The 144,179-nt window shown below is 47.2% G+C and overlaps 1 long non-coding RNA gene across 1 annotated transcript; it reads right to left on the reverse strand.

Annotated features, from left to right (window-relative positions):
- Positions 1-54,341: 54,341 nt before the first annotated feature.
- Positions 54,342-96,902, reverse strand: LOC147737850 (uncharacterized). Its single transcript, XR_015299375.1, has 3 exons — positions 96,828-96,902; positions 91,515-91,634; positions 54,342-55,066 (listed from the first exon to the last, which is right to left on the reverse strand). It is a non-coding gene; the product is annotated as an uncharacterized LOC147737850 (long non-coding RNA).
- Positions 96,903-144,179: the final 47,277 nt, after the last annotated feature.

Genomic DNA, 144,179 nt, shown 5'->3' on the forward strand with positions numbered 1-144,179 from the left:
CAATCATTGTATTTGTGCCTTTGTCCTTTTTTTATATTTAGGTTTCTGCTTTTTTTCTGGTGTATATAACTGTTGTTCTTGATTTTCTTCTCGTATAGTTTTCTCTGTCAAGGAACTCTATTTTTATTTGTTCATATCTGATTGTTGATGTATTTATTCCTTGCAAAAAAAGGGAAATTACCAATAATAATTTCTTTTTTTTTTAAAGGAATCTTGGGAATTACTATACAGAATTCGATGCGGGTGTGGGGATTGAGAAGTGTTCTTAGCGGTACAAACTGTGAGAGTGCTTTAAGTGGATCACTCATATGCCAGGACATATTGCTGCACGGGGCTTGTTATGGTTCTGTAGCGAACCTGTCCTGCCATCTGAAGGGTTCCCTGGCTGCAGAGATGACTCCAGCATTCGGTCTACTTTCAAATGGGAGTTACCTGATGCTGAACTATCAAGGCTGCTGTGGAATGCTACCAGGCATTGCATATCTGGTAACCGTCGGCTCCAGAGTTACTTGTTGTATGCAAGTATTGTTCCCACTGATACATACAGTCAGGGAGGCGCCGGTATGGCCTTCACTGAATGTTTCCTTCATACAATTTGATGCTCTTAGCAGAATGAAAGCCATGCATCTACAGCAAAACGTGCCCTTAACCTACACCAGAGAAACCTTTGATCCTCAAATAGCAAGAACCTCAGCTGATATACAGGCACTCATATGTACAAACTGCCCCATTCATCCCGCAGAAATTATGGGTCGTATCTTTTATATGTCTGATACAAGTGGTATTGTACACCTATTTAAGACAATAGGGTCAGGACTGTTAAGCACCTTTCAGAGAGTCCTCGGAGTTATCCAATATTTTATACACTCTGTCTTTGGAAGCATTTTCGGAGGTCTTCTGCTTATCCTGGCATTAATTGCAGGAATCCTGATTGTCCCATTACTGCTATGCAATGGACGGCCCAATCACCAAAGAGATGACAAAAGCGCTCCTGGAGCGGAAATACCGTGAACCCTTGGTGCAACATCTGGGCATACCTCGCCTGCTGGAACTGAGCGCCTCTTGGTTCGTGTTATTTAGACCAGCCTGGATGGACTGCATCTTACATGTTCTTCGATGGCTGTTCTGAGGAGAAGAATGTGTGTGTGATCTCTGACACTTTCATCAGCTACGCCTTCGGACATGGATGCTATGCTGGACCCCATAAAAGCCCATGCTCTGCGTTGTCCCCAACCTATTCCTATACTGATAGCTGCATTCCTCGAGAAGCCACAGGTGCCATTTGCTCCTGCTGGGTTAGGTGTTGCCTCCTCCACAGGCACTCTGGTATCAACTACCGCACAAGCTGCCCTAGCACCGGCTGTTGGCAGTACGGAATATCATCTATGTGCGATTGACATACTCTGCAAGGTGTTAGACTTGTCATCTGCAGTACCAAACACCGATATTGTTGCATCTCCCATCCAGGACACTTAATGTAAAATTGGCTCATCTTTTGCTGGGAAAGAATTTGGCTTTTTCTTTTTCTCATAAATAAACAAACAACATTTGGAACATTTCCTACATTGACACTTTCACTGAAAAAGACATGGCCCTCTTCTGCTTCTAGTAAAGCAACTTCTATGAATGGACAAATTGGACTTTTTGCCCGAGTGGCAATTCAAACATCAACCTTTTACATTTTTTAAAGACTAATTTAAAATTATTTAAATACTTTTTTTAATGCATCATTGTATTAAACATACATCGGTTTCAATAAACAATACAGAGGTATCAATCAAATTATACATTGTACAGCGGCACAGGAGGAGAATTTTCATATCATTGCATTGTATAAGAGGGGAATGCTACGGCATTAGGGAGTCATCTTGTTCAGCACATCGGGCGGCACACACATCTCTCCACGCTATGTATTCTAGGGACTCCATATACAGGACCACCTTTTGGGGCATCCCCTGGCCAAGTACACTGTTTTCTCTCTATACATACACAAATCAAGGTCTCTTTCCCAGGCTTCAAGTGTGGGCGATTGGGCTGCTCCCCATAATTGTGCGATGTTTCTTTTAGCAATCATGAACCCTAGTGTAACCCACTGAGTGTTCAGGTCCGTGGGTTTCCATATATTCAAGAGGCACCTACGCACCTCTGGGCGAAGTTGGACCTGTAGCCCCGCGTTGATTGTGTCATGGACCTAGCTCCAGTAGGAGCTGATATAGTTACACTCCCAGATGATATGCATGAATGTCGCCATATGGCCACAGCGCCACTTACATTCTCCTTTATCGGATCTTCCCATAAGCACCAATCGGGGCCCAGTGATATATAGTCTATGGAAGATTTTAAGCTGCACCAACCTGAGGCGCCCTGGAATGGTAACCACTCTAGGGGAGGACACAGCCTCTTGCCAGTCCTCGTCATCTATTTCAACCCCATCTCGCCTCCACTTCTCCCCCAGTGATTGGAGGGGATCTGCCATGTTATTAATTAGTTTCTTGTATATTAAGGAGATAGTTTTTTCAGGAAGGTAAGCATCTAAAATTCTGTCATCTAAGGGTGAGGCTTTGGGAAGTGAGGTCCGCTTAAGAAGATGAGTCAGGAGTGAATGCTAGATCTGTGTATATCGGAAACATTTGGTGCCTGCCAGCTTGTATTCAGTCTGTAGTGTGTGGAAGGATTTGACCCCTCCCTCTCCCCAAATGTCTTTAATATGGGAAATGCCAATAAGGTCCTGTGAGAAGTTGGCCTAATATATGATGTCACTAGTTCTAAAGGCACCTTGTATCAGTCCAAGCAATCCGTTATGGTGATGATTGTAAAGGCAACCTTATAGACCAGCTATCCTGGAATGGACAAAGCAGTCTAAAGGCTAAAACTTCAGAGGGCATGTGAAGCCAGCTGTTTTACCAAGTACAACCCCTTGAATACCAAATACCAAAAAAAAACACCACACAAGGTATATATAAAAATTAGAATGTATTTATTCTAACACATACCCTCTGCACTCTTTATGAGGTCAGAGGTCTAAGCACAATAAAAAAAACTTAAAGAGCATACGCTAAGTTGCACAAAATACAGTTATGGCCTAGGGGCCATGAAAACCATATACTAAAATAGTGGTATAAGCACCACGTCACGAACAATGAGTAGGCCTAGGGCCTGGGGTCTTTTCCACGTACGCGCGTTACCATAGAAGTCAATGGGAACTTAGAAATCAGCAGTAAGAAGATTTAGGACACTTCCGGAGAAGCTAGGAGGAAGCAACTAAAAACAGGGACACTTGGATAGTCAATACCCACAGGAGCACCGGAGTACTCGCGTTACCTCACCCACGGGAGACGGGGGCATAGGTGTCAAGATGTGTCGCGTTTCGTAGCCGGATCCTATTGAGACCTGGAGAAAGAGGCTGCAGGCGACTAGGAGGAAGATGTCCGGGTGGATCCAAGGGTGGATCGCGGATGAAGAGTACCTGAAAGCAGAGGGGACAGAGTCTGGGTCACTAGCCAGTGACCGCGTGGAAACAGGAAGGAACCAGGCGATGTCGAGGAGCAATCAGGTGATGTCTTGAAGCTTGTCTCTGCACCCACGTGGACCAGGAGGCATCGAAGACGACCAGGAGCTGGATACGGACTGTCCCACGAAGGATCTCGCTGATGGAGGAGTTGACTTCCGGATTGGAGTCAAAAAGCCTTGGCAAAGGTTCTAGTTCTGAAAAAAAGCCTTGGCAAAGGCAACCCACGCAGGAATCGAAGATGGCCTCTGATGCAGACCATCAAGGTCTGAGGGGCTTCTCTTTCACAGGGAAGCAGGGGTTGGTTGTCACAGAGGCTACTAGCCAGCGGGCCAGTAGCCGGACAACACGTCGAGCAGGCAAAATGCAGAAGGGCCCCACGCCGATCTCGTGGAGGGTGGATGGCTGATCTTCAGTGCAGATGGTGCTCTGAGTTGGGGCTTCTCATTCCCCAATGCAAAACTTCGAGGGTGCCTCAGAAGCCGCACATGTAGCAATTTGCAGGCTTTTCAAGAGGTCCTGTCCCACATCTCTTGTCGCCTCTACGGGTCTCCACCTTGCTGTGGTCGAGGATCAGGGTCGAAGAAGTCTGGAAGTATGGGTCTTGTCAGGCTCTGTGCCAGGGTTCCGGCAGGAACGTCGACAAAGCAAGCTGTTGATTGCTGATGGTGCCTGTTTGCACAGGGTGGTCACTCCTTGGCCACAAGGGAGATTCTTAAGTCTTCTATCTTCAAGTAGAACGTCGAAGGTCCAGAGTTTCGTTTCAGGTTTCAGTCAGGATTAATCTAAAGTCTCAGGACTCAGCTTCCACCTATATACTAATCTAGGGAGCTGGATTACCTGCTAGGTCCCTCCTATGGGTGAGACCAGGAAGGGGGGTAGTTACACCCCATTTCCTTTGTCCAGTTTCGCGCCAGAGCTGGGGCTGGAGTGCCCCAGCAACTGCTTTGAACCGGGCTATGCATGGGACACCTTGTGTGCCCCAGGCAGTGTCTCTTTTCTTTCAGCCCTCCCTGTCCCAATACACAAAGTCCTGTCTGGGGTGGTGCTATTACCTCCCAAGGCAGGAAACCTATTGTCCAAGCCTCCGTCGCTGGAAGGACTCCCAGCAGCAGGAGGTCAGACTTGTGTTGGTGGCAGCAGTGTCCATTTTGTGATGCCGGGGCTCTGGTTAACTTTAACTGGGTATCGTAAGTTTAACATGTCTTCTCCCTCTGGAAGGGTGGAATGCTACCCCTGTTGCTAGAATTGTCTAAGAACCTTCTTTCCCTCCCGTAATGGCAGTCGAGGGAAACATAATTAACCTCGAGGAGGATCCAACAACAGTGGATACAACGGTAAGCCCTGTTCTGTTATCACCTCTCTGTATTGGGGGATGGAGTTACGCCTTTTTGCGCACAAATGGGCAGAGATAACGTTGGACTAGTGGGTACTGAAGACCGTCCAATGGTACCACTCAGAATTCTACGGAACCCGGTCACAAACAGAGAGACCCCACTTTCTAACCTTTTCCACCCAGGAGATGTTCCTAATAGATAAAGAGGTACAGGACCTTCTGGCCAAGAGTGTGATATGCTTCTCCCACCTTCATCCCAGTGGCTTCCTCAGCAACTTGTTTCTGGTAGAGAAGAGGGACAGGGGGTTCCGCCCATTAATCAAACTCAGGTCTTTCAGCGAGTGGCTGGTTTATCGCCACTTCAAGATGGAGGGTATTCACCTTCTCAGGGACATGCTGCTTCAAGATGACTGTTTGGAGCGTCTGGATCTAAAAGACGCCTACCTGACGGTTCCCATCTTCCCACCTCACTGCAGATATCTCCAATTTGAACGGAGAGGGCAAATATTTGAGTTCCGGACTTTCCTGTTCGGCCTATCTTCGGCACACTGGTGCTTCACTAAGCTCCTTAAGCCAGTAGTTAAGTACCTCCGGACTCTGGACATCAGATTAATCATCTACCTGGACGACATTCTGCTGATGGACCAATCACGGAACCACCTAATAGCCCACCCAAACACCACCATACATTTCCGAAGAACTGGGATTTGACATAAACCAATAGAAGTCGAATCTGATGGCTCAAAAGACCATGACCTTTCTAGGATTCTGTATAGACTCCAGGGTGGCGACCCTGAGCTTACCCAGCCAGAAGATAACCAAGATCAAAAAAGAACTGAGAAAGGTACTCCGGAGGGACAGGATTTCGCGGCATCAACTGGCCAGGATTGTTGGCTTATTACCGTCCTCGATACAAGCTATCTTCCCGGGCCCATTACTTTACTGGGCTCTCCAGAGGCTGCAGGCAGCTCACCTTGGGAGGGGCCTTACCTATTCAGAGATGGTGACTTTGACGATGGAAGTCAGGACGGAGATGCAGTGGTGGATAGACCACATGGAAGCCTGGGACAGGCAGGCAATCTTCGGATCATTTCCAGACCTGGTGAAAGAGTCGGACGCCCACCGTCTGGGTTGGGGAACCAAATGCGGCTCAATCTCCATGGGAGGCAGATGGATGGAGGAGGAACTCAGCCTCCACAACAATTGCTTTGAGCTTCTTGCAGGCTCGTTTGGTATACAATACCTCACGAGGGACAGGATATCCTGCTGCGTACTGTTGAGGACGGACAACACGACAGCAGTGCAATATGTCAATCAGTTAGGCAGTACCTGTTCACGGGCTCTGGCAGAATTAGCCAAGGCCTTCTGGCATGACTGCCTCCAACTACAGATCTCGGTGATGGAGGAATACCTTCCAGGAGCAATGAACTTAGTGGCAGACTGGAACTCAAGATACCTCAGGGACGCAAGCGACTGAAGGCTCTGCCCTAGAGTATTTCAGGCTCTCATGTCATTTTGGGGTCCTTGCCAAGTGGACCTCTTTGCCTCCAGATGGGACACCCAACTTGTGCGCTATGTCAGCTGGAGACCGGATCCGGAGGCGGTGAATGCCTTCCTGCAAGACTGGTTGACAACTCAAGTCTATGTCTTCCCTCCTTTCCTATTTATTCACTGATTGGCGACCCAAGCCAGGCGTCAACGGGCCTCTCTGGTGCTGAACACTCTGATTTGGCGTGCACAAGCATGGTTCTCTTCCCTTCTGGAGCTTGCATGGGCCACGCCGGTATGTCTTCCAACCATTGCCAAGATCTTGACAAATCACCTGGGCCAGCCACACCCACTGGTCCTCGAGGGCCATCTTCATCTCATGCATGGCGGCTTTCAGATGACACTGGCAGGACTTTGCAAATCAACAGGAGAGAGTAAGGGTTTTTCAACCAATAGGTGAGGTGGGAACTCCCCGTCCCCTGAACTCCCGCTCCCCTGCTTAAGTTTTCTACAACAAATGGAGGAGTACCCAGGTCAGTCACACTGGTCCTGAAGAAAACCAACAATCGCTAAATGGTTAAAACATGCAGACCAAACTTCTTTTTAAAAATCACATAGCACACTTCGCTATTTTTAAACACTACACGTCTTAGACACCGCAGCCTACCTAATTAGGCATAGGTGTCACATTCCTTTTTATGGGGGTTCAATCACTCGAGAATAAAGTCTTGTGGTGAGTAGTATTGGCCCCTTTTTAAATTACATATCACCTTAGAATTTCTGCACATATAAAAAGAAAAACAAATACCCACTCCACTGTAGTCAGGTGTCGCAGCACACCCTGTTGGCACTCGGCCTTCAGGGTGGGACCCCGATGATGAAGCATGTCACCAACTAGGTTGGTGAGTGAGGGGTCTTCTAAAAGGACATGCTTTGTCCTGTGTAAGGTTGGGGCACGTTGTGCTTCACTGAGCTATAAGCTCTAGGCACAGAGGTTTTCTCTGTGACACTACCAGGGGACACTGGCAGGACGTCAGACTTTCACAAGGGGCTGAATTCCTCATCCAGCAGGCGTGGGCCCCAGGAACTACCAGGAGGTAGTAAGTGGCTTGGAGATGATGGGTTCGTTGGTGTGTGGAGAAACACTTGGATCCCGTGGGCACCAGCGTTACCTGTGAACTTACTGGCAGAACTCTTGTAGTGCGGATACGGTTCGGCCTGCACACATTGCTATGTTAGCATAAGTGAGTTAGTTGCTCAAACGCCATTTTGCTGCTTTTGCACACAGCACTACATATCTCAGTTTTTATAAAAACAAACTGCTTGCTTTCATTCACATGAGAACAGTCTGTTTTTCACATCTCTAGACTCACACTGCGACCTCAAGTCTGTACACTGCGTGCAGAAGTCTTCAAGGTCATAATAACAATGTATGCTGTTGATCCAGGTTGATCGGCCCACGCTCTAGACACAACACGCACACAGCTGCAAATATCTGAAACTCAAGTGCCTTTAATATTACATTGCAGGCATGTTTTCAGGCACTTGGAAGAAACCCTTCTATCAACAAAGAGCTGTGCTGATCTGGAATGTGATTCACTTCACCTGATTTTGGAGGTATGGGGTTCCCCGTTTTAACCTAGAGATCTTCTATTATTATAATACATAGCTCCTAGCCAAGGGAGGGTGGTACACAAGGCACTATAGACCTGGTTCCACTATCATTATAATATGATTTTTCCCTTTGTATTTTATGGAATTGTAGTAATGCTGATTGTATTGATTTTATGCATCTTTTTACTTATGTTGGGAAAGATACTGCTTCTTAGAGCACTTAGTTGAAATAAACATTTTAAACTATACCGTGTCTCTGATTACTCAAGTTGTGTACTTTTATGAGAATAAAAACTGAAAGAGTGTTCTTGATTCCCACAATCCTGAGAGGTTCCTAAGTCGCTTGTTCTGGGTTGTCTAATCATTGGTAGCTTTGCTGTAGTACGGAGAACGAATAAGACACGGATGCAAGTCGGATTAGGGTTCTGGGCACTGAGGTGGGTTTTTGGTACACCGTAATACACTGAGGTCCTGGTTTCCTGCGCATACTTCTGTGCACGAGCAGAATCCCAGCAACATGGCACACCTAACGTTTGGTCTTATATTCGAGACAATTGATTAGTGCTTGTATCTGTCCACAATACCCTCACTACTGTTTCCGGTTAACAGGAGTGACGGATTAACCTACATATACAAATGTGTTATAGGTTCATTCAAGCTTCAGATTTATAAAAAGGTTCACGTTTTGAATTACTACCCTTTTTGTGCTACAATTTATATAAATTGTTTTTTCTTCTCTGTGTTCTTATGGGCGACATTGATATAGCTCGGCATAGTCACGCAGCGCTCCGGCATCATTTGACGCAGTTTAGAGTGCCTGACAATGATATGTCTGTCATCTCTGTGGTGAGTGCCGATGCAAATTTCCCTTCTGACCTTTTCTACTCTTGGGTTATGTTTCCTACAGTAAATGCGGATGATCATACATTCCATACGTACTCTCACACTGTGATACCTGTGAACTATTCTCCATATAGGACATAAGAGATTCTGATTTAGGCATGGCAGCATCGTGCTTGGTTGAATGGCGCCCTCCCCCACACCGTGACTCCAGTTCGGTTAGGTCCCTTGTCAATTCCTGGGGCCACTTGGCCAGTCTTCCGGGTTCACACCACATCCACGTTATCTAAATGTCCAGATTAACGACTTGCGTCAACTTTATACCTCTTTGATTGGGGTACATGGGGCTTTAGTTCAATAAGTTTCTCGCAATGTCTAGGTGGGGGCACCTGGGGTTGCGGCGCAACCAGTTGGACCGGGCGGGTTGTCAATTAGTCCAGTCATGGTTAATTAGGTAAAGGGCAAGCGCCCCCAAACTAAGGACGATATGCCTTATTGGCTTGCTGAGAAACTTGACCAACTGGAAGCAGTATTTCCTAATACCACTCCTGTGGAAAAACACAGGATGCTCACAATTAGTTTGCAGAAAGACTTAGTGCCAGAGGTAACAGATTGTGAGAATTGGGGTAAAGTATTTGCAGAAGTATATGCGAAGTGCTTCGACACACCGTCTATGACTGTCCTGCCCTCCGTGATCAAACATGTTCAAGATGAGCACGGTCCGGAGGCGGGTGTCGTGTTGGGAATGAGGCTTGTTGGAGTGTTTGACGTAGTTGCTGATCTCATCCTTTCGAATGTAAAGGGAGCTGCGGTTAACTTTGAGGTGTCAAATGCCTTGCGCCTTGTCCCAGACGTCGACAAACCCTGAGCGTTACCGAAAATTATTGTGGAGGCTTATAAGACCATTGGCCGCAATAGTTTGGGTGTTTTACTAAATCAGCAGCACAACCGCAAACTCAGACGGCAAAGTCTACTAAAGACGACCGTCCAAATTTTCCAAAACAGAATTGGAAGAATAAAAAACAGGGGAAGCAGCAACAGAAACAAGGGTCACATCCTGCGTCACCTATACCAGTGTCTACTGAGCACACTTATGATTTGTGCGGCTGCACGAGAATGAGGTCTCCTGATAGATTTCAGGTTCCTGATCAACGTTCTCCTCGTTCTTCACAGGAAATATCAGGCATGTAAGCTGGTGGAGGAGAACGCAGCAGAAGTTGGGGCGCCCAACAAGGACGTGAGCAGCCCCGCCCGACTGATGGTAAAGGCAAGCAGGACGACTTTCCATGTCAACGCCCTCAGTTTCAGAAAAAGAAAGTTGCTACGTTAACTGCAAGGTATGCCACAGATAGTGAGAACACAGCTTCGGAACCTGACATGGGCATTAAAAGACTATATGACATTGTTCTTTTGATAGAAGGTGACATACAACGTGTAATAAAAGGAGTAGTTTCTGTCCTGTAACTCCAGTTCTGTAGTAGGGGTATCTCTGTTATAGTCATAATCTAGTGAATAGTCCCGCTCATGTGAGCGGACCCCGGAGCAATCAAAAATAATCTCTTAAGGTGTCAAAAAGAGAGAATTTAAAGACAGATAATGCAGCCTATACAAAAGGCCACACTGTCCAGTACTTCAACTGGAAATTCCACCAGAAACCACAAACAGCACAGCCTGTACAGCCTTTTCCTCCAAAAAAAGCTTTCCTTTTCAGCAGAAAGCCTCTGGAATGATAGAGAGGAAGAAATGGACAGACAAGCCCCATAGGCTGCCATTATGTGGCTTAAACAGGATACTGTGCCTTTAGGAGAAACTTCTAGAACCTCTCCCAGTATCCCAGAATGCACTGCAGGTCCCTTTTACTTTCAGTTCTTTTTGAAGGCGTAGCACGCCAGACCTGTAGCACTGCATCCTATAATATCTGTCTCCACCGGGGAGGAGGGCGGGCGCTTATGACTATAACAGAGATACCCCTACTACAGAACTGGAGTTACAGGACAGAAACTACTCCTTCTGTAGTAGGGGATCTCTGTGTATCATAATCTAGTGAATAGAATGGCAAGCCCATCCCCACAACAGGCGGTGGAGACCAAGAAACAACCACTAATGCGCAAACAAATTCCGCAGCGAAGCCTGTCCAACCTGAGCATCTGCCCTGGCATCAGTGTCCAGACAGTAATGCTTAGCAAAGGTATGAACCGACTTCCAAGTGGCCGCCTTGCAAATTTCTGCAATGGGAACATTACGCAACAAAGCTGTCGTAGCAGCTTTGCCTCTGGTGGAATGAGCCTTAGGCTTACCTCCTAAGGTCTTATTCGCTTTTTGGTAACACAATTGTATGCAGGACACAATCCACCTAGAGATGGACTGCTTAGAGGTCGCAAGACCTGTCCTGACCGATCCATAATTGATAAACAATTGGTCTGACCTACGAATATCTTTGGTCTTATCAAGATAAAATTTCAACACCCTCCTAACATCCAGGGAATGCAAAGACCTTTCCGCTGGAGATGAAGGATTCTGAAAAAACGTAGGCAACGTTATGATCTGGTTTACATGGAAATCAGAGACAACCTTGGGAAGAAATTTAGGGTGAGTACGCATAACAACCTTAGCAGCATGAAATACAGTATAAGGTTCTTGGCAACACAACACCTGAATTTCACACACCCTGCGGGCTGATGTGATGGCCACAAGGAACGCCGCCTTCCAGGACAGGTGCTGCAACGAAGCCTTATGAATGGGTTCAAAAGGCTCCTTCATCAACCTGGACAGCACCACATTCAATTCCCATGAAGGCGAAGGAAGCCTGACAGGAGGGAACAATTTCTTCAAGCCTTCCAAAAAGTCTTTGATCACCTGGATCTGGAAGAAGGAAGTCTGTGAAGTCAACGCAGCAAGATGAACCTTAATGGAATGAACATTAAGGCCAGACTGCGCCAAATGGAGAAGGTACGGAAGGATGACATCTTCCTGACATTTTGGTGGATCAAAGTTCTTGGACTTGCACCAGATGCAGAATCTCTTCCACTTGTAAGCATAAGACGTCCTAGTGGAAGGCCGCTTTGCCTCCTTTAGTATGTCCATACAATCCTCTGGAAGATTCAGAGGAGCCATGCCGCCAAACTCAAAGACGAGAGGTTCGGGTGCACCATCTGCATTCCGGGGCGATCAGGATCATCCACGCCCTGGACTGGGACAACTTGACCAGTACCGCTGGAATCAGGGGGATGGGTGGAAAAGCGTATAGAAAGCTGTTCGACCAGTCGATCCATAGTGCATTCCCCAGCGTCCCCTGCTGGTAGTACCTGGAGGCGAAGTCTCTGCATTTTCTGTTTTCTGTGGTGGCTGTGAGAAGTTGGCCTGATATATAATGTTCACTAGTTCTAGTGAGCACTTTGTATCAGTCCAAACAACCCTTATGGTAATTGGTTGTAAGTCAACCTTATAGACCAGCTATCCTAGTAGCGTGGACAAGAGCAGTCTTTAGGCTAAACTCTGAATGGCATGTGAAGGCAGCTGTTTTACCACATATAACCTTTGAATACCAAATGAAAAGACACCACACAAGATGTTATAAAAATAAACTGTCTATTTATTTAGTAACAATACCTCTGAACTCTTGATGAGGTCAGAGGCCTAAGCACATGACAATACTACAAAAGAAATACGAGTTTCCACAATAATTACACGTGTGCCTTAGGGGCACGACAAACCATATACTGTAAACAATGGAATGCGAGGAAAGAAAATACTGTAAGGAGATCCAGAGGCTGGAGGATCGCTGGGACTACGCTACAAACTAGGTGAGTAAGGAGCAAGAGGCCCACGGGACCCACGTGCAGAGAGGAAACTCTCACGCGGGATGCGTACCAACGCCTATGGATGCTACAGTTCAAAGAAGTAAGGATTCCGGACGAACCCAAATGGATGGAGGAAAAACAATAGTGGACCTGGACACTAGGAGAGTGAACACAGACTTCAGCACCTAGAAGCTTTAGTTACCTAACCCACAGGCTGCTGCCGGTGCATAGGGCTGAAGTTGTGTCGGGTTTGCTGCGTTGGTCCTGATGATGCCTGAAACAAGAAGTTGCTGGCAGGCAGCCAGATGGAGGAGTCCGGTGGTTCCAAGGATGGAACGGGAAAGAAGAAGTCCTGAAAGGGAAGGGGACAGAGTCTCGGTCACTAGCCAGTGACGGTGCTGGAACCAGGAGGGAACCAGGTGCTGTCGCCGCGATCAGGTGAAAGAAGGGACGCTTCTCTCTGCAGCTGCACGGACCAGGAGCTGTTCTTCACGACCAGGCTGGAGGCACGAGCTGTCCCACGAAGTCTGCTGCTGTTGGCGGTGTTGAGTCGTCGATCTGGTCAACAGGCCTTGGCAAATGCAAGCCACGCGGTGGAGCAAAGATGGCGTCTGGCGCGGACCAGGAGGGTCCAGGGTTCTTCCCTTTTACAAGGAAGCAAGGGCCAGTCTGGGGGACCGGACTAGCAGAGTCGAAATCTTCGGGTCGTCGTCTCAGAGGTCACAAGCCAGCCGGCTAGTGACCAGACAACCAGGGAAGCAGGAACCAAGCAAAAGGGCCCCATGCAGATCACGTGGATCCTGGGGGGCTGGTCTTTGATGCAGGGGCTGCTTCGGTGTGGGGCTTCTCAGACCCCGGTGCACTCACATGAGGATCCCTCGGCGGTCGTGCTGGAAGCGCTGTGCAGGTTTCTTCAAGATGGCCGTCTCCAAGTTGCTCGTCGCACCCACGGGTCCCAGCTGTGCTGTGGATGTAGGTAGAGGTCAGAGGCGTCTGGAGGTCCGGGTCTCGTCGAGCTGGGTCGTCTGTTTCCGGGATGGAAGGACTTGCAGAAAACCGCACAGGAGCTTGATGGTGCCTGCAAAGCAGGATGGTCACTCCCTGACCATAGGGGAGATTCTTCAGTTCTGATGGTCAGAGGGCTGAAGGTCAAGAGTTTCTTCGTGGAAGTTGTCAAGATTAATCTAATGTTAGCTGAGACCAGCTCCTACCTTTATGCGACTAAAGGGGGCTGCACTACGACTAGGTCCCTCACCTGGGTGGGACCAGGAAGGGGGGTGGTTACACCCCCTTTCCTTTGTCAGGTTTCGCGCCAGAGCTGGGGCATGAGTGCCCCAGCGACTGGTTTGAACCGGTGTATGCAAGGGACACCTTGTGTGCCCCAGGCATGTCTCATTCTATTCAGCCTGGTCCTCCCTAATACACAAGGGTCCGTCTGGGGTGGTGCTGGCACCTCCCCGGACAGGAAACCCTTTGTCCAAGCCTCCCTCGCTGGAAGGACTCCCAGAAGCAGGAGGTCAGACTTGTGTCTGGTGGCAGCATCCATTTTGTGATGCTGAGGCTCTGGTTAAATTTAACCTTGTTTCTGGTTCTGGACATGTCGTGTCCCTCTAGAAGGGTGGAATGCTACCCCCGTCGCCAGAACTGGTGAGGGGGTAGTATTCCAAATCGTATGACACCTTACTCGACATGTTTTGATAATGCTATACCAAAGTTGGCAATAACCGCGAGGATTATAATGCACTTAAGAGTGTATGGTATAGCGTTATCGTGGAAACAGCTAAAGGACATGGTTCCAAAAGCTGCAGACAGGCTCAGCTCATGCTAGAGCACAATCTCACATATTTCCAAGCACTCTGCCTCCAGGATTGATGAGGCCTACCATAGGAGTGACTTATAGGAACATATGTGCCCACTTTAGGTTAGATATAGGAATACTATATCTATAGCAAAGGGTGATTACACCACCTTGCCCCAGCTGTCTAGCAGCCAGTTGTGTCAGTTTTGGATGGCCAGCCAGGGGTGGCATAATACATGCTGCAGCCCCTGGTAGGCCCTGGGTACACCTATGCCCTGGGTACCTAAGGTACACTGTACAGGGGCTGATAGGGTGAACCAGCATCCAATCAAATTATGTACCTAGGGTACCTGGAGTCCATTTTACAGAGAGAGCAGGAAGCCTGGGGCCCTGGTTAGCAGGATCCCAGGCCAACTATGTCGAAAAACCAGCTAAACACTAGGCAAAAAGTTGGGGGCAACCATAGTCAGGTAGCCACCTTCCTACAGTGGCGAACAGATCTATGTCTGGAGTTCCCCACCTTGCGAAGACCTCTCCTAGCACATCGTCGTTTATGACCCATTCGTGATATTCCTGAATCAGTCTGCTCAGCACGTCTGCCTGAACCTTTTGCACACCTGGTAGATGAGTGGCCGTTATCGTCAGTCCTCTGGCCAGAAGCCTTCGCCAGATCGTCTGCGCCTCCTGAGACAGAGTGCGCGATCTCGAGCCCCCCTGTTTGTTCAGATAATACATCGTGGTCGTACTGTCCGTCTGAACAAGCAGAGAGCTGGTCTGGAAGGACGGAAGAAAAACCTTCAGGGCCAAGTGAACAGCTCTGAGTTCCAGGAAGTTGATGTGGTACGTGGCCTCCGTCTGGGACCACGTCCCTTGAATCTGTAATTCTCCAGAATGCGCTCCCCAGCCTTGGAGAGACGCATCCGTCACGATGGTCTGCGTGGGAATGTCCTTGTGGAAAGGAATCCCTCTGAGGAGATTCTCCGCCGAACACCACCACCTTAGAGACTGAAGAGCATGAAGAGACAGCCGTATCCTGTCGTCCAAAGATCCTCTCTTCTGATCCCACTGGTCCTCCAAGCACTCCTGCATAGGTCTCATGTGCAGCCGTGCATGAGGTGAGAGGAAGATACAAGAGGCCATCGACCCCAGTAGAGAAGACACCGTCCTCACTGTTGTAGATGGACCGGTCATAAGAGCCGAAGGAGACACGCTTGCCGACAGCGTATTGATGGAGGCTCCCAAGTACTGAATGCACTGGACCGGAGTCGGGACAGACTTGGACATGTTGATGTGCAACCCCAGCTTGTTCAAGAGAACGCACGTCTTCTGGAAGTCCGCTTGAGCTTCCGTGAAGGAGGATGCCTTGATCAACAAATCGTCCAGGTACGGGTAGACAAACACCTTGTTCTTTCTGAGGTGTGCCGCTACCACTGCCATGCACTTCGAGAATGTCCTGGGCGCTGACTTTAGCCCGAATGGAAGTACTGTGTACTGATAATGATTGGTGCCGACTTTGAACTGCAGGAACTTCCGGTGTTTCTGTGCAATGGGCACATGGAAGTACGCATCTTGTAGGTCTATGGCACACAGCCAATCCCCTCGTTGCAGCTGAGGATAAATCTGATGCAACGATAGCATGCGAAACGTTTCTCTGCGAATCCATTTGTTTGCTTGCCGCAAGTCCAGAATGGGGCAGAACTCGTTATTGTCCTTCTTGCGAACCAGAAAGAACCTCGAGTACAGACCCCTTCCTCTTTGAGACCGAGGTACGTATTCTATCGCCCGTTTCCTCAACAGGGTATCTGCCTCCGCCTGAAGCTCTCGCAGCTGGAACTGCTGCTTACCGGCGGAATCGCTGGAGGCGGGCTCGTGAACCGAAGACTGTATCCATTGCAAACAATATTCAGCACCCACTTGTCTGAGTAATTTTTCTCCACTCTGCCAGAAAAAATTGAACGCTTCCCCCACCGGAGTAGGTAACTGATGCAGGGGAAGTAAGCGCTCAGGGCCTCGACCCGGCCTGGCCTTTAGTCGCTGCTGCCGACTGCTGGCCACCTCTGCCCTTCTGGCATTTCTGGAAGGGTCTTCGGTACTGCTGCTGGTGTTGTTGCTGCTGCTGTTGTCCCGAAGATTGGCCACGACCCTTGCTCTGTCCTCCGAACCGCTTTTGGAACAGTCGGTAAGGCTTCTTCGCCTCCTTGGGCTTTTCCAGCCCCACAGCCGTGAGTGTCTCAGCCTCAGCCTTCATGCAGGCCATTTCATCATCCGCATGCTTGCCGAATAGGGTTTCACCAGAGAATGGAAGGTTGGCAACCCTTTGCTGTGCTTCAGGCTTGAGTGAGGTGAGGCGAAGCCAGGCATGCCGTCGCTGGTGAACTCCATGGCAGTAGCCATGCGCAGCCAAGAGGGCAGAATCAGCCGCAGCACTGATGACCTGATTCGCCACCAACATCCCTTCATTCACCACTTCCAAGAAGTCCTCCTTCTTGTCCCGAGGCAGCAGGTCTGTAAACTGCTGAAGGGATTCCCAGAGTGAATGGTCATATCTTCCAAGCAATGCTGTCGCACTTGCAGCCTTCATTGATGTTGCTGAAGCTCCACAGACCTTTCGCCCCGCCGTGTCCAGCCAATTAGAGTCTTTATCTGCGGGACCATGGACGATGGCGAGGTGGCATGCAGCTTCCGAGCCGCCGTGACTATAACCGAATCCGGCGGAGGATCCACCCTCGGAAAAGCCGGATCCGAGTCGGGAGCCCTGTATTTCTTCAGGAGGCGAGAGGGCGCCGCCTTAGTAACCGCCGGGTTAAGGAATAGATCCATGGCAGGTTCTTCCAAGCCCGGCACCAGCGGTAGCAACGGTCGAGACAGGTGTTTTTCATGTAAAGTTTCGAAAATCACGATGTCTTGGGTGTGGGCACCGTCAATGTGATGCCTAGCTTCACCACACCTCTCAAGAGGACGTCCTGGAAGGACACCAGATCATCCACCTGTGAGACCCTTGTATCCGGAGACTCTGACAAGGTCGGCAAGTAGTCCCTGGAAGACCCCGTATATGAACGGGACCTACGTCTCCTGTGACGTCGCCTAGAGCGTGACCTGTCACGACTCCGCGATCTTCCCCTTCTTCTGGAGCGAGATCGCAAACTCCCTCCTTTCCGCCGCTCCACAGGCCTCCGCGGAGGCGTCTTCCTTGGCCTCTCCAAGGGCTTCGGCTGAGGCGTCCCCTTCGGAGGTGTAGGAAATCGGGGTAACGACACCGATCTCGGAGGAGCAACTGGAGGCATATCCTGTGGCGGAAGAGGAGGTTTGACGGGAGGAGCCTCCTTCGGGAGAGGAGGAGGTGGTGACTTCGGACGATGAGGAGGAGGAGGAAGAGGAGGAGTAGGTGTCCTAGGTCGAGGTGGTGTATAAACCACTGAGTACACCGAGTCCGGTGACTTCTTCGGAGGAGGGGACTGTGATCCAGCCCCTCCAGTAGGTGATCGCCGTCTCCGGCGTACTTCCCCCGATCCAGCGTGACTCACGGTGCCAGAACTCCTTTTGCGCCGCTTAGGAGAGCCAGAAATCCTCTGAGACGCCGGTCTCTTTCTCCTCGACGTCGAGCGTCTCTTCTTCGACATCGAGCGTCGCCTCCGCGACATCGAGCGTCGCCTCCGCGACATCGAGCGCCTCTCCGACGTCGAGCGTCGCCTCCACGACGTCGACCTCCTTATCCTCGACGTCGACATTGCCTTCGACTACGAGCGTCTTTTCTTCGACGGCGAGCGTCGATGGCTCCTCGACGTCGATCGTCTCGACGCCCTCGACGACGAGGATCCCCTGGACGTCGGGCCACTTCTCGATGGCGACCGGCGGTGTCGCCTCGACGGCGAGCGCCGATGCCTGCTGGACTCTCTTCGGCATCAATGCCTCGACGCTGACGTCGACGACGAAGAATCAGTCGGCGGGAGGAGGAGCCTAGCGACGAACAAGGATGGCCGCATAAGCTCGCGGCTCCGTCGACCTCCGCCTGTTGCTTGAAGATCCTGTCGATAATCCTGTTTTCACGCCTCACCCCCGTGCGGGTTAACCATTGCTGATACTGGCGGTGTGGTCCTGGGAACTTTACCACCCGGATTGGCGGAGTTGTGTCGTGCGGAAGTTCTTGGCCTAACGCCGTCCGTGAGCCGGGACCTCGAGTACTGGCCCTGCCGGGTTACAGTGCAACAACAGCGGCTGGGGGACCCAGACACGGTCCAGACGATTGACGTGGAGAGCAACCTGTCCCTGAATTGGTGGAGTGCCTGCGGTTCTAAACGCAATACGGAGGTGCATTAATCCTGAAAGTGGCTGTGTGGTCGGGGGTCCCCTTCCCGGCGGTAGCCCGCCCTGCCGGGTTGGAGCCCCCGCCCGAGAGGCCCCATCGCTGCTCGACAGTGCGCCTCCTGTCCCCGCCTGCCCTGCTCGCACTTCGGTCCCCGGGGGAATCGGGTACTCCGAAGGGCACACAGATGTCTGGAGCTGACCAAGTGGAGGCGGTGCGGGGTGAAGAAGAGCCGTCTTTGAGAACCGTGATGGCCGCCATTAGGGAACTGCAATCCTATACGGTTGCTCTGCTCCACAAGACGATCGCGGATAACACCGTAAATGACCGATCGTGTAAGGACCCTGATCTGTCTGGTGCCCCTGAGCTGGCTGTTTCTCCTACGCTAACCCCGGAACCAAAAGATCGAGACCCCTCATGTGTCGAAGCCTCGATACCATCGCCCGGATCACAGGGTGTGGCCGGACCCGTTGTTCTGGAGAATCGCCCACCATTATTGATGCATCCATCTATGGTCGTGTTCATGGTCCTGTCCCTTACTGGAACTATGGATATTAAGACCCGACGGATGCTGCAAACATTTTCCGACCGTGTGAGCTGTGTCTTGTGGGAGCTTGAGATGTTCGAACTTTTGTTTGACGGCGGCGAGTGTCATGGCGGCTGATGATTGCGGAGGACTGAGGATTTTGATCGGACTCGCCACACGGATTCGTGGACTGGCTGGGACTTTGATTCATCCGGGAGATGTGCTGGTGCAGTTTGTGGAACTCAGTGTGCACATTCGCAGGGGTCAAGGGTGAGACTGATGATCGATTTGGACTTTTGGGGTGTGTGAAGGACCGGGGATCCGCCATTTTCTTGCTATCGGGTGGTGGGGCGGTGTCAGACGTCTTCCCTGGGTGCTGTCGTATATAAATTTATTGTGTGTTGGTTGGATTCAGGACTGGGGCTGTACGTTGCAGGCGGGGGGTAGTGTGGCCGGGGGCATGTGTGATTTTTCTCCTCCTCCACTTTTTCTTCTTTTTTCTATTTTCCTTCCTTTCACTGATCCCTTTTCTTCTATATTTCGGGTTTTTGGAAGTTGGGCGATAGGCACGCTGCTAGGGGGGTAGGCCGTAGCCATCTGCAGGGGTGCAGGGTGGGGGTTGGGGGGTGGGGTATTATTGTTTTTCTGTTCTTTGTTTCTATGGCCCCCTTTTTTCTTCTTTTAGTTTAATTGGACTATCTCTCCTTTTTCTTTTTCAGGGTTTGGGATCAGTGTGACAGGTTATCGTTTGAATTCTCTATGCTATGCTGTGACTTTCGCCGTTAAGTTTCTCCTGTCATTGGAATCATTGCGCGGGCATTAGCCGGGTGTATTTAGCGATGGAATGCCTGCATATACTGATTGCTTATTTTATTGTTGTCGTTTATAATGATGGACCTGCTTCCTCACCCGCCCATTGGTTGAATGCGATTTAGACCCTGTCGCCGGCTCCCTCCCATTTCTCTGTTTCTATTTCTTCGTTATTATACGGAAATTCACTATTTTTTCACCGTATATATCCTGTATTAATCATAAAATTAACCTCTTTTATCCGGTGCTATTGTCCGTGTGTGCCGTAAACATTTGAGTTTCTAATTTGCTGCCGTGCCTCCGGGATGTTCGGCTAAATAGCTGTGTGCACCCTTTGTATAAATAAAGGTTTTCAAAAATCTTTAAAAAAAAAAAGAATCCGTCGGCGGTGACTTTGACGGCGGCTTCGACGTCGAAACCCCTCGTCTTCTCGACCCAGAGCCCTGGGGAGAAGGGGAACACACCACAGCCATCCCTCTCGACGCCGTCGTCGAAGCCATCGACGCTGACGGAGACCGGGAGCGTTTGCTGGTCTTCCTGCCTCTGGGGAGCCCCCCAGAGGCCTCATTAGAGGCAGAGGGAGCCTTCCCAACCTGGCCAGACCCACCTGCAGCCTGCAGACGCCTTTCCTCCAGGCCTTGCAGCCTGTTCTTCAGTCTTTCCTTCAAAGTCCTCGAGGAAAAAAGATTGGCAGATGTTGCAATCTTCAGGCACATGTGCCTCAGGAAGGCAGATCACACAGACCTCGTGTGGGTCCGACTTGGCCATCTTCCTCCCACATACTGGGCATTTATCAAATAAAGCAGGCATTTCAGAGCCCTGCAATGCCTAATAAACACACAGGAATGAAAGGAGTTAACCAAGTTCACAATAACTAACACTTTTAAAGTCCAAAAAGTGCTAAAATAATCCAAAAACCCCTTGAAAAGGGAGAGCTCAAGCTCAAGGGTCCTGCTAGCAGGAGCCAGAAAAAAGAACTGAAAGTAAAAGGGACCTGCAGTGCATTCTTGGATACTGGGAGAGGTTCTAGAAGTTTCTCTTAAAGGCACAGTATCCTGTTTAAGCCACATAATGGCAGCCTAAGGGGCTTGTCTGTCCATTTCTTCCTCTCTATCATTCCAGAGGCTTTCTGCTGAATAGGAAAGCTTTTTTTGGAGGAAAAGGCTGTACAGGCTGTGCTGTTTGTGGTTTCTGGTGGAATTTCTAGTTAAGTACTGGACAGTGTGGCCTTTTGTATAGGCTGCATTATCTGTCTTTAAATTCTCTCTTAAGTGTCTATGCAGTTTGCATTTTTTGACACCTTAAGAGATTATTTTTTATTGCTCCGGGTCCGCGCACATGAGCGGGACTATTCACTAGATTATGACTATACACAGAGATCCCCTACTACAGAAGGGATTTTTGGGGAAATTTTGACCTCTACATATGACATTCTGTTAGCTGAGGCAGACTGGCACCCGCCTTTCATTTTGGCCCCTCCAAGAGGGGAGGAGGTGATCCTCCCTAGTTTTTTGCACACAGCGCCCAAGGAACAGGCGCAGAACTTTGCAGAAGAGTGGGCTCTGGTGCTTGCACCAGCGTTGTATTGTACTCAGGTCGTGTGGGATAAACTTTCTCCCAGCCACGAGATTCCATTGCGGTCTATGCCACAACCACAACCCGAATATCCCATGCGGGCGAGAGGCTAAAGCTCCCGTTGCAGAAATCCTTGAACAATTAGAATACCAACGTGTGATAGAGACATGTGTGTCACACATGAATAATCCTCTTTTCACTGTTACTAAACCTGATGGGTCATACCGCCTGGTTTTGGATTATCGACATTTAGATTCACAGTGTCGTACATGTGCGGTACAGAACACCCACAGTTCAGCTCTCGCTGACAGTCAGGTGCAAAAAAGATTTAAGACCACACTAGACATTTCCAACTGCCTTTTTAGTTATAACTGTCCTCTGTTAGTAGTCAATGGACAGCGTTCACTTGTGGTGGCAAACACAAACAATTTAAAAGATTAGCCATGGGTTATAAAAACAGCCCAGGCATCTTTGCCGTGTGTGTCTTCTGTATGTTAGATGGCATTGACCCTGATACATACTCATATGTTGATGATATTTATCTCACGGATGACGAATTATGGCCGCATCTGTGTCGCGTTGACCGCATCATAGTTATGTTCGCGGACTTTGGTTATAAATTTAACTTTGCAAAAATCACATATTGCAGAGTACACAGTGTTGTTCCAGGGCTATGAGCTCAACAATGAAGGTAGGGGTCTTGCACCTCACTTCCCGGAGAAATGCGCACGTTTGCAATCTCCTACAACACTGAAAAAGCTACAATCCTTGCTGGGATTTTTGAATTTGGGGGCGTACTTACATTCCCGATTATGCCCAGCATATCAAGCCGCTATATGCTTTGATAAAACCAAAATTTACCAAGTCATGCTGGCTTCCTGAACATTCAGCTATTCTGCAATCTTTTCAGTCATATCTTCTTGAATCTAAGTACTTATTGACTCGTGATAACCACACTTACCTGGTAATAAGAATTGTGCCTGGTGCCGTGGGTTTCACGTACTTGACGTTTAATGAAGGAGACACAGTGCCTATCGCAAGTCGCACTTGTGCACCGGCTGAAATGCGATTTTCTTCTGTTGAAAAAGTCTTGACGGCTATGCAGATGGCGATTCTAAAAGAGAGAGCGCTGTCACAAGGAAAACACATGTTAGTTGTTACACCTTTCCTGCACTTGAAGCAGTCAGGTTACCAAATTCTAAAGCTTTACATCCTCGTTGGATACAATGTGCCACCTCGCTGACATTTCGGGATGTCACATTTATCTTAGACCCCTCATTGCAGACTCAGGAGTTCTTACAGTATGAGTTTGTTCATTCTGCTCCCTCTGCCCATGCGCCCACTTGATGATTACCATTGTATCATTTACACTGACGGTTCTTCGCAATCGGCGATAGCCTCTAAGCATTCTTATTCAGCGACCTGCACAATAGTGGCTGGTACCATAGTGAATGGTGAATTAAAGTCCGATGTCGTGCACATGCAGACATTAGGAGTCTGTACCGCCCAGACTACTTTAATTGTGAGTGACTTCTACTACTGTGTTCAGTCTTTCAATGAAGATGTATTCTTTTGGACGGCACGCCGCTCTTGTGGTGACATAGACTCTGCTGGGACCCTGTGCTGGTCATGGGATGAACAGCGCAAACGAGCGGGGATCCCGTTGCTATTTGCCCCTTTCATCCCATTATCTCAGAACCCAATGATGCCTTGCATAAGGGACAGTATGATTAAGGCTTTAGCTCAGTAAATGATTCTTCAAACATTCGAAGACCTATACCCTGGAGATGAATTCTGACCTCCCCTGTGGCACCCGAGGGTCAACTGGTCCCGTTTACTGAGATCTTTTTGTATCATAGAATACGCACAGCATGTAGTGCCCTCTGTGAGGAATTCCTGAGGGTGCCGCCGACCCTGCCTGCATTCGAAAATCTGCTGAAATTCCTGTCTCCCCATACACTTATTACACACCTCTATGTCCGCATGCAAGACACTGCTCCGATAGTAACGCCAAACTCTTTTAAGCATTGGAACGACAAACTAGAAACGCCACTGACTGAAGCCCAGTGGGACTATTGCTGTGGCAGCTGTCTGAAATTTCCCCGAATTATGAATTGAGGCTGATCCACTTTAAATATTTGCATAGATACTGCAGGATCCCAGTGGGCCTTCACCGGATGGGCATTCGCGATGAGGATACCTGTTGGAGATGTGGTTGTGCTTCATCTACGTTCTTACATGTTGCATGGCAATGTTCCAAGATAGCCGACTTCTGGGTGCAGATTTTCAAGTCGGTGAACAGCATATTGGGGGTGTCGCTGGCCCCGTCTCCCATCCTTAGCCTATTAGGGTACGTAAAGGACATTCCACCAAAGTTGCGTTAACTGCACGCACTCCTCCTACTGTTTACTAAGAGACAGGTTGTAGTTAATTGGGGCAGACAGCGAGTGCCTTCCCTTAAAGATTGGGTTAGAAACGTCACATATGGGCACGCACAATTGAGGACATTTTTGGAATTGATGCCACCCTCATCCAGACCCCGCAATATATGGGAGCCGTTCTTAACGTGGAATGCTGCCTTACAAATAACGACTGAAGTAACAGATGCGGAGGGCACGCAAAGTGCTCCCCAGACGCGATATATCCACACCCAATTTCAATGCTAGAGCACATGAAGAGATAGCTCCGGCCAGAGGCCACAATGTACAACTCTAGCAAAGGCCGTATCTGGGAAGATATGTGTAACATCATTACATTTGTGTTAATAATTGTTGAAATGTATGCAATATTCCTAGCTTGATTATTATCATGCCTGAGATTTGTTGTAGGTGGGTACGATGTGAGCTATTATTAGCATATTGTACTGAAAAGACAGACTGTAGACGCTCCTTTTCAATCCATTTCGTACTGGCTTGTTGGAATGTAACGGAATTGTTTTGTTGAAAATGGCAATAAATAAAATAAATTAAAAACTGTGTTAATAGGTCCAAGCTGTGGCAGTTTATGTCCTCCATTGGCATTGACAGTAACATCATTTTATTTCTGAGGGATCTTCAACGTGATTAAACTGTGGTTGTCCGCTATTCAAAGGACCTGAAAGTGTCCAGTCAGCTTGACATCAAGAGAGGGGTGCTTCAGGGGTGCATTTTAGCACCGTTTCTTTTTAACCTATATATTAATTCCTTAGAGAAGGCCCTTTTGGCCACAAATGCGGATTGTCCCCAGGTAGGCAAGCTTAGCCTGCCAGTCCTCCTATACACAAACAACGCAGTCCTCTTGGCGAGGACAGCTAGGGGCCTACAACTTCCTCTGAAATATTTTGTCCTTTTTATGGAGGACTTGAACCTTTTGTTTCATCATGCCAAGTCGTTCATTATGCAGGTGGGACCTCGTAAAGCTAAGCAGTTCACTTTTAAACTCTGACTTTCATCAATACCGAAGACCAATGTTTTCTACTATTTGGGAATTGTGTTTGACGATTCCTTGAGTTGGTGCCCTTTGCTTACTTGGAAGAAAGGGGATCTAGTGAAAGCTTTTGCAGCTGTTTTTAACTTTGCCAGCAGAGTGTGAGGGAAGCCAATAGGGGCTCTTTTGAAGACATATGAAGACAAATATACCTCAAAGGTTAGTTATGGGAGTGAGATGTTGGGCCACATTGGGGTAGGAGCAGTGCAAAGTGCTGAAAACTCTTTCCTCCGAAGGGCCCTTTCTGTCCCACAAAGTATTTTGTTTTATGTCATGCACGAAGAGTTCGGAATGCCTTTCCTCTTAGATGCACTAGCTTTCCGTCCCCTGGCTTTGTGGCTTAATATTTGGGCTAAGTAAGAAAATACACTCAGCAAAGACATCCTACAGGAATGCCTTTCACTTGACCGTGTCTTACGCATCCGATGGCTCCAGTATATAAGAGTTGGCCTCTCCAGGGTAAGTAGGAACTATTCGCTAACCCTGAGTGCAGATGTAAGAGGGACCTTTCTCTGGTCAAAGAGTGTTTTTTAAGAATGAGCCACTGTGATAGAGGGAAATGAGCGGTGTAAGCCTAGTGTGCGTAAGTACACCGTGTTAAAAACTGTACCTACCAGCAAACCTTATCTTCTAGGGCTTAAAAGCAGCCAGTCATTTTCTATTGACCAGGTTTCGGCTCAACCTCATCCATTACCTCATGGCACATACTCGCGGCTTCCACAGAGGCCAGTGCCTCCTGCCCTGTGGCTGCAACAGCGAGTCTCCTCAGGACATGATGCACTTTATAATGTTTTTTATAGTTTTTGTGCTGTCCCTAGAAAGTTATTTATTATTCCTATTCTCAAACAAGCATTTACAATGCAATGGTCTCGGCATTGTTAACGTTAGAGCTATTGACATTGCTCGTGACATTATTTGTATTTATGTTTTTGTTTTTAAAACATAAATAAATGGCATTGTCATTTACAATGCCAATAGCTTAATCATGCGCAAATGCAAGACCTATTGCTTTTGCACCCACACACAAAAAAGCCACCCACACACACATACAGAGCCACCCACACAGTCATTCACATAGAGCCACCCACACACACACAGAGCCACCCACACACACACACACACAGAGCCACCCACACACACAGAGCCACCCACACACACACAGAGCCACCCACACACACAGAGCCACCCACACATAGAGCCACCTACAAAAAAAGCTAGCCACTCAGACAGAGCCCAACACAGACAGAGCCCAACACAGACAGAGCCCCAACACAGACAGAGCCCCAACACAGACAGAGCCCCAACACACAGAGCCACACAGACAGAGCCCCCCACACACAGACAGAGCCACACACACACAAACAGAGCCACATACACACAGAGCCACACACACAAGGCAAGAAAAACGGCACAATCAGGGGGCAGAAGGCAAGAAAAGCGGCACAATCAGGGGGCAGGAGGCAAGAAAAATGGCACAATCAGGGGAACAGAGTCAAGAAAAACGGCACAATCAGGGGGCAGAAGGCAAGAAAAACAGCACAATCAGGGGGCAGAAGGCAAGAAAAGCGGCACAATCAGGCGGCGGAAGGCAAGAAAAACTGCACAATCAGGGGGCAGAAGGCAAGAAAAAAACAGCACAATCAGGGGGCAGATGTGAGGAACAGCCTCAAAAATGAGTTTCACTTTACACCCTCATCAACATTAATTTATTTTTTCACTCAGTAAACAGCACTACTTTTCTTCTTTTCTGTGGTGTGTTAAATACATGGTCACTCGTACATTAATGATAATCTCTTCCGAATAATCATTGCAGTACATCAATCATGCTCTACAAAAAGAGTACAGACACCTATACTTGTTAAGGATTTAAAAGAAGGAGATATAAATGAAAAAAAATAGCGATAATGATCAAAGAAGAAAGTACAAGTGCACGAATGGCAACTAATCACACTGCCTTAATAATGAAGACCCTGAGCCAGCCATAGCAAGCTTAAGGTTATCCTCATCATCTCACATTAGAATCACAAAAGGCTACAAAGTCATCAAAAAGCGGGCTCTCATTCCCTGTCGCCAAACCACTTCCATGAAATATCTTCCCCTTCACTTCTTAAAGGGTTCGTCACATGTCTACAGTAACAATACTGAAAAAGCCAGCACTTTTAACTTGGCTTCCAGCTAAATCAGAAAATTCGTAGAGACGTAAGAGTGAAATTGACTAATGAGAAAGCTCAGAGGGGACTCGGAAACCTCCACAGAAAAGTTCTCACCCAAAAGGAGTGAAGTGGCAATAGGTAAAGTTGAATGATAAAAACCCAAAGCAATGAATTCAAGCTGAACGGAATGAAGACCACAGGGAAAACAGAAAAGAAACACATTTAAGATTCATCTTCTTCCGCCACTCTTTATCTTTTAATTCCATAAAAAGGTGCAATTTCCTCAACTGTGTGCTTTTCCTGCATTTGCATCTTTTACTTCACTATGCCTCACCTAACTGCCAGGTGCCACAGTATGCTCACTGAGATAACATTAAGTTTGAAGAAAACAGGAGAAGGAAAGGAAAGTCCATGAATGAAACTAATTAGACAAACTCTGAGTCAATGTATTCATTTAGCAAGGAGGCATTACTGCAAAGAAAGAATGTGGCAAAATGAAAGCTCCACTAAATAGAGCTCCTCTTTTGTGGCACCTTTTTTGAGCGGACGTTTAAGAAAAACTGGAGGCAAAAGAAACAAGGGGGCAGTCTGGACTCACCGGGGGCAGGTGCAGGGTGGGTGCCGCACGCCGGGCTGGGGGGCAGCTGCAGGAGACAGACAGCTGCGGGTCAAATCCAAAATCCAGCAGTGAGGGGGCCCAGGCAGAGACACCACCAGCAGCACACGGGGCGATCCCGGCAGCGCTCAGGGTGCAGATCCGGGGGGCGAGAAGGCAGGTCCCGGGGTAAAATGGCAGATTCTGGTTTAGCGCGTGAGCTGGAACAAACGGACAGTTTAAAGGGCCAGGCCAGATGATGGGGCAGTGGTAAGAGCGCTGAGGTAAAAGGGCAGAGGAGCAGCGCCGGGCTGGGTTTCTTCAGACGGAATGAAGTGGTTCCAATAAATCCACAAGTATAAAGTCGGAGAGGAGGAATAACAGGACCGAACCTGAACATCGGAGCTGTTCCTCACAAAAAAAAACAAGCATGACGAACGTGGGGGGGGGGGGGGGGCAGGACAGCAAGCACGAACAAGGCGGGGGGGGGGGGCACAGGACAGCAAGCACGAACAACGGGGGGGGGGGGCAGGACAGCAAGCACTCACCTGAGGACGATTTCTTCCGGCGGCGGTCGGGGGAAATGGCAAAACAAAAGCGCCGCCAAAAAAAACAAACAAGTAAACGCCCACCTCTGAATGACGAAAAAAAGGGGCGGGCTTAAAAAAAAGCAAGAAACGCCCACGAATCTGCTCAAGCCGGGGACAGAACTAAGTGAAACACATCTCTTCCAATGGCTAGCCTTTATTTATGAAGAGAAGGCGGGTTCAAGCCCCAGTACTAGGGAAACAAGATCTCGGCTGTGCGACACTGCTGCGCAGTGTACGCTAGGCCGAGCCCTAAAAAGCGGGTTTTAGGCATGTGAGACGAGCTCTTATCTTTTTACAACTCCTCTCTTATGACACTGTTTTGCATATGCTATACTTTTATAGACTTTTATAGACTTTTTTTGTTAGACTCAGGTCAAGCTGCGATTAACTTCTGTACTGTAATTCATGAATTTGTATTTTATGTTTTGATTAACTTGGACATATTATATTTGTCAATCTGTAACTTGGAAGATGTTTTATCATTTTATACATGACTTTTATGGTTTTCCTTTATAAAACCGAATAAAGTTTGTTGATAATAATCACTAGGTATTCATTTACAGGGTAGCATAGTATCCCTCACAATAACTTCAGGAGTCACAGTTCACACAATGTACATGCTTTGTTGCCCCTACTTCCAACCTTACATATACCCCTAATCACCTGCCCAAACCTCCCCCTGATGATGCCAATGTGGTCCTACGACAACCCACAGACCATATGTTTGGCCCCTTTGAAACTGCCCATACAATAAAAATGCTGCGTTGTAAATACATATCAACTACCATTTGTTGTGTTTGAAACATTTTATTGAATAATAAAACCTAATAAACATAATCTGATTATTAAAGCAAAACAGAACATCAGTTGCCATACACATAAGAGACAAACATTGTACATAAAAATCAACATACTGTAACACTGCAAAGTTATGTAGAGCACAATTCCTAATTTCGGGCAATCTTTAAAGTTCAACTATAGAAACTTTCATAAAGAACAGGAAAGAAAGGTGGTAGGATACAGAAATGTCATTAATGTAATGCTTTTACATATAGAAAAACAAAATTAATTATTGTGTAATTTGAATTCAATTTGAATATTTTAACCTCCTCAGCTTTATTTGACTCATGATTACAACCTGAATGCTTTCTGGAAAGGAACCGCCTCATGGGGTTCAAAAGCACATCTTTTCCAACAATAGGATTACAATGATAAACTTGAATTTCAATTCAATTAATTGATTTAGGCCTTTTTGGAGATCAGCAATTTTAAATATATACAAAATCCATACACTTTTGTAAAATTGTCACCTAAACTTGAATTCAATCCACCTTTTGATTAAACACTTCCCATTCCAGCAACCATCACAGGACCACTTGTTGTTATCTTCCCAATTAGTGATAATGTTTCAGATGGCAACAACAATAAATATGTTTAGAATTTTACCTCCGAAAGGAAAAACATGCCATTTCTGAATCATGGTGCACAATAAAATGTAGGAACAGAAGGGCGTCTTTAGGTATATCATTCATTAAGGTTTGACCAGGCTTGAAACTAGAGTTCATGAACTTTTGGACATTTAAATGTCATTTTAAAAGAGCTCAAACAGACCCAGCACGAGCTCCACGAAAAACTGAAGATGAGTGAATTGTACTTAGAGAAAATGTGCTGATTAGTAATCTATTGATGTAAAATGCAGTGGTCAGGCAATGCTTGTGGATCTAATCTATTCAGATTTTAACTCCATAGTTTGTTCAATAAATTGACTAGGCATAATACTTGAAAGTCCATCTCTCAGATGAGTTCTATTACAGTTTTATTTGCGATAACACTAAAAGAGATCAATGATAAATAGATTTTAAAAGCCATGGATAGAATTGATCCTTGGTCTAAATCTAGATTATTGTCGGCAATAGAAACCAGTATACACAGATCAAATCTAAAATGATTGAATATGTTTATTATAGTGGTTTAGAGTAAACCCAGAAGACACACTTTGGTCCTAAAACTCAGAAAATTTATCTAAAGATTATGATTACATCCAATTTATGTCCAGAGACCGCTTTACATGCTTTCCTGTTTAAGTAACAACATTGGCAAATATACTTAACAAAACATTAAAGCTGGATGTCAGAAATTCTGTCTTTAAGTAGTGTGTAAGAGTTTTGTGTGATGATTATTATTTGATCTGAAGCAACACTATCACTAAATAGGCATGTGCACAGGTTATCATTCAACTAACATTATTAGCAAACTTAATTTGGAGAGAATTGAGAAGAATTGCCTCATGTACCAAGGGTTTTATTGTTCAAAAATCCACTGGTTCAGTAATTCACAAAGTTTGCAAATGCTAAACCCCTTTTTGAAATGTACTAAGCCCATTTAACAATCCATAATTTGGAAGGGGAATGTTAATAGTGTCCTTTCTGAATATGTTATACATCCTTAAGGTATGTATTAAGCTTTGAAACCGTATGTGGGCTGAAAAAGAGTAACAGGAGGTAGTAACCCAAGGGGACATTTGTGAATCTGAAAGTAAAATGGGGTGCATTAAAAATGCCTTTATTCAAAAGCAATCACAGACACAGTAGTGTGCTGACTCCACAAACAACCACTTTTACCAAATGGATTATTAATACGTGAACCTCAGTATTTCCTATATTGCTGAAATTTAGTCTCTAATATTTTTGTCATGTGGTGTAAATATTTGTTTGTGTTATTTTATTTCCCATTTCAATATTGTCATGAAATGTACCTATTTTTTTTGTCAAACATATTGAAATATCTTTATCACAATTTTTGGGGCATTCTAAAAAATGTTTTCACTCTAACTTAAAGCTTCCTATGAAAAATACTGACGCGCAGTCCTAGTTTCTCCTGGATCACTTAGCTTTCTCACTAAACCAAGCACAATATTGATTTGAGAGCAGTGGTTATTGTAGTCATACGCACTGGGGTTCATTTTAAAAAGACACATATAGGCCTTCCTTTATCTTTAGAAATAATACTTGCAAACATGTGTTAAATAATTTCAGATCATTTACTGATAAAGATATCAGATAAAGATCCCGTAATTTCTTATACCTTGTGGTATCAAAAATCTGCTAGAATTAACAGACTTCTCTTCTAGATAAATCCAGGTATGAGAAGGTATTAACTGCGATTATCAACTTTCCGTTATTTTAACAAATTTTCTCAGTGCACAGAGTATTTTTCCTACAATGATCACAACATGTCAAGCAATGGTATGTGCTTAAACGTACAATGAAGGGGTAAAAATGTATTTGTACCACAATCAAGAAACTCTTGGGTCTATGAGGATTACTGTTGCAAATTAAGACCTAGCTAAAATGAAATATCCTTTTAAAAGGAAGATTTCCCTCACCCACCATAGTTGGCATGCTTCCTCATTCGGAAGCTCCTCGCTCAGTTATACCTAGTCACGGTACGGGGTACAACCCCCTCACTGAGAGGGAGGAGTTCAGGCATGTTTTGTTATAGAGAAAGGTATACTAAATACCACAATAATGAGCTCAGGGTAGTGGAGGCAGCAGAATGAAAGTTAAAACTTGGTAAAGGGTATATGGTTTCCATTATTTGTACTCCCTTGGGCCACGATTAAAAACAGGGCACTGTGGTAGAAAAATATATGCACTGTTAGTGTTAATAGGAGGTCAACATGTTTCAGCCTATTAACCCTTCAAAGAAGTGTTTGCGGCTTTCTTCAGGACCTAATCAAAAGTGCTGCTGCTCATTGTACTCAATCAATAACAAGCATTGGCATAGCCAATAGGTCTCGCCTTTGGGACCTTATAAGTGTTTAGCAATGCAGATCGAGTAACAATGTGAAATAATTTCTATTAAAAAAAGAAGACTTTATAACTGGTTAATCAAACGTTTCTGGAGGTTTAGTATATAACAACTCCTTTTTAGGTCTCGCCTGCCAATGCGCTTGCGCATTGCTGGCGAGAGATATAGGGGCTAAACCAGGGCTAAACCATCGGTGGATTTCGTACAGTGCCTGTGGAGCAGTCAAGCAGAAAGCGCGTCCACATCAAAGGCATCTGAAGCTTCCCCCCAGCGTGCGCTCGGCCTCAGGCATTTCTCCTCCCCTAATTATTCACTGCCCATGGCCGGCCAGCTGTATTTTCACTTTCACGGCCGCCAGGCTGCGTCTCACATTTCTCCTCCCCCCTAAGCAATGCCAAGAGCTTGTTTTAATTTTTTTTATTATTGCAAACATAAGGCTGACACTTTAGCAGGCACTGCGTTTTCTTTTCTTCTTTTTTATTCAGTGGAATATGATTTCAAAATATAAAATAAATAAATATCGCACCAGCTTTCCAAGGACCGATTTATTATTTTTACCAATGCTCGATTCTTTTTTAGTCAGAGGAAGATGGTTTAATGTCAAGCAGTTACGCTATCTGTGGGAGTCTCACGGAGTCCTCACTCTATTCGCGTTATTTTGAGTAACACTTATCTGACAAGACCTTTTAATTGGACAGGATTAGTAGGAGAATAGCTCCGTAGCCTAGCCTTTGTGCCCGTAAGAATCAAAACATTTCTCAATAGACAGACTGTTAAAAAGCTCTCTGATGCATTTTGAAGTAGGAACCGGAGGAAAAACAAATAACCAGCAGATGGTGGTGCTGAATCACATTTGTAAACCCCAGACGACCTTTCTTTACCGCTAACTCGCCGGACGTTCCTTACTGGCCATCCAGGCCTTTTTGGCAGCAAAATGGACCGGAATCCTGGTGAACTGTGCACATTTATTTTCCCAGTCAGCTTCTCTCCGATACTTTGTGCAAAAACGTTTTGACAAGAACTGGGAGTGACGGTAAGATTTTGCTGCCCTGAGCAAAGTGACAATTTGTCGTAACATTCACTCCTCACTTCAGCTCCTGAGCAGACGCCTAGTAACGTATATAGACAGCATAGGCGAGGCACAAGCTTTGATTCTGCCTGTTTATTAGAAGAGTAAAGTGTGCACAGGTCCCCCCTCTATTTGTGTTACACTTCACGTTTAACAGGCCAGTCTGGGAGTGAGTTTAATTAGCACATGAGGGAAAGTGGACTTTAAAGCCATGAAAATGAATCTGTGTCACCTGCAGGTCATGTGTTTAAATGCTGAATAGGTCAATTTAGATTTTCATCCTTACGAGGTTGATATATTGAATACTTTTAAGTTGGTTAACATTAGCATCACCATCTTAAAAAAGGAAAACTTTGATATCAAGTGCTATATTAAAGAACCAGTTATTATTTTAAATAAAGCCACCAGTCATATAGGGGTGTTCATGGGCTTGCTCGCAATGAATATTCAGAAATTACGTACTTTGCAGGCAGGGAAATCCACCACTTTGGAGTTGAGTGCTATGCTTAAAGTTGGGCTAATCGTCATGTTTCCACTGATGGAGCCTCTGTTTTCTTTACCGGTGGAAATCTTTGATTTTGACCAAGAAGCTTTCAGGGACCTTATGATGAAGGTCAAATCTGGCTCCCCTGAAGATTGCTGCCCCCGAGGATCCTAAAGGAAGCCTTTACGGCTTGCCCAGATCCACCCATGGCCTTATTAAACCTCTCACTATCTCAAGACTATGTTCCCAACACTTTAGAAGAGGCGTCAGTCATCCCTCTCCTGAAAAAACCAGGAGCAGACCCCGGGTCTCTCACAAATTACCGTCCCATCTCTTTGATCCCTTACATGGCCAAACTACTTGAAGCTCATGTAGCCAAAAACTTGTCGGCCTTTTTGGAGCAGTCAGACTACCTGGACACTCACCAAGCAGGGTTCCGCCCTGCACACTCTACAGAAGCAGTTATATTATCAGTCTTGGACCAATTACTAGCAAAAGCGGATGGAGGATCCCCCCAAGCACTTGTGCTTCTGGATCTCTCCGCCGCGTTTGACACGGTCGACCACAACACCTTGGTCGATCGGGTCATGGGCTGGAATCCAAGGACTAGCCCTCAAATGGATAAGCTCCTTCCTATACAACCGCTACCAAGCGGTCCGTCTGGGAAACTTCACAATCTCCAAGATTAAAAATACATGCAATGTCCCCCAGGGCTCCTCCCTATCACCCCACTTATTCAATCTATACCTTCTCCCACTCATCCATGCACTTAAGGAAGGAAAAATTCAAACCTTTAACTACGCGGATGATTTTCAGTTAATCTTCCCAATCAATAACTCCCCCACTACTGTCCACGAATTCCAGACAACAATGCTGTTCATCCGTGACTGGATGAACAGCAATCACCTTAAGCTTGAATCCAATAACTCCCCCAGTACTGTCCACGAATTCCAGACAACAATGCTGTTCATCCGTGACTGGATGAACAGCAATCACCTTAAGCTTGAATCCAATAACTCCCCCACTACTGTCCACGAATTCCAGACAACAATGCTGTTCATCCGTGACTGGATGAACAGCAATCACCTTAAGCTTGAATCCAATAACTCCCCCACTACTGTCCACGAATTCCAGACAACAATGCTGTTCATCCGTGACCGGATGAACAGCAATCACCTTAAGCTTGAATCCGGACAAAACGGAAGTCATCCTCATAGGTGGCCTAACGAACCCCTAGAGCCCCCTTTTTTGGCCTAAAGATCAGGGACAATCCCCCACCCCCTCTACCTCTGCTAAAACCCTGGGGGTAATAATCAACAGCGATCTTACCATGAACAAACAATTTGCAGCTGTGGTCTCTACTTGCTGTTTCCAGCTAAGAAAAATAAGAAAAAATAGTAGATTCCTTAGCCAGGAAGCATAGATTCAGGCAGTCCTTGCGATGGTAATATCCCACATCGACTACGCCAACTCCCTTTATTTCGGCATCCCGACCTACCTCATCAACCGCCTTCAAATGGTTCAAAATCAGGCGGCCAGGCTGGTCCTTCAAGCAAATAGGAGCCAACACACCACCCCACTGCTAAAGAAGCTACACTGGCTCCCTATAACCCAGAGATGCGCCTTCAAAGTGGGATGTATCATTTTCAAATCCTTGAATAATAAAAATCCTAAATTCATCGATAATTTGATCAACAGATACATTCCCACTCGCAACCTGCGATCTGCCCATCTGCACCTTCTGGCCATACCCCCCTTAAGGCTAAAACGCGCTGGAGGGTCAAGATTCGCCACCCTAGGCCCAAAATTGTGGAACTCCTTAACTCTGGAAGCTAGAGCGTGCACACACCTCATGAGATTCCGGAAACTACTAAAAGAACAAGTTACTTACCTTCGGTAACACTTTTTCTGGTAGATACAGTATCTGCCTGTGGATTCCTCACCTTGTGAATATCCCCTTGCGTCAGCAACATCCGGAAATTCTTTTTGTAGCTTCGTGCCGACGTGGACGACGTCACAGAGGCACGGCATCGCGCGTGACTCCGCTGACGTCACCGACACCATAATAGGCCCACGCCGGCGTGATGACATCAGTTCCACCCTTTTTCCGTGCTTTCGAGGCACACGGACGGAGCGATGACAGTAGATATATACACAGTACACAAATGTCAAGATAACACAAACAGTGTGAAGCCAATGCAGGAAAGCAATTGAAATAAAACATTTCCTTTGACAACAAAAAATATTTACATTACAGTAACTCAGGTATAGAAGAGTGGACAACGGGGAGGCGGGTGGGTCAGTGAGGAATCCACAGGCAGAAACTGTATCTACCAGAAAAAGCGTTACCGAAGGTAAGTAACTTGTTCTTCTGATAGATACATCTGCCAGTGGATTCCTCACCTTGTGAATAGAGTCCCACACCAGTCCCCACTCCCGGAGGAGGGTGTCCACTCTCTTATACCAGAAAATCCTGCAGGACAGAGTGAGCAAAGTGCCGTCCCTCCTCACCTCAGCATCCAAGCAGTAATGCTTCGTAAAAGTGTGGAGGGAGGTCCAAGTTGCCGCCCTACTAATGTCCTCAACAGGTACACCTCTAGACAAAGCAGATGTTGATCACTTTGCTCTAGTAGAGTGAGCTCTTATGCCTTCTGGAGGTTCCTTACCAGCAAGAGCGTAGCATATCTTAATGCACAGGATAATCCATCTTGATAGCGTGCCCTTCCTTTCTTGCAGCCAGCAAAACCAACAAAGAGCTGGTCATCCACACGATAGTCTTTAGTCCTATTGAGATAAAAGCTCACCGCCCTCTTAGGGTCCAGACGGTGTAGTCTCTCCTCCTCCTTGGAAGGGTGAGGGGGAGGATAGAAGGTAGGAAGGGTAATGGACTGTCCTAGATGGAAGGGAGTTACCACCTTAGGCAGAAAAGCAGCCCTTGTCCTGAGTACCATTCGTTCAGCGTGAATAGTCAAGAATGGGGGCTTAGAACTAAGAGCTTGAAGCTCACTTACCCTCCTTGCAGAGGTGATTGCTACAAGAAAAACAGTCTTAAAAGACAGAAGCCTCATGGGACACCTGTGTAATGGTTCAAAAGGTGAACCCATCAAATAGGTCAAAACAAGATTCAAGTCCCATTGAGGCACAATAAATGGAGTAGGAGGGAATTTGTTAGTCAGAACTTTTATAAAACGTAACACAATAGGTGATTTAAATAAAGACGGCTGGTCCGGCAAACAAAGGAATGCCGACAAGGCCGATAAATAAACTTTTACAGTTGAAACAGCAAAGCCCTGCTGGGCCAAATAAAGAGCAAACTGAAGTATGTAAAACGAGCCCTCAAGGGGTCAATAGATCTCTCTCCACACCAGGAAACAAATTTGGACCACCTATAAGAGTAGATAGACTTGGTGGAGTTACGCCTGGCTGATAAGATGACATCCACCACATTAGGTGGGAGAGAAAAGGAATTCAGGTTGCCCCATTCAATCTCCAGGCATGAATGTGTAAGGTCTGGAGGTGGGGGTGTAGAACCTGCCCCTCCATCTGAGAGAGGAGATCTGCCCTGAGAGGGAGACGGAGCGGCGAGCAAGAGGAGAGGCGGAGAAGATTTGTGTACCACACCCTTCTTGGCCAATCCAGGGCGACCAATATGACTTGGGCCTGGTCTTGGCGAATCTTCCTCAGAACCCGAGGAATCAAGGGTATGGGAGGAAACGCGTAAAGTAGTTTTGAGTCCCAACTCAACTGAAACGCGTCCCCCAAGGCTCCCTGTATCAGAAACTGGAGACTGTAGAATGATGGGCAGTGAGCATTCTCAAGAGTAGCGAACAGGTCCACCTGAGGAGTCCCCCACATCCGAAAAATGGAACGAACCACCTCTGGGTGAAGCCTCCACTCGTGGTCAGCCGAGAACTGCCGACTGAGACTCATGCACGCCCGTTCAGTACTCCGGCCAGGTGATTTGCCATCAGACAAATCTAATGGTTCTTAACCCAGGACCAGAGACGCAGTGTCTCTGACACTGCGACCCCACACCTCCCTGTTTGTTGATATACCACATCGCGGTGGTGTTGTCCGTCAGGACTTGAACCGACCGCGAAGGGAAGGGAGGAAGGCCTTGAGCGCTAGACGTATTGCCCGCAACTCTAGAAGGTTAATGTGAAGCAACCTTTCCTCCGGAGACCAAAGACCTTTGACCTCCAGATCCCCCAGATGAGCACCCCAACCTAGAGTGGATGCATCCGCTATTACTGTGGCCACCGATGGAGGCAGTTGAAAAGGCTTTCCTTGTGACAGATTGCCTTCCACGCCTCACCAAGACAGATCCGCTGCAGCTTCTCTGGAGATCCTCACAGACTCCCTGAGATCCCCTTGATGTTGATACCACTGCCTGCGGAGGCACCACTGGAGCGCCCTCATGTGCCAGCGTGCATGGTTGACCAACAGAATGCAAGAAGCCATCAGACCGAGGAGAAGTGTGGCTCAAGTGGTTGGAGCGGCAGACCCTGATGCAGAGGTCTCGCCCGGAGCAGGGTTCAATTCCCCGCCTCGGTGGGTCTTGGGCTCAAATTTCCCTGGACCTGACAATTCTCGCCTCGGTGCCTATTCCAATCATGGAGTCCCACTCTGTAACTCTGGGCAATAGCTTGCTTAATCTCCACAACGGCCCCTCGCAGCGGGATGCCTGGCTTTCACCTTGGGGATGCCCAGTAATGGGTTGTCTCGCAGGGGAATACCAGGACAGGTTCCCTAAGCAAGCGCTGGGACGCTTCCGGGCAGCCATGCGCTCTACAAATCAAATTTCATTTCATTTCATTCATTTCACCGAGCAGACGAAGGACCTTCAGGACTGGAACAACCGCTCCATTGTAAAATAAAGGAATCATTTCCTGAATCTTTTGAGGTGGAGTGAATGCACGACAAACAGTTGTGTCCGGTACCGCACCTATGAACAGGTTGCGCTGGGAGGGCACCAGGTGAGATTTGGGTACATTTATCGAAAAACCCAATCTGTGCAACAATTGAGTTGTCTCTTGCAGATGATGGAGCACTATCGCTGGCGACTCTGCTTTGATCAGCCAGTCATCCAGATAAGGGAATGCCGGAATCCCCGACCTTCTGAGATGTGCTGCCACCACAGCCATCACCTTGGTGAAGACTCGAGGCGCAGTAGTAAGACTAAACGGATGGACCATACACTGGTAATGCTGAGATCCCACCGTAAAACGGAGATACTTCCTGTGAGACTGCAGGATAGGGATGTGAAAATATGCATCCTGCAAATCTATTGACACCATCCAGTCTCCTTCCATCAGCGCCTGTAGAACCTGCACCAGGGTGAGCATCTTGAACTTTTCCTGCTTCACGTAAAGGTTCAAGATCCTGAGATCCAGGATTGGACGAAGTCCGCCATCCTTCTTGGGAATCAGGAAATACTGGGAGTAGCATCCCTGACCCCTTTCCTGCTCCGAACCACCTCCATTGCACCCTTTCTTAACAGTGCCAGGACTTCTTACGGCAGGAGCAACAGGTGTTCCTCCGTGCAAAAACCTTGGCAAGGAGGGTAATTCAGTGGAAACTCCTGAAAAGGAAGAGCATACCAATTTTCTACAAGATTGAGAACCCTAAGATCTGATGTAACTGATTCCCAATCTTGTAGAAAATTGGTAAGCCAAACCCCACAGGACCCGTATGATCCGGAATGGCAGATCTAGGGCTGCTTTGCTGTGGTTGGAGGGGGGTTAGAAGAGGAAGAGGAGGAGGAGGAGGCTTGACGCCCTCGAGGACGAACTCTTTGTCTGCCCCTGTATGACTTATACAGCGTATTTTGCTGTTGCTGCTGCTGCTGTTGAACTTGACGGTAGGGACGAAAGAAAGCACATCCAAAACCTCTATTCCTTTCAGTCGTTGAACCTCTGGTCTGCAGCCCTAAAGATCTGGTAGTAGCCCTACAGTCCTTAAATCTTTCCAAAGCCGCATCAGCCTTTTTACCAAATACCCCAACACCATCAAAGGGCAAATCCAACAACGCAGCCTGAACATCCGCAGAAAAGTCAGATGAATTCAGCCAGGCAGCCCTTCTAGAGGCAACAGAAGTACCCTTAATACGAGCAACTGAATCAGCAGTGTCAAGCCCACTTGAATCACTTGGCGTGCAGCCGCTTGCGTATCGGCCAATACCTCATTAAAATCCTTCCTGCTGTCCTCAGGAATTTTAGGAGCCAACTGGCGTACTGAGTCCATCAGGGCATGTATATACCTCCCCAAAAGACAAGTGGCATTGGTCGATTTCAATGCCATACTTGCTGAAGAGAAAATCTTCTTAGCAGTCTGATCCTGTTTCTTGGATTCCTTATCCCCAGGCACCTGAGGAAATGCACCCACAGTCTTTTTTGAACAGGCTGTTTGAATAACCAGACTTTTAGGCAAAGGATGCGAGGATAAAAATTCAGGATCCCCAGGTGCAACTCTATACCTCCTTGCAACACCTTTGGCACTGCAGGAGCTGTAAGAGGCTTGCCCCAAACCTCCAATATAGGCTGAGTTAACGCATCATTAAAATGGAGCAACGGTTCGACAACAGAACTCGGAGAATGAAGGACCTCAGTCAAGAGATTGGATTTATATTCCACTGTAGGCAAGGTTAAATTTAAAAGTTCCGCAGCCTTCTTAATAACCACATGGTATGGCACATTGTCTTTTGAAGAGGCGTCAGACACAGATGGCAGTTCCCATTCCGGAGAAAGCTCTAGCCCACTTGCTTCTCTTAAATCATCAAAATAGTCCTCCTGAAGCTCACCTTCTTCCATATCAGCCTCAGCTTCCCTATATATTTGCTCCTCAACAAGGTGCTGAGCATCCCTTCTGGATCTCTCCTGAACAAGCCTCGCCGTCGGATCCGTGAACGACTCCGACGGAGCCGGTATCGGAGTTGAGATCGAATCCGGAGGAACAATGCGCTGCTCTCGAGGTCGAATCGGAGCCGGCGACGACGGCATCAGCGTCGACGACCTCGGCAGCGCAGAAAAAGGCCAAGGCGGATTCGACGCCGGCATAAATGGCATGAAAGGAGCTGGAGCATAGGAATGGGGAACTCCTAAATTATATGCCATAGGACCCATGGGACCTGAAGGCGCACCAGAGGGGTACCAAGCTCTCGAATAGACTCCATACATAGCGTTTAAAAAGGCAGTAGGGTCTTGTCCAAGAGCTGGGAAGGGTGGGTAAGAACCCACTGGCTGAACCTCGGGAGGTACCAGATTCGCCTCTTCTTTCACAGGTGGGTGGGTCGGAGTCATCGAGCCCTCTGCCAATGGAACCTCCTCATCCTCTCGAGCCGGAGACGGCGCCTGAGATGGATTCGAAACCGGAGCCTCACCTTCTGGATCCAAGACCTCGGGCAACAGAGACACTACATCCTCTCCATGTCTCCTCTTAGGCGACTTCGGCCTCGAGTCCGACTCCTTACCGGAATGATGGCGAGATCCATGCCTCGGCTTCCTATGCTTCTTTCTTGACTTCGAAGCATGATCGGAAGAAGACCTCGAAGGCGACGCCGTACGGGATCTCGACCTGGACTTCGACAGCGCCTTTGACTTCGACCTCGACTTTCTCGAATGCGATCTCGAAGTCTTCTTTTCCTTTCTACCTTTCAACTTCGCCACCAGAAGTTTAGCTTCTCTCTCTCGGAGTGCCTTCGGGTTCATCTTCTTGCACGAAGAACAGCTTTCGACATCGTGGTCCGAACTCAGACACCAGATACAGTCATCGTGCGGGTCCGTGATCGACATCTTTTTGCGCACTCCCCACATGGCTTGAACCTGGTCTTCTTAGTCGACATCTTTCAGCGAGACAAAGAAGCAAGAAAACAGAGAAAACAGTAACAAAGTTACTACACCTACAGAGATTCCCAGAAACCGTTAGCGTCGACGACGCAGAAAAAAGGGAACTGATGTCATCATGCCGGCGTGGGCCTATTATGGTGTCGGTGACGTCAGCGGAGTCTCGCGCGATGCCTTGCCTCGGTGACGTCGTCGGCGCAAAGCTACAAAAAGAATTTCCGGATGTTGCTGACGCAAGGGGATATTCACAAGTTGAGAATCCACTGGCAGATGTATCTATCAGAAATGTGGTCATTCAAGCAGGCATACTATTAACACCCCAGTTTATCACCTCTAGATCAGCGCCAAGAAACCAACCTGGTGTACGTCCGCTCTCAAATAAAGATTAACATAACATAACATAACAAGACTGGTGGGAAAAACTACGTCAGGAAGGGGGGGTGTGCCTGCCTTGCCAACTCCACCCCTCAGGTGGAGGAGGCGAGGTGAAGCACAACCCCGGGCTCCGGCCATCTTGTAGATGGGGGGCCCTGCACAATCCCAGCTAGGCTCCTGCCCCCCTCCCCCAGGAGAGGAGCAGGCTACGGGGTGTACTCACCCCAGGACAGGGACGCATTGGTCCCTGTCTTTGTCCTACCTGTAACACCCCTAAATTTAGTAGGGGCACCCTGAACAGATTTCGATAACCAAAGAAGATCAAGAAGAAGAAGACCCGCCGTGCAGCTGCTAACAACAGGACAACAACAACTGACTTGGCCCCAGTCCTACCGGCCTGTTGATCCTGGAACCTGATCCTGCCTAACCCTGGCGACTCCTGTGGACAGCAACCTTGGGACATCCAGAGGACCTGCCTGCCTTGACCCTCTTGAAGATTGGGACTCCCTTCAGCAGAGGCTCTGCTGCAACAACCACCCTGGTGCCAACCAGGAAGCTCCGGACCAGCCCACTCTGCACCCGCCGAGCCCAGGCCGTGCCCAACCGAACCAAGACCACGAGAACGCCCCCCCCCCCCCACGACTGGGACCCGAAGTCCAGTGCAAAAAGACCCTCCTCGACGACCCAGACGACGCCTGCAGACTCAGAACCAGGGGCCACCACGAGGGTAAGTTTTTCCGACACCCAAAGACACCCCTGCACCCGGCACCCTGCGGCTCCCTGTGCCCCCCTTTGGGGTACCCACCTGGGCTCCAAGACCCCAACTTACCTCTCGAAGTGCTGGTCGCCCCTGGAGAGTCTCCGTCCCCGAGCCTGCAGCCTTTTTTCCTTTTGGACCTTTCCCATAGAATAACATTGAGCGCCGACGGCACAAAAGCACCCTGTACCCAGCCGCCCGAGGGCCGCTGGCTGTGCCACCTTTGTCCTAGCCTACTTCCCCCTTGCCCTGAGCAAGTGACCAGGAGCCCAGCTCCCACAGCCGTGTGGCCTGCTAGCCAGCAGCCACCAACCAAAGGCTCCCTTTCCCTCATTGGATATCATTAGGCCTACCTACCTCTGCACCCGGCCGCCCCTGTGCTGCTGGGATTGAACTAACAGTACTTACCTCACCCTGGGGGACCCATGAGTCTATGCCCAGAACCTTAACTTCACCAACCACGTAATCACCTGGGAACCGGTAGCTCACTTACCTGCCATTGGATAACATTGAACAATTTTGAAGTTTTGAAAACTGAAAATATTCACATAAAATCAGCCAAAGTCCGAATTCCAAAGTACTCAACTGTGACCAGGGGAGAAGTCAGTGCTGTACCTTTCAGCCCAGTAGTGAACCGTAAAATTAATCCTTTCCGGGTTTACTATTAATCAGTATTATCTCCATAGGAACCCATTGTCTGCTTTTCTATGAAATTTCTTTTAAGTGTCTACTTTTGAAAACTTGAAATACTCTTTAAAAATCACACGAAATATTGAAACGCAATTACCTACCTGTTTTAAGTCAAGACCCCAGTGCTGGCCCTAGGAGACCAGTGCTGGATTATAAAAGTAACGCAATCGTAATTTACTTGCAACCTGAATTTTCTCCCATTGAATAACATAGTCAGATTTTCATTGAAAAGTTTCTAAGTGTTAACTTTTAAAACAGCTTTATATTCATGAAAATTCACTACAGTAACTTAAACGTTTTTGCTAATCTGGTTTCAGCTTAGACCCCGGAACTGAATCTAGGATCTAGTCCTGGAACTACCAAAGTAATCTATAAAGTAATCAACTGTACTTATATGTGGAAAACCCATTGAAGTCAATGCTATAGTGTGTTTTAGGTTTGTGTTGCTTACTTCCAATACTGTATCCATTGTGTGCACAACCTTTATTGCTCCTTTGCAAAGTAATTACATGAGAGTACTCACAAGAAAAGTATATTTTTATAACTGTTGGTTCTAAAAATAAAACAACTATAACTGGATATAAAACAATTGGCCTGGAGTTCAGTCCTTGAGTGTGTGAAACCTTTTGCTGACTGAGTGTGTACAACAAATGCTTGCTCGCAGCCGGACTTTGTTGCTGCTGGGTGTTATAAGCTACAAGGAAGCTTGGGGAACTACAGACACCAGAATCCCCTTAACTGCACTCACCTGGGCTGAAGCGCAATCCCACTCACCGCACTACTTTACGGCTCGCGGCCCCCGCTTCGCGGGAGCCACTTGTAGCCGGACTTTGTTGCTGCTGGGTGTTCTCTGCTACAAGGAAGCTTGGGGAACTACAGACACCAGAATCCCCTTAACTGCACTCACCTGGGCTGAAGCGCAATCCCACCCACCGCACTACTTTACGGCTCGAGGCCCCCGCTTCGTGGGACGCGTGCAGGTGCGCGCCGGGCGAAGCCCGGGCCAAGGGAGGGCCTGTTTGAGCCCGTACAAGAACGACCGAGGACGGGACGGGGTTCCCCCCTAATGGGGAAGGCAGTAGTTAGGGAAGGCAGTGGCAGTGTCTCCCCGAGCCGCTTGACGCCAGCTAGCTCGCACAGCACCTCTAAGAACGGACCGAGCATTTAAACGGTGAAAATTCCTGCATATTGATATTTTAATATTGTCCATTCGTATATAGATGGTTTTTATATAGCGCACTGAACATTTTTAAACACAGTTAGTGTCGCCGTTTTAATAAGCTATTCCTCACGTTGCTGGGACTATTGGGGTATTAAATTACACTCACACACTAGGAAGTCTGTTCTCGATGGTGTAGCTTGACAGGAAAGAGACAGGCATTGACTCCACTTCCGCTAACACGAAGCGGGTAGCGGTCTAGTGTTACACAAGGAGGGGCTATTTAGGCAGTGAGGAGCTGCCGGCCGACCGTGGTTAGGGAAGGCAGTGGCAGTGTCTCCCCGAGCCGCTTGACGCCAGCTAGCTCGCACAGCACCTCTAAAAACGGACCGAGCATTTAAACTGTGAAAATTCCTGCATATTGATATTTTAATATTGTCCATTCGTATATAGATGTTTTTTATATTGCGCACTGAATATTTTTAAACACAGTTAGTATCGCCGTTTTAATAAGCTATTCCTCACGTTGCTGGGACTATTGTGGTATTAAATTACACTCACACACTAGGAAGTCTGTTCTCGATGGTGTAGCTTGACAGGAAAGAGACAGGCATTGACTCCACTTCCGCTAACACGAAGCGGGTGGCGGTCTAGTGTTACACAAGGAGGGGCTATTTAGCCCTCTCGTCGCTCGAAGCGCGCAGCGGTCGCGCGCAGGGGAGCGCCTGAGGACGCGCCTGAGACAAGCCAGAGAGAAGCCCATCTGCGCCCGTCCGCGACCGGACGAGGCCAGGGGCCATGGCGCCAACATCCACAGGAGGAAGTATGCCCTCTAAGGTTAGGGTGAGTAATTCTTCCCAGCCATTGATGCATTTAAGGGTAATACCACAGATTACTTGTGGGACAGAAGAGCGACCCCCTCCCGAGGGGCCGTCCTCATGTAGGCGCTGTCATTTCCAGACAGTAAGCGATCCCTCTTACAGGAATATGGATTACTCCCAAAATTACACCAAATGTACAGTCATCGAAACAACTCAGGGAGGGAGAAACCTGTTATGTAACATAAGGTCTATGCCCAAACATTACACTGAGGTGTGGGATTTTATTTCTACGCACAAACCTGATCTGTGTTTCCTTACTGAGACATGGCTCAAACCCCATTCGGTCCCTGTTATCACCTATGGGATCCCAGAAGGGTATAAGATTATTAGATTGGATCGGCCTATTAAAGCAGGAGGGGGCATAGCGATTGTTCATAAATTCAGCATACCTGTCTCTATTCTAGATCAATGTTGTACCTCTGCTTTTGAAATGATGATTTTTAAAATTGGTACGTCTGCTAAATATTACAGGAAGGGAGCTTTAGTCTATCGCCCTCCAGGCCCTATGAAAAAAGTCTCCAGCTCTTTGGTGGAAGCACTGGCTCCCTATGTTAACACGGATAAAGACTTCTTACTGCTTGGAGACTTTAATATCCACAGTGAGCTAAAAGATAATATGGATGCCCAGTCATTCCTGAATGATGTTTCTCTGTTAGGGCTAAAGCAGTGCAATAGTGGGCCTACCCATCGGGCGGGGCATACTTTAGACTTGATCTTTTCCAATTTTCCTGACATTGAGTGTTTTGCACCAAAACAGACTAACTGGATAGATCATTTTATTTTGGAGTTTTCAATGCCTAAAATTGATGTACCTCTCAGCCGCTCTTTACAGATTCCGATACAGCGAAGACAATGGCATAAAATATCTCACGAAACTTTTAAGGAGATATATATTGCGGCAAAATTTCCACCCACGGAAAATATTGATTCCGCTTTACTTAAATATGAACTTGCGATACACACAGCAGTGGAACAGATTTCCCCACTTAAAACTTTCAAAAACCGTCCTGCCAAAAAACAGGAAGTCTGGTTTTCTGAAGAACTGCGGGTCCTAAACGAACCGCTAGGAAACTAGAATAAGCTTGAAGAAAGTCGCACTTGGAGGTGGATAAATCCAGCTATTATATGGCACTAAGCACCTACCATAAAGCCATCCGAGTTGCACGTAAGAGTCATGTTACCTCACAACTGGAGGCAGCAGGCAATGCTCCTAAAGTGCTATATCAAATTTTAAACACCTTCCTAAAACCAGTGGCGTGTGAAAGTACGGAAATGTCGTCTCAGCAATTATGCAACAACATTTCTGTTTTTTTCACTGATAAGATTGACATTATCTACCGAAAAATCAGGGCATCTATCTTATCCACAAGTGATCACATAACTTTTATACAGGCGAGAGTGGATGTCAATCCTGACCCATTACTCAAATTTTCAAATATCACCCTGTTAGAAGTAGAAGGGCTGATGGCCACATAAAAAGTGTGAGTCCTTCAGATCAGTTACCTGCAAGAACAATGGGAGTCGTGGGCAGGGTACTTGCTCCCGAAATCCAGAACCTTGTGAACCTCTCGCTTAATACGGGTAAAAGGCTCTTGTAAGACCTATTTGGAAGAATACCTCTGTTCCATGGACCGGTATGTCCAACCTTAGACCTATCTCCCTGCTGCCATTCATGGGCAAAATCATCGAAAAGCATGTTAATAAGCATTTGTCTAACTTCCTGGAACAATCAGCCAGCCTAGATCCCTCTCAGTCCGGTGTTAGGCCGAAATATAGTACTGAAACGGCCTTGCTGTCGATAACTGATGACCACCGCATGTACCAGGACAAAGGTATTTCAGCTGTCCTGGTACTGCTGGATTTATCGGCAGCGTTCGATACTATTTCCCATAAGATCCTGATCGAACGACTGGCTGAGAGTGGCTGGAGGGCATGGCACTGGCCTGGCTAAAGAGCTTTCTCTCCGACCGGACTCAATGTGTCACCAAGGGTGAGTTTCGGTCGGATGAGGTTAAGATCACCAAGGGGGTGCCACAGGGCTCTTGTTTGAGCCCTACTCTTTTCAACATCTACGTGGCCCCCTGGCAAACATTATGAGAGCCTTTGGTTTTTGTCCAGTGTCCTATGCTGACAATACCCAGCTGCTTTTTCCATTTAAATCTTTAACCCCGGAGGTTAAACAATCTTTCTCCGAGGGGATGAAAGCAGTATCCCAGTGGATGTCTTACAACTGTCTTCAGTGTAACGTTGGTAAGACTGAGGTTATGCTTTTCGGTGAGGCCAAGATATTATGGGCCCCTGATTGGTGGCCATTAGATCTGGGGCCAGTTCCCGAACCAAAGCAAGTAATTAAGAACCTTGGGGTCCGCTTAGAACAGGAGTTGACTTTGAAACAGCATGGAAATACAGTGGGGTCCTGTTTTCATATGATAGGACTCCTCCGTAAGGTGATTCCGCTCCTTCCGGACTCCATCAGAAAGACTTTGGTTCAGGCTTTAGTGATCAGCCGACTTGATTACTGTAATGGCCTCCTGGCATCTGCTAATGAAGAGGTATTGGACCGACTTCAAGTGATACAGAATACCGTGGCCAGGTTGGTCCTCAACGCTCCCCCCAGATCTCCATCAAAACCTCTGCTAGAAAAACTTCATTGGCTATCTATTCGCCAAAGAGTGAAATTTAAGCCATGCTGTATAGTACACAAGGGACTGCATGACCTAGGACCCTATTATCTGGCAAAGAAGTTTGTTCCTTACGTTCCCACACGTGCCCTTAGGTCAAGTGATCAGCTGCTTCTGAGGGTGCCTAAGATTAAAAGGGCCAGACAGGGTGGCAAGGCTCTGTCAGTGGTGGGCCCAATTCTGTGGAATAGTCTTCCACTCCAACTTAGGCATTGTTCGGATCACTTGGTTTTTAGGAACAAATGTAAAACTTTTTTATTTCAGGTTTGAATTAGCTTGGTCATGATTTAGTCATATATGATTCTTTGTGCTGGACTATCGCCCTTTGGTTGGCTACTGTCGTCTCTGGAGAGCGGAGATACTCCTTCGGGAGTTTATTCAAGCGTGTTACAAACCCGCTAATAATAATAATAATAATAATAATAATAATAATATCTCCACTACAAGGTCGGTGCATGATTTATACCCTGCCATTTGTTGTAGATGATCTAATTACTAGCTATCATTTACACACTCAAAGATGTAGTTGTTCTAAACCTCATCGGAAATTACCACTCCTAAGGCTGGGAGAGGCAGGAAATCAACTAATGGTGGGTTAATTGTGGGTACCCTGGACCAGTTTCTCGCGAGGGCATCTTCCGTTCTGGCCCACGAAATAGAGCTGACAGAAAGAAGATTGTCACTTGACCCTGCTTTCAACAAACGGGCATCAATGGGAAGTTTGGCCCAGGCATCTTCGCCAAACCCCCTACAAAATATTGATCTTACAAGTCCAGAAGGCAATGACGTGCGAAAGGGCAACCAACAATTGCAAATGGCTGGAGGCTTGCCTTGCAAACCAGTATGTGAAGCCGCCATGCTAAATACTAGAAATGCCCCTAACCATCACACTGTGCATCCTGGACCTCCAACAGTAAGTGTCAAAAGAAAAGCTAAAATTCAGAAAGCTGATAAAGTAGGGGGAAGTACAATACCACTGACTGACTGAACTGACTGAAAGTTTTTTTAAGCGCTCGAATGCTGCGGCGTCTTGGCGCTGTAGAATAGAAGACAAGAATGAGACAGATCAGGGCAGAGAGAACAGCCACGTTTTCAATGATTTTCTGAAACTTAAATTAGAAGGTTGTGACCGGAGCACAGAGGGTAGTGTATTCCAAAGTTTGGAGGCCTGATTGGAAAAGGATTTTCCGCCCCAGCGCGCTCTCCAAATTCTAGGCACACAGATCAGGTCTTGATTGGCAGATCTTAGGGTTCGGTTAGGCACATAGCGTGGGAGGAGTTTGGCCCGGTCATCTGAACCTTTGCCATGAATGGACTTGTGGACCAGGCAGAGGGCTTTGAACTGTACTCTGCGTCTGATTGGGAGCCAGTATAACTCTCGTATGGCTTTAGAGGTGGGGTGGCGCCTTGGCAGGTTCAGCAGAGCTCTAGCAGCCGCATTCTGGATAGCCTGCAGTTTGGTCATTTGTTTTTCTCCCGTACCCAGGTAGAGAGAATTACAATAGTCGACCTGAGACATTACTAGGGCAGCTCCGACAGTCTTCTTTAAGGTGGAGGGAATGTAAGGTAAGATTTTCTTGAGTACCTTCATAGTGTGGAAGCATGCTGAGGTGACCTGATTAACTTGTGCCGTGCAGGAGAGGTTTTTGTCCAGCAGAAACCCGAGGTTTCTGACCTTCTCAGCTGGAGTCGGGCAAGAGCCAGCTTCCGTGGGCCACCATAAGTGACTCCAGATCGAAGGCTTCTGACCGAATTCTATAACTTCGGTCTTCTCTGTATTTAGTTTGAGAAAATTTTGACTCATCCAATTTTTCACGTCGAGAAGGCAGTCTCTGAAACGCCCTGCAGTAGCTTCAATAGATTCAGAGACAGACACAATAATGTGCGTGTCGTCGGCGTAAGACACTAATTTTAAACCATGGGATTTTATTAGGTCGGCCAAAGATGTTACATACAGATTAAATAGAGTTGGTGATAATGCCGACCCTTGCGGGACACCTCCAGGGAGAGTAAATTCCTCAGATGAGTCCATCCCAATGTACTTGTTGGATTCTGCCAGTTAGAAATGATGCTAGTAGGGCCAAAGCGGCATCTGAAATGCCCAGTTTTTCCAATCGACTCAATAAGACCGAATGGTTGACGGTGTCGAATGCCCTGGTTAATTCGAGTAGTATAAGGGCCGTTCTTCCACCGTCATCCATCGTCTTCCTAATGTCCTCCGTTGCCATAATGAGTGCTGACTCAGTTGAATGGCACGCTCGAAAGCCATGTTGTGTAGAATCTAGAAGGTTGTTATGCGTTAAAAAAGTCATTAATTCTAGATTCATAGCTTTCTCGAGGATTTTAGCTGGTAGAGGTAGGCAGGATACGGGCCGATAGTGTTTGGATTCTGTGGGATTAAGCGTTTCTTTCTTGAGAATCGGGTGGATGCAGGCTTTTTTCCAAGTTGAAGGAAATTTGCCCAGGCTGATAGCCTTATTTAATAAGGAGGTCAGAACTCCAGTTATCGCTTTTGGGATTGAGTGTAATATGTGAGGGGGACATGGATATAGAGGAGATCCTGACTTCATCTGTGGGAGAAGATCAGCGACCTGCGGCTCCTTTAGGGCGGGAAAGCTGGAGTAGGCAGGGAGGGTGAGTGAGGGTCCTTCCCTAGTGTCCATGATCAGGGGCTGGGTTGGGATTGCGAGGGTGTTAGGGCCAGTGTTGAAATACGTGGCCACGATGTTGAGACCATCATATACTGCCTACCACCAACTCCGCATAGTCCTGCTACATGCCAGCCCATCACGGAAGAGCCCACATCGATATTGAGTCCTGGTGTTGTGTTTCCCGCTGAGTTGGGATTGGACTTTTGGACCAAACTTGAACACATTTTTAACACCTTCAATGCTGCAGCAATTCATCCCGGATGCTGCACTTGCAGATTCCCCATTGTTCATGACGAGCTCAGCTCGTCATGAGCATGGAAGGGGTTAAAAAAACATGTCTCCCCATTTATGACAGACTTAACTTGATAGAAAACAGGCTTGCAAGTCTCTAATTATCGTTTGCTTCGGCTCAGGCACGGGGTGGGAACCGGGATAAAGGGATAACAGAAAAACAAAAGAGATTATCTAAGCAAACTAATGAATCTGAAATTCCCTCTACCCCTCTGCCTACGAGTAATGCAGCTGATATCAGTGCCCCTGTTCTAATCCTACTTCATCTCATCTAATGATATTGCAGTGACTAACCACATTGTGTTGAGTGGAAGGGCATTGATAGAAGATGGGAGCAGGGCTATAATTGAACAACGCCAAGCGAACAATAATATTTCTCATGTTCCATCAACAAATGGGTTACCACGTATAGATCTTCCCCTGGTATCCACACCATATGTGTGGTTCTTGCGGGGGTCCCACCATTGAGCCAGGGTAGAAGGGAGGAGTATATGGAGCTTAAGAACAAATGTATCCATTGCCTTAATTACAACAGGCCTCTTCCCCCTATGGTATCTACTGAAATTTTGTTTGCAAGGCGCGTGGAATGGATTGGGCCACGGAAAAAGTCTATCGAGGGAGACTGTATAATTATTAATTTTAGGGACAGAAGGGCTGCCTACTGGCATCAGGAGTCGACTCGACTCGAAAAAGATAGACAAAAATGTCCAAAATGTTAGTAAAAAAATGACTAAAGGTACGTGCTCTTCCCGGATTTGCGCTAGCTGGCGCGGAAAAAAGAAGAACTGACGTCAATATGCGAGGGTGGCGTCTAAGTACTCCAGCGACATCATTCCGGCGATCACGACGCCGACGATGGACACGGAGCCGCAGACGAGGCCTACCGACGTGCAGGGGTACTGCTGACGAAAAACTTTCCGGATCCAGTCTGACACCTGGGGGTAATTCTAAGGTAAGGAATCTAACACTAACGTGTTTCTTTCAGATTCTGTCTTTCAGATACAAGCTTTTCTGGCCTAAAGATTATCTCCAGTGTGGAGTTTCTCATGGTGAGATAGCGTTTTTCACTGCAGCTTTTCTGGCATTCAGAACACTCATAAGGTTTTTCATCAGTATGGAGAATCGCTTATGGTTAGTGAAGCTGTGCTTATCAAATAGGAATTTCTGGTATTCACAGCATTGGTAATGTTTTTTCCCTGTGTGCGTCTGCTCATGTAAGATTGTGTTTTAAATTGATGCTTTTCTGGCATTCAGAGCACTAAAATATTTTGGTGTGTTTTCTTATGGCGCTTGAAATTATCTCTTCCGCTGAATCTTTTCTGACATTTAGAGCACTGATAATTTTCTTCCCCAGTGTGGATTCTCATATGTTTAGTGAGATTACATTTAAGGTTGAAACATATCTGGCATTCAGAGCACCTATAAGGTTTTTCCCCAGTGTGGGTTCTTATATGGTGAGTGAGACTGATTTTTTCACTGAAACATTTGTGGCATTCAGAGCACCGATAAGGTTTTTCCCCAGTGTGGTTTCTTATGTGATTATCGAGACTGTTTTTTTGGCAGAAACATTTTTGGCATTCAGAGCACTGATAAGGTTTTTCCCCAGTGTGGGTTCTTATATGCTGAGTGAGATGGCTTTTTTCAATGAAACATTTGTCGCATTCAGAGCACTGATAAGGTTTTTCCCCAGTGTGGGTTCTTATATGCTTAGTGAGACTGAGTTTGTATATGAAACATTTTTGGCATTCAGAGCACTGATAAGGTTTTTCCCCAGTGTGGGTTCTTATATGCTGAGTGAGATGGCTTTTTTCAAGGAAACATTTGTCGCATTCAGAGCACTGATAAGGTTTTTCCCCAGTGTGGGTTCTTATATGCTGAGTGAGACTGAATTTGCCTCTGAAACATTTCTGACATTCAGAGCACTGATAAGGTTTTTCCCCAGTGTGGGTTCTTATATGCTGAGTGAGACTGAGTTTGTCTCTGAAACATTTCTGACATTCAGAGCACTGATAAGGTTTTTCCCCAGTGTGGGTTATTGCATGTTGAGAAAGACTTCTTTTGTCAATGAAACATTTCTGGCATTCAGAGCACTGATAAGGTTTTTCCCCAGTGTGGATCTTTGTATGCCGTGTGAGAGTATGTTTTAAACTGAAACATTTCTGGCATTCAGAGCACTGATAAGGTTTTTCCCCAGTGTGGAATCTCACATGTGCAGTTAGAAGTGATTTAATTTTGAAATGTTTTGGGCATTCAGAGCATTGAAAAGGTTTCTCCCCAGTGTGGGTTCTTACATGAAGAGTGAGACTGTTTTTGTCAATGAAACATTTCTGGCATTCAGAGCACTGAAAAGGTTTCTCCCCAGTGTGGGTTCTTATATGAAGAGTGAGACTTCTTTTCTCAATGAAACATTTCTGGCAATCCGTGCACTGATAAGGTTTATCCCCAGTGTGGGTTCTTATATGCCGAGTGAGACTGTTTTGGTCACTGAGACATTTCTGGCATTCAGGGCACTGGTAAGGTTTTTCCCCAGAGTGGATTCTCATATGTTCAGTGAGATAAGATTTACGGCTGAAACTTTTTTGGCATACTGAGCACTGAGAGAGGTTTTTCCCAGTGTGCATTCTCTCAAATTCAGTGAGATGAGATTGATGGCTGATTTTTTTTTGGTACAGGTTACTTATTTCCCCAACTTGGGTTATTTTGCTTTGATTGAGGCGGATTTGAACACTGAATTTGTTCTTACAGCCTGTGTTTTTATAAGGTGTATTTCTAGAGTTACATTTAGTTTTCTCTTGCTTATATGACACCGTAAGATTGAACTAGATTTTAGAGTCTGGCTTGTTTAGATAATGTTCAGTATTTATCTCTAAAAGAAATTGTGTGTAATCTGCTTAACATTTGAATTAAGCAAAATATGTCTCGAAGCAGCCCTGTAAAACCTGTTGAAATGTTTCTAGCAGATAAAAGTCTTTTGGTTATAGCCTCTCCGGCAGCAACTTATTTTGTGACTGAAGTTTTTCTCAAATCTATTTGTATAGGTTCTTAGCAATGCAGTGATAAGGTGTTAGTCTGATATTTAATGATTAAACTGAGAAGTACCTTTTTGCACTGACGTAATGGCAGTAACTGAGAACATTAGAACATGCACAGTACTATTGTGGCTCACCAGTCGCAGAACATCAGTTAATTTTACCCTTTCTATGTTTGGTGTAAGGTGTAGTTCTGAAGACGAGGAATTATTTACATTAGCTATAGCGCAACAGTGCTCATTTAATCCATTTTTATATTTAACAGTTTTACATATCACTCCTGCACAACAGAATGTTGAGGCGATTTACATAGAATTACAGAACAGAACACATTAAAAAGGAAACAATCTGAGATGGTCATGAAAACAATAAAGTTGTGAATTTTTAAGGTTTTCGCCAGAGTGAGCAGAGTGGGTCGAGGTGTTATATCCAGAGGCAGATAGTCTCAAACTTGTGTAACTGGTTAAAAACGGTTGTTGAACAAAGGTGATTTTCCAATCTTTTGGTTGTTAACGTGTCAGCTTCTGAGTCTTCTTGGAGCGTCTTTTCTTTGATGGTATGCAGAAGAAACCTTTTGTTGTAACTTTCTTTAATGCAGTGTGTGCTTCCGCTCTAGAATTACATGATGCTTTAGATGAACGTTATTCTGTCATGCTGAGGCAATTTGTCTTTCTGATAATATTTCAGATGAGGATGCTGAAGTGGTCTTTCTACATTATTTCTGATGCTGTGTGCACAGATATGGCTTTGCTCTGGATTAATGAAATGCAAAATTAGAGACTTCACTTACAGGTAGAGTACTTTCCTCGCCACACTTAGATTTTTGGAAATTATTTAAACGTAGAATGCTGGATGTCCTTCAGTTTTTCAAAATAATCCTTCTTATGGCACTGACATTTAGTGGCTTAGTGCTAAATCTTGCTTTCTTCGTCCGTAATTTCAATCACCTACAGTATTAAAATTAAATAGTTAATACATGTACATTTCCAAAAATAATAATTCACAAGCCACATCAATGCAGGATTTTTAAAATGTTGAGCTGTTTTTCAGACAGGTAAAGTTGCCTCCAAAGGAGTTTGTTTTGATAGATCAATTCAATGACTTGTGTAAATTAATTTACTACAGGTAACTTAATTGTCCTGAACAAAGTTGATTAAAAAAATCAAATGAACACATATATATATACACCACTAAATAGACATAACAATACTCAACATAAACAATAACCAATAGACATGTGTATAGGCAAAGTGTTAGATTTTATCAAATTTAAATCAAAACGGGAAAGTACAATACAAAAAAGTTGTAAACAGGAATACAGGACAAATGTATGAAAATAAATCACAAAATCTCTGTAGAGCCTGTTGTCTGCCTATCCAAAAATAGATGACTGAATTATCCTTTGGATCAAGCAGGAAGTCGACGTTTCGGTCTTGTCTGAGTAATTCTATAAGACCATCATCAGGACAGAAGAGTTATAATATTGTAACTCCCTAGTGAAAATAAATAAAACATTTTTTACTAAATCATGCAAACTTAATCAAACATCATATATGCACTATACACATCATTACATTATTACAAAAATAAACATCAAAGCTGTGTTAAAAGTCTACCAAGACATGAATACACTCCACTAAAAACAATACAGGGACAATATTTACAAAATGACAAACAAGAAGACACAATTCATTTTAGTAGATTGACTCATGAGTGTGAGTTATACAAACACAATTTCGAAAGTTTCACTGACAAGATGGTTCAGGAAATCTACCTGCAACAACACTAGGCAATGGACGTTGACTTGGAGTCGAAACAAGATTGTCTAGAATAACCTGTTTCCTCATATATACATAAATGCATAAAGTCTGTTCCACATAAATTTATAGAATCAGAAAGCAGACATTATCTAGAATGCCATATTGCCTCAAATGCATATAGGCATACGATCTGATCGCCTATTAATTCAGAAAGCAAACATAACTAAGAATACATTAGCTGGTCCAGTGTTTTAGGCTATGTGGCTAATCCACGCCTGTCATTTGATTAAAGGAGCAGAACATACCCAAAAACGAGGGGATCACAGAAGGATCGAGTGCATTAGGTTCTGTGGGCATCAAAAAGGTTGCTTCATATCAGATCTGAAAATAATTAAGTAGTATCCGATGTCATCACTGTTATTAACTAAAATTCTCGTCTAAGAACATAGAAAGGTCTTCCGTCCATTCATTTGTTTTTGGGGTTTCTTGCAAACTTTTGAAGGAAGTAAGTTCTTTTAGAATGTGATGGAGCTCTTTGGACGAGTTTTCAGCTTTATTTATTCGTTCTGCTATATGAGTTCTTTTTGCTGCTTTGATTTCCCTCATATATTTGGTGTGTAGGGTTTGGTAGATTTTACGATCGTTGGGGTCTTTAGTTTTTCGCCAGGTTTTTTCGGCATTTCTTGTTTGGGTTTTAAGATGTTTTAGTTGGTCAGTAAAACATGGTGAGGTTTTTTGTTGATTATAAAGCTGCCTCTGACTGTGTAAATAGGCAGATTTTATGGAGGAAACAGGATTGTTATGGCATTAGCTTCAGCCTTGTAAATGCAATACAATTGTTATATACCAATACTTGGACAAGAGTCCGGCTAGGGAATGGCTCAAAACTTTCGAGGAAAATTAAAAAAACTTTAGGCTTAAAGCAAGGGTGTGTTTTAGCTCCATATTTATTTATTCTATCTTTATCAGACTTTACCCTTGCAATAAACAATAAGTTAGCAGACTCACCAAAGCTGGCTGAGAAACAAATATCAAACTTATTATACGCTGATGATGTCGTCCTGCTAAGCCAAACAAGGATAGGACTGCAGCAATTAATAAACAAAACATCAATGTATTCAATTGAGAACAAAATGACAATAAACAAAACAAAAACAAAAGTAATGGAAGTCAGTACCAAGAAACGGAAGGGCAGTCAATTCAAGTGGTACCACCAAAAGAGGTAGCTAGATAAAAAGTTAAATGTATTAAATATCTTGGGATACTGTTTGACGAGAAAGGATCTTTTTCATACCATAAAATGGAGATGAAGGAAAGAGCCAAAAGTCTACAAGGGGCTTTTCGCCTACTTTATAGCTCCTTGGGAGGCCCAACTTATACCCCATTAAGAAAAGTAATACAAGCGAAATTGCTCCTGAGCCTTATATGGAAGTGAAATACTCTGTGTTTTGGATTCTGCATTATTAAATAATGCTATCACAAATACATTTAAACATCTGATTCGGCATCCACTTAATGTATCACCTGCTCAGATAAGGCTAGAATTTGGCTTTTGTAATCAACAATATGCAAGAATGGGTCAGTACGTTAAGACCTGGAGACAAATCGAAACGGATATCAATAACCCAATGTGCACATTTTTGTGGAAAGGAATGCAACAAAATGAAAAAAATTGTCCTTCTGTAAATATCTGAAAAAAGCTCTTGAAGAATTGTCAATTGCTGAGATCTGGGAAATGTCTTTAACAGTACATAGTTTAAGAAAATAATTAACAAATCAGTTAAATATTTGTCACTTTTAAAAGACAAAGAACTGTTTATTAAGAGATCACACGCATGCATGTTGGTCCAGGAATGTACAAGTCTTAAGGTCCAAGTATATTTATAAATACCATGGTCTCTACAAACCAAAAACACCTTTATGAAAGCACGATTCCGCAACTTACCTGGCTTAAAACATGTAGTGCCCTGGTTGAGACCATCTAAGCTGACTATGGGCAGACTATGCAACCTATGGGAAGAAAGTATTTTGCATTTTGTTTGTATATGTGCAGTAATGATGGCAGAAAGAAAACGATATTTGAAAAACTGCTTCATTGACAGAGGTGTTCGTACCTGCAGACATGTCATGGTAGTTTGTTTTAGACCAACGGTTATTAAGATGAACGCCAATTTTACAACATTTTTAATACTTGTTAAAAAGAAGTGGGATACTTGTGAGGTGCCCACAGGAAATCTGGAAGTCTAAGATAATTAAGGACAACATTTAGGACAATTTTTATGATATCACACATAAATTACAGAAATATTAATTGACACTATTTATATTAAGTCCTGGAAAGATGACGGTCTGATGTAATGTCTATAAATTGTGTTTATGTTAATCAAACTAATTTGGATTTTTTGAAATGTTAAAATTATTGGTCTGTATTTTAAAGTGGTGTGTTTTCTTTAAGAATGTAGTAATTGTAAGATTTTTGTTAATCATGTAAATACAATTTACCTTACTCCCTCTGTTAGAAAATGCTTTCCCCTTCCCTCCCCTGCTTCACCTATCTCCCCTCAACCAACCACATGCATATATCTACCACCTGCTTAAAACAAGTGGTAAATAAAAGCAGAAAAACACTATGAAATAGTGAATGGCATGTGGTTTGACAGGCAGAAGAATCTGTTCCTCGTGGCAACTCTTCAGTCCATTGCGTCAAACTTGCAACTGGACGTTACTGGGGTAAATCTACCACAAAGTTAAAAAAAACAATTACATGAGATCTTTCTGCCACTCCAGTACTGTGCAACTTCTAACAAGGGGCTATGAGAGGTCTAGGACGGGTCCAGTGACCTGGAGGGTCACACCAAGTGTGTCCTTATTTAAGGCAGAGGACTGTCATGGGTTTAACAGCTAGAGCGGTGGTGGCAATGCACTCTGTTGTAAGGATCAATAGCCTGATGAGATCTTTGCATCATGGTCATTGGAGTGGCGTCCTACTGACACACCCATGTAATGCTCAATTTCTATGCCTGTGCCCAGACTTTGCGCCAACATCAAGTGCATGTTTAGGGTGTTGGTGTGCGTAGGATAAATGCAATGTGAGAGTGCGACAGAGTAAACCGCTAGTCTGAGGGACACCCCCACCCCCAAGACGCTCACAACAGTTCAAGGCAGGATCTAATACTCTACAACAACGTGATTGTTGAGGCCCAGTTGGACGATTGTGTGCTGCCAACCGGCCCGTTCAAGGTTGCATTTGCCAAATTCCTAACACAACTGGGACCTGAATCTATTGGCTTACTGGAAAGCCTGTGTTGGGATTTTAGCGGCTGAATTCCGGACTACTCTGTGTCAGAGGCTCATGAGGGACTACAACTACCCCAGTGTTGAACACCCTGTCTGAGCCGGCCACAGTGTGGGCTCAATTGCTGACAGTCAGGCCTCCAGAGGGGCTGCACTTACCGACAGGCCAGGTGTGACTGCTACTTTGGGACTGCTGATCTTCAGGCAACCGCAAAGAAAAGACAGAGTGGGTGCCCTACTGAATGCAGCCCTACATCCAGGACAAAAGTGCTCCACAAAAGCCTGCTGGTGGGTCACTGCTCTCTCGAGTGTTCGAGCGTGCCATTCAAGTGCCGGGAAACAGGAAAGAGACCCAAGCAAGACTGACTCATCCTGTGGAAGGGTAAGATGTTTACGACAGAGCATATACGCATTGGGGTGACTGGAGTGACAGAACTGCACCTATACTATATTCATGATACTCCTAAATGCCCCTAGAGGGGAAGAGGGGATCAGAACCGGACGCACCTGCCTGCAGCACATGGTAGTCTGGCGTGCCTGCACTATCTTTTCACCCAGACTGTCCATAAAGTTGATTTTAGTGCCGCTACACACATAGCAGGGGGAATCTCAGACCATTCGCTGGTGGAGATGCAACTCGATGGTCCGGTTGTGGACTTCATGCTACCCCCAAGGGTTGATCTGTGATATTTATAAGACAAGATGTTCAAAGCTCGTATGAGAGATGGAGCAGACTTCTATTTTATGGAGACCGGGCGGCCTGTTGAATCATCTTGCGTGCTATAGGATGAATTCAAGGCAGTAATTCAAGCCAAGCAACAAACCTTGATTGGGGGAATGCCGAAGGAACGTAAATTGAAGTGTGAGGCTCAGGACAGGGAAGGTGCTTTCCTGGAGGCACGCTTTGTAAGTGGGGAATGAGATTCTTTCCCATTACACCATTAACTGAAGCAGCACACATTAAGAGCACTAATGGAAAATAGCGGGCACTCATGCGCTGGCTACCCGGAATGGTCTCTATGATGTTGGTGATAAAGCCAATGAGTTGCTTGCATGGTTAGAGAGACAAGACAAAGGACGGAACTGGATCCTTGAGGACACTGACAACAATGGGACGGTAATACTGGGAGAGACTTCCTGAAAGACCTGACCCTGCCAATGCTAACAAATGAGGACTGAGACGCACTAGACCAAGACCTGCCAGTAGACTAAATAAATAAGACAATAGGAACCTTGCAAACAGGGCAAGCGACAGGGCCTGATGAGCTCCCCTTACAAATATATAAAAGCAGAGAGTGCCTCCAGAGGAGGTTTAAGACTGCCTGAAAATAAGGGTGTCTCCCAGAGGAACAAAGAACGTCTGAGGTGGTGGTCATCCCAGAAAAGGTCGAACCAGCAACTGAGTGTGGGTCTTATAGACCTATCTACCTGCTTAATTTTGAGGCTAAGGTCCTTGCGTACACCGTGGCGTTCTGCCTGCGGACAGTAATTGCAACAGTGGTTCATCCTGATCAATCGGGCTTTATGCCACACCAGGGAACGTGCTTAAATCTCCAACACCTTAATGGAGTACCATATGCAACAGGGGATTCCTTTGCTAAAACCAGTGGCGTTGCTGTCAAGCTCTTGTAATGTGGCCCCTCTAGTGCGCATGAGCGTCAATAATACAGTCTCCCGAGTCTTTTTTCTCCGAAAGGGATGTTCCTTGTCTTCTATGCTTTTCTCAGGTGCGTGGGTTAGCCAGGACCTCTCAGATGGGGTATTCCAGTTTATCAAGAGTGGGATGAGAGAATCTCCCTCTACACTGATGTTTTGCTATATGACACACAACCAGCCTTCTCGAGTGAACAAATCTTACAAATTTTTCACATATTTGGAGATCATTCAGGATGGAGGATCGATTGGAAGATGTTCTTAATATTCCTGCTGGAGGCAATGGACCATGCGGCTACACTCTAGGTGCACAGTTCGGGTGGCACTACATGGCTTTAAATATTTGGGCGTAATCTGTCTTTCCTACTACCTTTTCTCTTTCCGACACTTTTCTGTCCACTCATAACTGCTCACTTCTTATGGGCTTCTTGCCTGTGTTCTTAGTGCTGTTGTTTTTAAAGGGTCCTGCGACTTCCCACAATAGACCAATATTGCTATACATAATGTGGCACAAAGGTTGTAGGCGACATGCTGTGTTCAAGCTACTTTGCTACTGCTTCTCTATACTCTTGGAGACTCTCTCACAGTACGCTGCCGGCCCTAAATAGGGTTGTGAGCTTAACGCTGTGTATATCTGGACCTGTGTTCTATTCTTTACCTACCAAATAAAAATGTATTTCAAACAAAATATTTGGGTGTGTTCATTACAAGAGAGCCACAGGCAGGAACATACTCCCGAAATTAGACCGGTGTCGCAGGGATACCCCAAACTGGCACGCTGTACATCGTGCAAAAAACGTCCTTTAAGATCCCACCAGGCATTTTCTTTCAAAAGGTAGTCTGAGAACTTCGGCTCCTGTTGTGGGATGGTGGCACTTCGCGCTGAGTAAGTTACAGAGGGGAGTTTAAGGTGGACCGGCGGTCCGGAGCATTCTCAAGTATTACTGGGCCACGCAGCTGGTCGCAGTCAACAACTGGATTTTTGCGGACCGTGAAGAACCTGTTACCGGGTAGATAGATAGGCCATGGGCAAGAGAGGTTACCCCACCCCGGTGCTATATCGAAGAAAGTATGAGTGCACCCTACCAACTCATACACAAACATTGGTAAGGGTGTGGAGAGAGGCTACCAAGTATTTAGGCTGGGAAGGTAAGCTGACTGAAATTACTCCACTGTATGGTGGTGATCTCGTAAGTGCAGCGGGAGGATTGCAGGGCTTCACAAAATGGGGATTGTTAGCTTAGAGCGGCCGGGCGATGTGTGGAGGGGACAGGCACTTGTGTCCTTCACAAACCTACAACAAAAGTATAAATTAGGTGACTAAAAACGGTTCTGACATTTGCAGGTGGGCCACGCTCTGCATGGTCACATGTGGGAAGGGGAGCAGTTGCCTGAAGCATCCCCACTGGAGGACCATCGGCTAACTAATCCCCAGACCGAAAAAGCAATCTCAACCATCTATAGGAAGTTGATCTACAATTCCCTGGATCCCTTGGGGACTCGGAGGGATATGTGAGAGAGGGACCTAGGCACGCTTGGCGATGGCGATTGGGTTGAGGCAATTCAGGGTGCCAGGGAGGTGGCAATTAGAACTCGTTTTGGTCTAATTTAACTACAGATCCTACATAGGACCTACTACTCCAGAACTTTGTTGCACCGAATAGGGCGGGCGGCCACCTCTCTGCGTAAGGGAATGTGGGGGGGGGGGGTCGGGGCTTGTTTTAATGCGGTGTGGAGTTGTCCGGTAATTCAATGCTACTGGGTAGAGATCATGAGAATAATGTCCCAGGTCATGGGACTAGCGATCCCCATGGGGACCAAATGGCACCTCATGGATATCACGAGTGAGGTGACATGGCATAGTTTTCGCAGAATATGACTGGCCCTGGCTTCAGCGGTTGGCAAGCATAATATTGCACGGGATTTGGGAGCCAGCTCTCCCCCCAGGGTGGAGGATTGGGAAGCAGATCTCGATTGGTGTTAACGGGTGGACACAGGGTGTATCTCAGTAGGGGCTGCCCTTGTAAATGGGAAAAGATATGGGAGGGCTGGCAGAGCTACTGGGCCATGTGACTGGCCATGAAGTAGTGAAGGTTAAATATGTACCATCCTTGCGAACTAGTTTTATGTAATGGGATTTGGCCAGGGAGTGTCAGGACAAGCCAAGCTATGTTACTCACTCCATATTTGCAGACTTTTTGGTCTAATCACTCTCACTGATGTGCACCGTATTTTCGTTGTCAACACCATCGATTGAGCACTAGTTCAATAAAAAGAGTTTTTAAAAGTAACTGTATCTTGGCAAGATAAGCAGTGTGCTGGTCATTATTCAATTGAGTCTGTTGATCTATTGGTGAGCTCTGAGTTCTGAGTTCAAGCTGGTCGACATTACAAAGCTGAGAATATTGTGACTGCTCGCCCTCGCTAACTTGAGAGTCAAGTACAAAAAAGGGTTTACTTGGTCAGTTTGCACAGTCTTACTAGGACAGGTCACATAACATCAAAGGAAGGTGACCTCAACCCAGTAGCCGCTGCCTATCCCATGGCCCCAGAAATGGACGAAGGTGCGGCCGGTCATCGGGCCTCGCACCGAAACGCGCGTTGGCGTTACTACATCTTATCCTGAGTTTCCAGTTCTGGGTCCCCTGCCGATGGCTGAGAGGACCTACTCAGGATGTTCTCAGAGCACTATTGATTAAAGCTGTGTTGTGTGTTATGAGGAATAGTGAATGCGAATGTGTGAGGTTTGCTGCGGAATGGGATGCATGAATGTATGAACTAGAGGGGAAGTGTGCTATTTATAATTTCTTTGTCGAATCTGATTAACCAATGTACTGTTTTACAAATAATATATGGAAAAAACTACAATAAAAATAAAAAGTATATTTTTGGAATGAATGAATTCTCTGATTAATTAATGTGGCACTAAAAAGGTAGAGAGCTCAAAGTTGCGACTGATTGTAAATGCTGGACTCCTGATGAGCCGCTAGTTGATGAAATACAGGGTATGTCCCTCCCTTGCTTAGAATCTTGACTTTTCCCCTGCTGACCTGCCCTACATCCTCCCCAGGGGACCCCTTTGACCTATTAGAGGCCCCAGAAGTGGACTAACATAGAGACAGGACTGAAACTCCCTTTCTTTGTCAAGCTGAAGCATTTGGTCCTTGTATGTTTTCTAGACCGCAATCCAGCATGACATAATTTAACATAACCAGTACATGGTATTCATCGACTTGTCCGCAGCATTCGACTGCGTTGTGCATACGAGGCTGTGGACAACCCTACTAGAAATGGGAATTGACCCCCCTATTGTCAATTTATTACGGGAACTGTATTCTGGGGCTACCGGGAGAGTCAGATTTGGAACCAAGGGGCAACTGACGGATAGTTTTGTGGTGGAGATGGGGGTCAGGCAAGGGTGCGTCCTGGCCCCCTTCCTATTTACCCTATACACCAACGGCCTAGAGGCCGCCCTTCTTGAGGGCGCAGTTGATCTCCCTGTCATTGGTCGTCGGCAGATACCAGCATTATTATATGCCGACGACGTGGTTATCCTGGCCCGAACCCCAGTCCAGCTACAACGGGTTCTGAACAAGTACTGCTCGTTTATGAATAGTCTGAATCTAAAAGTAAATATAACGAAAACTTTTGTGATGCACGTTGGCCCAAAGACTAGAAACCTCAGGAAAATCTTCGTGAACACGGCCCCTCTCAAATGCACGGCTACATATCCCTATTTGGGAATCTTATTCGATGAGGCACTCAAATGGAAGGAAGCCATCAAATCACGCAAACTAGTCTTCCTAAGGGCGGTTGCCGCATTGAAATCTTTTGCCCAAAAACTGGGGAAAAGACCCCCTGCAGAAATGCTCACAATATATAGGGCAAAGTGTGTCAGTGCTGCAACTTATGGGGCAGGGATTTGGGGTTGGGCGAACGTAGACCAGCTCCAGCTAATTGAAAACTCTTTCCTTAGGTATTTGCTGGCAGTCCCGAAAAGTTCGACAACATATGGGTGCCACATTGAACTGGGAGTGGATTATCTAACAGACATTATAAAAATCCAACCAGTTATGTTGTGGAGGCGAATTTGGGTCACGGACCAGTGTCATCTAACGAGGTCAATTGTGAAGGATTGTATGAAGTTAGACAATACTGGAAAAATAGGATGGCTAGCATATGTGAAGTCATTCTTAACAGACATAGGTCTTGCAAGGTTTTATTCCGATCCAACAACAATTTTGGATATTACAAGGAAGGAGTTAAAAATGGTTTGTTTGTCACACTTGAATGTACTCCGGCTGTTGAGTGAGATAGGGAAACCTTCTGTCCAGCATTGTCTGTTAATGCAAACAGCCCCTACTATTCAGCCATACCTGAACTACAACATAAACCAATATGGTAAATTTCTGTGGACCCGTTTCAGATTCAATGTATTTCATTGTCTGATTTCTTTCCCTTCCCAGAATGATTGGACCTCAAATCTATCCCCCTGTCCCTGTGATCTAAGTTCGTCACAATCTACCATACATGTTTTGTTTTTCTGCAAATTGTATTCAATTCCACGGAGGCGATGGATTGTTCCCATTTTAAAGGCATGGAACTTGAGGCAGTGTCGCCCAGCCTTTTTGGCCTTCCAATGCCTGGAAAACGAACTTATAGCCAAACCTGTAGCCTACTTTCTTAAATTTTGTATTAGGCACCGTGCAAATCTGTGAAAAATGTACAGCTAGTGTGAATGGAGCTGACTCGCTCCAGATTGGTCAACATGTGATACAAGTCGGTACCATTAATTTTAACTGCTTTCGTTTTGTACAGTAAGCATCCCTAAAGCAAGCTTTTAATTAACTGTACATTTATGTGTATTTTGTCTTAATCCTCGGACAATCTAAATAGTCCCGTTCTAATGTTTTTAAATAATCATGTAAACAATGTATTTTATGAACTTTTATGGTGTATCAATGATTGTCGAAACCCGAATAAAGACAATTTGATTTGAACATAACCAGTAACTTGTTCAGCTGACATTGCAGAGATAAACCCAGAAACATAGATAGCAGGTTTTTAAAAAAAGGCTGCGTTAAGGTAAGGAACACAGCAGCGTCTTGTCATTTACTTATTCACATAAAAGAAATAACATATAGGCAGCATTCTAATTAACTCTCTCTTTTCTCCACTCCTCTATTTGTCAATTATCAAGACTATGGGTCTGATTTTAAGTTCAATGGGTAACCTGACTTGTTAGCGATCTCTGCTGGCCCTGTGGCGCTCTCTGACCCTTCAGAGGAGCAGCAGCCACGGTGGCTCCTCTGAAGGCACTGCAGGGGTGGTGAGCGGCTGCCATGTTTCAGGCGCCCATTCACCAATATTTGTGTTTTTCAAAAACAAACTTCCAAAGTTTGTTTTTAATAACAAATAACTAATCACTCTCACACCCTTGGAACTTTCTCCCTGATTAATTTTCTCCCAGGAAGTGGGGTTCATTTAAAAAGAAATTCTCATCACGACTGCCAGGTATTCCCTGGTGGTCCTGAATAAGAGAAAAATACATCAGACAGCCTGATCTAGAGAGGAAGGGCCATCCGATGTATTCACACTGATGCCACTCAAGCAAGGCTGGACACATGACATTCGTTTGTTGGACAGGGTACTCAACCACATTTGTGGTGGAGTACCCTGCTCACCAAACTCTAAATCAAGACCTTTATATTTTCTTTGTTATGCATATATCTCTAGGTTGGCTTCATTATGTCCATCAGTCTTTCTATGATGTACCTGTTGTACAAGTTACTTACCTTCGGTAACGATGTATCTGGTAGAGACGATTCTAGCCGCAGATTCCTTAACGTAGAATTATCCCCAGGCGTGAGACTGGATCCGGAAAACTTTTTGCCACAGCATCCCTGCGCACCGGGGGGACAGCATTACGCGACTCCGCCCAGGCGTCGTCTGCGTACGTGACGTCAGCGAGGTCACATAAGTCCCACCCCGGCGCGCCTACGTCAGTTTTGTTAGGAGAACTTTTCCGCACCACAACGCGAAGCCAGCAGAGAAGCTGTGGGAGCATGGGAACAGTGTGCGAAACAGCAGAAAAATGGAAAAGAAGGAATGGTGTCGAAGAACACCATAAGGACCAGTGCCAACACTGCAGTACCCAAAACAGGGAAAGAAGAAAGAACAGAGCACAGCCCTGAGCAGCCACCCTGCCAGTATGAAAATAGTTCCCCCTTAAGACAAGGAACATATGCAAAATGTCATGACAACATGCAGCAGGACTACAACCCCCGACCAAGACCCATCAAGGGGAGCCAGTTCCAAGACAAACAGGGAACGACAGACCTCCAAGACAACCCCCCCAAGGAAGCCAGGGCAGGGCACGGCCAAATGACCCAAACCCAGAGGGTAGCAGAGGGGCCAGGACCCTCAGGAACAAGAGGGATGAAAGAACACCAGCCTCAATCCTGGAGCAACCAGAGTAGAGGGGCACAGGAGTACCTATAGACCCAGCCTCTACATTGCCACGGAAGAGGAAGGAACAAAGCAAGACAACATCTTGGCGAGAGAGCGAAAGAATGCACTCACTCATCATAGTCATCCGCCGGCGAGTGCAGAAGGGAAAGCCAAAGGGTCCTCGCAGAACGGGGAGGAAGGGCGGGCCGTGAAGGAATCTGCGGCTAGAATCGTCTCTAAAAGATACATTGTTACCGAAGGGAAGTAACTCGTACATCTGATAGAGACTACTAGCCGCAGATTCCTTAACGTAGCATAGATACCCTAGCCATACCCATGGGGAAGGAGGGTCTGCGGAAGGACCCCACCAGCCTGGACATGACAGAGGGTCCCACAGGGGACTAGTCCAATGGACAGGGTGAAGAGCCCCGCCCTCCCAGGCATGAGGGGGAACCCCCACAAGCAGAAAAACACCAACCCCAAGAAGGGTGTGGGAAGAAGAAGAAAGCCTGTTCACTCTCAACAGAGGAACCAAGGGAAAGGCCAGGGAGGCTGAAGCACCCCATGCCCCTAAAAGGCAACAGAGCTTCTATTTAATGCCAGGGCAAGGAAGAGGAAGAAGAAAAGCCTAGAGGGCCCAAGGAAACGAGGAAAAAGAAGGCGAGCCCACCATACACTCGAGGCAACAGGCGAGACAGAGCGGAGCCGGCAGTAATGAGCCACCGAAAGCAGGAAGAACAGCTCGGGCCCCAGGAAGACCGGGCAGGCTATGCCTGACGAAGGGAGAAACACAGAACCAACCCAGCCTCCAGGACAGGAGCATGAAGGCGAGGAAATGCCCAGACACACTACTACGAGGGGTCCGCGCACACGACCCAAAGAAGCATCAGCAACATACATAAACGCCATGGAGAGCAGAGACTCAAAGGCGACCAGAACTCCCTAGCAGAGCGCAAGCTGTATAACAGCTACGACTACCCCACATAGTGTACGTTAAGTCCCAAGACAAGGGAACCCTCTTTGGAAGAAACTTCCGCAGCAGAGGAAAAAACAAAAGAGCCACGGGGGAAAAACCCACAGAAGACTTGTTAAGCAGCCCAAAACAAAAACAGAAGGCCTAATCTCAGGGCCAATTATGTGCAGATAACTCAAGCAAACACACACACAGTCAACAAAGGGCCGTCCAGCAGCCAACAATGCCACAGTCTCAGCAAGGAGGACTCGAGTGGCCATAAAACACACCTCACAGCCAGGGCAGCCTGCCCAAAAGAAGGTCCAAGACCCAGATAAACTCAGCAGTAACTGAGGGGGAGAAGGTGGAGGAGGAGAAAGAGGAGGAGGAGGACTGAGCCCTGCCAAGAACCTCTGGATGGCGGAATCTGCTGGGGCATGGAATAACAGAGTGCTATTGAATGGAAGATCAACCAGCCACTTCTGAACATTTTCAGGGAACACACCATCTCGAAGCTAAGCATGCCGACCAAGGGCGACCGAGGAAGCCATGCCATGGCCCAGCACCTCCGAGATGTCCAGAGCGGAGCGGAGAATAAACGCCGCTAGCTCCCGTCCATCCAACGCATGATGGCGTAAGTTGACCTGAACAGTCTCCTGTGAAGCAGTGGATCCCATGGACTCAGCAGAGTCCCACAGAGAAGAGGCGGCCCTAGCCAACACTCATAAGGTGTTAAGGGCCCGCAAAGCGTCGCTGGTCGAGGCAAACATGTTGTGCCCTCAAGTCCAGCCAGCGTACCTACCGGGACGGCGGAGACAACAGTGGCGGCAGGGAGGGAAAAACAGCCCGCAAAAGTGGACTGGAGGCAGAGGGGTGGAGGGAAAGACACGCCGAGTCACTTGGCGTTGGAAGGTGCCATTGCAGGAGGTGTTGGGGCACCGGATCGCCTGTGGCGGGACGCCCCCAGGTCCCCATCAGGGAAGAAAGGAGCGAACCCTCAAAGGGTAGCAATAGCTTCCTCCCACCAGAGCCCTGGGGGAGAACCTCCAAAAGGTGGTCTGCCGGGAAATGAGCAAGCGGGTCACCAATGCGCAGAATACCCACAGCCGTGGACACTGCGTGAGCGAAGGCCGCATCCGCCTTCTTAGGGCCCTGCAGTGGAGAAGCAGTTCCTCCGTGGGATACAGCTGTAAACTAAGACGCCTGTCCCCGAAGCCAAGCGGGGCGGGGCGAGCAAAGACCAGACCTGGAAGTTCGAAGGAGGAACCGAAGAGTGGGGGACCTGTTGCACCCCCGGAAAACGCTGCGGCATTAGTAATGGTGGGGAGCTGCCCATTGATGACGCCGGTGAAAAAGCCATTTACCGGCCTGCCTCCGGTGAGGATGACGCCAGCAGGCACCCAACCTCCGGAGAAGAGGGAGCACCCTGAGACCTACTTTGGTGATTTGCGCGCTTAATAAGAATGTCTGACTATGACTATGACTATCCGAAGCCGAATCCGCAACTCAATGTCTGTCCGGTGTCGTAGAGTCTGCAGCCCGAGGCAGGACGTCATCACCATCCGGCGCCGAAGGAGACGCCGGACAGGGCTCCTCCAAATCACGCAGCGCCGGAGACCGGAGCCGAAGTGGCCAAGGGGCGCCGCCGGATCGGCACCGACTCGACCTCTGACGAGGCAGCCGCCTGCGTGGAGGGATGAGAGGGACCAGGGGAGTGACAAGAAGCCCTCTGCTAGCCTCGGCCCAGAATGTGACGTAGGTGGTCCGCCGACGCATGCAGCGCCGCCAGGGCCGATTCAATCTCCGACTCGACCTCCGATGAGGCAGCTTCCTGCGTGGCGGGACGAGAGGGGCCCGGAGGGGGACAAAGGGCCCCGTCCAGCCACGACCCAGAGCAGGATGAGCGGGTCTACCGACCCCTGTGGCGCCACCAGGGCCAGCAGGCGCCGGCGCCGTAGCGGCGTCAGCTCAGCCGTGGTAAAGGTTGTCGCCTGTCTAGAGGGCGGAGTGGGGCTGTGCGACCCGAGCCCCGGTGACCTCCCGCGTCACCACAGGGACTTGCGCAGGAGTTTGCGTGATCCGAAAGAGGGACCCCCGAAGGTCCGCACCCCAACAGCATCACATCCTCCAATCCTGGAGCCGAGCCAGTCGGTGCCAGAGCCGCCGGCGACGCCGCAGAGGGCCCAGGCAATGCAAGGGATCCGCCGACGTCCCAGCATGGGAAGGAGCAGGAGACACCAGCGAGGCCTGCAAAGTCGCCGCATATGTCTCCATCTGGGCTCTCAACGCCCCCTCACTGGGAAACCGTAGATAGGAGGACGACACGCAGGGCCGCATCACCCGCGGAGAGCTCACACCCCCGGCAGGCTGAACACCAGCACCCGGGGACAAGCTGCAACACTTACTCACTGGGGAGCGGCGCTCGTGCGACATCGGAGAGGGATGAGGACGCCGACGAGTACGGCCGCTTCTGAAACAGTCTGCCAAGGCTGATCGAGGGGAAGAAGCCGATCTTGAGCGACGTGCCGAGAGTAGTTTCTTCCGGCGCTCCCGTCTTGACTTCGGCTTCAACTGTTGGCACGCCTCACAATCAGTGGTGCCGTGATCTTCCCCTAACACCACATGCAAATGAGGTGAGGGTCCATTGCCGACATAAGGCGCACACACGATGTGCAAGTCTTAAAGCCCGAAGGCATTCACACACTGTTCCACCAAAAAATATCACAATGATGAAAGAAAAAGGGCCCAAACAGGGACCGGATCCAAAGAAAAAACTGACATAGGCGCACCGGGGTGGGACTTATGTGACCTCGCTTACACGGACGACGCCTGGGCGGAGTCGCGTGATGCTGTCTCCCTGGCGCACAGGGATGCTGTGGCAAAAAGTTTTCCGGATCCTGGGGATAATTCTACGTTAAGGAATCTACTGCTAGTAGTCTCTATCAGATACTGAGGCTTGTGTGTTTAGTACAGGTTTAATCTTATGGTGTGTGTGTGGGTTTATTTGAACCCTGTGGTTTACTCTGCACTTGTTGTTTATGTGGTGTTGTCACACCCTTGTAATTATAAAAGGTATGTTACAGGTGACCAGGTGTCTCTTGCTCGCGACTTCTGAAGAAGTAATAGTGCACAGTTAACAGCAGCAACATGCAAAGTGTCAAGAGCCTGATTTAGAGTTCGCTGGGTGAGCTACTGGCAGGGTTACTCAGACACAAACGTGACAGATATCCTGGCCGTCGTGTTACAAGCACTACTGAATATGATATAGGGGAACCTTGTTTCTTTCTTTCATACTTTCTATTTCTCTTGTTTTCATTATCTTTATTACTCTTTTTTTTCTCTTTCTTATTGCTTTGTCTGTTTCTCTCTATTCCTGGTTTATATTTCTTTCATTTCTTAATTTAAGAGTGCTCAGCCTGGGGGCGCGGCTTGGCGCACGGCAAGATGGCAGCGCTGTAGTGCTGCTCCACGGGCCACCGTGCAATATCCTGAAATATCCTGCCCTATCGGAGACAGATGCTTGCCTGTTTGGAACGGAGCGGACTGTGTTCATAAACTGCTACCAAGCGTGGGGTCTACGGAGACTGAGGTGAGTCGCGGTGCTTAGTTAAGTGGCACCGGACATCGCCCCCGGCTCCGGGCACAGTACGGAGTGTGGCTGCAGTGAGGCCCATCGGACGCTGCTGGGGAACACTACAGGTCCACGCAACCACCGAAACAGCGGAGGAGACTGTGCCCAGTGTACAGGACGCGAAGGACCGCCGCGAGCGGACCTCGAGATTCATGCAGCCGGGGTGAGTGAACCACTGCGGGGAGGCGGCCGGCTCCCATAGTAGGCCACTGTGAAGCTGCTTACTCCACCTCCCGACTCCCGGCATGGACGATTAGTTGCCAGTTAGAGTCCGCAATTGAAGTGACTGTTGCCCCTGTGTTGTACCGTCCCCCCTTTTAGATCACAGTGGGGGAACATCTAAGAACTGCTGTGGGCGGCCCTCGAGTTTCGCGCTGGTGAGCGGGGCTCCAGAGAGCCGGGCACCATCACCAGGTCAGCGCCCTGCTCTTGAGGGTGCACTAGGCCGCGACCCTCGAGGCTGGGACTTTGGTATTGACCGATTGGGCAACAGTGGAAGGGTCCTTAGCCATCACTGGGACCTCACCCCTGCCCGTATGGACATGTGTGTGGAGCCACTCCGTTGGGATCCACCGGATGGGAGATTGTGAGTGTCCTTATACACTCACATGTCGACTTATATGTCGACTTGCTTGCGCCTCACCTCTTGGCAGTGTATGCGGAGGGGCATGAGGTTGGCCATCTCCCTCCATCCCTCCGGCAGGCACTTATTATCACCCTGATGAAGAAAGATAAAGACGCATCACGGTGTGAATCGTATCGCCCCTTATCCTTGATTAACATTGACGCCAAAGTCCTCGCTAAAATATACATCCTTTAATGCCCCTACTGGTTTTACCAGACCAGTCTGGCTTCATCCCGGACCGCTCCACGTCTTGGAATCTCAGGACGATTTTTGCCATGTTCCATGTGCTGAACCCCGAGTTGCCTGCTGTGGCTGTGCTACTGGATGCAGCCAAGGCGTTCGACTCCATCGAATGGAAATACATGCTTTCCATGTTGTACAGGATGGGATTCCCCCCTGTGTTTGTCCGGTGGGTTCAAATTTTGTATACAGTCTCCTTGGCAAGGGTGCGAGTGGGTGGCTTCACATCTGCTCCGTTCACTATACAAGGGGGCACTTGACAGGGGTGCCCCTTATCCCCTTTCCTTTTTGCCATTGTGCTAGAAACCCTTGCCTGTAGAATTCGCCAAACACACAGGGCGGGGGCTTTGAACTTTAATAATAGGCCAGTGGGCATATCTGCGTATGCAGACGACATGGTTCTATACATTCGTGAACCATAGCTATATCTATTGCAGGTCATCCGTGAATATGTCCGTTATGGGCTGTACTCTGGTCTCACCATTAATTGGGAGAAATCTGTCAAGCTTCCCCTCACACCTGCCACTAAATCGCCCCAGGTTGACTATCCCTTGCTGTGGTCAGAGGATCCTGTGAAATATCTGGGCATCTGGATCCATAGTGACCCCGTGACGGTTGTCCTCGAAAATTATGGGAGGGCTTACACTGACCTGGTACACCTAATTGATAGATGGGTGGGGTTACCTTTATCACTAGCGGACCGCATAGCTGTCATCAAAATGGTGATACTGCCTAAATTACTGTATCTGTTCAGTAATATTCCTATCCGCTTAAACAAGCAATTTTTGAAAACGGTGCAAACACAATTGCTCCGCTTGGCGTGGGGCGCGAAGCCACCCAGAATTGGCTGGTCCTCACTTACATTGCCTTTTGATACAGGGGGGTTCTGTGCTCCTGACTTCTTCGTATACTACCTACGCGGACTGGCCCAATACGCATATTTTTGGTTTCGGCCGCATGATTTTATTCCTCATGTGCCGGTTGAGGAGGGGGATGCCGGCGAGATACCTTTGCATGGCATTATTACACAAGTGCATAGATTGACGCCCAAATCGGAAATAAATACCATTGATGCCACGGTCTCTGCATGGCAAGCTATAGGCCGGAGGACACATAAACTGCCGCTCCTAACATGCCTATTGAGGGGCATAGTGCCCTATCGGTTGCGCGAGAGCGCGGGGCGCTTCGTGCACTCAAAGAGGCAGGCATTTCGATGATGGGTGATCTTTATAGAGATGGGACATATATTACTGGGGAAGATTTGAGCTTTATATCCAATCCTACACCGTTGTTTACTTATACCTGCTATCGTCTGTGCAGAGCTGTCAGGGATTACTATACTACATTTCCAAGTAGCTGCAATTGGTTGTGACGGCAGCCTCCAGGAAACATCTACTCACTAAACTTTATCGGGTGGTGCAGGAAGAATTGGTGCTCCCGGAAGACAAGAGTCTGGCAAGATGGAACAGGGTTTTAGATACACAGGTCACGTTGGAAATGTGGGGACAGATTTGTGGTCTGACGGGAAAGCTGTCAGCTAATAGTAATTTACGCATTATACACCTTAAATTCCTCCATCAAACATACCACACACCCGCACGCTTACACAAAATAGGACTTAGAGATACTTAGAGATACTAGTTGTTGCAGACGATACTAGTTGTTGCAGACGATGTGGACAGGAGGAGGCAGATTTCGTTCATTTAGCATGGCACTGCCAGGGTGTGCACAGATACCGGATAGAGGAGCTGGAGATGGTTTACACGATGACTGGTCAAGTGCTGGACTGCACCCCACTGCTCTGCTTATTGGGATATGTACCTTCAGTGCAGGATGTGATGGGACGCTTTGTGAGAATTGCTATATTGCTGGCAAAGAGAAGGGTTCTGTTCACGTGGGATGGGAAGCGAGGCCCGGCAGCTGCCAAATCGTTAACTGATATGGTGTATTGTCTGGCGCAATTGTCCCTCTATGAAGAAGAACTTCCAATGAGATCACGACCTAAAGACATCTGGGCCCCATTACGAGAATACTTGTTGACCCGTAGTGAGCAGACTGAAGATGCGGTCAATGCTCCTTCAGACTGACGGGAGAACTGTTTCAGTCAAAGACTGTAGCCACTGAACTGCAACCCCACAGGGCAAGGATGTGTTCTAGTCCTGATATACGTATCCACCAGCGAGATGTATGTGTATGTAGGTATGTGTGGTTTCTTATATATCGCACTTATCACCTTACAGGTATCAAGGCGCTTGCTTTGGGAACCCGTCCTGGATTTTCCCTGTGAGATAGCCCCTACTGGGCACCCCCAAGGTGAAAGCCAGGCATCCCGCTGCGGGGGCCGTTGTGGAGATTGAGCAAGCTATTGCCCAGAGTTGCAGAGTGTGAACCCCTGATTTGAGTAGGCCCCGAAGCGAGAATTATCGCGTCTGTGGACATTTGAGCTCAAGACCCTGCCGCGTCGGGAATTGAACCCTGGTCCCGGGTCTGACCTCGGCTTCAGGGTCTGCCTCCTCTAACCCGTGAGCCACACTTCTCCACCCAGATGGGTCAAATCATGCTAATGTGTGGTCAACAATGCAGAACTAGGCCCGGGCTGGGGGTGGGAATGGGGGGATGCTCTTCAGTTGTTGGTTTTTGTATTGATTATGACTATGTATGCCGACTGTAATTCTCAGGTACGTATCTGACATGTCAGTTTTTTTTTCTTTTTGTTTTTGCATTAAAATCAATAAAAAAAAGTCAAAATAAATAAATACATAAAAGAGTGCTTAGCCTCCTAAAGCATTTTATTCATTTATTTGTATTTCTTCTTTCCTGTCACGGGGATGACTGCACAGATATCCTTATAAGTAGGATCTTCTGCATTCTGCATGAACCTATTTACTAATGGTCCTAATTGAAGGTGTCATTTAGAAGCTAAACATATGTTTCTTATGTGAGGTAGGGAGGGTATGTGTGAGAGAGATAGAGAGAGAGAGTGTGTGTGTCTGTCTGTCTATGTCTGAGTATGTGCGAGTACTTGAGCGTGGGGAGTCGGCTCAAAAAGAGGTATAACGTGCAGAGAGTCCAGCGGATCCCCAGAGGTAAACAGAGGCTAAAGTAGATAATACTAATGCTCTTTGTGGTAGTGTGGGGGAGCAGTTAGACGTATACGAGGGATTGTTTTAAGCATTTGTTGTACACACAGTGGCAATAAATGACACACACTGGTGTACACACAGTGGTAATAAATGACACACACTCAATGAATAAATCTGAGACCAATTTATAAAATGACACTTGGTCAGATTTATTTTGCGGACCCACAGAATTTCATCTAGAGTAAATACGTTTTGCAATAGAAATTCTGTTCAATATAAAAAGTGAACAATTAGTGCATTTTCCAGACTTTGTAATGTTAACCTATGGGGTGAAGAAAACATTCAACATACGTATAGGCAACATCTACTTACAAGACCATTCTTCGGAAGTTAAAGTTAGGATTGGACAAGGTTCAGTTCAGAACCAACAGTGCACCACTAGCGGCACATGGGGTGCCCAGGTGCAAGTGCAAGTTCAAGGTTGGAAACCCAATACAAATTAAGGGGGACTGGGACAATCGGACAGAGGCTGCTTACAGGTAAGTAACAGCGGCTTGTGGGAACTAGTCTCTGGGGGTTGAGGCCAACACTGGTGTTGAACAGGCCACGTGAAGGGCTGGCTCCCTCCCCGCATGACAGGGCCCGAGCCCCGGCCCTCCAGGTGTTACCCACAAAAGCCACCCGCTTCCCGTCCCATACGGGACTCCTGCCCCGGACCTCTCTGCATCGCGGGGCCGAATCCCTACCGGTCCCCCGCGCCCGGCCTGGCAGCCATCTTGGACATTGCACCACGAGGCCGCGTGGCCTCAGATCGACCCTAAACCTGGGCCTGGCCAGGCCCCGACATCCCGGCACCACCATCCACCCAGGAGGTGAGCGGACCACTTGGCAGGTCAATGGGAGAAAGAAGTGTCGATGGCTCTCCCCCGCCAGGTGCCGATCGCCCCAGCTCCCCCGGGCGCTGGCTCCACCCCCCTGTTGGGTGTCTGGACTCCCTCATCCCGGACCTCCCGACCTCCAAGTGCGAGGGTCCGGACATAAAAGGGCGCCAGACCTATAACTGGGGCAGCTCCAGAGCAGGAAGGCAGTTGTATCCTGGAGTCGAGAGACGCAGTGAAGAACTCATCCTTGCCGGACTACTGGCGCTGCCGTAGCCCTGCCTTGCGAACTACCGTCCTGCCTGCTGGCGCTGCCGCAACCTTCTGAAACCTTCATCCTCGTCGGGACCTGCTGGCGCTGCCGCGGACCGTTGCAACCACCATCTTCTCCTGAACCTGCTGGCGCCGCCGCGGACCGTCGCTACCTTCGATCATCTCGGGACCTGCTGGCTCCGCCGCGGCCCGACCCTCTAGAACACCGAGCTCGAGGATTGTGAGCTATCCATCAAACCATCGCATCTACCAGATTGGTAATAAGACTGTCCCGCTACCCCCTTTCCCATTCAAGAGACCAGAATCGAGGGGACCCCTGAGTCCAGACCTCCTTGTACCATTTCACCGTACTTTGAGATTGCATATAAAGAACGTTAAACCTTAGCTTGTGTAGTGTACGTCTGTGGGGGGGAAGTTACTTGTCTGTACGATCGCTGGAGACGGCTCTCCCTGGAGACCTCTCCCCTTGTCCTCGGCCGACCCTCCCGGTCCGTCTAACAACTGGACATGGCCCAAGGCAGCACCATGACTACACCACACCACCAGCGACAGAGGTTGCAAGACAACACAGCATCAAAGACCGGCCAAGTTGGAAAAAGTATGAAGGCTCAGGCCAGTAGGCCGGTCGAAGGAAACCAAAAGCTGTAATGGTAAGTTTCGATTCTCGGGAACGTAGCAACACCCTTTGTCCTCTTCACCAAAGCCCAGAACGGATGGTTGCAAGGGTGCCTTTTGGTGTCGGAAAAGGCATACCAAAGCACGTTAAGGTTGAGGGGGTCTCCTTGCAGAGGCTGCAGGTAACGTTGAGTCCAGACGAGGTCAGCTCATGGTGGACTCTCGCTCTAGACTGACTGGGAGCGATCCTCTAGAAAGGAGCTAATCTAACTAAGGGCTGAGCCCTGAATGCCAGCCTCCTTGACACGGTCCACCAAGATCCCATGGTCGGCCGTGTCAAAGGCAACCGAGAGATCCAACAGCACCAGGGCCTGAGGAGTACCTCTGTCAGCCCTCTCTCAAGTCCAATACCGCCAGTATTACGGTCTCCATTGAGTGGGCAGGCCGAAAGCCAGCTTGGTGTGAGTCGGTATAGTTGGACTGTTCAATAAAATTGGACAGGCATTTCACCACAGGAACAGGAGCAAAGAGATTGGGCGGTAATTCAACAGGATCTGGGGGTCTGCCCCTGATTTCTTCAGAAGGGGAACCACAATTGCATCTTTAAAGGCCTTAGGGACACAACTCTAGAATGGGGACTCATTCAGAAGAGAGAGGGCTGGTCCTGGGAGGCCGGTGAAGGCTTCTTTTAGGATGTGTGGTGGGCAGCAGTCCGTAGGGGATACAGATTTTACTTTAGACAAAAGGTCCTGGAACACCTGTGTACAGTAGTTCTCTGCAATCTTCTCTGCTGGTGCACATCGGTAGTGCTGGCTCTTCTTAGGTCATCAGGAACTGAAGTTGAGAGACTGGGGATGCTGCCTGAAAACTAGATTTAAGGGTGTTACAAGGGAGTGACAGGTGGTGTCCAATGGGCCCTTTGCCTGGGGTGTCTACGCCCTCTAACATGCCCACCTTCTGTGAGAGGAGGACACAGTCCTAGCCCTAACTGGATAAGCCCCATCATCTTCAAGATGGTGGGCACTGAAAAGTGAACTTGACCTAGCCTCCAGCACCCGAGGGGTATAGTTGGCAGAGGGGGGCACATCTCCTCTTCTATCAAAGGTTTCCCACCTGTCCTGCTGCCAAAAAGGGGGTGAGGACAGGATGGAGGCCAGCTCCTTCGAACAGGAGAGGCTGGGGTTGCCTTACAAAGGCGGCAAGACCTTTGAAGCTCCCCACCACGGATGGCTCTTCCTGTCCAGTGGGAGATGTGAACACCTCCACCCTGGAAAGGCATTGTTCTCAGTCTCAGAGTGCGCAGGCACTCTCCCCTGAGGTCAGAACACACTCTGGTGGTAGCAGGCAGGCTCAGGCCAGTCAATGACCACACTAAGGATTGGTAGGTTTCAGGGGACCCCGCTAAGGGGCCCTATGTGTGCAATTTTTAATAAAAATTTACACTGGAATCGGTGCAAGTTTATTATGTTGAGATGCTTGGTGCCAAACATCACATATTTCAGTGAAGCCATCATGGAGCTGCGAACTCATAATGACAAGTGTCCAGCCTATGTACTTGCTATGGGGAGAGGATGTGGTGCAGCAGCCAGAGCTGCCGACTTGGGCACCCATCAATGATGAGGCAACCTTCGACGAGGCATCTGTCGACGAAGCAGGTAGAGCCTTGAGAGCCATCGACCGTCTCGTCGGCGAGGAGGCATCCAACGACGACCGACCGGAGACAGTACTCTTTTTCATCGACCACGAAGTGAGGGAGGTGGCAGACAAGCGAGGCTTCACCGACACCATGACAAACATCGACGGAGAGGACGCGAATTAAATAATCATTGTAGGTTGAGGAGAAGAGAAGGAGGAAGTCGTCGTTGTAGCAGTGGCGACGGAAGTCTTCGTCGACGAGGAACCCATTTTTTAGGCAAATTTGACTCAGGAAGAGACTTAGAAGCCTGAGACTTAGTGGCAAATCTCGGAGGCGTAGAGGTCATAAGTAGTCCCTTAGAAGGAGCAGGAGCCCTTTTTGAGGAAGAAGTCTGGCCTTCATGAGTAGAGGTGTGGTCTTTCTTGAGCACCTTAGCCTTAGCTCCCAGGACACCCCCGCACCGCACGGCCACCAGCTGCTGTGTGTGCCCCTCCTTCCCGCTGCTGCACTCAGCCTCGCTGAGCCTGCAGCCACGACCCCGCCCCCCGCTGCCCTAGCGGGATCGCATTGTCTACCTTGTGCTTAACTTGTTTTTCCTCCCGTGTAACACTGTTTCATGTATCCCCCTGAGCTTCTGACTTTGTGCTATTTTCCTCTGTGCTGTTATTTGCCCTTGTGCCCCTGTGATTTTGTACTTTTCCTCCGTGTTGTCTCCCCTTGTGCCCCTGTGCGCCCTGCTCCCCGCTTCCCGCTGCCGTGCTCGCGGCCACGCCCCCTTTTCTTCTGTACCCTCCCCGCTCCCGCCTCCCAGCTCCTCCCTCCCTCCCACTTGGCCATAAATGGCGACCGTGCGGCGCAGGTGAGTGTGACCTGCTCCCAGGACACCCCCGCACCGCACGGCCACCAGCTGCTGTGTGTGCCCCTCCTTCCCGCTGCTGCACTCAGCCTCGCTGAGCCTGCAGCCACGACCCCGCCCCCCCGCTGCCCTAGCGGGATCGCATTGTCTACCTTGTGCTTAACTTGTTTTTCCTCCCGTGTAACACTGTTTCTTGTATCCCCCTGAGCTTCTGACTTTGTGCTATTTTGCTCCGTGCTGTTATTTGCCCTTGTGCCCCTGTGATTTTGTACTTTTCCTCCGTGTTGTTGTCTCCCCTTGTCCCCCTGTGCCCCCCGCCCCGCTCCCCGCTTCCCGTCGCCGTGCTCGCGGCCACGCCCCCTTTTCTTCTGTACCCTCCCCGCTCCCGCCTCCCAGCTCCTCCCTCCCTCCCACTTCGCCATAAATGGCGACCGGGCGTACTCGCAGTGTTGACACGCAGTGGGCGCGCCGATTGTGTAAGCCCGTCTGCGCCCGTCCGCGCCTGGACCGCGCCCAGCGCCAGGCCCCCTGTCCCCCGCAGACCCCAGCCCACCCGCCGGACGTACGACGCCGTCACCCTCAACGCACTCAACACCGGCCGAATCCCGGGATGCTACCGAGCCACCCCGAGACGCACCCACGGACCCTTCAGCTGTCACTCCTGCAAGTTCACCTGCATCCGGACCTGCACCACACCAGCACCCACCAAACCGAACACCAGCAGCAACCACCTGAAGTGCATCCTGCTCAACACCCGCTCCGTCTACAAACACGCCATCAAACTCTGGAACCTCCTCGACACCACATCGCCAGACATTGCCTTCCTCACGGAAACCTGGATGAACGCCTCCTCAGCGCCCGACATCGCCATCGCCATCCTGGAGGGCTACAAGATCACCCGGAGAGACCGCGCCAATTAGACGGGAGGAGGCATCGCCATCATCCACAGGAACACCATCCGCATCACGACCAACACCGACGACACCCTGACAACCGCCGAACACCTGCACTTCCAGATCCACACCGACCCCAAGACCACCCTCAGAGGCTCCCTCATCTACAGACCCCCGGGACCACGCACACAATTCAGCGAAGACATAGCCGACTTCATCAGCCCGCACGCCCTCCCCTCCGCTGACTACATCCTCCTCGGGGACCTCAACTTCCACCTGGAGAACAACAACGACCGCAACACCACCACCCTGCTCGACAACCTCGACAACCTCGGACTCAAGCAGCTGGTGACCACCCCCACCCACTACGCCGGACACACACTCGACGCCGTCTTCTCATCCAGCAAGGACATCGCCTTCAGCCACGCCACCGGACTCCACTGGACGGACCACAGCTGCGTCCACTTCAGCTTCAGAAGAACCACGATCCACCACCACCAGCAACAGGTTGCACGAAGAAGCTGGAACAAGATCACGGCCGACCAACTCGCCGCATCCCTGAGCTAGCACCCTCCCGCCAGCTCAGCGAACCCCAGCCAGGCCGCCGACAACCTCACGAAGTGGATCAGCATATGCGCAGACGACCTCGCCCCACTGAGGACTCCGCCCAGCAGACCCGGCAGCAAGAAGGCCCCATGGTTCACCGACGAACTCAAGAGCTCCAAGAAGATCTGCCGAGCCCTCGAGAGAGCCTGGAGAAGAGACCCAACACCGGACAACATGACCACCCTCAAGCTCGCCACCCGAAAGCACCATCAACTGATCCACGCCACCAAGAAAACAGCATTCAAGGAGCGGCTGGACAACAACGCACACAACAGCAAGGAACTCTTCAACATCGTGAAAGAGCTCTTCAACCCCAACGCCGGAAACAACGACATCACACCATCGCAGGACCTCTGCAACTCCCTCGCCTCCTACTTCCAGAACAAGATCGCTGACATACACAACAGCTTCAGCACACAAACAACGCTCCCCACGACCGCACCAACGCCCCCCACCACCACCCTCAGCGCCTGGACCCCGATCAGCACCGAAGACACCATCCGCACGATGAACTCCATCCACTACGGATCCCCCACCAACCCCTGCCCTCACCACGTCTTCAACAAGGCCGACCCCGTCATCGCACCCCACCTGCGGGACATCATCAACACCTCCTTCGACACCGCCACCTTCCCTGAGAGCTGGAAGCACGCCGAACTCAGCGCTCTACTAAAGAAACCAACAGCGGACCCCACCGAACTCAAAAACTACCGCCCAATCTCGCTCCTCCCGTTTCCAGCCAAAGTCATCGAGAAGACCGTCAACAAGCAACTGGCCGCCTTCCTTGAGACGAATGGATCCCTCGACCCCTCACAGTCGGGCTTCAGGGCCAACCACAGCACCGAGACCACCCTCATCGCTGCCACCGATGACATCCGAGCCCTGCTCGACAACGGAGAAACAGCGGCCCTCATCCTCCTAGACCTCTCCGCAGCATTCGACACTGTCTGCCACCGCACCCTAGTGCAGCGCCTCAGCAACGTCGGAATCCAGGAGAAGGCACTAGAATGGATCATCTCCTTCCTCGCCGGAAGGACACAGAGAGTCCGCCTACCCCCGTTCAGGTCAGAGGCCACCGAAGTCATCTGCGGCGTTCCTCAAGGCTCCTCCAGCCCCACCCTCTTCAATATCTACATGAGCCCCCTTGCGGCCATCGCACGCCAACACAACCTCAACATCATCTCCTACGCCGACGACACACAGCTGATCCTCTCCCTCACCAACGACCCCACCACCGCCACAACCAACCTTCACGAAGGGATGCAAGACGTAGCCGAGTGGATGATGACCAGCCGCCTGAAACTGAACTCAGACAAGACGGAAGTTCTCATCCTGGGCTCCTCGCCCTCCGCCTGGGACGACTCCTGGTGGCCCCCCGCCCTGGGCACCGCACCCAAACCGACAGACCACGCACGCAACCTGGGCTTCATCCTGGACTCCTCCCTCTCCATGACCAGACAAGTCAACGCCGTCTCCTCGTCCTGCTTCAATATCCTGCGCAAGCTACGTAAGATCTTCCGGTGGATCCCCACCGAGACCAGGAAGACGGTCACCCAGGCCCTCGTCACCAGCCGACTGGACTACGGCAACGCCCTCTACGCCGGAACCACCGCCAAGCTCCAGAAGAGACTCCAGCGAATCCAGAACGCCTCAGCCAGACTCATCCTCGAAATCCCCCGACACAGCCACATCTCCGGACATCTGAGAGATCTGCACTGGCTCCCGGTCAACAAGAGAATCACCTTCCGTCTCCTCACCCACGCACACAAAGCCCTACACAACCAAGGCCCGAGATACCTCAACAACCGCATCAACTTCTACACTCCCACACGCCAGCTCCGATCGACCAGCCACGCCCTCGCCGCCGTCCCCCGCATCCAAAGAGCCACAACAGGAGGAAGGTCCTTCTCCTACCTGGCCGCCAAGACCTGGAACTCCCTCCCGACCCCCCTCCGCCTGACCCAAGACCACCTCGCCTTCAGGAAGCTGCTCAAGACCTGGCTGTTCGAGCAGTTGCGGACCACCCCTCCCCAAGCGCCTTGAGACCCTCCGGGTGAGTAGTGCGCGATATAAATGTCTTTGATTGATTGATTGATTAGCAGATACCATCTCCGCCTCACTAGCCCTCTTCTTAGAGATGACAGTCCTGAGAGAGGAATCACTCTCAACATCTGATAAGGGATTATCCGTGGTCTTGAGTTTCTGTAACCACAGAAGTAGACTTCCCTCTCTGTCTCTTAAAGTCTTTTGAAGAAAAGTCCAGCAGATTTTACAATCTCTCACCTGATGTTCAGGGTGGAGGCAGTAGATACATTTTTTGTGGGGGTCTTTGGAATGAAAGCGGAGTTTCCCACAAGACTCACAGTGTCTGATGAGTGACCTCTTTCTAGTAGACAAAGCAGTGAAGACGGGTTTCTGAAGAGAAAAGGTAGAGGGACTGAGCAGCGCTCAGGGAGACTCCCTTCACACGACGTGGGGTAGAACATCTGAGAGCCTGAGCCTCTGAGGAGAAGGTTCCAGAGGGTGCGGTCGCCTGATTGGCTGGAGTTTGTACCATATCTAATGACTTGGACAAGTTATTAAAGTGACACGTTTTTTCCTATTAACGTCCATGTTACAATACTTCCTATTGCTCTTTTAGCTATGCTTTCGCTATACTATTGCTATATTGCTATTCTATGTCCCGTGGGACTCCCACTTCGACGACGGGGAATGATTCAAGCATGTGAATCTATGAAAGATACCCCATTACTGGAGAACAGCAGATTTCTCACAACTGAAGCTCTTAGCCAAGTTGCTTTAGCCTTAGTCATCTCTCACATTGACTACACTAACTCTTTACTTTGGCATTCCGGCATATCAATCGAAAAGACTGCAACTAGTGCCAAACCAGGCTGCTAGAGTAATCGATCGCCAGCCAAGAATGCAGTATGTCACCCCTCTTATGAAAAAGTTACATTGGCTTCTGGTAGTCGAACGCAGTGCATTCAAGTTGGGATGCCTCCTCTTTAAAGCGCTCCATGGAAACTGCCCAGTGTCTGTATCTACTCAGATCCAGAGATATATCCACATTCAGGATCTTAGATCTTCCCATTTGAATCCCCTAGCTACTCCATCCTTTAAACGCTAGAAATTGGGGGGAATAAGATTTGCGGTCCTGGCCCCTCAATTTTGGAATTCTCTCTCTCGGGACATTAGATCGATGATATCATATCCTCAATTTTGGAAACTATTAAAGACCTGGCTCTTTCGCCAGGCTTATGAATGAAATACTTAGCGGCAGGACTCCCTTGTCCGCAGCGCCCGGAAACCTTGTGGTGTGCGCGCGCTTTATAAGTCTTTATTAGACAACGCACAGTCCAGTTCACTATTTGGGCATTCTTTTGGAAGTCAGTTCTGTGAGGGGTTCCACAATGGCGCCATAATCCCTCACAAACCTCCTACAGTACCAGGGAAGCCAAGGAAGGCTCTCACTTGAGTCTGGGTAGTTGGAGCCACCCAGTCCAGAATCGTCTAGATCTTGGGGTGTAAGGGTTGAACCTGGTCTCCACTCACCAGGCGACCCAAGTATGCAACCTTTCCCTGCCCTATCTGACACTTGAATGCCTTGATAACGAGGCCTGCACTTCTCAGAGCCCACAGTACTTTCCTAAGGTGGATCAGGTGATCCTGCCAGGTGGAGCTAAAGACAGCAATAGTGTGTAGAAATGCTGCATTCAAGGATTCCAATCCAGCAAGGGCTTAGTTCACCAACCTTTGAAAAGTGGCAGATGCATTTTTCAAACCAAAGGGCATTACAGTGAACTGATAATACCCATCTGGGGTTGAAAATGCAGATATTTATTTTGCTCCTGGAGTCGTCAGACCTATATGCCAGTACTCTGATGTGAGATCAAACATACTCAGATACTTGGCTGAGTGGTACTATACCTGGCAGATATTGGCAGCCATCGGCAACCCCAGTACACGGCCTATCCCTGCTGATGAGGGGTAATACCCCGAAACACGTGTCCAGGGATGGCGAAGACAGCGAAGATAGCATAAGATCGAAAGATGATGCATCGTGAACACTTTACTACATTGACCAGAGTCCTTAGGGGCGACACCGCCGGTGTGTGAGTAGTGTGCGACCCCACCCCCATTTGTAACTTTAAAGCTCCCGTGAGCAGTGGGCTGACGAGCCTGGGATCCCGCACCTACGCGCCTGAGTGGTACTATACCTGGCAGATATTGGCAGCCATTGGCAACCCCAGTACACGGCCTATCCCTGCTGATGAGGGGTAATACCCCGAAACACGTGTCCAGGGATGGCGAAGACAGCGAAGATAGCAGAAGATCGAAAGATGATGCATCGTGAACACTTTACTACATTGACCAGAGTCCTTAGGGGCGACACCGCCGGTGTGTGAGTAGTGTGCGACCCCACCCCCATTTGTAACTTTAAAGCTCCCGTGAGCAGTGGGCTGACGAGCCTGGGATCCCGCACCTACGCGCCTGAGTGGTACTATACCTGGCAGATATTGGCAGCCATCGGCAACCTCAGTACACGGCCTATCCCTCCTGATGAGGGGTAATACCCCGAAACACGTGTCCAGGGATGGCGAAGACAGCGAAGATAGCAGAAGATCGAAAGATGATGCATTGTGAACACTTTACTACATTGACCAGAGTCCTAGGGGCGACACCGCCGGTGTGTGAGTAGTGTGCGACCCCACCCCCATTTGTAACTCAGATACTTGGCTGCTCCCAACCTGTCAATAAGTTAATCTGCCCATGGAATTTGGCATGCATCAGTTTTGATCACAGCATTCACGCCCCAATAGTCCACACAAAACCTCATTTCTTTCTTACCATCCTGGCTATGAGGCTTGGGGATTAAGACAACTGGGCAGGTCCAGGGGCTCTCAGAAGGCTTTAGAACTCCCAATTTCAGCATCATGCTTACTTCAGCTTTGATGCTCTCTTTCACATGTTCGGCCGGCCTGTATGTTTTATTCTCGAAAGGTAGCCTTTCATCAGCGTCTACAGCATGGATACACCAGCTAGTCTGGCGACAGGTCAAAAAGAAGAGCTCAGCAAACTGATTTAGGACTTGCCTGCAATCAGTCTCCTGATGGGCAGGTAGGGTGTCTGACAAGACCACACCTTCCACTGACCCATCTTTTGATTGCTGGACAGGTCAGGGGCAGGTTCACTCTTTGCTTCCTGATCCTCATCTGTAACCATGAGCATGGTCACATTTGCCATGTCATAGTAGGGTGTAAGGCGGTTGAGATGGACGACCCTCTTATGGTTCCTGTCTGAGCCAGGGTCTACCAGGTAGGTGACCACCAGTTTTCTTTCTAGGATAGGGTAGGGTCCACTCCACTTACCTTGCAGAGCCCTAGGAGTCACAGGCCCCAAAACCCACACCATCTGCCCTGGATGGAACTCAATCATAGCAGCCTGTTGGCATTACCAGAGCTTCTGGAGCTAGGCTGGCCACGACGTTTTTGCTTGCTATTTCCACGTACTCATACATCCTGGAGCAAAAGCCAAACACATAGTCCACTATATCTGCTAAGGTTCAACAAGAGGTTTCTCCAATCCCTCTTTCACAAGGCACAGTGGTACCGACAGGAAACCCAAACAGAAGTTAGGATAAGGAGGACCCTACTCCTTTCTGTGGCCCTTCCAATAGGCAAAAAGCAGGCAGGGAAGTAAGACATCCCTTCTTCTTTTGAGTTTTTCAGGAAGTCCACCGATCATGCCCTTCATGGTCTTGTTAAACCTTTCAACACGGCCATTACACATAGAGTGGCTTTGGCCACACTGACCAGGACGTATGCAGCGGGGGATTTGGACCCCTAATATTATGCCGTTCAATTTCAACACGCAGCTCGATTGCTCAACACAGTCCCTAGTTGGGAAATTCGGCTCTCGGCGGGAATGGTGGATGCTGGTTGTCTTCCAGAGCTGCTAATGGAAGAATCGGGAACACCAAGAGATAATCCATATATTGTGCGACAAACGGCCAGAGTATGGCATTGGTTTGTAGGGAGAGTACTTAAGCGCGCACCATTCCATAGGGAGCTCCTAATCTAGATATTAAAACCAATCAGGCAGATGGCACTCAGTATGTCCTTCAAGGCATGGAGTGAGGGGGGTGTGAGCAATAAGGTGAATTGTACCCAGATGAGACTTATCCCCTTTAAACATGCCCGCAAAGAGTTTGGTCTAAGCCAGGGGCAATTTTTACAACATGCGTGCTTGGCAGACACAACTAAGCACAACTGGCCATGCTGTCCGACAGCTCCGCCGCATACTCCAACCCTTGAGATACTGCTAACCTATGGTGTGTGTAGACACCTAATTATGCATCTTTAAAGAACAATGCGATCAGATACAGTAGGCACTACACACAGGCCCGAGAGGCCTGGAATTTAGACTTTGACATTCCAATGGAAGATCAAGACTGGCAGCAGGCCTGTGAACTAATACGCATGGTTTCTAGTAATGCCCATTTTCGACTGATACATTATAATTTTCTGCGAAGAACCTACTAAACGGCACAAGACCTTCATCGAATGGTCGGGTCTTGGCCAGATATATGCTTGCGCTGCAACATTGTGAGGGCTGATTTCGTACATTAACCATGGTCCTGCGATGCAATACACTCCTTCTAGCAACAAGCTGTCGAAGAAATGGTGCATGCCACACAACTAAGTATTGAGCTGACACCCAAATGCTGTTTATTAGGCCTGTTTAGATGTCAGAAGGGCGCAAGATAACCTATACATTTGGTCTGTCGCCTATGGTACTGGCATGACGTAGAATTGCAATCACATGACTGCCCCAGCATGCCCCAGCGATTGTGCTCTGGCACCGAGATGAGCTTCTTCTCATGCTGAACGCTTTGATGCTGCCTCTCTTGTCATCGAGCCTGATGATCGGGTAGAGTCCTCTTGGACCGAAACGACTTACAAGGGCCGCAGTCTTCCTTCTTGTGCTCCGGAGAGAGGAACAAGTTACAAACTTGATGTACGTCGGTGGAGGGTACTTGGTGTGGCACTCAGGACAGAAATAGAATGGAGTCCGTTCCATTTGCAGATGGCTGGCCCTACGCAGCAAGGCCCGACGGTTGCCCACAAGGTTTTCTATCAAAAATGGAGAGTTTTCCAAACTATTTGAAACGAGGAGAACAGGGAAACGTGTACTGAAACAATACAGTTGAGGGTAGAGTGGACTGCGCACTGAGGGGAACCCGAAGAGCGGTTTCGGAGTGCAGCAATATGCACCCGAACCCGTTTGGGGTAAAAAACAATCTAACAATGGAGTCAATGCCCATGTGCACTATCACCGAAAGGTGGTCACCTTACCTCGTGATTGGAAAGACTTCTTCAAAGATAAACAACTTGCAAACATCCGGACCCAACACAAGATGGCAGGAGTATGCAAAGCATGTGCATCTACAGCATACATGCCCAGAACAGAGGATTAATGGCCCTAAATCCCTGCCGTGGTATCTTGTCATGTCGTGGCTAAGTGTGCCATGTGATGTGGCAGGCTATAGTGCTTGGTGTGATTTGGTCATTTTTGAAAGGTGGAGTACTGAAGGCTTAGGCATTTTTTTATTTTCTTTGTTTTTGGGATCGTGTGATATAGTGCGGTACCTACTGTATGAAGTAAGTAAATAATTGCTATTATACAGTAAGGATGTGGGGTGAGTGTATTTAGGGCCGAAGCCTTGCTGATTATATGCAGAATAACAGGTCCGGGAAGTCACTGCTGACTAGAGCAAGTTAGCACCTGCACAGGCCTTGGGCATTGATCCTATTGAGGATAATATGTGACGGGCCAATGGTGACTGGAGCTGGCTAGCAAGAACGCTGGCCTCTGGTATTCATTACAAGCAGGGTAACAATACATGTCAATATTGACTGGAACTGATTGGCAGTAGAGTTGACCTCTGGTTTTGAATATTTGCAGGATTTAAGGTACAGGGGTCACTACTGACTGGAGTTACTTAGCAGGATAATAGGTCTCAGGGAGCCAATACTGACTGAAGCTGGTTAGTATGATCACTAGTCCCAAGGTGCTACTAATGACTCAAGTTGGCTAGAATGATAACAGGTCCCAGGGGCCAGTACTAACAGGAGCTGGCTAGTAGGCTTACATACAGGTCCAAGGGGCCACTACTGACTGGAGCTAGCTAAAAGAATAACAGGCCCAAGGGTGGTGGGGACCGGAGTTGGCTAGAAGCATTGACGACCTTTGGTATTGATTAAATGCAGGATTCCAGGTCACAGGAGGCACTGCTGAATACAGCTGGATAGCAGCAGTGGTGGCCTCTAGGAAGAAGGAATTGAGAAAGCATACCTGGATATACTGGTTTCTTTAACACCGATAACTGGTTACACATGAATGCCACACATGCATTGATATATTACATTACCAAATTACAATATTCTTATATTAATTTGATGCGACTGTTCGCCTTCATATGCCTGCAAAGTTACATGATTCTATTAGGCCCAGAACCGTTTTATTTAGTGATGTCCATCTCCACACTTTCCGGCACCTTGTCGTAAATTGAATATTGACAAACAGAAGTGTTATTTCCAGAAACAGTGAATTCTGCAGCTGTTCTGTGTATCTTTTATCTGCACCTCACGGACTCCTCACATTCCTCTCGAGAGAAGGTCCTGCCTCCTACTCATTAGTGTTGTTTTAGTAACTGTTTCTATCACGTGTTCATGTTTCATTGACTTGTATTAGGAGAAAAGTGTATAAAAATGCATTGTGTAGCATTAGCATTATATACTCCAACTTGCTTTAGGGTGGATGCTCTCGTCCATTGCAAAGACAATTGTCACTTGTTAGTTTGCTTGGCCTTTTGCTATTTTTGCATTACATTTATGATAGATGTGTTGGCCTCCAGGTGTGTTGTGTTTTATTTTACATATCATAAGAGATGACGAGGAATATGACAGTCCAGTATACACATTCTTTGTATAAATCAACCCACAGTATACTGTTTTGGAGGTTCAGTCCAACAGACATTATCTCTAACTGAACACCCTAGGAAGCATGTGCTTTTCAAACCAGTTGCCCCCTGATGCGGCGTCCAAGTTATTGAATAAATCAGTTTGTCCTGAATTTTAGGAGGGTTACCGTAACTAGTGCACTCTGTTAGAGAGTGCTCACCTGTGGTAGTAAGATGTTACTAGGCACCTTATCACCTATGCATGGTGCAGGGCTTTGAGTTACAGAGCTCCTCACACTGTGGAGAAGATTAGGTCCCATTTACCCATTTTCCCATATTTGGTCCTGATGAAATACCAACAGATTGCTCCATGACTACACAAGGAATGAACAAAGTTGACCTGAAGTATAGACCCCAGCTTACCCGCAGGTCCATAGGTGATCGACACTTTCACACAGTGATAGGCGCCCTTAGTTCCTCAATTTCTCTGCCACTGTTTTTAATCTCAACATGGACCAGGAAGATCACATTAACTATATTGCGGCAACTGGTCGATAGTTGATCTTATATTCAGACTTCACCAATCTCACATCTTATGACACAACATCCTCTGTCCTACTATGCTCATCCAACGTACTTATTAAAAGATCTCCGACAGAGTGCCCTCTAGTGGTGCCCGCCAGGCATTGTAGCACCGGCCTGGTGAGGAGTATAGCTCAATGATGAAACATGTCACCATCAGGTGAGTAAACGCAACTTGTCTTAAAAGCACATGCTTTCTAGGGTGTCTGCATTCAGTTACAGAAAATGTCTCTGGGACGAACCTCTGGAACAGTATACTGTGATTTGACTGTTTTATTTTAACAAATGTACATAGCAGATATTGGCCCTTCCTTGTTTCACAAAAATGATCGGATTCCTGCCTCAGAGCGCACTTCTTACAGACGAGTATAGGGTTATCATGTTGCTGCTACAAGCTCCTTACCTGTGCGAGTTATCGGGAACGAGGCAGGGGGCAGACCCAAACCAGCCACAAGTGGAGATCAATGACAAATACTGAAGAATGAACAGAGCTTCCAAGCTGGTGACCATTACTTAATTGACCCTGAAAATAAAAGACACGTTTTTAGTATTCTGGTGACTCATGACCATAAAAAACAAAGGTTATAAATTCAATACTGTGTCAAATACTTAAACAAGCATTTGCAATGCAATAGGTCTCGCATTAGGAAAGTTTGAGCTATTGGTATTGTAAATGACAATTTTTTTATTTATGTGTTGGTTTTGAAAATAGCAAAATTAATAGCTTTGTCATTTACAATGCCAATAGTTATAACTTTCGCAAATGTGACACCGATAGCATTTGTAATGCAATATGTGTTGTATTTACGAGACTAGTAATAAAAACAAGTCCCTATTTTTCCAAAAATGAAAAGGAATGCAAAATGCGACCACTCATAACTCACAGACCCATTAATGCCATAACCACATTTCTAATAAAACACAAAAATAGAAAAATAAGATGAAAACAATTTTGAGAAAATATTAAGAAAATTGTACAATTTATTCGATATAAAACAATACTTTTGTACACAAATACAGTGCCATTTAATACAATTAAAAATGTGTCAATTCACATGAAGAATAATAAAATACAGGTTGTCATTATTCTTCATGTGAATTGACACATTTTTTATTGTATTAAATGGCACGGTATTTGTGTACAAAACACGTCCACCACTACCACGCCCACCACCACCACACCTACCACCACCACGTCCACTACCACCATGTCCACCACATCCACCGCCACCATGTCCACCACCATCACCACGTCCATAACCACCACATCCATCACCATGCCTGAGTTAAACTTAGTCCGGCAGAGAGGGCATGACATCTTCTTCCCTATCAAGCTTGTTGGCGCTAGAATCATCTCACAATGGGCTCTACCCGAGTATCTCAATGAGAGTAATAATGCTCTATCATATGTGATGAGCTTACCGTTTTCTGGGACGAATCCGGCATGGTTCCTCGCCCTCGACCGTGTCCGTAAACAGGCGGGCTAGCCTTAGGCGCGCCAGCAGCGTGCCGCTGCGCGTCCATGCTGTGGGCACCATAAGTAGGCTTATGCTTAACTACTAGAGCGCTGACCTGTCCCTCGCTCCCCACGAGGGCGAGTCCTCCAGCTGTGGTCACTGGTCCTGCCCAGCCCAGCTCCCGTTCTACTGTTCGACGTAAGTCAGGCTTACCCACAGTGAGTAAGCATTCAATGCAATTTCAGTTTAAAAAACATTTGTTTCAAAAAGCTTTAAATTTAAAATGCGATTGTCTTAGAAGCATCCAGAGTAATTTTAAAAGCGATACATTCAATCATTCAAAATACTCTGGCTTAAAGAGACTGTGCAAACAAGCAAGTTCTCAGTTAGTACTCTCTGGTACTGTGTGTCTGACCTGTGTCAGTTTCTCTGATTCTTCCTGTTTCTCTTGTTAAGCCATGGCAGCTTCTTGAGCTGTGCAGAGGTGAGCATCTGGAAGGGCAGCCCCAGCCCTCCAGGTCTTTACATGCGGGCCCCTCGGCAGCAGCAGCACTGGGCTGCTGTTTACTTGACTAAGAACTAACATGAAAAAGAAACGTACATATACAGCAAACACTTATTTAAAGGTTAATTGCAGTTAGAACAAGCATTTACAATGCAATAGGTCTCGCAGCATTAAAGTTAGAGTTACTGGCATTGTAAATGACAATGCTTTGCATTAATTTTTTTTTTTTAATTTGCAATTGGTATATAAACATTGTTTGTGAATGGTTAGCTGTTGCTTATGCTAAGCAAAGTTGGCAGTAATATAGAGTGCTAGTCTTGCTTGTTATAAGCATGCTGATTTAAAGCACTCTGATACCTGCACTGACGGCAGGTGGTGTGTGTTCCTGGTGGAAGCGTGCACTGATGGCTGGTGGTGTGTGTGGGCCTGGTGGAAGTGTGCACTGACGGCTGGTGGTGTGTGTGTGCCTGGTGAAAGCATGCACTGACGGCTGGTGGTGTGAGTGTGCCTGGTGAAAGCGTGCACCGACGGCTGGTGGTGTGTGTGTGCCTGGTGAAAGCGTGCCTGGAGGAGCAGTGGTGACGCAGGGCTCCTATGCCCGAGGGAGAGCCCCGCGTAGGCTGCAGATGTCCGGAGTGCCAGTAAGTGAGCCTTACTTGTAGGGGGGGCGGCAGGGGGGTGTCGGTAAGCTCGTGTATGTGTGCGCGCGTGTGTGTATGTGTGCGACGGTGGGGGGGGGTGTTTCTATATGTGTACATGCGTGTATGTGCGCTCATGTGTGTGTCTCTGTGTGTGTGTCTATGTGCACACATACAGGGGGGTGTCTCTGTATGTGTGCGTGCGTGTAGGTGTGCTCGTGTGTGTGTCTCTGTGTGCGACGGGGGAGTAGGGTGTCTCTGTATGTGTGCGTGCGTGTATGTGCTGACTGTGAGTGTGATCTTTCACTTTCAATTGACGGGGCTGCCCCCCTTTACTCTGGTGAAAGCCAAAAACGGAATTCGAGTCGATCTTCTCATCACACTGAGTTTTCAGGCTGAAAAAATGTTAACGTTTGCTGAGGCCTTGAAAAGAGTGACCCAACTCAGCAGACACAAGGAGACCCAGTATAGCTGCTGTGCAGTACAGACCTTGAGGTACCCAGACCCAGCGGGAAAAAAAAGAGTGACCCAACTCCACCAATTTATTTATGCGATTTTCTATAGCGCGAACTTTACCCGAAGGTGTCAGAGCACTTTGAATAAGCACCAATTGAGAAACATAAGGACTTAGGATTACATGTGTTACAAAAGAAGGATACACACAGAAAAAATTGCAAATGTACAAGATGTAAAGTCACACAAGGAGGCGATACACGTGGATATACTCTAAGATAGTAAAAAGGTCTCCTGCATTTACTAGTGATTGGAGTTATCTCTGTATACATGGGGAAGGGATAGACATGGATATACTCTAAGAGTCACATAGAAATGGAATAGAGCACAACGGTCTACTGCATAAACTAGTGATTAGAGTTATCTCTATATACATAGGGAAGGGATATGACTGGATATAATCTAAGAGTCACATAGGAATGTAAGAGAGTACAAACATCTACTGCATATACTAGTAATTAGAGTTATCTCTATATACATAGGGAAGGGATACGAATGGATATACTCTAAGAGTCACATATAACAGGTCTACTGCATATACTAGTGTTTAGAGTTATCTCTATATACATAGGGAAGGGATACGGATGGATATACTCTAAGAGTCACGTAGGAATGGAAGAGAGCACAAAGGTCTACTGCATATACTAGTGATTAGAGTTATCTCTATATACATAGGGAAGGGATACAAATGGATATACTCTAAGAGTCACATAGGATTGATAGAGAGTACAAAGGTCTACTGCATATACTAGTGATTAGAGTATCTCTATATACATAGGGAAGGGATACGAATGGATATACTCTAAGAGTCACATAGGAATGGAAGAGAGTACAAAGGTCTACTGCATATACTAGTAATTAGAGTTATCTCTATATACATAGGGAAGGGATACGAATGGATATACTCTAAGAGTCACATATAACAGGTCTACTGCATATACTAGTGTTTAGAGTTATCTCTATATACATAGGGAAGGGATACGGATGGATATACTCTAAGAGTCACGTAGGAATGGAAGAGAGCACAAAGGTCTACTGCATATACTAGTGATTAGAGTTATCTCTATATACATAGGGAAGGGATACAAATGGATATACTCTAAGAGTCACATAGGATTGGTAGAGAGTACAAAGGTCTACTGCATATACTAGTGATTAGAGTATCTCTATATACATAGGGAAGGGATACGAATGGATATACTCTAAGAGTCACATAGGAATGGAAGAGAGTACAAAGGTCTACTGCATATACTAGTGATTAGAGTTATCTCTATATACATAGGGAAGGGATACGGATGGATATACTCTAAGAGACATAGGAATGGTAGAGAGTACAACGGTCTACTGCATATACTAGTGATTAGAGTTATCTCTATATACATAGGGAAGGGATACAAATGGATATACTCTAAGAGTCACATAGGAACGGGAGAGAGTACAAAGGTCTGCTGCATATACTAGTGATTAGAGTTATCTCTATATACAAAGGGAAGGGATACGAATGGATATACTCTAAGAGTCACACAGGAATGGTAGAGTACAAAGGTCTACAGCATATACTAGTGATTAGAGTTATCTCTATATACATAGGGAAGGGATACGGATGGATATACTCTAAGAGTCACGTAGGAATGGAAGAGAGCACAAAGGTCTACTGCATATACTAGTGATTAGAGTTATCTCTATATACATAGGGAAGGGATACGGATGGATATACTCTAAGAGTCACATAGGAATGGGAGAGAGTACAAAGGTCTGCTGCATATACTAGTGATTAGAGTTATCTCTATATACAAAGGGAAGGGATACGAATGGATATACTCTAAGAGTTACATAGGAATGGTAGAGAGTACAAAGGTCTGCTGCATATACTAGTGATTAGAGTTATCTCTATATACATAGGGAAGGGATACGGATGGATATACTCTAAGAGACATAGGAATGGTAGAGAGTACAACGGTCTACTGCATATACTAGTGATTAGAGTTATCTCTATATACATAGGGAAGGGATACGGATGGATATACTCTAAGAGTCACATAGGAATGGGAGAGAGTACACAGGTCTGCTGCATATACTAGTGATTAGAGTTATCTCTATATACAAAGGGAAGGGATACGAATGGATATACTCTAAGAGTTACATAGGAATGGTAGAGAGTACAAAGGTCTGCTGCATATACTAGTGATTAGAGTTATCTCTATATACATAGGGAAGGGATACGGATGGATATACTCTAAGAGTCACATAGGAATGGGAGAGAGTACAAAGGTCTGCTGCATATACTAGTGATTAGAGTTATCTCTATATACATAGGGAAGGGATACGAATGGATATACTCTAAGAGTCACATAGGAATGGCAGAGAGTACAAAGGTCTGCTGCATATACTAGTGATTAGAGTTATCTCTATATACATAGGGAAGGGACACGAATGGATATACTCAAGGGTCACATAGGAATGGATGACCAATGAGGGTCAATGAGCATTTTTGATACAAATAATCATCGATCGATGCAGACAACAACAACGTATGAATCCCGGACAGCTGCAGGCTCGAGACCCTGCCAGCACCAGACAATCTTTGTGCCTCTTGACCTCACCTGGGGTTTCATGTGGGTCCTGTGGGCCCTGCTATGGTCGGGTTAAAAGAGGGCCTTGGATGAACAACTGCGCATGCGCTGGTGATAGAAAGCACTTCCCACAGGCGGGGTAAAGAGCCCTTAGACTAACTGCGCATGCGCTGAGGACAACACACAGCACATGCTGAGATATCTTTAAGCGCCTCGGGTTGGCTCCTCTATGCGGGGGAAGTGTCTTTTCTCTGCGCAGGTTGAGTGAGATCTGTCCAGGACTACGTCCTAACTCGGCGATTTCAGTTGGTATCTTCGCTCCGCACATGCGCACCTGTGACGCGTGGTCCTGCTCGTGCGCACCTGTGACGCGTGGTCCTGCTCGTGCGCAACCGTGACATAGTGTGTAGCTCTGGCCAGTTGCGGTTTGACTAACCCGCAGCGTTCAGCTCTTTTTGTCAAGCGCCTCTGGAAGCTGCGGGTTCAATGCAGTGGACGAAACATGGGGGGCGCTCGTTGCTAAAGTGGAGCTAGTGACATTTGAAAATGAGGCCCCCACAGACCAAATGGACTATTCTCTGTTGGTGAATGTCGCATGCTTGAAACATTACAGTGAACTGCATATACCATAATGCACTTGGGAGTTCTGGGGCTAACATTCTGGTAGTTTTATTAATTTGTCTTTTTCTGCTGGTGAAAGGCGAAATGGACTTTCCTCTTCCGGGCCAGTGATGGCAGGTTCATTCATTCATTCATTCAGCTGCATTGCTGTAGATGTATTCATACCCGTCGTAGCTGCTCTTAAGGAAGTGGTGTTCCGCTGCCTTCTATTTAAATTAATCTTATAAATAGTACCAATGCAATGACTTCGTCAGGCGTGAGAACATTTCAAAATTTGCAAACATTCGTGACAAGAATTTTCAATTCTATTAAGGACAAGGAGGCGAGGATTATGCTTTCTCATTTCTTTAATGAAATGCTCAGCAGCCAATCAAAAAACAGAACTACAAATCCCATGAACACTTGGGAATGACCTCAGGAAACAGTATAAAAGGTCCATAAATCAGTCTTTCTTCCTCTTTCTTTCTGTACCAAGTTCGATATCAAATAACAATCCCAAATAAAGTAAGAGAATCAGCTCCAGGCAGGCCGCCGAAATCCACAACATCTTCCACGCAAAGGAGGTAACATCCGGGGTCCGTGCACACGGAGACAGGTGAGGCTCATGATGTAAAACCAAATCACTTCTGGTCGGAACCTGAAACAGAGACAGAGCCGTAATATCCCAACATCAAGGGAGTAAGAAATATAGGGGAGGGAAAAAATACAGAATTCTTCACAACTGTAACAATACAGATTCGAAATACAGTACATGCTAATATAAAATTAAGCATAGTCCGGGTGGGATAATCCTCGCCTCCTTGTCCTTAATAGAATTGAAAATTCTTGTCACGAATGTTTGCAAATTTTGAATTCTATGTCAGGACAGGAGGCTCCGATTATGCTTGTTCAAAGCTTGTCAATTACAACAGAGGCAACACTAGCAATAGGTTTATAATAGAATTGCTTAAAAACAGAATCCGAAGACCAGTCTGCAGCCTTCATGATATCAAACAGAGTTACACCCATAGAGAAGGCTTTGGAGGCCATCGCCCCTCTAGCAGAATGCGCCCCAAACACAGAGATATCAATGCCTGCCTCAGACATAAGCCAGCGCACCCAACGAGCCAATGTAGCTGGTGCTACGGGGCGAAAAGGCTTCTGTAAAGCTATCAACAGCTGACCTTGCAAATCCGCGCGTAAAGAAGCGGTACTCACCTCGTAATCTTTCAAACATTGCACCACACACAGGTTGGGATGATCAGGGAATGAAGGATAGGAAATGGATGAGGTGTTGGTTTTAGTCCTTCGAGAAAGAGTAAAAGTAACACCTTCTGGTGTGAAGGAACGGCCCGCTAGGTCCAAAGCCCTAATATCTGAAACACGTCTGCAAGACACTAGGCATAATAACATTGTCAGCTTTGCAGACAACTGTTTTCTAGACAATAGAAGATTAGAAGGCCAGGCCTCCAAGAATCTCAGGACAATCGAAACATCCCACATAGACACATACTTCGGTGTGGGAGGTTTCGCGAGGCGGATGCCTTTCAGAAGTTTGGACAGTAAGTGATGTTCCCCAACAGGTTTACCATCAATATGGATGTGACCTGCCGAAATCGCCGACCTGAAACTATTAACAGTCCGGTAGGCAAGGCCCGACGTGGCCAAAGAAGTCAAGAAATTTATAACTAGACCAACATCTGCCGAAACGGGATCAACCTCCCGTTGAGCACACCAATCACTCCAGCGTTTCCAGGCTCCCCGATACCGCTTGTGGGTATTGGGAGACCAGGCGTTACTGATAAAAGTGGCAGCGTCGCTAGAAATGCCTGGGACCGACCAGCGATCCCCGAAATTCGCCACGCCAGTAATTGGAGAGTGCCGGCAAGAATGAGGGGATGCGGAGACCCGAGAGGATCCTGCAATAGAGTCCGCTTCTGGGGAAGAAGGAGAGGAGGGGCGCAGCACATTTCCAGGAGAACCGGGAACCATGCCTGAGCTTTCCACAAGGGAGCAATCAGAATTAGCTCCGCCCGAAAGCGTTTGGCGTAAGCCAGGACTCTGGGAAGCATCATGAACGGGGGAAATGCATAACAAAGAGTCGAGGGCCACTGTTGGAGAAAAGCATCCGTGGCCAGAGCTGATGGGTCCGGTCTCCAGCTGTAAAACTGGGGAAGCTGCGTATTGAGGCGAGAGGCAAACAGATCCAGGTGACACTGGCCCCAATGATGAACAAGGGCACGGAAGACTCGAGGGTGAAGCCTCCAGTCGCTGTAGTCCCGAAGATGACGGGAGTGCCAGTCCGCCACTTGATTGTTGCGGCCCGGAAGATACTCGGCAATAACGGTGATCTTCCGATGAAGGCAAAAATGCCAAAAATCTTTGGCAATCTCCGCTAAGATCTTGGACCGTGTCCCGCCCAGTTTGTTCACATAACGGACTGCCGACACGTTGTCCATCCGGAGAAGGATGCAACAATTCGCCTGCAGGGGGGAAAAACACCGGATCGCAAAGGACCCTGCCAGGAGTTCCAGGCAATTGATGTGAAGGGACAATTCTTGGGGAGACCAACGACCCCCCGTCGAGACGGACCCGCAACGGGCTCCCCAGCCCCATTGGCTGGCATCCGATTCTATCACCAGTTCCGGAGAAGACCCGAATAGGGCTCGACCGTTCCATGCCTCCATGTGGTCTAGCCACCATTGCATCTCCATCCGCACTTCCTCCGAGAGAGGAATTTGATCTGAATAGCGGAGACCTTTCCGAAGATGCTGAATCTTCAAGCGTTGCATCGCCCGGTAATGTAAGGGACCCGGGAAGATGGCTTGAATGGAGGACGCCAGAAGGCCCACTACACGCGCCAACGACCTCAACGACACAGTCTGTCTGGAAATAACAGACGTCAACTCTCTCCTGATGTAACGGAGTTTCTGATTGGGCAAGAGAAGTTGACAAGTCAAGGAATCGATCCGAAACCCCAGAAAGTCGATAGATTGAGCGGGAACCAAAACCGATTTGGGTACATTGACTAGAAAACCCAGAGATTGTAAAAGGGTGATTGCCCACTCCAGATGCTGCAAGAGCTTGAGGGGACACTCCGCCATAAAAAGGATGTCGTCCAGGTAAATAATCAGTCTGACCCCCCTGGAACGAAGGTGTTCCACCACAGGCCTCAACAATTTCGTGAAGCACCACGGAGCTGACGAGAGACCGAACGGGAGAACCTGGTACTCGTACCACTGACCCAGCCATTGAAATTGAAGGAATCTGCGATGGGGACTGTATATCGGGATGGATAAATAAGCATCTTTCAGGTCCAACCGGACCATCCAATCCCCTTCCCGAAGGAGATCCCTCAGAAGATGGATGCCCTCCATCTTGAAATGTCTGTACACAACCCCGCTGTTGAAGTCTTTCAGGTTGAGAACTAGGCGAGAGCCGCCTCCCTTTTTCTCCACCAGAAAGACTGAGCTGACAAAGCCCTGAGGATGGCGTACTGTTGGAGCAATCGCTCCCTTGCTGAGGAGCTCCTGAATCTCCCTTGACATACTTTCTCGAGAGTGACATGAAAAAAGCATGGGGGTCGGCAGACGGGTCTGATGAATTGGGTGATAGAATTCGATTCTGAACCCTTGAACGGTGTCCAGCACCCAAGCATCGCTGGAGATCATGCGCCAATTGTTTAGAAAAAACTGAATCCTGCCCCCCAGCATTACATCGCATGCCTGAATCAAGCTCACCTGTAGCTCCGGAATCCTGGTACTGTCCCTGGTGACCACCAGATCGTCCCTTGCCGTACTGGCCTTTTCCTTTCCGGGAAGGATAGAAATTTGCGCGGGTGGAATAACCGGCGTCATACTGACCGCCGCGCTGGTGAGGAACTCCCCTGTGGGACTGCTGCTGTGACCCGCGGCCGAACGACCGTCCCCGTCGTCCGGCCTTGCTGAAAACCGGGCGCATAGCCCGGCGCAAAGACGCCTGCGCCTTGTCAATGCCGCTAAAGGCGGACACGAATTTGGTCAACTCTTTCAGGAAAGGTTGACCAAAAAGGAGGCCTTGCGCCTCCGGGCCGGCTTCAGACGTGGCCAATTCCGCCAATTTAGGGTCAAGCTTGAGGAGAATAGATCTGCGTCTCTCCGCTGAAATGGCGCAATTAACGTTGCCAAACATACAGACAGCTCGCTGAGCCCATTCGATAAGTTCGTCAGGGTTGACGGTCGCGGATGCCTCCTTGGCCTTGAAGCCCAAATCCAATATCTTAGAGAGAGGACCCAGCATATCCATTAACTTGTCCTGGCAGGACCTCCATGAACGGATCAAGACCTTTCTTGGGGTCTTTGGCGTACTTCTTGAGGTACGTCACCATCATTGGATCCACCTCAGGTGTCTCCGCCATGTTGTCTGCGAGATCAGGCCTCGGACACTCCGAGCGTAGACGAGCTCTGACAGGAGCCTCGAAGGGGTGCCGAACGTGCGCCTCAAGATAGGCGGCCACAGCTGGAGCTGGCAACCAGGACGTCGAGTTGGGGTGGATAATATCCTCCGGCTCAAAGTTCAAAAGAAGAGGACGTTCAGGTGCGTCCACAAAACGTTCTTTACGGAGGCGCTTCTTCGGGGGGGAAGAGTCGTGCTCCGAGGAAGCCTGAGCCTGGTCCGACTCGTCGACCAGAGTAGACACAGAAGCTTTGGTTTTGTCCGAAGACAAGGCCCGTGCCAGCCTTTGAAAGTCCGACTTATGCGGGTTGAGAGGGGACTTCGTAGCCTTTTGAGAAGGCGGCAACCACCCCTGCTGCACAGCATAATCACTGAGATGTCTCTTGAGAGGGGTAATGGCTCGAACCAAGGCCTTGTTGACAGAAAATTGGACACCCTTGTCCAACTCCTCGACCAGGTTGTACTCCATGGAGTCATCCTCCTCCTCATCGAAATAACAGTCATCGTCTGCGTCGTAGTATTCAGACATTGTATCGAAGTACAACAGTAGATGCCCACTAGATGACTGACTGAATATGGGGTATCGAAATACCAGTAAGGGGGAGTGAGAACCCCAAAGCAGGCTCAAGAGACGGTCAAAGAACCGAACTCCGAAAGCAATAGAACGTGGAGGGAGAGAGCCTGCCAACAAACCACTCTAGGCAGAGCCTATGCACAATTCTCAGCCACAACACTTCAGCGTGCTCCGGCGTAGACGGGGTCGAAAGTTCAGGGCTGTGGGCGTGAGCGCTGGTGAGAAGCGTTCCTTCACTCGACCGGCGTGAGGCAAACAGCCAGAAACCGGAAACAAGCAACGCGCATGCGCGACGTCGCTGCCACTGAAACACCGGCTCGAGAGCGCTCGCGCTCCCCCAAGAAGCCGACGACCCCTGCTCCCACTCCACCAAGGCAACCGGGCACAAGGACGCGGCCAGGCGCAGGGAGGTGAACACACGCTCCCGGGAAGACACGCCGCAAACGGACGCAGGAAGGAATATCGGTAATGAAAACCGAACAGAAGTACACAAGCAACTCTTAATAAAGCACAAGCAGCGTAATACCAAGCAAGTGTACACACCAAAGCAGAGCAATTACAAGAAAAGCAATGCAAGTAAGGAAAAAATAGACTTAACTGGCTGCGGAGCAGCAAAGAAAGAGGAAGAAAGACTGATTTATGGACCTTTTATACTGTTTCCTGAGGTCATTCCCAAGTGTTCATGGGATTTGTAGTTCTGTTTTTTGATTGGCTGCTGAGCATTTCATTAAAGAAATGAGAAAGCATAATCGGAGCCTCCTGTCCTGACATAGAATTCTAGGATGGGTTTTGTGTCTCGTTGCTGGTTTTTCTTTGGGGGTTTCCACACGGATACCGTCCGTCCTCGGTGAGCAAAGGGCCCCCCAAGGTCATCTGCTGGGAAGTCCTGGTGATGATCCGATCTCCTCCTCAAAGCCTCTGCGCTTCGGGCGCAATAAAACTGCATTGCAAGGCTAGGGGGGGGGGGGGGGGGAATGGGGGGAGAAATAATAAATAGTTTAACTGGCAACAGGAACACTGCCCTCCAGCGTAGATGGTGTCAGCCCTGAAGCAGCCTGTGCGTCCGCTGCTGAAGAGAAACTGAAGTAAATGATATCCGAGGAGGCAATCCGGGAGGAAGAAAAGGTTTGATTCCAAATCAGAGAGCGCTCGGTGACACATGCACAATATAACAGAGGCTGCAAGGAGCCTCTGGCAGGGAGGGTTACTAAGCCAGTGGTTTACCGTGTGGGGGCAGCTCATAGGGTTGCAGCATATGTGGTCTATTAGCAGGTAAACATGTGTACTTCCTACAGAGGAATAGTATTTGTATCTGTTCACAGGCTTCTTTCATATTGTCCTACGCAGGGCTTTAAGTGGGACGGGTCTCTATCTAGCAGGACCACCCTTCACTCTTTATGTCAATTCAAAGAGACTCCTTATAATTCTTTCACAGTCTCATCATTTCAGAAGTGATGCTTTGTGTTTATTAGCAGGTAAACATGCACACTTTCTACAGAGGAACAGTATTTGTATCTGTTCACATGCTTCTTTCATATTGTCATACTCAGGGCTTTAAGTGGGACGGGTCTCTATCTAGCAGGACCACCCTTCACTATTTATGTCAATTCAAAGAGACTCCTTATAGTTCTTTCACAGTCTCATCATTTCAGAAGTGATGCTTTGTGTTTATTAGCAGGTAAACATGCATGCTTTCTACAAAGGAATTGTATTTGTATCTGTTCACACGCTTCTTTCATATTGTCATACGCAGGGCTTTAAGTGGGACGGGTCTCTCTCTAGCAGGACCACCCTTCACTATGTATGTCAATTCAAAGAGACTCCTGATAGTTCTTTCACAGTCTCATCATTTCAGAAGTGATGCTTTGTGTTTATTAGCAGGTAAACATGTGTGCTTTCTACAGAGGAATAGTATTTGTATCTGTTCACAGGCTTCTTTCATATTGTCATTTTGCAGGGCTTTAAGTGGGACGGGTCTCTATCTAGCAGGACCACCCTTCACTCTTTATATCAATTCAAAGAGACTCCTTATAGTTCTTTCACAGTCTCATCATTTCAGAAGTGATGCTTTGTGTTTATTAGCAGGTAAACATGCACACTTTCTACAGAGGAACAGTATTTGTATCTGTTCACATGCTTCTTTCATATTGTCATACGCAGGGCTTTAAGTGGGACGGGTCTCTCTCTAGCAGGACCACCCTTCACTATGTATGTCAATTCAAAGAGACTCCTGATAGTTCTTTCACAGTCTCATCATTTCAGAAGTGATGCTTTGTGTTTATTAGCAGGTAAACATGCGTGCTTTCTACAGAGGAATTGTATTTGTATCTGTTCACATGCTTCTTTCATATTGTCATACGCAGGGCTTTAAGTGGGACGGGTCTCTCTCTAGCAGGACCACCCTTCACTATGTATGTCAATTCAAAGAGACTCCTGATAGTTCTTTCACAGTCTCATCATTTCAGAAGTTATGTTATGTTATGTTAGGAGGTTTTTGTAAAGCGCACTATCACCGTAGGTTTCCTGGCGCTGATTGGGATACTGAGAAAGGCAGATTAGAGTTTATCCAGATTGGGGGAAGAGCCAGGTTTTAAGGGACTTACGGAAAAGGATGAGTGATGTGACAGATTTGAGAGAAAAGGGAAGAGAATTCCAGAATGTAGGGGCAAGATATGAGAAGCTTCGGCCTCCCATCCTTGTAAGCTTGAAGGGTGGGATGACCAGGAGGTGAAGATGAGAGGATCTGAGAGTGCGGGGGGGGGCAGTAGGGGATGGTAAGAGATTTCAGAAAACTAGGTGAAGGGCCAGTGAGGGACTTGAATACTAGGCAGCCGATCTTGAAGGCTGCCCTGAGATTGATAGGGAGCCAATGCAGTTTAGCAAGGAGGGGCTTGGCCGACTGCCATTTAGGGGTCCTAAATACAAGACGCGCCGCTTGGTTCTGCACGACCTGTAGCCTGTAAAGCAGGGTTTTTGGCAGGCCATGATAAAGAGAATTGGAAAAGTCCAAACGGGAAAGGACTAAGGCCAGAGTGACTTGAAGTAGGACTGCGGGGGACAGGAGGTAAGCAACCTTCCTGATCCTGCGGATCTGATACATGCAGGAAGAGACCACTGCCCCCACCTGGGCCTTGAGGGAGAGTTCGGAGTCAATAATGACACCCAAGCTCTTCACAGATGTCACAGGGACAGGGGGAGGGCCGAGTCCAGAAGGCCAAAAGTGTGGACCCCAATGGATGGAGCTCCTACCAGGAAGAAGGAGCTCTGTCTTTCCGGGATTCAGCTTAAGCTGATTTTGGCTCATCCAGAGAAGAATATGAGACATAACAGAATGGAAATTAGAGACAGCAGAAGGGGTGGAGAGAGGAAAGATGAGTTGTAGGTCGTCAGCGTAGTTAAAGACGGTGACGTCCCACTGCCTCAGAGAAAGAAGAAGGGGGCGAAGATAGAGATTGAAAAGGAGGGGGGACAGAGAAGAACCCTGGGGGACACCGCAAGTGGAGGAGACTTTGGGTCCACGAAAGGCCCCCAGACTGACCGTCTGAGACCTACCAGATAGAAAGGAGTGGATCCAAGCCAGCGCCGGGCCCTGGAGGCCGGCCTGCTCGACACGGCGGATAAGGATGTCATGATCCACCGTGTCGAACGCGGCCGACAGATCTAACAAGACCAGGGCCTGGGAATGCCCTTGTCAGCATTGTCTCTCAGAGTGTCGAGCACGGCTAAGATGACTGCCTCCGTGGAGTGGCCGGGTCGGAAACCGGCTTGGTTAGGCTCCAGGAAGTTCGAGTTTTCGACAAACTGTGAGAGGCTAGCCGTAACATGGGCTTCCAGGATTTTGGAGAGATAGGGAAGGAGGGAAATAGGTCGGTAATTGGCAGGGACCGATGGGTCGGCCCCTGGCTTCTTCAAGAGAGGAACTAGAACGGCCTCCTTAAAAGAGCCAGGCACCGTGCCCGAGGAAAGAGACGAGTTCAGCAATGGAAGAATGCTTTCGGGAAGAGAGAGACAGATGTCTCGCAGTATAGACGGGGGGCAACAGTCATCCGGGGAACCAGACTTGACCCGGATAGCTAGTTTTGCTAGGGTGGTCGAGTCAAGAATAGGGAAGTGTAGAAGTGAGGAAGAGTTATGGGGGACCGGAGTGGTAACAGCGTCAGGAGAGGGGGTGGTGATAGAGTCCTTAATCATAACAATTTTTTCAACAAAAAAAGGAGCTAAGGGCATTGCAAGATTCCTGGGTAGGGGCCTGGGTAGGGAGGGTCCTGGTGTCAGTGGTGAGTTCCCCAATCACTTTGAAGATTTCTTTGGATTGAATGGGTGCAGAGAGAATTCTTTCCGCGATATATGCAGATTTGGCCGCAATGATGGCTTTCTTATACTTGTTGCGCGAGACCAAGTAAGACTCCCTGCTTGAGGTGTGATAGTCCCTTCTCCACCTGCGCTCCAGTTGGCGAAGTTCAAGATGTTGCTTTTTAAGATCGGGGTTATACCACTTATGGGAGTGATTGTGCCGTGACCGAGGGAATTTGGTGAGGGGGGCTAAGATGTCGCTAGCCGAGACAAGCCAGTGAGAGATGTCATGAGCTAGCTTGTCAGTGCTGAGGTCAGACGTGAGGGAAGGGCGGGATTTCGAGAGGAGGTCAAGAAGGACCTGAGTGTCTACAGCCCTCCATTTTCGTGCCATGCCGCCCTCTGAGGGAGGGGCTCTGATATGGCCAGTAATAGTGAGGGTGGCGTCGACCAGGAAATGGTCGGACCAGATACAGGGAGTGATCACCGGATGGGAAAGCTTGACCCCATGGGTCCAGATGTGGTCGAGAATGTGGCCTCCGGTGTGTGTGGGGACGTCAATGTGTTGTTTTAGGGTAAGGGACGAGAGGGCCTCGAAGAGCTCAGTGGCCTGAGGGCCAGCGTCCTGATGTGAATACCAGTAGTTGAAGTCCCCAAAAATGGCTACACGAGGGGAGGAGGTGGTGAGATTGGCTATTTGTTCGACAAAAGAAGGGGGAAATAGAGGCATAGGGTACGGGGGGCGGTATAGCACCACGAGCGTGACAGCGCCTTCTTTCGTGCCCAGGTTGATCACAAGGTTATCAACTGCTGGGAGAATGAGCGAGGAGGTAGAGACGATTTGCAGGTTTTTCCGGATTACTGCTGCAACACCCCCTCCCTGACGGCCACCTGATCGATTGGCATTCAGCATGTAGTAGTCGGGAGGTAACGCTGCCAGAATATCTGGGAGCGAGTCTTCCGAGAAGTGATGCTTTGTGTTTATTAGCAGGTAAACATGCGTACTTTCTACAGAGGAATTGTATTTGTATCTGTTCACATGCTTCTTTCATATTGTCATACGCAGGGCTTTAAGTGGGACGGGTCTCTATCTAGCACTGACACCCTTCACTATGTTTGTCAATTCAAAGAGACTCCTTATAGTTCTTTCACAGTCTCATCATTTTAGAAATGATGCTTTGTGTTTAGAGCAGGTAAACATGCGTACTTTCTACAGAGGAATAGTATTTGTATCTGTTCACAGGCTTCTTTCATATTGTCATACGCAAGGCTTTAAGTGGGACGGGTCTCTATCTAGCAGTGCCACCCTTCACTCTTTATGTCAATTCAAAGAGACTCCTTATAGTTCTTTCACAGTCTCATCATTTCAGAAGTGATGCTTTGTGTTTATTAGCAGGTAAACATGCGTGCTTTCTACAGAGGAATTGTATTTGTATCTGTTCACATGCTTCTTTCATATTGTCCTACGCAGGGCTTTAAGTGGGACGGGTCTCTATCTAGCAGGACCACCCTTCACTATGATTGTCAATTCAAAGAGACTCCTGATAGTTCTTTCACAGTCTCATCATTTCAGAAATGATGCTTTGTGTTTATTAGCAGGTAAACATGCGTGCTTTCTACAGAGGAATTGTATTTGTATCTGTTCACAGGCTTCTTTCATATTGTCCTACGCAGGGCTTTAAGTGGGACGGGTCTCTATCTAGCACTGACACCCTTCACTATGTATGTAAATTCAAAGAGACTCCTTATAGTTCTTTCACAGTCTCATCATTTCAGAAGTGATGCTTTGTGTTTATTAGCAGGTAAACATGCACACTTTCTACAGAGGAACAGTATTTGTATCTGTTCACATGCTTCTTTCATATTGTCATACGCAGGGCTTTAAGTGGGACGGGTCTCTCTCTAGCAGGACCACCCTTCACTATGTATGTCAATTCAAAGAGACTCCTTATAGTTCTTTCACAGTCTCATCATTTCAGAAATGATGCTTTGTGTTTTTTAGCAGGTAAACATGCGTGCTTTCTACAGAGGAATAGTATTTGTATCTGTTCACATGCTTCTTTCATATTGTCATACGCAGGGCTTTAAGTGGGACGGGTCTCTCTCTAGCAGGACCACCCTTCACTATGTATGTCAATTCAAAGAGACTCCTTATAGTTCTTTCACAGTCTCATCATTTCAGAAATGATGCTTTGTGTTTTTTAGCAGGTAAACATGCGTGCTTTCTACAGAGGAATTGTATTTGTATCTGTTCACATGCTTCTTTCATATTGTCATACGCAGGGCTTTAAGTGGGACGGGTCTCTATCTAGCAGGACCACCCTTGACTATGTATGTCAATTCAAAGAGACTCCTGATAGTTCTTTCACAGTCTCATCATTTCAGAAGTGATGTTTGTGTTTATTAGCAGGTAAACATGCGTACTTTCTACAGAGGAATAGTATTTGTATCTGTTCACAGGCTTCTTTCATATTGTCCTAGGCAGGGCTTTAAGTGGGACGGGTCTCTATCTAGCAGGACCACCCTTCACTCTTTATGTCAATTCAAAGAGACTCCTTATAGTTCTTTCACAGTCTCATCATTTCAGAAGTGATGCTTTGTGTTTATTAGCAGGTAAATATGCACACTTTCTACAGAGGAACAGTATTTGTATCTGTTCACATGCTTCTTTCATATTGTCATACGCAGGGCTTTAAGTGGGACGGGTCTCTATCTAGCAGTGCCACCCTTCACTATGTATGTCAATTCAAAGAGACTCCTGATAGTTCTTTCACAGTCTCATCATTTCAGAAGTGATGCTTTGTGTTTATTAGCAGGTAAACATGCGTGCTTTCTACAGAGGAATTGTATTTGTATCTGTTCACAGGCTTCTTTCATATTGTCATACGCATGCTGCAAAAAAGCATCCTCTCTATGACTTTTATGTTTTTTTCCATTTATAAAACCGAATAAAGTTTGTTGAATCCCCTAGTGTTTAGAAGAAACATAGATTAGACGGTACTGGACCTTAAAGTAAGCCTTTTCTGCCTGCTATTGCTGCATTTGGTGAGCCAAGTCTACACAGGAAGTAACTATGAAATAAAATCTTAGGCATCGCTATCTCCTTATTATACCTTTAGGGCCCGATGTAGGTAATCTCAATTTACTGATTCTTAAATAACAAATTTTACCGATTCGGTATTTAAGAATCGGTAAATATGATGTAGGTAAAAAATAGGTAAAATTTACCGATTTGTTAATATTCCTTATTACCGAATCAGTAATACCGATTTGGTAATGAGGAATACCTTCCCATTTATCCCTATGGCCCTGGAATGAATAGGAAGCCATTTACTATTACCGATTCAGTAAATACCGAATCGGTAATAGCGGGAGCATATTCAAGGGTGGCAGGGTGTCACATTGACACCCTGTTACACCCCTGAATCGTGCATGTGTGCCCATGTGGCGCACATGCATGCCCTAAGGGCATGTATGTCTGCCACATGGCACTTTGAAAAATGCAAATAATTGCTTTTTAAAGGTATTCGGTATTTACCACCAACTTGTAGTTGGTGGTAAATAGAGAATCCTTAAAGCTAAAATGCACTCACTTAAGTGCTACCTACATAGGTTTTAAGGATTCGGTAATTTACTGATTCCTTAAAATAAGGAATCAGTATTTTACTGATTCCTTAAAATAACGAATCGGTAAATTACCGAATCCTTATTTACAGCTGCCTACATTGGAAAGGGCTAAATACCGGTCTGTAATGGGAAATTCACCAATTTTTGGCTGTTACCGACCGGTATTTAGCTTCTTACATCTGGCCCGTAGTCTCTTGACGGTAAACACTTTGAGTGCTTGGAAACTGGCTCTGTTAAAGTAGCGAGTGCTTTAAAAAAATCCTTGTGAATCTCCCCGCCCCCCCCCCCAACAAGGTGTTCACTGATATGGGCAGCCACAAACCTCACTCATTTATTTGTGGCTTCACCTCTTTGCCAAAGTATTGTGGTTGAGAACTCTCTATTCAAGGTCTGGGCAGCTTGAACTCAGTGGCATTTCCATGATAAGAACTGTCCCGGTCCCACCATCACAGACAGTGACATCCACTAAAAAACAAGATGGCATCTATAAAACCAGGAGATTTGTTGTTTTTCTTAATTCTCAGCTTACCCTTGTGACAAATTGTGTTCTCAAGATCAATCTCTTCATTTTGAACAGTTACAGGAATAACTTAAATCAAACAAAACATTTGAAGTAAGTTTGCGATAGAAAAACAGGACTGTAACCTTGGGTAGTCTTAGATGCATACTTCGTATCATCCCACTTGTACCATACAGCAAGCGGCAGCTAAACCGCCACTCAACTGATCGGCCATCTTACACGAGGCCTTTGAACACTGCAGGGCACACGCTGCGGCTGCCAGCTGCATCCCGTTTATGTTTTCTGCTGTGTTTCGTTAACCAGAAGCGCAGAGAGAACCCACAATGATTTATTCGTTCTTCAGAAATCTAACGTGGAGCATTTACATTTCAAATGAGTATATGAATCTTTTACTTATACTTTAAGTTCTTTGACTCTAAGTTCCCTGACTGATTGTAACAAGATGTAAATTTGAGCTTGGACAAGTGGATACTGTCCTTATAGAATCCCTTTGGGATCGTAAAGAAGTGCCAACTTCCTGCAAATTCGTTTTTCTACTGCCCTGTTGAGATGAATGCATCTAAGGTAGTTGGCGGGCCGGATGCTGGTGAAGCTGCAGTTCCGGCAGGAGAAGGGTCCTTGGGTGCATTTCGGGGCAGCAAGACAGCAGGTGCATGATTGTCCGGCGTTGAGTGCGTGGAGGGAGCTGAAGTTGTAGCGGAGACGGGTGTCGTGGCGTTCGCGGGGGCCCGGTGTTCTGGCTCTGGGCGCGGTCCAGCCGCGGACGCCATAAGAAGGGGCGGTGGAGGGGAGGAGCAGCTGGGTGGTGGGGGCAGACGAATGGGTGAGCGGGAGGGCGGGGGCGCAGCGGCTGGAAAACGGGGGAGAAACGGCGGGAGTACAGAAGGCAGAAAGGGCACAGAAATGGCACAAGAGGAAAAGGAGGAATGGGAAGGAAAACAACTAACAATCCAACAAAATGCAATACAAAATACACTAAGGCGAAGTGTAGCAAGTGGAGGGGCGGGGCCGGAGGGGACGCAGCAGTGGAGAAACCATGGGAGGAACGGCGAGAAGGCAGAAGGGCACTGGGTACAGAAGTAGTGCAAGAGGCAACCGGGGTAATGAAACAAACAAAATAAACAATACAACAAGCAATGCAATTACACAAAGCAACCTACCACTGGTCACCAGGGATGGGGTGCAGGTGGTAGCCTGTAGGTGGAGGAGGGACCGATCTCGCGTCCAAGGCAGCTGCAGCGAGCTGGGAGACACGGGCAGACAGGTGGTGCTTGTGAGAAGTTGGCCCGATATGCAGCGTTCGCTATTCTAGCGACCGCTATGTATCGTTCCAAACGACCCTTATGGTGATTGGTTGTAAGTCAACCTATAGACCAGCTATCCTAGTAGCGTGGATACGAGCAGTCTAAGGCTAAAGACTCGAGCCAGCTGTTTACCACACATGTACCCCTTGAACACCAAGTGAAAGGACACCACACAAGTGTTATGAAAATAAACAGGATATTTATTAAGATTCACAACAGCCCTGGACTCTTTATGAGGACAGGGTACTAAGCACAAACCAAATCTCTTAGGAAAATACTTCAAGTGCACAATTAAAACAAGTGTCCGAGGACACGGAAAGTTTAGTGGTCTCGGGCGGACCCGATAAGGCAAGTCGGAAGCGAGGGACTCGGGACCCTAGAGTAAAGAGGCTATGCAGGCACCGAAATGCCGAGTTACCTAGCCACGAGGGCTGCGGCTGCACAAGTCTTACAGGCGTCGGGGTCTTCGCTGACGAGCCAGGAGCCGGAAGAAAAGGAGTTGCTGGCCGGCGACCAGTGATGAATAGTTCGTAGAGACCCAAGCCTGGATCAGAGATCGATGATACCTGAAAGCAGAGGGGACCAAGTTCGTACTACTAGCCAGTAGTCAGAGGGTACCAGGAAGGCACCGGTTGGCCGTCACCTCGACCAGGTGAGTGGGCGACGCTAGGCTCTGCAGTCTCACAGACCAGGAGGCGTTGTCGGCGACCACGGTGGAGGTGCGAGCTGTCCCACGAAGGTTGATGCTGTCGGCGTCGCTGGGCCCAGGATGGGGCAACAAGCCTTGGCAGATCTCAGGGCCACGTGGTGGGCCTAAGATGGCGTCTTGAGTGGACCAGGAGGGTCCGGGGTGCTTCTCGCAAAGATGGAAGCAAGGGCCAGTCTGGAGCAACCAGACCAGCAGTGTTGATTGTCGGATGTCGTCACAGAAGGGCACAAGCCAGCGGCTAGTGACCAGACAACGTGCTGAGCAGTGAGCAGAAGGGCGTGCAGGTTTTGATGATGGCCGGTCCCTCGAGGTCTCGTCGCACCCACAGATCACAGCTGAGCTGATGACGTGGGTAGAGGTCAGAGGTGCCAGGGAAGCCGGTTCTCGTCGAGCTGGGCCGTCGGATCCTTGAGGAAGGACTTGCAGCAAACCGCAGAGTTCTTAGATGGTGCCCGCTGATGCAGGGTGACTACTCCTTAGTCACAAGGGAGAAATCTTGAGAAGAGTCTCGAATGTCCTTTCGTAGAAAGTAGTTCTTGATTCAAAGATGATCTAATTTGGAAGGGTCCCCGCTCCGGCCTTTATCCTAAAGAAAGGGGTGGGTACATGACTAGGTCCTGCCCTAAGGGTGGGACCAGGAAGGGGGGTAGTTACACCCCTCTCCCCTGCCGGACTTTCCCCAGGCCAGGGCCGGCGCCCCTGGAACTGGTTCTGACCGGCAGATGCGTAGTGAGCACCGGGGTGCCACTCCGCAGTCACCTTCTCGCAAAAGCCCTACCTACCCAGAATACACAAACCCTGTCTGGGACGGTGCGAACACCGCCCTCGACAGGAAACCCTTTGTCCAAGCGCTCCTCGCTGGAAGGACTCCCAGCAGCAGGAGGTCAGACTCGTGTCTGTGGTGGCAGCATCCATTTTGTGGAGCTGAGGCTTTAGTTAACTTTAACCGGGGTTCACAGTTACGTACATGTCGTGTCCCTCTAGAAGGGCGGAATGCTAACCTCGTCGCCAGAGTTGGTGAGAGGGCAGCATCCCGATTCGTATGACACCTTACTCGACATGTCTTGATAACGCGACACCGAAGTTACCGATATGGTACGCGTTATCATGGAACAGCCATTGGGTCTTGATTCCGCAAGCTGCAACCGGGCTCGGCTCGGGCCAGAACACAGTTCACACGAGCCCACGCACTCTGCCTTCAGGATTGTCAAGGCCTGCCATAGGAGTGACTGATAGGAACTCGGGTGTCCATTGTATGGTTAGATATAGGGCTACTATATCTAAAGCAAAGGGTGATTACACGACTTCGCCCCAGCTGTCATGCAGCCAGTTGTGTCAAATTTAGGAGGCCAGCCAGGGGTGGCATAATACATGCTGCAGCCCCTGGCGGCCCTGGGTACACCCATGCCCTGAGTTACAGGGTCTGATAAGGTGGCCCAGTACCAATTGGAAATGCACCTAGGGTACATGGAATCCATTTTAAAGAGAGAGCAGCAGGCCTGGGGTCCTGATTGGCAGGGCCCCAGGTCGACTATGTCCAAAACCAGCTAAAACACAGGGCAAAAAAGTTGGGGGCATCCATAGTCAGGATGTACCTTCCTACAGTGCTGTTGCGGCGTGGGGAGCCACCTGCCTGTGAAAGGTTCAAGGGTTGTTCTCCTCATCGTGCAGCAGCCGCCATAAGAAGGGAAGTTGGGAGGGAGGAGCATCTGGGAGGTGGGGGCGCATGAATGGGAGAGCGGGGGTTGGGGCCGCAGGGGGCGCAGTGCCAGGAAAAATGGGGAACGGCGAGTGTACAGAAGGCAAAAAGGGCACAGAAATGGCACAAGAGGAAAAGGAGGAATGGAAAGGTAAACAACTAACAATCCAACAAAATGCAATACAAATACAATATACACTAAGGCGAAGTGTAGCGAGAGGGGGGCAGGACCACAGGGGACGCAGCGGCGGAGAAACCACAGAAGGAACGGCAAGAAGACAGAAGGGCACAGAAGTAGCGCAAGAGGCAACAGGGGGAATGAAACAAACAAAATAAACAATACAACAAGCAATACAATTACACAAAGCAACCTACCACTGGCCACCAGGGATGGGGCGCAGGTGGTAGCCTGCGGGTGGAGGAGGGCCTTGAACTCGTGTCCGAGGCAACAGCAGCGAGCTGGGAGACACGGGCAGACAGGTGGTGCTGTTGCAGTGTGGGGAGCGACCTCCCTGTGACTGGAAACCTATTGTACTACCTTCCCCTGCTCGGCCATGGCCCAGCAGCAGGAAGGCAGAATTGTGTCTGGCATCGGCCTAGGTTGCGGTTAGGCTCTGTAACGTCGGTCCTGGGAGCAGGGAGCTCTCCTGTGATTGGAATCATACCTTCAACACCGGATATGGTGTTCATGTATGATTCCAACAGGTTTGATACCAAACATGCCCAGGCTCGTTCCAGTCAGTTTCGAGATTGTCATCGCGTGATGACTCTTGGCCTCTCTATTTCAGGATGGCTGTTCCACTTACAAAGCCTAGAGAATGGACTCCAGGGTTTGTAGGGGTGTCCCGCTCATGCAGGGGCAACCTGACACTTAAAACCGAGCACCCTGCCTATGGGGCTGAAAAGGCCTGCCAGAGGGGTGACTTATAGGGTCTAAGTGCAGTGGAGAGAGATATGAGGAGCTTATATCTCCGGTGAGAGGTGCAAGCACCAACTCACACAGTCTGCAATGGCAGGCCTGTAGTCAGGATTTAGAGGGACACTCATGGGTGGCATAATACATGCTTCAGCCCAGGGAGGAACCCTGGCGCACCTATGCCCCAGGTACTTCAGTACCATATACAAGGGGCTTACAAGGGTGCACCAGTAGCCAAACATGAATGTACCAAGGTACTTGCCATAGCCAATTTATGGAAGAAAGAACAGAGGCTAGGGTACTGGTTAGCAGGATCCCAGCCAGACTAGTCAGAAACAGTATAACACCGGGCAAAAAGGGAAGGGAGCCATACAAGCAGATCCTACTTTGCTACACAGCTGCAGACAGCCTTTTTTCGAGTGTCACCATCCACAATTTATGGTGTTTGTTGGAGCAGAGGCTGTGCCTCTCACTCTCTGAGGAGGACTCCCATGAACTTTGGAAAGACCATGGCTGTTCCCTCCAAGAGGCCAGGTAGAATGATTGAATGAATACGCACTTGTATAGCACATGGCTACCCAAGGGCATCCCAGCGCTTCTTGTGACACCTTATCAGTCACCACTGCTCAAGGAAAGAGAAACGTCTTCAACTGCTTCCTGAACCTAAGATAGTTATGTTCAAGACGAATATGGTCCGGAAGCTGGTTCCAAAACTTGGCCGCGTTGTAGGGGAACCGTTGACCTCCCGTCCGTGACTGTTTAATCCTAGGGACTGCAAGAAGTTGTTTATTGTTAGATCTAAGAGTCCGATTGGTACGATATAATTGCACCAAAGACTGAATCAAAAAGGTTGAAATTCAGTTATTTCAAGGTCCTACACCACTGGCATTGGACGCTGGAGTGGGTCTATGAAGCACATATGGCAGAGGATTCCAAGTCCTGGAGGTGCTGAAGGTGTGGTTCCTGGCCTGTGACATTTTGCATTTCCTGTGGGACTGCATAGTACTTTTGTGCTACTAGGGCTCAGTTTGGGATACCTTGATGACCAACCTAGGGGCGACACCACAATTAACGACCCGTCTGACCTTGCATCACAAAATGTCAATATTCCCAGATTTAACCCACCATGGTAAGAGTTGGCTGGCTACGGCCTTCGTAGAGGCAAAGGTGAAATTTTATGCCATTGGTTTTCCACCACGCTACCGTCTCATGGTACATGGCTCTTTGACATGCACAGCATGGCCACTTACAAAAGACCTATGTGTAAGCTCAAAGTCCAACTGCAGAAGTTTGGGGACCATTCCTACATCGGTAGCTGTATACGCTGACACCAATCGGTCTGGTTCCGTCCTCTGTGCCTGCCCCTTGATTACTTTGGGGGTGGGAGTTGACTTCTTGAGGAGCTGCCAAGTGGCCTGGCTCCCTGGCTTTTCACTCCTGTTCCCATGTCCCTTCCCCTCATGTTGCCCCTCGTCCTCCTTCCCTAATCATCCGTGGGATCTTCTGGGCCGTATCACCTCTATCTCGAAGGGTTATGCTATTTGTTTTTCCTGTTCTCCATGCATTCTCACAAGTTCCAATTTACACAGTATCTTGGACTCTGCTTCATAGATGATCTTTCATACCTCTTGGCCCGTATCACCTCTATCTCGAAGGGTTATGCTATTTGTTTTTCCTGTTCTCCATGCATTCTCAAAAGTTCCACTTTACACAGTATCTTGGACTCTGCTTCATAGATGATCTTTCATACCTGTTGATTGTATATGGAAAATCAATTAAGAATTGAGATATTTAAAAAAGGCCTCTCAAGTTTTTGAAAACTAATTGGCATACAGATGACCTTACAGGGAGTGATGTCACTTACCATTTGACTGTGACTATGCAAAAGGAAAAGACATTACTGAATTTATAGATATGATGAGAACACGTGTAAAGTGATACAAGTAACAACCAAGTCTCACTAAAATAGACATTCACATCAGCATTCTATTGAACTGTAACATGTGCAGTGCTCAAGGTGAAATATGAGAAAGGTTTTGCCTTCAAAATGTGGGACAGGGAGTCTGCCCTGTGCCGAAAGTTAGGGCGATGCTACTCAGCACACAGTGGATGTCATGTGTGAAGTTCTAGTTCATCTCTATAGTTTTGAAGAATAGGCCAGGTTTGAGTCAGACTTCAGCACAACCTCTAAATGCGTGAGTGTCACTCGTGATGAGTGAGACTTGAGGGCTATGATTTATACACGTTCGAACTAATGTTGCTGTTGTGTCGCCCAAGGCAGCTTGCATGACAATGCTGCAAAGAGTTGATGCACTCACTAATAAACGGTGTATTGATGATGAGCGTACTATGATATAGGGGCCTATGTGAAGGAGTAGAATATTTTTGATTAGTGAAATGCCCCTCCTCTGTTCTTCAGACCAGAAACACCCACACATTTTGATGATTCAATGCACGCTGTGAGAAATCTTTGGATCATTATTGATTGCTCTATGATCTTAGGAGTTAATTGTTTCAAAGACATATTGCTTTATTTTTTTGTTTTTGAATCTCTGTTGAAAAATGGAGGTGGTTACTGTAAAAACAACAAAGCCTGGAAGAGGCCGCTATCTTAATATTTTAGGAGACAGTTGGCCTCTTAAATCAGAAACTCAAAACCTAATTGGAGCCTACATTTCAGTCTTGTTCGAGGATATAAAACCGTATTAAATATAAGGAGCAATCCACAGACACAGGAAAATGAGAAATACGCTGTTCCCTTAATTGTCGCTTTGACACATGACCTATGCCGCATTGTCACTGATCTGGTGTTTAAAACTCCATGGTATTTACCTCTGTTTACTTTTCTATCTACCGCACTGTGGATTTGAAAAATCTGCAAATAAATTATTTAAAAAAATAAATAAGCTGTCCATTTTAATTGCAAAACTGACCGATATACTCATATATTCATTCAAATACAGATGTATTCATTGAAATACAGATATATTCATTGAAATACAGACTGTCACTTCCAGTTGTCACCTTTCTGTAAATACTCTTCAGTCATTTACATAAGTGTTTGGAAGATGCTCATCTGCAGAGAAGCTATAAATACTTTTACACAGCAGCCAAGTGTGAGGCCTGCACTTGAACGGTCTGACCCTTAAAAACATTCACATCTGTGACATCAGAAATCCCAGGTCTTTACAGGTATAAGTGCTTGTTTGTGTGAAATGTATTAACTCCTGGAGGCGGCGGTTCCGTCAGCAGCGACCAGAGGGCGCTCCTCGCCTGCTGATGAAACCAACTGAGCTGCACATTTTATGAAAGGAGAAGGGTTTCCTCTTCCGGGTCAGCGGCGGCAGAGACAGCATCAGCAGCGGATGTTGACATAACTTCCGGCCTCTCCTGGTGTGTCCAACCTGCTGCAGAGGAGGAAGGATCCCTGTCTGTCTGGTGGGCAGTTACCTTCATCTTCAGACCCCTGATCTGTCCCTGTCCCCCCTCAGAGTCCAGATCTGCCCCCCCCCCCACCCCCATCAGACTCCATCTCTGCCCCCCCCGGCCCTCCGAGGAGGTGGAGAGAGCCTAGACACGTCTGCACAGGTCTCTGCTCAGGTAGGAGATTGTCAGCACCTTCTGCTGTGTTTGTAGAAATAGACTGAATAATCCTGGAGGGAATCTCTGCCGGAGCCGGGCTGAGCTGGGCTCTTCTATCTGGGCCCCCTGGGGCTGAGCTGGGATCTTCTATCCTTGGGCCCCTGGGGCTGAGCTGGGCTCTTCTATCAGGGGCCCCTGGGGCTGAGCTGGGCTCTTCTATCCGGGGACCACGGGGCTGAGCTGGGCTCTTCTATCTATCCGGGGACCACGGGGCTGAGCTGGGCTCTTCTATCCTGGGCCCCTGGGGCTGAGCTGGGCTCTTCTATCCGGGCCCCTGGGGCTGAGCTGGGCTCTTCGATCTGGGGGCCCCTGGGGTGGAGCTTGGCTCTTCTATCAGGGGCCCCTGGGGAGCTGAGCTGGGCTCTTCTATCTGGGGACCCCTGGGGCTGAGCTGGGCTCGTCTATCCGGAGGCCTCTGGGGCTGAGCTGGGCTCTTCTATCCGGGGCCGTGGGGATGAGCTGGGCTCTTCTATCCGGGGGCCCCTGGGGCTGAGCTGGGCTCTTCTATCCGGACCCCTGGGGCTGAGCTGGGCTCTTCTGTCTAGGACCCCTGGGGCTGAGCTGGGCTCTTCCATCTGGGGGCCCCTGGGGCGGAGCTGGGCTCCTCTATCCAGGGACCCTTGGGGCTGAGCTGGGCTCTTCTATCCAGGACCCCTGGGGCTGAGCTGGGCTCTTCTATCCAGGGCCCCTAGGGCTGAGCTGGGCTCTTCTATCCAGGGGCCCCTGGGGGGCTGAGCAGGGCTCTTCTATCCGGAGCCCCTGGGGCTGAGCTGGGCTCTTCTATCCAGGGCCCCTGGGGTTGAGCTGGGCTCTTCTATCCGGGGCCCCTGGGGGTGAGCTGGGCTCTTCTATCCCGGTGACCCTGGGCTGAGCTGGGCTCTTCTATCCGGGGGCCCCTGGTGCTGAGCTGGGCTCTTCTATCTGGTGCCCCTGGGGCTGATCTGGGCTCTTCTATCCGGGGGCCTTTGGGGCTGATCTGGGCTCTTTTATCCGGGGCCCCTTGGGCTGAGCTGGGTCTTCTATCCGGGACCCCTGGGGCTGAGCTGGGCTCTTCTATCTGGGGGCCCTGGGGCTGATCTGGTCTCTTCTATCGGGGGGCCTTTGGGGCTGATCTGGGCTCTTCTATCTGGGGCTGAGCTGGGCTCTTCTATCCGGGGCCCCTGGGGCTGAGCTTGGCTCTTCTATCCGGGGCCCCTGGGGCTGAGCTGGGTCTTCTATCCGGGGCCCCTGTGGCTGAGCTTGGCTCTTCTATCCGGGGCCCCTGGGGCTGAGCTGGACTCTTCTATCCGGGGCCCCTGGGGCTGGGCCGGGCTCTTATATCCGGGGCCCCTGGGGTTGAGCTGGGCTCTTCTATCCGGGGCCCCTGGGGCTGAGCTGGGCTCTTCTATCCGGGGCCCCTGGGGCTGAGCTGGGCTCTTCTATCCGGGGCCCCTGGGGCTGAGCTGGGCTCTTCTATCCGGGGGCCCCTGGGGCTGAGCTGGGCTCTTCTATCTTGGGGGGTCCTGAGGGGCTTTCCTTCCGGCCCTAGGGGTGTTTGTGGGCATCATTTGTGTTAAAGAGGGGATCTGTGCACTGCACTGAATCTTACTGTACTGTGAGGAGCCTATGCATGCTGCACTGTATTTTACTGCACTATGAGGAATCTGTGCACACTGGATTGCTGTCTACTGCACTATGAGGAATCTGCATTCCACTGCATCTTACTATACTGTGAGACGTCTGTGCCACTGCTCTGCAGTTTCCTGCACTGTGAGGTATCTGTGCACACCCTGTGCTCTGCTCTTGCTGTTAATTTGTTGGCTCGGCCACGCCTGCTCCAATGTTTGAAGCATGTCCCCAGGCAGTTGACGTCCAGGCTGCCCCGCGCCCCTTTTCTGCCTTTGTCCTGTTTCCATCTCTCAGACTAGGCAGAAGCTTCAGTCATTGCAATAGTTTCCTGTGCCAAAGGTTGGCTTATGGTATTATCCGCTGCAGAGGTTGTGTGCCTGCTGCAGGGATTGTGTGTGTGTGTATGTGTGTGTGTGTGTGTGTGTGTGTGTGTGTGTGTGCACAGACCTTGGGTGTGCCATGCAGGAGGCCTGTCAAGCAGTGGACGGTATGTGTCTGTGTTTTTAATGCATCTCTGTAAGTGTGTGTGTGTGTGTAGTTTGGATGTGTGTGCACGTGAACAGGGTAGGGTTGTCTTTGCAGGCTGTGTGTGTGTATGAGGTGTGTCTGCAGTGAGGCCATCTCTTTGCAGTGTTTCTGTCTTGACAGATGTTTGGGGTCTGTCAGTCACTCTTCCTGTCCTCTCCTCTCCTCTTCTCTGTACAGAGATCTTTCGGATCACCGGCTGAAAAGAAGATCTGCGCTGTGCAGAATAGTCGGGTACTCCTCGGCACACAGCAGACGTCTGAGCAACGTCACATGTGAAGTTCTAGTTCTTCCCCATAGTTTGAACAATTAGCCAGGTCTGAGTGAGACTCCAGCCTAACCTGACATGAGTTCCCCCAAGTGCCCAGCGGTGCTTGCATAACAATGCTACAAAGGGTTGCGGCACTCTCCCGTCATGCGCTAATGAGGGATTTACCATGATACAGGAGCCTATGTGAAGGGTCCAAGAGACTCTTGAAGTCATTCTGCTCTGCTTGTCACTTCACCAGGAAGGGGAGAACAAGATGAGTGAGCAGAAAAAGCAAGACGAGGCAAGAGAAGAGCGAGAACAGCACAAGGGGTAACGTAAATAATAGATATCGTCCAAAATATGAAAGAAATAGGTCTGAGGGGGAGGGAAAAAGAAGAGCAGAAAAAGAAATGGAATTAACGTTATTTATACATTGTTAAAAGTTGAATTGTTTGTTGTGAGCTAAAAATTAGTGTTAAGTGCCATGTGAATGTGATTCTTCAGGAGTTATAGGTGTCATTTTTGGTTGAGTGGTACCAATACTTGAACCACGTTTAGTGATATGAATGTGGGTTTTAATTCAAGTCATCAAACAGTGTAATGCATCAACTGGTGGGATCTATGTATTTTCCTGCGGGTTGTCAATTTCAACTCTAGTTCAGATAGCTTAGGGGTCCCAGGTTCCAACCGCCGTCCTGTACAAGAGAGATTAATACTTCAGCACTGGGATGCTTCCGGGCAAACATGCGCTTTACAAATGACAAATACAATACAAATGTAAATGTAAATGTAAATGTGTTTCGATTTATATAGCGCACTTTAACCCAGGGGTCCCAAGGCGCTTGCTTAGGGAACCCGTCCTGGTATTCCCCTGTGAGATATCCCGGCCGGGTATCCACAAGGTGAAAGCCAGGCATCCCGCCGCGAGGGGCCGTAGTGGAGATTAAGCAAGCTATTGCCCAGAGTCGCAGAGTGTGACCCCGTGAGTCGAGTAGGCACCGGAGCGAGAATTGTCGACTCCGTGGAATTTTTGAGCCCGAGACCCACCGAGGCGGGGAATCGAACCCTGGTCCACGGCTGATCTCAGCTTCCGGGTCTGCCGCCTCTAACCACTGAGCCACGCTTCTCCAAATACAATACAATACTGCACAGATCTGTTACCTTTGCATCACAAGTACAAATACTAATAAATTCCTAATAAAGATTTAATTAAAAAGTACTCCACCAGTTTTGCACTCAAGACCACCTCAAGCTGTCCTAACTCTAGACAAGTATTTACTATAAAAAAATTGCTATTTAGGTAGTAAGTTGGACAAGTGGATTTCTTTAAAGGGCAAGCTGCTTCCTGTATCAATCTGCCCTTAAAACAAGCAGATTTTAAAAATAATTCCACACCCTGTAAAGGGTATTTACAGACCTGTTCGGTGCATTAATTATCACTCACAGTAAGAGGGTGTTTAGAGTTAAGGAATCTGTGCGCTCTGCGCTGATGTTTGCTCACACTGCAAAGAGCATTTACTTTTTGTGTAAACTTTCACACTCTGTACCACTTATTACTGGCCCTCTGAGTGGTTTTAAATAAATGAGGGAGTCTGTGGCCATTGCACTGTGCTGTACTCTTGCTGTATGCAGCGCTAGCAGAAGAGGAAACCTCTACACTGCACTACTTTTTACTTCACTGCAGACTTGATCTGTGCACCTGGCACTGATTTTTACCTCAACGGGGAAAAACAAGTAGGCTATGGATAATGTTAAGTGTATTCGTAGAACGCTCTATCACCTGGGAGCGTGTCCTGGCGCTGTGCAGGTGTGGCAGTCTAGCCTCAAGGGCAGAGTCTTTCGAAGAGCCAGGTCTTCCGCTACGTGCTTAACTCAAGAAGCGAGGAGGAGGCTCTGATGTGTTGAGTGAAGTCGCTCCATGCTTTTGGAGCGATGTATGAGTTGGTGTGGCCTCTGGATCTGTGTCTGTGATGTGTCTGAGTATGAGTCCGGCTGAACGGGGGTGCCTAGTGTGTTGATGGAAGGAGTTGCGGTTCTTAATTTAAGCAGGGCCTTTTTTGTGTAGTGCCTTGAGTGTGTGGGTGAGTAGTCTGAACTGTGGCTGCTTATGTATCTGGAGCTAGTGGAGTCCCCTCAGGTGTGGTGTGATATGTGTTCTGAGTGAGAGGGTGAGGATGAGTCTGGCAGCTGGGTTCTGGGTGGTTTGCAGCCTTCTGGTGAGCTGTTTGATGATTTCTGCATAGAGAGGGTTTCCGTTGTCCAGACTACTGGGGATGAGTGCATGGATGATGGGCTTCTGGTGTTGCTTGGGTGTCATTTGGAGATTTTCTTCAGCATTTTCAGTGTGTGAAAGCAGTGACGACGTTGGCCTGGGCGGACGTGTCCAGGCTTTTGTTGATAATGAGCCCTAGGTTACTGGTGTGCAAGCTGGGGGTGGGAGTAGGTCCTAGGGTGGATGGCCATGAGGTGGAGTCCCAGGTGTTGTTTCCAAAGATCAACACATCTGTCTTCTCAGTGTTGAGTCTGAGACAGTTGGATTTCATCCATGTCATGCAGGCGGTAAGCATGTTCCTTGTGTTGGGTTTTATTCATAGAGTGACTGTATTAGTTGCATGTCATTGGTGTAGAAGAGTATGGTGATGTGGTAGGCATGGATGATGTTGGCCAGTTGGGTTATGCAAGTTTTGAAGAGGGTCCGGCTGAGAGATGATCCTTTGGTGCTCCGCAGATGAGATTTCCAGGGACTATGACATCAGGTTGACTGTCTGAGTTCTTTTTGTCAAGAAGGAGCAGATCTATCATAGGCAGGACCTTGAGTCCCATCTCGTGAAGGTGTCCATCAGGATGAGGTCTGATACCATGTGAAAAGCTGCCAAAAGGTCCCACTCTCTGCTCTGTCTATTATCATGTGTGTAGCATAGGTGAGTGCGATGAATGCTGTGGTTGGGCCTGGATCCGGATTTGGTGGCTTTGAGGAGCTGGTTGTTGATGAGGTAGTTGGTCAGACGCCTGTTGATGATGGTCTGTTGGACTTTGGCTGTGTTTGGTAGGAGGGAGCTCGGGCAGTAGTTGTAGAGTTTGGTGAGGGTCAGGTGTTGGGTTGAAGTTGTCGTATATATGGATGTGATCTTGTTCCAAAAGGATTTACAGAGATTGATGCAGGGGTCTTGTAATGGGGGATGTTGCTGGTGGTGGCTGCAGGCAACATGAATTCTCTGATGATGGTGAAGATTTCTTTGCTGCTGTTGTTGGCTTGGAAGCGGTTGGCATGGGCTGTTCATTTGGCATTTCGGACTTACTGGTGTCTTGGCTCATTCACCACTTGCTTTCCAGTTGCTTACAGTGTTCCATCGCCATCCTGAGTTCTTCTATGTGTCTTTTATATTGTGATAGGTCCCTTTATATTGAGTGTCCTAGTTATGAGAGTGATGTTATAGGCTAGATATAGATGTGTTATTCACTCAGACTCTGTTCCTGAGTGTTCCAGGTGAAACAGCAAATAGATTCTGGATAGGAACCCAAGCTACAATATATTCATATTTAATACCTAACCACCGACAGACAATTGCTGTGACTTACAACATGAAGAAAAATAAAATAACTATTGAAACTACAACCTCAGTTCTATCTCTGTAGGCCTGGAGAATATTTGTTGTTGATTCCTGGACCTCTCCAGCCGAGGAAGAACGGATGGTTCTTCCTTCTCTTAGGCACCAGAAAATACTTGGACACTGAATGAATAGAACTTTGAAAATGTTAGACTTATGTGCCAGAGTGCGCTAATGATCCCAGCCATCGCACCTTTCTTATTTTCATATATTTCGTAGTCATCAGGGCATGAACGGCTGTCAAGCAGACCCCTCTACATGTGAGGTGGAAATATTGTGTCACATTTTAGTAACATGACATTTTCCCAGTGTATATTGTCATTTCCCCAGTTTCACTTAGGGAAACTCTTGTACACACCACCATGTTAGGTGGGTGATCCATTTCCTTTCCCGCCTTAGTAGGAGAGCTACCCCGGCATTCTGCTGAAGAGAAATCTAACCTTCTCCAAGTTGTGAAAGCTTCAAATTGGAGTTTGTACACATACAAACGACAAAGCAAACCGTGCCTGTGTATTCTACATGGAAGTGACCGAAAATTATACGTTCACACCTGGCAGGTGTGATTTTGTGGGTCGCTGTCAGGCATCAAAGGAGGCATCAGCGACTTTCTGACTGGACACAGACGCTTTGTGCCATAAAACCCACTCGGATCACTTGAATGTTTATAGCTTGAAACACAGTAGCAGGGACTCAGACTCCATGAGTAGGCCGGATCTATGACAGAATTTCGACTTCAAAAATATCGACCTACAAGAATATCGAGTCAACAATATCGAGGGCAAAAATATCGACATCCTATCTACAACATGGTAAGTACAAAAATATCGAAAAAATAATATCGTTGTAAAAAATATCGATGTTAAAAATATCGAATTTTTTTTTAATATATATAAATGTAAAAGTAAGTATATAACACTAATAAATAAAATATACATATTTAAAAGTATCTAATAATGTTTAAAATTAATAAATAAAACATATATATTAATAATACATTAATTAAATATATACAGTAAAGATATAATATATATGTACTGAACAATAAGTATTAATAATTAATTTACTAATTTCTAAATTAATGAAATATATTCTAATTTACTAATACATGTACAAACATAAAACAATAACATACATAAAATGTAAGTAATATAAAAAATAAAATAAACATGTGATATTTTAACAATTAATTATATAAAACGTTGGATAGCGTAAGGGTAAACATTACTATTCCTACTCCAGAGAGTGGAACAGTCGAGAAAACTGACCCTGAACCCAAAAACCACCCCTTTACCCACGAACTGAAAACTGACCCTGAACCCTAAAAATACCCCTTTACCCAAAAACTGAAGACTGACCCTGAACCCTAAAAATACCCCTTTACCCAAAAACTGAAAACTGACCCTGAACCCTAAAAATACCCCTTTACCCAAGAACTGAAAACTGACCCTGAACACTAAAAATACCCCTTTACCCAAAAACTGAAAACTGACCCTGAACCCTAAAAATACCCCTTTACCCATGAACTGAAAACTGACCCTGAACCCTAAAAATACCCCTTTACCCAAAAACTGAAAACTGACCCTGAACCCTAAAAATACCCCTTTACCCATGAACTGAAAACTGACCCTGAACCCTAAAAATAGCCCTTTACCCATGAACTGAAAACTGACCCTGAACCCTAAAAATACCCCTTTACCCATGAACTGAAAACTGACCCTGAACCCTAAAAATACCCCTTTACCCAAAAACTGAAAACTGACCCTGAACCCTAAAAATACTCCTTTACCCATGAACTGAAAACTGACCCTGAACCCTAAAAATACCCCTTTACCCAAAAACTGAAAACTGACCCTGAACCCTAAAAATACCCCTTTACCCATGAACTGAAAACTGACCCTGAACACAAAAAATACCCCTTTACCCATGAACTGAAAACTGACCCTGAACCCTAAAAATACCCCCTTACCCAAAAACTGAAAACTGACCCTGAACCCTAAAAATACCCCTTTACCCAAAAACTGAAAGCTGACCCTAAACACTCAAAATACCCCTTTACCCAAAAACCCAAAAAGGACCCTGAACCCTAAAAATACTCCTTAACCCAAAGTTAAATAATATTATTTAATTAGCAATTAATAATTAATTAACAATAACAATAAAGTAAATATATTAGCACATAAGCTGTAATTAATATAATTTAATAATTATTATTATTTTTCCCCAATTAATTAATTAACAGGAACTAAAAATTATATATATAAATAAATTACTCTAATAATGTAATTAACTAACTAATATTATTTAATTACCAATTAATTACTAATTTAAAATATGTACAAAATTATATTAATTAATTAACTAATTAATATTAATTATTTGCCAATTAATTAGTTATAAATATTTAAAAACATATATTAATTAATTAATTATTATTAAATTACTCCCCACCCTATTCCCCTATAAACCCACATCCCGCTACAGAAAATATATATCAATTAATCAATTAATTATTTCCCAATTAATCAATATTAATTAGCAAATAATTATAATTAATTAATTAATCCTACTAATTATTAATTAACTTACCATAATTAAATTACTTCCCACCCTATTCCCCTATAAACCCACAACCCGCTCCGGTACTAAAACATCAAATTTCCTTATAAATTTCTATATTATTATAGAAAATGTATACACATATAATAGTAATTATTTTAAATACTTAAATTAAACATATAACACATACATAATAAAAAACTATAAAATATTACAAATATCGATATTAGTGTCATCGAAATTATTAACATCGATATATATGCTATCGATATTACTAACTTCGATATTACTTACATCGATATTAAGTATTTCGATATTACTTACCTTGGGTCGATATTCTGTCCTACGATATTCTTGCCTTCGATATTATGCTCCTTCGATATTTCAGACTCGATATTATGGTAGGTCGATATTTCCAACTCGATATTTTGACTGTCTACCGAGTAGGCCAGCTTATATTTGGATCCACTTTCCAATTGACTAGTTTAATTTTCAAACGTCGGAAGAGCTGCTGTGTCCTAAAGACTTCTGAGAACACCCAAGAGCTATCTCCGAGGGTAACATTGGACATGGGACTCTGTTAGAGAGAAAATATTCTCATTGTTGGGTTACCACCACCGTCTGATACAGAAACTCTGAAAACAGATAAGACTCTACCACAGAGCGAGGAATTACAACAGCATTTATTGTAAACTGACTCGAGTGGAGGGAACGCACAGCATGGTTTCGCTCAAAGTTCTCTGCCTGGTATAGGGTCACACAGATATATATACATCTATTCGCAGGTACAAAGGGCAAGACACCTTTGCAAAGTTACATGTAAGCATGGAACATTCCTATGAGCATACCGTTAGTCACATTCATCTGTTAGCAGATGGCACATGTTGGAAACTGCAGGAGGAGAGCTGAGTACATAATCATAATCAATTTACTAATTGTCTGGTTTACTTACAGACTCGCACAAGGCTATTTGTAGCTGGAAAAACATCATGTGTGGTTGAAGACCTTCAGCACAGACTCGTGTTTCTTATGAACAGCAAAGGAAAGGAGATGGGAGCAAACAGCACGTAGGAGCAAGAAATGACAGAATGGCTATATAGTGTGGGCCATAGGTCAAATATATAGCTGATGTTCACAATGTAGGCTACAGGTTAACAACTCAATGTTAATTGAGACCTCAGCTTGTGCAGCTAAACATAATAAATGTTTTTGGCTTTTAATCTCTCCCTAAGAGGGTATCAGCATCTTCTGTATATTTTAGCTGCTCCTTTTTGTACCTCTTGGTGAAAGTCCAATCCTTATTTATCGTTGTAGCTCTGGTTGGACATTGACCTTATTGTGCCTTTTTACTATGTTGTGCTGTGTGTGATTTCTAACCTGTTCCAGCTCATTCCGTGACTGCTTGGCCTTACTACTTCAAGAGTCATTTACTCCAAGGAAGCAGCCTGGTCATTCAGTTGCTCCATTTAATGAACTCCTTGTGCTTTCGATCAGTCAGTGCAGTCATATTGTCTTTGATCATCGTTGGAAAATCTGTAGTAGTCAATATTCATGATATTTAATTTTGGTAGGATTTACTGACATGGATGTGCACGGAGGGCTTCCCTCGTGGTATAGATTAACCCTGGGCGTAGTTCGCGGAGTCGCACTCCGCGGAGCTACGCGAAGACGCACTTGCACTCCGCGACCTACGCAAAGCTCCGCAGCCATGCGTAGTTGCTTGCGAGACCCGTTCGCGCACCGTTTTTCATCTTCGGGAGCGCGGTGCGCGTGTTCGGGGCGTTGCCTGCATGCTCGGGATGGCTAGCGCGCTAAGTTACCCAAGAGGTTTGTCCCGCCCGCTTGCGTTCCCTTATTTCCTGTTCCGGGTCACAAGTAACGTGTTCGGGTTGTGCAAGACATGTTCGGGAACTCATCTTCTCGTTCGCACTACAAAAGTGCGTGATCGTGCTAAATATCGCGCGAACCTACCCACGCGGTTGCGATGGGCGCAGCCATCTTGGATCACACACTCTGGCTATGGTTTTGGCCCTACTTTAGCATCTAGCTCATATCTTTTCAATCCTGGTCTTTTTACCCACTTTTTCAAACTTTTTTTAGTTATTACCTATCTCTCTCTGTGCCTAGGTTTATATTTTTCATTTTATTTCTACTTTTACAACTTTTCTATTGTTTTATTTTACTTCCTTCTTTTACCTTGCTTCTTCTTTCCCCTACCTTTTTGTCTTGAACTTTTCTTCTCCCCTCCACCCAGAACCATGGTCAAGGGCGCCAGCAGCAGCGGCAGCTCAAAGGGCAAGGCGCCTGTGCCCCAAAAAAACCCGGCTGCCTTGCGGCAGAATGCGCCCTCTAGGGGTGAGGGCCCGCCAACTTTTTGGGGAGGAGGAGGTGGCTGACCTGGTCTTTTTTATCCAGCGCCACCTCCCCTTGATCTTGGCAGCAGGCGGCAGGCCCGGCTCCGGCTACCACCAGATTGAAGAGCGTCTCCGGCGGTGGGCGAAGGTGCGCCGGGCAGTCTTCCGCTGCTCCGGTATCCGGCGTACCCACCATCAGCTGATCCACCGCTGGGCAGACATTTTGGACCGGGAGCAGGACCTGTTGGACCTGCTTGGTGTCGAGGTCGTGGGTCTTGGTGAGTGGCTACCCAACAAAAAAAAAGTGTGTGTATATATATCTATAGTAGTATAAGTATTGTTATTGTATCTTTCTAAATCTTGGCTGAATAAGTAACGCGATTACTGGTGATCCTAGTTACATTTCCGATGTATTCCGTTATATCTACTGTAATTGTATGACACTGGTCTGTGCTGCGCTTCTTCACTGACTCTTGCATGTTCAATTTGGCGCTAGCTTTTGCTGTTTATTGATGTGAGATTTTCTTTATTGTAGAGAACTGAAGTTAGTTAATGCTATTAATAGAGTCTTGTCCTTCCTTTGTCCGTCAGTGAAATAGAGGTTGATGGATAATTGTACGTAGTTTGCATATTGTATAATTTTTTTTTCACAGCCTTCTCTTCTGCATGAATCCTCCTCTGTCAATGAATGCTAAAGTTACTTTGTTCTTCTTACCTCAGCCAGGGCCGGCTTTAGGCATGTGCAAGCTGTGCAACTGCAGAGGGCCATCAAACGCCAGGTGCCACCACACCAATATATATCCTTAATTTATTAATCCTCTGAGGATGGATACATATTTGCGTGGCGGCCCCTGGCAGGGATTTGGTGCCTCCGGCTCTGTTCCACTTCCAAACACCCTGACTCCCCCCTCTTCACTGGCCTCCGTGCTCCGCCCCGACCTCCTCTTCCGGGCCCCCCTACCTACGCTCCCTGCCCAGGACCACCATGAGCCTAGAGCCGCCCCTGCCTCAGCCCTCCATAGAACTGATGTAGTTTGTTTAGTGAGTGGGTAGGCTTAGCAGCAGTAGCATTCAGTCAGTAGCAGAACAAAATATGATGCAACAAACGTACAATTTCGTGTTAGTATGCACAAAGTTAAGCATGTCTCCTCCTTGTGATCTATGCATTTTGCTGGCAAAAATAAAAAAGAAATGCCTACTTACAGAAAATTGATTACCCCATTCTTGAATCGGTGGTGTTGTTCAGGTGTTACTGCCTCTGTGTTACTTAGTAATCTGCAATCAGAATGTTTATGGAACATTTGATTTGTTTCTCCAAGTATATACAGTCAGTGAATCATGCAAGGCAGTAGTCATTTGGTAGATCAATGTTTGTTTCTTTTAATGTTCTGGCAGTGGTTTTTGAAATGATGTCTATGTTTCACAGCACTCAATGTTTTTCTCTTTATTATTTCTTACATGAACCACAGAACCCAGGGGCAAGCAGAAGGCTGGAACCGAGTCGGCGGGTGAACCACAGGCACAGAGCTCCTCTACTGAGGATCCTGCTGCTGTCCCCAGTAAGTCCAACAGTGCTTTCTTTTGGAACAATGATATTTCCCTAACTTTCTAACTGAGCTTTTTTTTCCAACCGATTAATGACATTTCATTCCTAAATAAATTTTGACAAATGCTTTTTTGATTTTGATTATGTTTTCAAAATTTTGGGTATCTGTCCCTGCCTTTCTGTTCCTTCAAAGAGCCTCTGCTATGACTCTCTGTGCTACTACTAGACTGTCTGTAGGTAAGCTTGCCCTGTTGCCCACTCTTTAGTTAAGGTATTAATCTTTTCAAAAAATCTGTGATAGAATAGCTGTAGGCACAGGGTCCACTCCTGTCTTATGCTTTTTCCTCTGTAATATCTCTTCTTTGCCAATTGACACCAACCAAGTATGCATCCAGATGTTGGTCTAGTATTTTGTAAACGTTAGTATACCACTACTACTCTTGCGGGTATTCTTCTATGCAGTCACATACATAACTATGTATGCACCAGAAAATTGGATGTTGGTGATAGGCAGGTTGGACCTTACTTACACCTCAGTCACAGAACTCTGAGGAACCCACAATTCACTGAACGACAACCTATATGGGCTCAGTCATTGGTCAATTATTCAATTATCCCACTCCTGAACCCCAATACCAAGATGCCCAATGCTTTTATTACACAATCCATAACCTAAGTAACCCCCTTTTGCTCACTCTCTCGTGTAAGTCTACAAGACAACAGACACTGAAAATATACTTCCGAGTCAATGTGGTACTTCAAAAGCTTTATTTTGTTAGAAGTAACTAAGTAAGTAACATCAATGTTTTTAAGTTGTTCCGTGAAATACGTCAAGGCCCACCAGAAAAAATCCAGAGTTAAAAAAGGCTGAATAAAGTAATCTACATTTGTACAGCTACCAGTGCACGATAGGGAAATGTGGGAAATGTCGGAGACCCCTCACCATTGAACGTATACTGGTTACATATGCCTCTTTTTGGTAAGCTCTGGAAATCTCTGCTTCGTAGAAGGAAATCTTCTCATCTGCCGAAAAATAATGACAAAAGTGGTGCACGTTAGACAGTATGAAAATAAATACATTTATGCAAGTTTTTAGCAGTCATGCTAAAAAAAAAGGTGTAACCTGAGGCTGTAAGCAAACTCGATTCCACAATCCACATTCAAAAAGTAAATACGGGCCTTTTTATTTTCCAAACTCTTCAGGTGTATGCTTTGAACAATCATGTGGCCTCAAAGGCGTCTTCTCGTACTGCGCAACAAGCTGCGAGGTAGCATGCGCAAAACTGTAGACATTGATGTACAAACTGGTTACATGGTTCAGTCTAAATTTCCAAGGACTAGAGTAGCAGTAGAGATGAGATGAGCTTGGGTACCATACCATAACAAATGAATGCTAATATGTGTAGTGACTCTGCTGTACTAGGCAATGTGGACTACTACTGATTACGTTGTACTTGACTGTTTTGCAGAACTCCATTCTTGGTGAACAAGTACAATGGGGGCTGTGCATCCATCTAAAAAGGTGTACTTATTTTTATAGGTGCAGAACCGGTACCATCCACCAGTGCCGACGGGGACAGCGGCGCAGCGTCAGCAGAGGCGATACCGGAGGGGACAGGAGGACCAGAGGCACCTACACCAGCACCAGCAGCAGTGGGGGAGGAGCCAACAACGGTGGGCGATGTTAGGTTACATTCAATAGTGATCCGCATTACTTTGTGGGTGGGGAAAACTTCCTCACTGTACTCTGATATTTATAATGAACTTGAAGTTCTACTGACAATATATGACGCCACCTTTATTTGTCATTACCAAGCTTAGCATTACCACCGGCGAGAATTGATAAAATAACAGGCCTCTTCTATCTGACTACAACTCAGCTGTGAAAGGTTGGTGGCAGACTAAAAGTCTTATCCACAACATTACATGACCGCGATGGATTAACACTAAGGAGATCGATTTTAAGTATGATGAAAGGAGCAAGGAAAAAGCACCAATCATCTAATATAGAAGGATACTTTGGAATCAGCAATGCAGGTGGCTGATAGCAGTCGGATGCATGGGTTGTTGTGGAAGCATGGAAAGGGGAAAACACAGCTGCCTGCGTGGGTGGGAGACACACCCAATATCGGTGGGTAGTGGATAGTCTCAGCAGCTGTGTTTTGGTCAAACCCAAAGGCAAGGGAAGGAGGGGACGACTGGATGCAGTCCGGGTCGTTGCTGGCGAAACACAAACCACCTAAGGTTTGTTGCGCGATATAAAGAATGATAGTCTCTACTAGACATTTACTAGTACTAGCTGGCCCCTGTTAATTAATGTTAGTTTGAGACTGTCACTGTTCCCGGAAGCACAGAGTATATGATAAAAAACGAGATATGAAAAAGACAGGTGTTCGTATGTGTGTGACCGTTGAAGTACACCCATGCTATGCTACTAGGGCAGGCATAATGCCGTGCCAAAAAGTCCAACAAATTAATTATATAGGCCGTAGAATGTTCAAGATAGATACAACACCATTTTTTCTACTCAGCTTGCTTGCTAGTGCTACTGTGCCACTATGTGTTGAATAAATTTTGTGTTCTTGATTTGCTGGGATTTTGGATTACAACAATTCTGTCTCTTTCTTTATAGTTACTCCTTCAAAACCAACAAGAAAAGAGTTGGCAGTCCGGGCCCGGCAGCTGGAACTGCAGGCCATCGTTGAGGCCTACCGCCGGCTGGTGGCTCAGGCCGAGGAGGAGGAGGAGGCGGCGGCAGCAGCTGCTGCCTCTTCCAATGCCCCGGCCCCCAAGCCTGCAGGAGTACGTCGCCGTGGCCAGGCAGCCGCCCGCCGCCAGATTTTTTCAGCATCGGCCACCCCCCCACAACATGCATGCCAATGTAGGTGCCGTCAATTCCAAACAAAGATTCTCCTCCGGGTAGCGAGGCTTGAGGATGAAATAGAGGCGCGGGTGAAGCTCATTGTGGACAAACACTTGAAAGCCCGCCGGCTTTGAGATGGACCCTGTTTGTTTGCCCCTTTTTCAATCCTTTTGTTGGTGGGTGGGAATTGGGTGTTGGGGTTTACATTACATTGAACGTGGAAATTGGGTTGGGGTTAGGGGAGGGGAGGGACAGCTGTGGGGTAAGATTTAATATATATTTTATTTTTGTATCATCTTTATTTATATTATGTTAAAATAAATGAGACACAAAGTTTGAAGTTCATTTGTGTTTGTTGGGGGGTGGAGGGGGGACTGTTTCACCAAATAATGTACGTTGTGCAACATCGCAAGGTTTAATTGGCCATGCAGGTCAGCGGACAGTGCTTTCGAATAAAAAATATATTGGCCACATCTTTAACATGCAGACAGATAGATGCGGTAAACCCTCACCGAGTTATATTTGTAGTATTAGAAGAACTACCAGTCTGTCTTGCGTTATACCTCACAGCAAACTTATCTTACCTGTGATTACTGATGATGATTGATGATGAAGTGTGGCACTGCAAGGGCTGCATTTGTTTCCCAAGGCAATGGAGAAGAATCTGTGGTTCTGAACTTCTGTGATAGTACTAGTAGTAGACAGACCCTGCCAGTAGCATTTTGAGACAAAAAGAAAGAGGCAGTCATTTGCGTGACAGACAATGTGGGGGTAGTACAAGTATTAGGTACAGTACATTACACGACTGACCCAAAAACAATATTGCAACTGCTAAACTGAAACACAACAATGGTTAGGCCTTTGTCTTGAATGGGACCTGCGCGCAGCTAACGGTAGAACTAAATCAGATTCGTTGGGAAAGGTCACTTTTGACAATTCCCAGCATTCGAGCCGTATTGACTACTTCTTAATAAAGATAGAGTTTTGGAAAATCCTAAAGGACATGGAAGTAGTCTCAAGACCAGAAAGTGACCATAATCCCCTGGCAGTAAAGTTATTACTGAATGAGGGTCTTAGATTGGAGTCTAAATCTACTGTTCTCACGAATGATTGTAGAAGGGTACGCTGGACTAGGCTTATAGACAACCCTACCGTATTAGAAACGGTTGCGGTGGAGGTTTCAGCAGCCACCAATTCGATGGTACCCATAGTTAACGAAGGCACCCCCCTGAACACATAGGGATGATCCATGAGTCTCTTTTTAATAAGATTAAAACTTTTTTTAACGAATCCATAAAAGGAAGGAAAAATGGTCCAGTACCAACTAGGACCAAATGGTATGATAAATCTTGTCGCCTTGCCCATAGCACCCTGATAGCTGCTATTAAAACCAAGTCAGCCAAGGACATTAGGTTAGCTAGGGCTAATTATAAGAAAGTACTTAAAGAGGCAAAAACCAACTGGGACGAACAGCGCTGGTTAGATTTATATCAAGCAAGCACTTCATCTAACCAACAAAAATTCTGGGAGGTTGTGAGATGGGGAGGGACTGGAGATTCGAAAGTCCCTGTTAACCATGTGCCTGCAGAACAATGGGTCAAGCACTACGCGACGCAGTTTAGTAACATGGAACGGATCTCCCTTATTTGGGAAGATGCCAGTGTACAGACTGCGGTGCCCATACTTGACCACATTGTCTTCACTGAAACAGAAACTGTAGCTGCTCTTAAACAAGTCCAGAACGGTAAAGCCCCCGGTATGGACTGTGTCCCAGCGGACCTTTTTAAGTATGACCAAGTGCACTGGGTTCCGTACATAACTACCCTTGCTAATGCGATAGCTAGAGGGACCAGGATCCCAAATTCGTGGAAAGGGGCAGAGATTCTGCCCGTGTATAAAAAAGGGGACAAAACTGATGCAGGAAACTACCGACCCATCAGTCTTATTGACGCCCTTCAAAAGGTAGTGGCTAGAATGCTTTTAGGGAAAATCGACTCCTGGATGACTGAAGCTGACATTCTCTCTCCATTACAAGCTGGCTTTAGGGCTCACATTAGTACTATAGATCAGATCTTAAGATTTGTTATGATCTACTGGAAAACTGTGTTTTTGAGAGGTGGCACGATATACGCTGCATTTGTGGATCTCAAATCAGCGTTTGATTTGGTCCCCAGAGGAAAGATGTGGGCTGCGTTAAGAAAGATGGGTGTTCCTTCTGCGCTCCTAGAATTTACCATCAGGATGCACGAGGGAAACTTTGCTAGAGTCAGGTGGCGTCGCCAGGGCCAGGTCACAGAATCCTTCCCCGTGACTCGTGGAGTGAGACAGGGCTGTGTCCTGGCCCCCACCCTTTTCATACTTTTTATTAATCAAGTGGTTAAGTTTCTCTCAGATACCCCTACCGATGCTCCAACACTGGGTGGGACTAAATTCCCCCTTTTAATTTTTGCTGACGACACGCTCATACTGGCTAAAACACAGAAGGGTCTGCAGGTAGCTATAAACAAATTTGTGGATTTCTGTAATAATAACGATTTAGAAATTAACATCAATAAAACCAAATTTATGGTCTTAACAAAGAAAAAACCACAGAGGGGCAATAATACGATGAACGGGTCTAGCCTGGAACAGGTTGAAGTGATGACCTATCTTGGTGTGACTATGGACTATAGATTACGCTGGAAAGAGCAAATAGCGGCGCTTAGCCTGAAATTTGCGCGTCTGTCCGGTTGCCTAGTGAGGGAGCAGCGGAGTTCTCTGACTAAAAGGGTATTGCCCGCTCTTAAAATTTATAGTGCAAAAATCAGCTCTGCCATATTATACGGGGCTGATATATGGGGTTGTGTGGACTTGGCTGTCCTTGATAGGATTCAGAACAAATTTTTTCGAAATCTAGTCAGTCTTCCCCCATCAACACCCACTTTACCACTTTTGATGGATATGGGGTTTCATTCCATTAAGCACCAAGCCCAGTACAGGTTGGTGGCGTTATGGAGGCGTATATGGTCTACACCGGAACTTGCCATGTTTGCCCAAGAGCTTCAAGATGTTAGATCGCAACAGGGGGCAGGTGAAATTCCATGGTTTAAGTCAATTAGATATACTCTTATCGGGATGGGCCTCCCCCTATTGTGGTCTGAGCCGGGCTCTCACATTTTTCCCTCTAAGAAAGATTTTAAACTTCTCTTCTGGTTCATGGTTAAAGAAGAACACGTTGCTCTTTCAGAGAAACCGAATCTGACCGGTCTGTTTCTGCTTCATAAAATAGTCCCTCATACCGAGTGCTTTTGGGATGTAATACTCAAAACATTAGATAGGAAACTTTACTTTCAGTTCCGTCTAGGTACACTGCCACTAAGAGCCTTCACTAGTGGTTGGCAGAAATCAGAGTCTTCACTTTGTCCATGTTGTACTGACCATAAAGAAACAATAGATCATTTTTTGTTTGTTTGTAATGCTTACCGTGTACCACGTCACAAGTGGCTAAAGCCTATATGCAATAGACTAAAGACCCGGTCGAGTAGTGAAGCCTTGCTCATCCTAAGAACTAACACCTCAGAATGGCTATCCATTGGATTGGCCAAATTCCTTGGATGGGCTTGGTTACTAAGGTCTAAGACAGTTCGCAACATTCTGACATGAAAAACCCATACAGCATGTTAGCCCTCTAGATTGTGACTCTGACCAGTATTGATGTTGTGTCTTTTTATACTTACTTGCTTAATAATAATTCTATTCTGCCGTCTTTATGCACATATTTAATTGAGGTTTTTAACCAATTCTTAATTTAAATTTCTGTTCTTCTTACGTTTAATTTTCATATAATGTCATTGATCATATTATGTTGTTAGTATTCATGTGTATGTAAATATTTTGTCTTTTATGAAGAATATTCGAAATAAAGACGTTAAAAACTGAACTGAAACAAAACAATGGTTTTGGGGACTGGAAACTAAGTGCAAGAGAAGATTAGAAGTTCAACTGTAGTTGTAGTACTCACGGCAACGTCAAACTTTTCTAAATCATAATGCTTTAAACTTAAACCCAAACAATGACGCCAATTCATTAGATGTATTCGTTGTTTGATGGTAATGGTAAATTATTTGGCATTATACACAGAGCTTGAGTTGGGAAGCCGAAGAAGATCCTGGCCATGCCTTGTTGAAATTTCACTATTGTTGCTTTCACCACATCTGCCCCAGCAAGCGCGTGATCAAATTGTTGGTGTATATTTAATGTAACAAACATCACACCTCAATGAAACCATGCAGCCCGGGGTAAGAGGGTTAGGGTTTGTTGAATGGATGGATACGGGGGTTTTGGGAAAGGTTTGAGAAAGAAAAACAGTACGCATGGAGACAACAAAAGCAAAACAATGAAGACATGAATGTAAGGAATAAACGTAGGAAAAGGACACGCTGAATATCATTCTTGGTTTCCCGCCATCCAATTGCTTGATGATGAGGATTAGTGGTAAGGGTGAGTTGATGCTCATAGTATAATAGCAGTGGGTGAAAAACGTCCAGCCTGAAAAAGAAAAGGCAAATACAAAAGAATGTGAATGACCTAAACAAATTGTAATACAGTGAAGATCAAAAAAATAATACAAGAGGAGTAGTCGTAAGAGAGGACTTTCAAATTGAGGCGGCTTCAATACAATATGTATAAGTCTACTAGTTGCACATCATTATTAATCTAGAAGTACAAGAAAAGACAGGAGCCAGCACAGAACAGGCCCACGACACAGGGTTGCCCGTAACACAAACTGCATTTCCCTAAAAATTTCACTGAGCCACAGAAAGGGGCATAAAAAAGTAACCTAGCACTTACAAAATTATTCAACAAAATCAAAGCTTCATTCTCAGTCATCAATCATACCACTATTGTACTCTACCACTGCACAGTGCACACACATGTAGTAGCCTGGGTCTACTGTGCTGTGCCTCTTATTTGTATTTATTACCTTGTATTCCACTCCAAGAAACATCGTACATCAATCAGCTCAGATCCAACTGCCTGACAGCGTGCAAAGATATGGTGGTCACCATCATTATCTGGTGTGGCACGTCTAGTCCAACAGCAACAGCAACTCAGTCTGTAGTGAGTGACTACGATAAATTAAGTCCTGACTGCACCTGTAGTAGTAGGAACACAAGTGCGTAAATAATTTAAATTATTAAATAACATGGAAATATTGGCTATCACGTGAGTCTGAAGTTACTAGTATACTTCAACTCCATGCACATTTGCCCAGAGTCAGCAAAACGTCCAATGCAATGCATGGCATCATTCATTTAATATACCTGTCTTGCTCTTCTCTTTCACTGTCAGATGATTGATCACAGATGCTGCCGAGCCTTTTAAAAGTAATGACGAGTCACAACAAGTTGACTTCAGTTGTGGATGCCTGCTCAAGTTTTGACACTGAAGAGTCGTCTATGAATGCCTGCAGACAGAGGTGGTAGCCTTAAGAGTAAGACAGTGATGAGTTGCAGATTTCAAATGAAATAGAGGATGGCTGTAGTCATGTATGGTTCACTTGTTATGGAGGGACTGTTAGAGGCTACATTATTGTTATTGTACTATACTCCATCTACAACATCCAATGTATGGCTGGCAAGATGGAATTGTATTGACTTGAGTGGGAGTCAAGAAGATGGAGCAAGACTCTGAGGAGTGCAGTCAACATGGAACATGAATGCACAGGCGTGCAACTCCAGGAGGTAAATAAAAAGATACAGTGAAAATAAATGCACAGGCGTGCAACTCCAGTAGGTACATAAAAAGAATCAGTGGTGGGGATGGATTTGGTTGTGGTTTTTATTAGCAGTTTTGCACCAGAAAGCCATTGTTAATAAGAAAATAAATAACACAAATAAAGGAAGGGAGAAAGTAACAATTTAAAAGCCTAGTTGTCAGGGAAGAGGAGCTCGTCCTCAAACTCTGGGGGTTCGGACAGAAGTAGGTCATGTAACACAGTAGCGATGATGTCTTCGGACTCGCTTTCTTCATCCTGCTCTGATTCACGTACTTTATAGTCTGGTGGTATGAAGTGTTGATTCATTTTTATCATTGTCAGCCTCTCCACGCTTTTGGGGGAGAGACTGGTCCTTTTCGATGTCACAATGGCACCAGCAGCACTGAAAACCCGCTCAGAAGGGACACTGGCTACAGGACAAGCCAGATACTTTATCGCCAGCCTGCTCAGCACTGGCCACTGTCTCCTTCTTTCATACCAATAGACCAATGGGCTTTGCTCCATGAACACCTCTGTTGTGTCATCCAGATAGGCCTGAACCATCCGCTCAGTGTTCATTGGTGCTCGGCTTTGCTGGTCCTCTTTCCCCTTTGCAACAGCAACGGACTTACCCATCCCTTTCTGTAGAAAAAAAGCAGTTATGCTTTTGGTTGTGTCTTCTGAATCAGATCGTGTAGGTGCTGCTTTTGGTACTGTTGGTGCCTGCTGGGAAGCAGACGCACTGCTCTCATGCTCTGAAGAACTTGCCTCAGGAGGATGGCCTGGAGTACTTTGACTGTCCTGGGCTGGCACTGGCAGGCCTTTAAGTAACAGCCGTTCAGTTTCTAAATCATTAGCTTCCACAGCTATGGAAGTTTTGTAATTGGCAACATCCCCATCTGAAAAAGGAATTACTGCGCTACTGTTGACAAATAATTTGTACCGTGGATCCAACATTGTTGCAGTTATGTAATGTTGATCTGACACAATCATTTGAAGCCTTGCATTTAGAGATAAGCGGTTGGCTAAGGCCTTGGCCAAGGTATATGCATCAACTTTTTCTTCGTCACCTTCGTATGTTTCACAGACCTCCTTCAGCTGTTGCTCAAGCATGTACAACAATGGGATGGCTTGGCCCATAGTACAGTCCTCCCTGCTAACTGCACGTGTGAAGACCTCAAAAGGTAGTAGCATCTCTGTCAAGCATTTAATGATGTCCCACTGCCACATCTCAACGGTCAGGGTTTTAAGATTAACAGTAGGATCCCCTAATCTTCTTGACATGACATAAGCATTCAGTGGTATGTACTGCTCAAAGAGACGCTCAAGCATGAAATAAGTAGAGTTCCAACGTGTTGGGACCTCCTGGATCAGTGCTTTGACTGGCAATTTATGCTCACGCTGAATGACCCGTAGCAGCTTCCGTGCTTTAAAAGAATGGTTAAAATGCGTGCATATTCTTCTGCAGATGGTCAGTATGTTGCTGACTTTGGCTTCAGTTTTCAGAAAGTCTTGCACGACTAAGTTAATGCAGTGTGCCAAACAGGGTACCCTGAAATAATGTCCTTCTCTCATTGCCTTCACTACATTACTGCCATTGTCGGTGGCAACAAAACCAATCTTAAGGCCTCTTGGTTGCAGCCATTCAAAGACCTTGCTGTTAAACTAAGACAAAATGTTTTCAGCAGTATGAGTTTTCTCCATACCAAACATGGCTACAGTTGCATGTCTGCGAGTATCATTAAAAATCCCAGCAACGTCAAGGCCTGAAGTTAACTTGTCTTTAACACCTGCAAAAGAGATCCAGTGTGCGGTGATGCACATGTAATCTGTGGCTTCGCAACTGCTCCACATGTCTGTTGTCAGGTGGATACAATGGACAACACTCTGTTGTAAGGCTTTCCCAATCACTTCCAGCACGTCATGGTGTAGTGCTGGAATAGCAACTCTTGCAAAATAGTAGCGACTGGGAACGTTCCATTTTGGGCAGAGTGTTGCCACTAATTCCCGAAATTCCACTGCCTCAACAAATGAAAATGGGAGAAGGTCGAGTGCCAACATTTTTGCAAGTTTCGCATTGTACAAACGTGCTATTGGGTGGTTCCGCTCGTACTTTCCCTCCTGCCTAAACATGCTAGTAATGGTACGCTGCTTGGTATTTCTTTCAGTTATGCTAGACGGACCACCTTGCATCGCAGACTTTGCACTCCTTGGTGTCTCCGGCTGACTCTGGTGCCACTGAGAAGTTGCTGATGCGGAGGATGTGGACTGTACCACTCCAGTGCTGGCGACAGGGCTCATTTGTATACCACTCCCAGATAGAAGGTCATCGCCTCCCTCTTCTTCCTCCTGGTCAACCATGAGTGGACCTTGTAGTACTGTATCCCCACCAACACCAGTGCTTGAATTTTTTAAGCTTGCAAGGTGGTTCTCCCACGTGATTAAGTGTGTTTTTTTCAAATGGGTCGTTTTGCCTCCAGTACCATAGTTTGTACCAATCTTACCACGACTAACATTGACATGACAAATGGTGCATATAGCAATGTTCTCCTGATGTGGGTGAACCGTAAAGAAGTCCCATACTGGGGAGGTAAACTTTTGTCTCCTGCCATAGGAAGAGGACCCACTTCCAATGCCGGATGAACTGGAGGATTTTTGTTGAATTTCCCTATGTGACAGCTCAGTACTAGTACTGCCACTACCTCCTTCTGTTGAGGTGGCGCTTGTGCTGGATGTCGGACGCTGCCGGGTCTTCGCTGATGAAAAAATGGGAGCTGGTTTTACTTTGGGTGCTGAGTGTGTAGGAGTTATACGTGCTACCTGCTCATCACTAATCGCAGCCCTTCTGGATAGGGTAAAAATGTTGGTCTCTACATTCTCTGCACCAGGAATAACGCTCGTGATGATGACAGTGTCAGACCCGTCTTTATCACCAGCAGTATCCTGCTCACCTACATCGACCTCCATAAGTTCAAGCCTTGGTGGATCCTTCCTTTTTCCTAGCCTGGTCTTGGGATGTCTCTCCTTTGAATGATCAGATAGTTGTGGATGCCAATCCTTATCAAGGTCATCTGAAGGGATGCTTGGCGAAGAACTTGATGCACTGCCACTAACCCTCCTTTCCCTTGGTGAATTGAAAGACAATAGATCACCTCCAGAAGTGGCTTCCTCTTCTTCTTGCTCGGAATGAGGCTCTACTTCCTGAACTGCCCCGACTTCGGGAGGAACAACTACTACTATTGTGTGCGGAGATGGTGGTTGTTGTTCTTGAGGAAGTACTATTGCGGGCTGTGGTTCTTCAACAACTACTATTGTGGGATTTGGTTGTTGTTGTTGTTGTTGTTGTTGAACAACAATTGCGGGCGGTGGTTGTGGTTGTTCAACAACTATTGCGGGAAGTGGTTCTGGTTGTTGAACATCTACTGCTGGCGGTGGTTGTTGAGCACTTTCATCTTGCGTGGATTGTGTACTACTTTGAGACAGCGATAAGTTTAGTTCAGGCTCAGTATCACTGCTTTGTAACACTAGGCTGGCTACCTCTTCGACCCTCATGTGATTGGCCCTGGGTTGGTGGCGTGCCCCCGCTAATGCGGATGTGCTGGCCCCAGCTTGCACCCCGGACACCGCTGCTGCAGGCGTACCTTTTGGGGGCCCAAAAAAGGTTTTGGGGTCCATACCAGACTTAAGTGACACTTCCTTCTTCTGTACCTTCTTCTCAGCAACTTTTTTGGTGGTGGAGGACCTGGTACCTGCTTTCTTAGGGCCCATCTTCTTCTGATGTCAGCACACAGCAGCACTCAGTAGCACAAATTGCAGAGATGTCTGGTCAGATGAGTCACACACCACACGTGGCGTACAACTGAAGGACGTCCGTCTGGCAGTAGAACGGGCGATGGATGAAAACAACCAGTACCTCCTCAGTCTTTTTTTGTGCACCTACAAGCAAAGAAGGCAGAACAACATCAGTCAAACAAGCAGTAAGCCAACATGAACAATTGAAAGACACACAGGCCAATG

The sequence above is a fragment of the Lissotriton vulgaris genome, chromosome 1_1 (assembly GCF_964263255.1).
Source record: "Lissotriton vulgaris chromosome 1_1, aLisVul1.2, whole genome shotgun sequence".
NCBI lineage: Eukaryota > Metazoa > Chordata > Amphibia > Caudata > Salamandridae > Lissotriton > Lissotriton vulgaris.